Below are 132,703 nucleotides of genomic sequence, written 5' to 3' on the forward strand. Positions count from 1 at the left end.
GGGGCGGTGGGGGGTCATGCAGAGACAAGGAGATAAACAGGTTCTGGACCAGAAGGCCCTCCACAGCTTCTGCCTCCTTCCTTATCCCTCCCCCTCCACATTCCTCAAAACTGGACCCTTCCCCCAGATCCCCGGTGAGGACAGCAGCAGGGAGGAGCTCTAACTTGGTATTTTTTTTTTGAATAAACAGATGTTTTCCTGATTCCCATCTGGAGGTTTACTGTTGGGAAAGAATGGGCTTCCACCTGCTTGTTCACGGGTCATTGGGCTGTCCGCAGGGTGTCAAGGGTGGGTTTGCAGTTGGCCATGGGATGGGCATGCTTCTAAGTGTTCACAGATGGCTGAAGGCTGTCTCCCTGCATTGACGCAAAGTTGAGGGGTCAGGGACAGAGAGGTGCATTGCAACGTGCTTTTAAATTTTGGGTTTATCCTTAAGGAAGCCCTCTTACGTCTGAGCATTTAAACACTCGTTTGGAGAGAGAAAAAGTCTCCTGGGTGGCACAAATGGTTTGCTCTCGGCTGCTAATCAAAAGGTTGGTGGTTTGAACCCAACCAGAAGTGCTGTGGAAAAAAGGCCTGGCAATCTGCTTCCATAAAGATTACAGCCAAAAAAACCCTATAGGGCAGTTCTACTCTGTCACACATGGGGTCGCCATGACGCAGAATCAACTTGATGACAACGACTTTGGTTTTTTGGTTTTTGTATGAGTTCCCCATGTTCCTTCTTTTCCCTCTGGCACGGTGATATTTCAGACAAGGTCGGCCTGGGCCCCAGAGCAAGGGTGATGTCAAATAGGGACCTTATCCAACTGTCTGGATTGAATTGTATTCCTCAAAAATATATGTTGAAAATTCTACTATGCCTGTGGTTAAAATCCACTTGGGAATAGGGTTTTCTTTGTTATGTTAATAAGGCAGTATTAGCGTAGGGTGTGTCTTAAATCAATGTCTTTTGAGATATAAAGAGCAGATTAAGCAAGCAAACTAGCTAGCAAGCAGAGATGGGGGGAAGATAGATGCGACGTGAGATCTCCAAGGAACCAAGAAACAGAATCTGAAAAGAGACAAGGACCTTTCCCCCAGAGTGGACAGAGAAAGAGAGAGGCTTCCCCTAGAGTTGGCACCCTGAATTTGGACTTCTAGCCTCCTAAACGGTGAGAAAATAAATTTCTGTTCGTTAAGGCCACCCGCTTGTGGTATTTCTGTTATAGCAGCAGTAAATAACTAAGAAACCAACTTGCAATGGACACGTAGCATGAGTGGGAAATAATCCCTTGTTGCTTTAACAACTGAGGTTTTGGGGTTACTTGTTACTGCAGCATAGCACGGTCCCTTCTAGCTGATACAGGTTGTCTCTGGAGAGTCGAACCCTATGGCTGGGGGCTTTTCACCGTATTCTCTTTTGCACTTCTCAATTTTTGTGTCGGTGAATGTATTACCTATTGTCTTAGTATCCTACTGCTACTATAACAGAAATCCCACAAGTCACTGGCTTGAATAAACAGAAACTATTTTCTCACAGTTTAGGAGGCTAGAAGTCCAAATTCAGGGCACTGGCTCTAGAGGAAAGCTCTCCCTGTTGGCTCTGGGGGAAATCCTTGTTTCAGCTTCCTTAGCATTCTTCTCGGCGTTCCTTGGAGATCTCCGTGTGGCATCTATCTTCCCTCCAATTCATGCTTGCTTCTCTTTGGGTTTTTTTTTTTTTTTTCCTCTTTGTGTCTAGTCTCTTTTTATATCTCAAAAGTCATTAGGCTTAAGACACATCTTACACTGATATGGCCTCGTGAACATAACAAAGAAAGCCCTATTCTCAAATAGAATTATACCTGCAGGTATAAACGTTAGGATTCCAACACTTATTTTTGGTGGCACAATTCGACCCATACAGCTATTTTATGTGTGTGTTTGAAGAAAACATACACCACGTCAACAATTTCTGCATGAAAAATTCAGTGACATTAGTTTCATTCTTCAAATTGTGCCACCTTTCTTGACTTTTCCAAACCATTTCACAATTATTAACACAAACTCATTGCCCCCCTAAGCTTCTCATCTATCCTTTTGAGATGCTGTTGTCAATTTGATCCCATATAGGCAATTTTTTAATTTGTTTTTATTATTGTACTTTAGATGAAGGTTTACAGAGCAAACTAGCTTGTCATTAAACAGTTAGTACACATATTGTTTTGTGACATTGGTTGCCAACCCCACAACATGTCAACACTCCCCCTTTCTCGACCTTGGATTCCCTGTTACCACCTTTCCTGTCCCCTCCTACCTTCTAGTCCTTGCCCCTGGGCTGGTATGCCCCTTTAGTCTCATTTTGTTTTATGGACCCATCTAATCCACTTTGGCTGAAGGATGAACCTCAGGAGTGACTTCATTACTGAGCTAAAAGGATGTTCAGGGGCCACACTCTCAGGGTTTTTCCAGTCTCAGTCGGGCCAGTAAGTCTGGTCTTTATTTGTGAGTTAGTACAGGTAATTCTTTAAAAGAGTATAGTGCTTGTTATGGATTGAATTGTGTCCCCTAAAAATGTGTGTCAAATTGGCTAGACCATGATTTCCAGATTGTGTGGCTGTCCGCTATTATGTGATCTGATGTGATTATCCTATATGTTGTAAATCCTAAACTCTATGATGTTAATGAGGCAGAATTAGAGGCAGTTATGACAATGAGGCAGGACTCAATCTGCAGGATTAGCTTGTATCTTAAGTTATCTCTTTTGAAATATAAAAGAAAGAATGGAGAAGAAAGGAGAGGAACCTCATACCACCAAGAAAGAAGAGCCAGGGGTGGAGGGTGTCCTTTGGACCCGGGGTCCCTAGGCTGAGAAGCTCTCAGACCAGGGGAAGATTGATGACAAGGACCTTCCCCCAGAGCCAACAAAGAAAGAAAGCCTTCCCCTGGAGCTGGCACCCTGAATTCAGACTTCTAGCCTCCTAAACTGTGAGACAATAAATTTCTGTTTGTTAAAGCCATCCACTTGTGATATTTCTGTTATAGCAGCACTAGATAGCTAGGACAGTGCTTAATGCAGACATTCTTTTCTAATTAGGCTAAAGGATTAGTTGGTTCAATAACATGACTTCAGGGGATGGTTTCAGTTCAAGGTTTAAAGATTTCCTCATGGTAATAGTTGTGGAGGGTCTCCAGGCCTCAATGGTTCCAGAAAGACTGAATTGCATCAGAATTTTAAATTCTCATAATACCTACTTTAAAAAAAATAAACAAAATTTAAATTTAAAACAGAAAAGAGCTACCATCCAAGGCACAACAATTGGTCTCTGTTCACCTGGAGCAACAGAGGAAAAAGGATAGTCAAGAATTGGAGGAGGAAATGGAATGTGTGGCTAATTCCTCTATGAATAACTGCCTCTTTTGCTTTGAAAGCAGAACTACATGGTGCCCAGCTACCATTACTGAACATTTTTATCAAAGATTCCATAGAAGAATCCTGATCAGAAGGGGGGAAAATGCAGAACAGAATTTAAAATCCTCATGCAATACAGATTTTCTGAAGCCATGAAGGCTGGATGAACCCCCAAAACTATTGCCCTGAAGTAATCTTGATTTAATTTAAATTTTTTTTTATTGTACTTTAGATGAAAGTTTACAGAATAAACTAGTTTCTCATTAAACAATTAATACACATATTGCTTTGTGACATTGGTTACCAACCCCACGACATGTCAACATGCTCCCTTTCTCAATCTTGGGTTCCCCATTACCAGCTTTCCTGTCCCCTACTACCTTCTTGTCCTTGCCCCTGGGCTCGTGTGCCCATTTAGTCTGATTTTGTTTTATGGGCCTGTCTTATCCTTGGCTGAAAGGTGGGCCTCAGGAGTGACTTCATTACTGAGCTATAAATGTGTCCGGAGGCCATACTCTAGGGGTTTCTCCAGTCTCTATCAGGCCAGTAAGTATGGCCTTTTTTTGTGTGTATGCCTAAAATAATCTTTAAACCTTAAACCAAAACTACCCCCTGAAGTCGTCTTAAAATCGCACAGTAGTTTAGCTTAGCTAGTAAAGAGTGTCTGCCTTGAGCATTGTGCTCTTTTAAGATCTATCTATATGAGATCAAACTGACAGCAACTACAACTCAAAAGATTAAATAGGAAGCTTAAGGGGCAGTGAGTTTATGTTAATGGGGGAGGAACAACTCAGAAAAGGAGGGTAAGAATGGTTGCACAACTCAAAGAATGTAATCAATGTCATGGAATTGTACATGCAGAAACTATTGAATTGGTGTATGGTATGCTGTGTATATTGGCAATGACAACAACAAAAAAATTAATTAAAAAAAAAAAGCAGGGGGCAGGCTTTCCTGCTTGCCCTCTCCATCAGTAGGAGATGCCCTACCCTGAGAGAACGATGGTGTGTGCTGTGGATTGAATTGAGTCCCCCAGAAATATGTGTTGTAAATCCTACTTTTCCAACCCATTAGTGTCAAGTTGATTCCAACTCATAGTGACCCTAAAGAGCAGAACAGAACTGCCCCATAGGGTTCCCAAGACTGTAAATTTTTACAGAAGCAGATTGTCCTGTCTTTCTGCCGTAGGGTGGCTGGTGGGTTTGAACTGCTGACCTTTTAGTTAGCAGCTGACCGCTTTAACCAGTGCATCACCAGGGCTCCTAAATCTTACTATACCTGTGATTATATTTCCATTTGGGAATAGGGTTTTCTTTGTTATATTAACAAGGCAGTATTAGCATACGGTGTGTCTTAAATCAATCTCTTTTGAGATATAAAAGAGCAGGGTAAGTAAGTAAGAGAAGCACAAGCAGAGATGGGGGAAGATAGATGCCAGGCCACACAAAGATCACCAAGAAGCCAAGGAATAGAAGCTGAAAAGAGACAAGGACCTTCCCCCAGAGCCAACAGAGAGAGAAAGGCTTCACCAAGAGCTGGCACCCTGAATTCAGACTTCTAGCTTCCTAAACTGTGAGAAAATAAATTTCTGTTTGTTAGTCTCCCATTCGTGGTATTTCTGTTATAGCAGCACTAGATTACTAAGACAGGAGAGAAGAGTCTCATCCCTCTCCCATGCAGAGTGATTAACTTCCCACTCTGAGTTCTAATCTCAGCACTGAAATGTATGGATTTTCTATTTGATGTGGCCTCTTTTTTTTTTTTTTCTACACGCCAGTCAATGACTTCTTTGTTCTCAAACAAGAAGAGAGCGATCAGATGCGCACCTGCTGTGCTTTGTATGGGCGATTCAAGGATGAGATTCCATCCAGACACAAGCTACAAGCTCTTTCTTCCCTTGGACTTGGCCTTTGTAACCTAACACTTGCAGGATCTGCAACTCCACTATGTCAAGAAACACACCCTCAGAGCAGGCAGCTATTCTTAACCTGTGCTTGGTGGGGTGGGCTTGCGAACCACTCAAATGGGTGCCAGGTAGTGTGTGGCACTTGCTTTTTCATCCCAGTTCTTGTTAGCTCTTTATTTTAAATAATGTCAAACTTCCAGAAACGTTATAAGTCAAAAGCCCCTCTATTGCTGCTGTTGTTAGTTGCTGTCAATTCCTGACTCATGGCCACCCCACGTATGCAGAGTAGAACTGTGTTCCAGAAGGTTTTCAATGTCTGTAATCTTTATGGAAGCAGATTGCGAGGCCTTTCTTCTACCAAGTTGCTGGTGGGTTTGAACCGCCAGCCTTTAGGTTGGCAGTGAGCGCAATATGTCACCAATTCACCAGTTGCTAACATTTCCACACTGGCTGTTTCCTCTGCCTGGAAGTCTTCCTCTGGCTTTCCACGGAACTTGCTTCTTCACTTTCTTTAAATCTTTATTCAAATATCATCTTCTCGATGAGGTCTACCATAACTACCCTATTTAAAATTGTCCCCTCCCAGCATTCCTGAACCCCCATATCCTGCTCTATTTTTACAGTACTTAACATCTTCAGCAAACCCTGGTGCAAACCCTGGTGGCGTAGTGGTTAAGTGCTACAGCTGGTAACCAAAAGGCTGGCAGTTGGAATCTGCCAGGCGCTCCTTGGCAACCCTGTGGGGCAGTTCTATTCTGTACTGTAGGGTCACCATGAGTCAGAATTGACTCGATGGCAGAGGGCAGAGGGTTAACATCTTCTAATACTACAAATGAGGGACCAGTCCCTGGAGAAGGACATCATGCTTGGTAAAGTAGAAGTCAGCGAAAAAGAGGAAGACTCTCAATGAGATGGATTGACACAGTGGCTGCAATGATGAGCTCAAACATGGCAATGACTGTGAGGATGGCTCAGGATCAGGCAGTGCTTTGTTCTGTTGTTCTCTGTGAGTTGGAACTGACTCTATGGCACCTAACAACAACAGCAATCTTTATGGAAGCAGACTGCCACTTCTTTCCCCAGCAGAGTGATCGGTGGATTCAAACCACTGACCTTTCCAGTTAGCAGCCGAGTGCTTAACCACTGTGCCACCAGGGCCAAGAAATCCCTGTGGGGCACAGTTTTACTGTGTAACACATAGGGCTGTCATGAGTTGAAATCAACTCAATGGCAATGGATTTGTTTTGATTTTTATTAGCTCAAGACTTTTCCAGTTTTATCACTGAAAGTCCTGCATCCTGAGCAACTCCTTAATTTCCAGGCAAACTGAGACAGTTGTTCACCCTACTTTTAACATTGTTGTTACGGGGTGCCATTGAGTTGATTTTCAACTGATAACAACCCCATGTAACCGAGTAGAACCACCCCAAAAAAGATCTTCTTGGCTGCAATCTTTATGGAAGCAGATAGCCAGGTCTTTCTCAGGCAGAGCTGCTGGGTGAGTTTCAGCCATGAACTTTTAGATCAGCAGCCAAACACTTAACCATTGTGCCACCAGGTTTCCCTGGACATTTACATAGAAACATGTTTATCCACATACATACATATCTTCCAATGACAGTTCATGCAGGTCAACTGCCTCCAATTTAGAGCTGCTCAGTATTCCTTGCTAAGAATGAGTCACAGCTTCTTTTGTATTCTCTGTCCCATGGGCATCTAGGAAGCTGTGCCAGTTTGTGGCTAGATGCCACAGTGAGCAGCCTTATATATTTATATTTGGGCACAGCTGTGAGCATTTCTGAAGGAGAAATTCTGAGAGAAATTCCTGGAGGTGGAATTGCAGAATCAGACCAAAAACCCATTGCCATCAAGTCAATTTCGGCTCACAGTGACCCTGTAGGACAGAGTAAAACTGCTCCATAGAATGCTGTTGTTAGATGCCAGCAAGTCAGTTTTCAACTCCTAGCTACCCTATGTGACAGAGCAGAACTGCCTCATAGGGTTTTCTAGGCTGTAATGTTTATAGGAAGGAGCCCTGGTGGCACAGTGGCTAAGCATTTGGCTGCTAAATGAAAGGTTGGCAGTGAACCCACCAGTAGCTCCGTGGAAGAAAGACCTGGTGATCTGCGGTTGTAAAGATTACCAAAAAAAAAAAAAAAACCGTTGCCTACTCATGGTAACCCTACAGGGCAGAGTAGAACTGCCCCATAGAGTTTCCAAGACTATAATCTTTACGGAAGCAGATCACTATGTCTTCTCTCCTGCAGAGCCATTGGTGGATTTGAACCACTGCCCTTTTGGTTAGCAGCCACATGCCTAACCACTTCACCACCACAGCTCCTTCTGTAAAGATTACAGCCTAGAAAACCCTATGGGGCAGTTCTACTCTGCCACATAGGGTTGCTATGAGTAAGACTCCACTTGATGGCAACTACCAACAACAACATGTAAACTTCCAGGAATTGTGGGTTGTGGGGAAGAATATGCACCAACATGGTAACAATGGTTACCTTCAGGGAGGGCAAGCATGGGAGTGGAAGGCTACAGCAGCACTTCCAGCTTTTACAACGTCCACTTCTGTACAGTAATTGTGCCAATTTCCCTGCAAGCATGGATTTCTTTTGTAACTTCATACAAATAAAGAGAAGAAATGAAGATTAGTTCCTAAAAGAACTCAATTAATATAGATAAACACAAGAAATGAAAAACTTCTGAAACAAGAATTCAAGCCAAAGGGACAATGTAGGCTTTATTGAATAAAAGCAAATTCCCAGATCACCTATGTTTAGCAAAAGAATGGCACCCCTTCCCAATCCCACTGCCCACTCCATCCCTGGCCAATTCCAGTCTTCCAAATTGATTCCTAGGCTGTGCATCCCTAGGCTACCTCCTGAATAGCTCTCAAACTGGCTCTTTTCTCTTCACCCCACCCCAATGGTCACCACCCTAGCCCAAGCCACGATAGACAATCTCCTGGGTTTTCTGCTTCCACTCCGAGCCCCTCCATACACTCTCAACCCAGCAGCCCAGAACTAGAATCTCAGTATAAGTCCCAAATCCAGCCATACATATAGTCAAAATTCCCCAATGGGTCCCTAAAGTCCTACCAAGCTATTCGCTGTGGCCTTCCAAGGTATGTAGAGCCTAGAAACTCCCTGCCCACCTCTTCCTGCTCAGAACATTCTTCCCTCAGATAGCCACAATGCTGATGGGTCTACCCCAATCCAACCTCTTTTTCCCTGCCCCATCACAGTATTTAAAAATTTTTTTTAATAACAACTTTATTGAAACATAATTCACATACTGTGCAACTCACCCTTTTAAAGTGTACAATTCAATGGTTTTTAATATATTCACAGAGTTGTATGACAAATACCACAATCAATTTTATAACATTTTCATCATCGCCAAAAGAAAGCCTGTACCCATTAGCAGTCACTCCCCATTCTCCTCACCTCTGCTCCAATCCCTAGTCAACCACTAACCTACTTGCAGTCTCTACGGATTTGCATGTTTTGGGTTTCATGTAAGTGAAATCATATAATATGTGGTCTTTTGTAACTGATTTCTTTCACTCAGCATAATGGTTTCAAGGTACACCCATATTGTAGCATGTATCAGTACTTCTTTCCTTTTTATTACCAAATAACATTCCATTATATGAATATAGGTGCCCTGGTGGCACAGTAGTTAAGCATTTGATTGCTAACCAAAAGGTCAGCAGTTTGAATCCACCAGTTGCTCCTGGAAACCTATGGAGCAGTTCTACTTTGTCCTATAGGGTCGCTGTAAGTCAAAATTTATCTGACAGCAAAAGGTCTTTTTTTTTTTTGCTTATATAACGGCAGTGGGTTTTATATGAATATACCACGTTATGTTTATCTATTCATTAGTTTATGTCCCCAAGTCCCATCACTTCTCTCCATCCAACTGCTGCCAATCCTGCTCAGAGCCTCCATCTTCCCACCCTGGACAGCTCCAGTTGCCTACTCCTCCTTTTTCTGCCCATAATTCAATTGGGTCACATTCTGCTCAAAAACCTCCAGTGGCTCTCCACTGCTTAAAGAACAGAATACACTCTTTGCATGGTGTAGGAGGCCTCGCATGATGTAACTGCCCCCCTTTGACCTTTCTTTGGATCCCTGGTGGTGCAATGGTTAAGCAGTTGGCTGCTAATTGAAAGATCAGCAATTCAAACCCACCCAGCGGCTCCATGGGAGAAAGACCTGGTGATCTGCTCTGGTAAAGATTACAGCTTAGAAAACTCTAGGAAACCCTGGTGGCATAGTGGTTAAGAGCTACAGCTGCTAACCTAAAGATCAGCAGTTCGAATCCACCAGGCGCTCCTTGGAAACCCTATGGAGCAGTTCTATTCTGTCACATGAGGCACCCTTTGCCATAATAAATCCCATTGCCATTGAGCCAAATCTGATTCATAGTGACCCTATAATAACAAGTGCTAAAATATATTTACTGAATGGAAGTGTCCAGATTAGATCATAGTAATATCCACTTGAAAGGGTCATTGCAAGGATTAAACGAGATCAAGCATGTAAAGAAATTAGCACAGTGGCTAGCACATGGCAAGCACATAATAAATAATAGGCATTATTATTCCCATTAAGGACCCCTGGTGGTGCAAAGCTTAAGCGCTCACCTGCTAACCAAAATGTTGGTGGTTTGAACACACTCACTGAGAGAAAAACCTGGTGATCTGCTCCAGTAAAGATTACAGCCACAGGAACCCTATGAGGCAGGTCTACTCTGCCATATAAGGTCACTATTAGTTGAAGTAGAATCAACAGCACCCAACGACAACAATTATCACCATTATCATTGTTACATTTTTTGAATGAGTTTTTGAGATAGAGCTCAGTTTAAACCCCACCCCTGCCACATCCTAGCTGGGGAGTGTGGGCAAGTCACTTCACATTCCTTCAGTTTCCTTGCCTGTTAAATGGGCAACATTCATCTGCACCCAAACCAAAAAAAAAAAAAAAAAAACCAAACCCATTGCCGTGGAGTTGAGTCCAACTCATAGCGACCCTACAGGACAGAGTAGAACTGACCCATTGGGATGCCAAGGGGCCCCTGGTGGATTCGAACTGCCAACCTTTCGGTTAGCAGCCAAATGTTTAACCACTACACCACCAGGGCTCCTGTATCTGTACCCAGCAGGCTAAAACTGGAGATCAGGCATGTAAAACACCTGACACATAGGGTTGTTGTCGGGTGCTAAACAGTCCATTTTCAACTCATAATGACCCGAGTGACAGAGTAGCACTGCCCCACTGGGTTTTCTAGGTTGTAATTTTTACAATGGAGCTCTGGTGGCATAGTAGTTAACAGCTCAGCTGCTAACCAAAAGGTCAGCAGTTCGAATCCACCAGCCCATCCTTGGAAACCCTATGTGACAGTTCTACTCTGTCCTGTAGGGTTGCTACGAGTCAGAATTGACTGGACGGCAATGGGTTTTGAGGTTTAACCTTTACAGAAGGAGCTCTGGTAGCACAATGATTAAGCGCTTGGCTGCTAACCAAAAGGTCGGTGGCTTAAACCCACTAGCGGCTCCATGAGAGAAAGATTAAGATGATCTGCTTCGGAAAAGACTACAGCCTTGGAAACCCCACGGGGCAGTTGTACTCTGTCCTATAAGATCACTATGAATCAGAACCCACTTGACAGCAATGGGTTTGGTTTACCGTTTTTTTTTTTTTTTTTTGGTTACTCTTTACAGCAGTAGATTTGTCAGGTCTTTCTCCCACAGAGCCACTGGGTGGGTTCGAACTGCCGTCCTTTAAGTTGGCAGCTGAGCACTTAACTGTTGCACCACCAGGAAGCCCTCCACAAATTGCTGCTATTATTATCATGCTGTAGGTTTCTTTTACACCCTCCTTCCTCCTGTTTCAGAAACCCTGGTGGAGTAGTGGTTAAGTGCTACGGCTGCTACCCAAAAGGTCATCAGTTCGAGTCCACCAGGTTCCCCTTGGAAACTCTATGGGGCAGTTCTACTCTGTTCTATAGGGTCGCTATGAGTCGGAATTGACTCAATGGCAGTGGGTTTTTCCTCCTGTTTCAGGAAGCTGGCAGCCAAGGTCCCTCCAGTATGCCACAGCCAAGTTTGTCCCAGATTTAGCAACTTCAGTGTGAGTGAGCCCTGGTGGCACAGTTGATAAGTGCTCGTTTGTTAACTGAAAGGTCTGGGTTCTAACGCACCACCCACCTGCAGGAGAAAGATGTGGCACTCTGCTTCCGTGAAGATCAAACAAAACCCATCTTCGGTAAAGATTACACCCTTGGAAACCCTATGGAGCAGTTCCTTAGAAACCCTATAAGGCAGTTCTACTCCTCCCTATAAGGTCACTATGAGTCAGAATCAACTCAACAGCAACAGGTTTGGTTCGGTTCAGTTTTGGTCCAGGGCTGAAAAGGCCAACAATCTAAGAACCGTGGGTGCTAAGGTATGCGGAGGTGGTGAGGTGCTTGGCTCTGTTGTCTGTCTCTGCAGCTGCCTCTGCAGCTGCCTCTGCTTTGCATTCAGATCCAGACTGGTAGACCTGGGAGGGCCCAGAGTTGGTTGGGTGCCATGTCCCCTCTACAGAGATGAGCAAATGGAGGCCAGTTTCAACTTGCGGGCCTCCTTCTCTGTTGGTATCTCCAGAGGGTATGTCGGGAGTGAGTGGAACCTTGGCTTCGGTTTTCAGACAATTGCGTTCTCATTTCACTGACAGAGGTCTGGAGAGGGCCCCCCTTCCAGCCAACTTTGTGCCCATTTTCCAGATAGAACAAGCGAGTCCTGGAGAGGCCCTGTATGTCTGGAGGCCACTGGCCAGTCACAGGCAGATCCATGAGGGTAGGGAAGGGAGGAGTGTTTCTGAATTTGTTCCTTGGCGTCACAAGGAGACCTAGTCACCATTTTCCACAGAAGGAAACTGAGGCCTGGATCTTGAATGAGGGCTAACAAGGCTGAGCGGTCACACATTTGAGGGCCAGGCGTCCAAGCCTTCAAGGTCCTTCTAAATGGTTTTTGAACCTCTGAGCCCAACAAGCTGGACACAGGTCATATCCAAACACAAAATGGCGCTTCATAAAAAAAATCAGATCCATTTCCGGCGCCCACCGCACTGGCTGTGAAGGAGGGGCACGCGGAGACAGCGCATGTTTATTTGGACACACAAAAATCAACGTATCTCATTGGTTGGAAGGGGTTAGTCCCGTGCTGGTTCTGCTCCCCATTGGTCCTTCTTCATTCGTCCTCGCCCCATCCCCCCCCCGTACCGCCCTCTCTGTCAAGGATTCGCTCCTGAGTCTCTTGCTCGCCATCCCCCGAACGCGCGTCCCTATTGGTCGAAGGGCCCGCCATCCGCCATTTAAAAGCCCCCCCCCCGAGTCCCGCCTCCTCCTACTCTGCCCCACCGCCCAGAACGGCCGTTACTGGCGTGCGCGACCTCCTGGCTCTCGGAGCACGCGCACGTACGCCGGGCCGTAGCGGCGTCCCATTCAAACGACCCAATCAACGGCCGCGTCTCCTCTCACGTGACCGTCCCTTTTTTTTTTTTTTTTTTTTTACTTTTTAGCCCCTCCATTCTCCGCGGTTCCCCCCACCCCGATACCCGCGCACCACCATTGGCTGGCCAGCTGCGCGCCCCTCTCCCCAACTCCTCTCGCCTTGCCTCGCAGTTTGCGGCTGGGGTAGTGAGAGGGTTGAGCGCCGCGGACCGTGTGCGCTGACGTCACGGGTCAAGGCGCGGTGCTGCGGTACGCGGGGGGCGTGGTCTGCGCGCTTATATAAAAGGGCCTTGCTGCGCGCGCGGTGCGCTTAGTGCGGCCGGGCAGCCGGGGCGATTGGAGAGGTGGGCACGGTGCTCGGTGGGCGTCGGAGCCAGCGGGAAGCGGAGTGGGGCCGCCAGGGCCGCAGCGGCAGCTGTTGGGCCCCCCGCCCCGGCCGGCGGCCCGAGGAGCGCAGGAAGGGGGTCGGGGGGACCCGCCCCCGGCCAGCCGCAATCATGGTGAGCACAACTGGCTAGACCTGCGATGGACTGTGGGGGCTTCCGTGGAGGAGGTGGCAGGCTCTCCGGAGGGATGCGAGGGCCTTCCCTGGGAGGTCCTGGGCCAGTGATGGGCCCTAGGGGTTTTCTGGAGGCGGGGCAGGGACCTGGGCGGCCCACAGGCCCCAGAGAGCAGAAGGCCTTGCTGTGCCTCTGGGAGGGTTGCGGGTGCTCCGAGGCCTTCCCCCTGGGTGTCACTGGCAGCAAGGACGTTCCGCTGCCGTTTCCAGACCCAGGCCGGGGCCTCGAGGATTGCTCAACCAAAGTTAGGTGGGGAAGGGGGCCAGGGTAGGCCTCGGGCCTACCTGGAGCTCTTGGGGGTCCATGCAGGACTACAGGGTTTTGGGGTATTTGTGCAGATAGGACCATTCAGAAGACTTCTGCAGGTGCTGCCTCCATTTCTAATGGGAGGTTAGTGTAGGGCAGTGATCCTGTAGAATTCTCGGTGGGAGCCTGGGGACCACAGGGTCAGGAGCAAGGCAGCCACCTAATCCTGGATTCTGCAGGGGGTCCTGGTCTCCTGGTCGCTCACCCTCTTCTTCCCTCCTTGCCCAGAACTCCAACGTGGAGAACCTGCCCCCCCACATAATCCGCCTGGTGTACAAGGAGGTGACTATGCTGACTGCCGACCCACCAGATGGCATTAAGGTCTTTCCCAATGAGGAGGATCTCACCGACCTGCAGGTCACCATTGAGGGCCCTGGTGAGTGTCAGAGCGAAAGAGGGAGGGGCTGTGTTCTAGAGTTCTCCATGTTTATAACAACTAGAAGCTCCCATGACAAGTTGGAGATGCTGCACTAGACAGGATCCTCACACGTTCAATCCCATGGTGTTCATGGTCTGTGGGTTGGGACACCATACATGACACATAATGCAGTGTTGTGGAAATTCCTGGGTGCAGGGACAGTACGTAACGGGGGCCTGGCCTGGGTTGCAGGTGAGGCTGTTAGAGGTAGCTTTTCTAAGATCTGATGGACAGGTGAGGATTAAGCTTAAAGGCCTGAAGGGTGGGCCTCATGATTTCAGACTAGTCTATACTGCTTCAGTGTCAGTGGACACTGGGGATATGGCATTGTGGAGGAACAGATAGTAATCAGATGGGCACCAGTGATTATTTGATTGTGCACAGTGTAAATTATATTTCTTTTGGTACGTAAATTTCAACAGCTTAGTAATCCTAGATGTTACAAGAGGATGTGATGTGGGTGTCCAGTCAGGAGGGGTGACCATGGGGAGGGGTTGGGGGGGCAGGGGTGGCAGATGGACCTGGTTCTGCCAAGACCCTGAGGCAGACAGAGCTCAGTTGCTGTTGCGTAGGAACAGATTGAAGCATTTTAGGGGTAGATACATTTAGGGCCTCGTGGGCCAAGGTAAGGAGTTTGGAGAGGAAGCCTTTTTGGGGTTTAAAGCAGGGGTATGGTGAAGGTCTACAGGGTTCACTTTGCCTGGAGGGGGGACAGGAAATGAGATAGAAGCTGGGCCAGTTAGGAAGCCAGTGACTCCTGGCACCCAGGTGACAGGGCAAGTGGCTTGGACAGGTATGGGGAGAAGGGTCGGATTCAGGGGGACAAGAGGCAGGCTGCTGGTGGAGTGGAGGTGGGGAGTGGCTGTGGAAGACAGCACAAGGTCAGAGCAGCTCCTGCATGTTTTGGCCTGAGCAAGTGAGCGAATGCAACGATGGTTGACCAAGGCAGGAGACAGTGAAGCTGAGTGAGTTGTCTGGTCATTTGCCTGGGAGACGTTTTCCCAGAAAGACAAGTGGGTGCATTGGTCTGGGCCTCCTGGGAGCCACCCAGGGCTGGGGTGATACCATGGGGGAGAAAAGAGGAGTCTCAGGTGGAGACTGGTAAGGGTTACGGGTGAGGGTCAGTGCTGATATGAGAAAGGCGGCCCCCTGTAATCTGGCTCTGTCCCTGCTCTCAAGAATACCCAGTCTGGTGGAGAAGCCAGGAGGACCACTTGGCTTACAGCTAGACAGTGGAGGTTTACTGCCAGCAAAGGTGAATCCCTGACTTTGGCGGTTTGTGGGCCTGGGGGTCCTGGGCCTCTTGATCAATTCCCTGTCTCCACACCAGAGGGGACCCCATATGCTGGAGGCCTGTTCCGCATGAAGCTCCTGCTGGGAAAGGACTTCCCCGCCTCTCCACCCAAGGGCTACTTCCTGACCAAGATCTTCCACCCCAATGTGGGTGCCAACGGTGAGATATGCGTCAACGTGCTCAAGAGGGACTGGACGGCGGAGCTGGGCATCCGTCATGTGCTGCTGGTGAGTGGGCTGGGCCCGTCCACTGCCCACCAGTTGGGTATCCCAACCATTGGAACCACGGGGCTCTTTTACTTTTGTTTTTAAGTTAATTCTGAGATACTTAGGCATTTCCACATAAAAACCCAGGTTGCCAGCTTTTCTGGAAAGTTCTGGAAGTGTTGGTAGTACTGAGCTCAGGACACCAAGTGTTCTGTACAGGTTTTGTGGTGTCCAGTGTCATCCTTCTTGTGGAACAGAATCCTAGATCCTGGGACAGATTTCTGAACAGGGTGGAAATCAAGCATCTGGTTAGGTGCTCGCTCTTGTATTGTTCAGTTTTTGAGATATAATTCACATACTGTAACGTGTACTATTTTAAAGCATACAGTTGAGTGGTTCTTGAACACCTTCAGGAGATTTGTGCAGCCGTCATCACTATCTAATTCCAGAAGGTTTTCCTAGACTGGTGGTTCTCACCCGGAGATGGTTTTGCCCCCTAGGAGACATTTTTGGTTGTCACAGCTGTGGGGCGTGGGTACCGCTGGCGTCTAGTGTGTTGAGGGCAGAGATGCTGCTCTCACCATCCTACAGTGCACAGGGCTCTCCACCCAGAGAACAATCTGGCCTGAAATGTCAGCAGCGCCAAGAGTAAGAAACCCTGGACTACAGCACCACCGAGATCGTCCAGCCCGCTTAAAGCATTTAAGTCACCTGCTTCTCTTCTTTCTCCACTCCCCAGCTTGCTTGCTTTATTTATTTGTTTGTTTAATTAATTAATTTTTATTGTGTATTAAGCCCAGCTTTTTAAAAAATAAAAACTAAATTACTAATGAGCCCCTGGAACAGATGCCTGAGGTGTTGGTAGGAGGATAGGGAACTGGGGTTTCCTGCAGGGCATGGGGAACCTGATCGGCCACAAGGTAAACAGTCCCCAAACCTTGCCTTCCTGTCTGCTCCCCCTTGCTCTCTCTGGGGTGCCAGGGAGGCTGCTGAGGGATGGACAAACATTGCAAGTAACACTAGGTGTTCTCTGTGATCTTCTGGGGCCGGGAAGGTGGGATTCCAGTGGGGGCTATGAGTATTGTCAGAAGGAGCTGAGGGAAGGGGAGCCAGGCCTCCAGTTAAGGGGGGCAGTGATAGACTTGGGGCAAACAGAGTAGGGGCCGGTATCCTGGGTTCCTGATCACCTGAGCCAGGTGCTTTGCATGTATCATCTTGTCATATCCTCACAACAGCCCCATTGCCCCTGTAACTGTCACCGTTGTATCGATGAGAGAGGTCACACCACCTGCTCAAGGCCACATATATTCCTGGGGGCATCCTAGGTTGCTGAGGTCCCTTTTGAAAGGACAGTTAGGGGTGGACTGGGCGGAGAAGGGGCCAGATGCCATGGGTTAAGGGCCAGGACTCCATCTTGTCTCCACCCACAATCCCGAGATCCCAGAGGCTGCTGCACGTCTGGCTTCTGGTCACACCTCCCAGGCGTGAATTCCACACTCTCTGACCCTCAGTTTACCCCTGGACTGCAAAAGGCTGAGGGGTAGGTATGGAACGGACTTGCCCCGTCCTGGCCCAGCCCCTTGGCCACCCTCGAGTATCACTCAGGCTGCCCACTGGCCCCCTTGCATCTTCATGTAGTCCAACCACGCAACCTGTGACTGGGCCTGGGGCTCCTGTTAAAGCCAGTGACAGCTTTGACTTGACCTTATTGTAGCTTTGTGAAAAGATGGGGTGCATTGTCCCACTCGGGTTGAGCAGCCCTGGGACAAGTCCCTCTACCTCTCCTGTCCTTTATTCGTGATCCGGGGTCCCAAGGGGCTGTGCAATCACTTTGAGCTGCGCACAGCGTTAGAAACCACAATGGGGCGCAAACTGGGGCCAGCTTGCTCACTGGGAGGGGGGCCTCAATTTTTCCCCTCACTCAACAAGGGTCTTTCAGAACCAGGGACATTAAGCCCCAGCCCAGGCATGCCTGGCGCAGCTTTTAGTTTCACAAACATAAACGAGCTTCTGTTCTGAGGCTGTTCAGGTGCCAGAGAAAGAACTGAGCAGAGATGAGAAGGAAGAGGGAAGGAGCAAGCTGGGCTGGGATCTGGGGGAATAGTGTTGAAGTGGAGGGAACAGCCTATACAGAAGCCCTGAGGCTTGTAGAGCCCTGTGAGTGGCTGCTGTCCTGACCCGGCCCTGGCCTCTCTTCCACAGACCATCAAGTGCCTGCTGATCCACCCCAACCCTGAGTCCGCACTCAACGAGGAGGCTGGCCGCCTGCTCCTAGAGAACTACGAGGAGTATGCGGCACGTGCCCGCCTGCTTACGGAGATCCATGGTGGTGCTGGCGGGCCCAGCGGTGGAAGGGCCGAGGCTGGCCGGGCCTTGCCTGGCGCCTCTTCGGCCTCCTCCACCGACCCCTTGGCCCCTGGGGGCCCGGGTGGGGCGGAGGGTCCCATGGCCAAGAAGCATGCGGGTGAGCGCGATAAAAAGCTGGCAGCCAAGAAGAAGACGGACAAGAAGCGGGCACTGCGGCGGCTGTAATGGGTCCTCCCTGCCTCCCCCCTACTCACCTGCATCCCCAACCCTCCTGTCCCTCTGCTCTGTCTCTAAGTTATTTAAATTATGGCTGGGTGGGGGAGGGCGTGGGGGGGAGCACTGGGCCTGGACTTGTTTTTCTAAATAAAGTTGGAAAAGCAGCTGTTTTGAGGATTTGAGGCCACGTGTATCCCAGCTGCTCTCTGGAGTCACATTTCCTGTGAAGGAAAGCCCTTACCTGTGTGCCCCAGCCTGCTTTTGGTGGCCTCAGGGTCCTCCCCTCACTCTCCTCTGAGATGGGCATGTGGGTGGGGCTGAGTCCCTCCCTGCCCATGGTGGCACGTGAGAGGTGCAAAATCTTGCTTTTCTCTAGTCCTGTACTAAGCAAGGGTATGTCACCTCCCTTGAGGCCCCTGTTGGATTTTCCCTTGTAGCATCAAAGCCTGTTCTTGTATTTCTGTAAAACACATCACAGAAACAACACCTAGCCTAGCTCACAGTTTCTGTTCACTCTGGGCCAGGATGAGCTTCCTCCACTTAAGGTTTCACATGCTGAAATCAAGGTGTCCATTGGGCAGCGATTCCTTCAAAGTCTTTGATGCTCATGGGGTTGCTGGTAGATTATGGTTCCTCGTGGTTGTAGGACATGCAGGCCAGGGACTGTTCAGTACCCAAAAGGTGCCTGGAGTTCTTGCCATATGGTCACCCCCTCCCGACCCCCACGTTCCCTCTCAAGCTTGAGTCTGACTTACAAAGGGCTCTGTCCCTTTTAAAGGGTCCCCTGATAAGGTCAGGCCTGCCCAATCTCCCAAAAGGTTAACTCAACTTCCACTGAGAATGACTTAAACACAGGAGTAATATCCCACGATGCAAGTAGTCCCCAGCTTACAATGGGGTTCCATTCTGATGGAACAATCGTAAGTTGGTTCTGACGTCACTTGTTTTTAGTTTTATTACCTGGTAACGTGGCAGTGTTTTAAACAGTAAGTAAATCATAATATTGAACATCCACAAGTGAACATCTGCGAACGATAACATGCACCGCAACATCATATGTACTACAGACCGCTAATGGTAAGTGGGAAAAAAGTCCTGAGTGCGATTCATCGTAACTCAAATACATGATAAATCAAGAGACTGTATTTACAAACTCTCAAGGGGAAGGGATTGCACAGGGTATGCACCCAGGGGACAAGGGGGGCTTGGACCCCAGTTGAGCAACATGCCACAAGGTTAACCTTGGACCAGTAGCATCCTTTCATCCTCGTCTCCAGGATCAGAGATTAGTCACTGTGTGGGGTCACTGTAAGTTGGAATCGACTCGACAGCAATGGATTTTTTTGTTCGGTACCTCTTAGAAGCCATGGAGGTGCAGTGGTTAATTACAGCACTTGGCTGCTAACTGAAAGGTCAGCAGTAAGAACTCACTAGTCACTCCGTGGGAGAAAGATGAGGCAATCTGCTTCTGTTAAAATTACAGCCTTGGAAACACTGGGACAGTTCTCTACTTGAGGGTCACTATGAGTCGGAATCTGACTCAACAGCAGTGGGCTTGGGCACCTCCTGGACTGCTGAAAGGTCAAGGGAGGGCCACCTAGTGAGTCTGGTGTTAGGGAGTCCGCAGGGGTGGGAGGGAGAACAGGTGGGTCTTGGGAGAATAGAGGGAAGAGGCCAGAGAAGGCTGCTGGAGGGTTTTGAGATAAGGGACACATCACAGGCTGCTGCTGGAGAATGACCTGTAGGGGCAGAGGTAGGGACCAGCCAGGGGGCAGGTGAGGGCCAGGGGCTTGTAGGGCAGTAGCATTATCATACTCCTGGTCCAGCAGGAGGTAGAACACACTCCGGGAGCCCTTCTGAGCCAGGCCCAGGTTCCTCAAAACATGCTGCTGGCTAGAGACTGGGGCTTCCCTACCCTCTGGGCAGCTTTCCCCTAGGGACCTTAACTCCCCTCCTACCAGGGAACAGCTCAGGTACCCCACTGCCTGTGGGATCCCTTTGCAGATGCACAAGAGTCCAGGGACAGCTGCAGCCCAAGTGCTCTGCCCACCTCTTTTCCACACCCCAGGATACTTAATACCTCACCAGGGTGGGGAGGGAGGGAAGAGTTCTGCAAGTCCTGGGAACACTCTGAACCCTGACAGTGTGGGCTGGGCTGGCCCAGATCCCAGCTTACTCCCTCCAGGTTAGACAAAGCACCTGCCCAGTGGATGGACTGCCTCCAAACCACCCCAATTCTTGTGCGGGAGTCTGAGTCACCCCACAAGGGCCTAGGGCAGGGATCAGCTAAGACCTTCTGCAAAGGGCCAAATGGCAAGTGTTTTCTTCTTTGCAGGCCATATGCTGACAGGCTTGCAGCCCTGCCATGGTGGCAGCCATAGATGCCACGTGACAAGCAGGTGGGCTTGATGCGCCCCACAAGGTGCAGAGTGCTTAACTATGGCCTAGATCTCCATTCAAGGAACTCGTTTTAAAAGATTAGTTGTCACTCAAGGCCTTAAATTCTGTCATGTTAGTGAGGAGTGGGCTGGTTTCATGGTTCTAGAGGGTTTTCCTTATTTGATCTGCATGTCCTAATTCATCACATTGACCAATCACCTCTGCTCAGCTTAATTCTTAAGAACCACACCTCATAGCAGCAGCTAAGGTTCAGGAATCTCCACCTGGACTCGCATCCCCAGCTCCTGATGACAGCTTTTCTCTGCTGTTGTACTCTGGGGCCAGTGATCTGGATGGACTTGTGGATGGGGACTCCTAGGAAGAAGCCAAGGTCCCTGCAGGGGGCTCAGTTGGAACCAGGACCCCTTCCTCCCAGGGCCAAGCCAGCCTGACCTTCCTGGGCAAGCTGAGAACCAGGGGCTGCTGCTGAGCTGCCGGGAGCCACACAAAAGGGAGGCCCAGGCAGTGGAGAAAATTTATCTTTATTGCTCTGGGGGGAGGCTGTTCAGGAGCTCTTGGTGGGGCGGGTCCGCTTCCTCTTCACCATCACAGGCTTCTGGCTGCGCAGGATGGCGCTGGCTCTGCGGATGGCAGCCTAGGGACAGGAGGTAGGCTCAGCAACAACCAGGGTGCCCTCACCCTACACAGCTGTTCACACCCAGCCTTGCCTTTTGGCCCCTGTGGGGTAGATGTCTGGAGGGGGTATGAGGCGAAGGCCCTTCCCCACAGTACTGGCCAGACTCTCCCAAACCAGCCATTCAAGTGTAGTCCACTGATCTCTCCCATCCCCAAACACAGCTCCTGGGTAGTGAGAAACACAGGGCACCTCAGGGTTCACCCACTGGGCCCCGCTTACCATGCGCAGATCGGGGCGGTACTTATTCTTGCGAATCATGTGGCGGATGCTGCTCAGAGTGGCCCGGGCGTTCTTGTTAATGGTGGTCCGCACGTAAGAGGTGGCTGGCTTCCGCTGGCCTGGGAGGAAGGGTCACCCATTGGTCAGTGGGACTGTGAAGCCTTGGGTGTCCCTCCCAGGTGTAAGGAGGCCACCTGACTCCCCTCCCCTCCCCCAGCCTCCTCAGGCAGGACCAGCAGCCACTCTACCACTCGAGTGGTGATCACCTTGGGGCAGGGCAGCCCTGGGCACTTCTCATCCATCTCATCCTCACGGTAACCCTAGCACAGCAGCTATCTCCACTTTCCTTGAAAGGATGAAATGGCCAACATGGAGGTGACAATACTCTTATTCATGGTCACATGCGTAAAGCATGGTTGCAAATTTTGGAATCTAAGCCACCTGACCCCAAAACTCCATGCTACAGGTGAAGCAGGTGCACTGTGCCGGCCAGGTCGTGAGCGCACCAGAGCATTAGTAGAGAGAGAGACAAGCAAGGGTGCACTAACCATAAGCTGGGACACAAAAGTCTTTGTAAGTTCTCTCTTCTTTGGGGTATGTTTAACTCTAGTGGGAATGCTATTTCAACTTACAAATTGTATGTTAAATATACTTCAATTTCTTTAAAAAAAAAAAAAAGGCAAGACTGCAGCTCTGGCCTTCTGTCCCCTCCTCCCCAGGGCCTGGAGTAACAAGAGAGGGTACTGAACACAGGGTGTGAGGAAGAGCCCTGGCCCTCATCTGTGCTAACAGCAATCACAAAGAAACAACCTCCCACGCCCCTGCACACCCACCTGTGGAAATACCTCCCTCCCTTTCTTGTGCCATGGCCACCAGACTCCCAGTCAAGACCTGAAACCAGGCAGCCCCAATGGGGGCTGCAGTTAGAACCCTGTGCTCCTGGTGACAGATGTCTCTGCAGAGCTCTCCTCCAGAGGACATGCCCCACCCGCCATCCCGAGGCTTTGATAGACTTGATGGAGTTCCTTAAACCCAACCCCTAAAGTTGTTAGGTGCCTTTGAGTCAATTCAACTTATACCAACCCCGTGCAAAAGAGCAGAACCGCCCTATAAGGTTTTCTAGGTTGTAATCTTTACAGGAGCAAATGACCAGGTCTTTCTGCTGTGCAGTGGCTGGTGGGTTCGGACCTCCAACCTTCTGGTTAGCAGCCAACTGCTTAACCACTGTACCACCAGGCCCCAAAGTAGGGACTGCTATACTCCTCACGCCAATCCAGTCCCTTAAAACACAAGGAAAGCCACCCTTTTCTTTAGGAACCCAAGAGAGGAAAACAAGGTTTTCAGGACCCAGCACGTCAGAACTCAGAAGTGGAAGAACCTGTGGCAGCTAGGACCAAGGAATGTTCCTGAACAAGACCTGAACGGAAACCAGCCCCATGCAAGCATCTGGGAAAGCCAACTCATTCCTACATTCTCAAGCACAAGGGTGTAACGGGACACCCCATGACTCAACTGTTAGCCCAGGAGATTCCTGCCTCCCAGACCTTTCCCCAGCCCACACACGCTCAGAGACCCTAAACAAGGCCCCACCTGTGCCTAAGTCAGTTTATAAAGGAGGTGCCCAGGACCCTTCTCTGAATCCACACACAGGCAGGCTGGTGGTCAAACTAAACCGCTTGGTTCCAAACCAGCCTGTAATTGCTACATGTGGCAACTCCAGTCTCATCTGTGAGGTGGACACATCCACCTCCATCTCAGATTTGAGAATTTAACCTGAAAATATCTCATCATCATGTACTTTAATTCTCACAGCCACCCACTGAAGTTCACGTTCCAACAGCTTCTCCACTTTACAGATGAGAACCAGGCTAAGTGACCTGTTGTGGCAGATGGAAGCTGGCCTCCCAAGCCAATATCCTAACCCAGGTATTCTCAAACTCTGGTAGAATTACTCCTGTTGCCTGAGTCCCTGGGGCAAAAGGGGGCCTGATGTCCATGTCAACCCAGGGCCAATGCTCACCCGATCTCCGCTTCAGGACCACCACGACCCCTTTGCCATCTGCTGCCGGCTCCACGCCCACAGTCTTGCGGTGAATCAGCCCGTTGTAGCGGAAGGAGTTGCGGGCTTTCAGGTTATTGGGCTCCTGGGGATGGGGCATCAGGATGGTGAAGAGGAAACTAGAGATGCGTGGGGGTCCTTCCTCAGGTCCAAAACCAGGGTCCAGGCCCCCTTCTTCCGGAATCCGGGCCCCCAGAACCCATCACTCTCAGACCCGGGAGTCCTGGGCCCAAGCCTACTGCTCCCTCAAACCGCGAGTCCCGGCCCGAACCCTTTCTCCCTCAGACCCAGCGCTCTGGGCCCCACTTACAGTGCTATACGTCTGCTTGTTCCTCTTGATCAGGAAACTGGAGCAGTTCCGCACAACCATCCATTGCAGATGTGCTGACATGGCGCCAGCTGCGAAGAAATGGGACACGTGAACGATCTCAAGCGGAAAAGTAGGCCGACGTCGTATGATTGGGAACTTGGGTGAATGGGGAACCCCTGAATGCAGACAGCAATCCAGAACTGTCATGCGCGGCTGAACTCAGGCAGCCGAGACTAACTGCGGGGCATGGTGGGGGGGGGGAGAAAGTAAGACCACAGTGATTTCCGGCGGAGGGGCTGGGAGGCAGTCGAGGACCCTCCGGCCTCGGAGGCGCGATGGGAGAAGCCGGGCGGGGGAAGGGGGCAGAGACTACAGACGGCGGGCACCAGACGGCGACCACGCCGGGCGCAAGGAACGAAGCACTCTAACCTCCTCTCTTCGCGGCTGCCGGAGACGGAAAGAGGCAGGCAGGGGGCGGGGCGACTCCTTTAATACCACACACGCATTTCCGCTTCCGCTCTGTTCAAGCCTGTGAAACCGCCTGTCCCCGCCTCCTCCTTCTCTCTGGCACCGCCTCCAAGGTCGCTCGGTAATCTTCGGCTATTTCCGCCAAAAAGACGCGCACTGCTCGAAAATCCTTGTAACTCTTTGGATAGGAAACGGAAGGCGAGTTCCCCAGACGTAGAAAGTCTCTGTCCCGAAGATCATTCGGGAGTTTTCGGAACCTCTCGGCTGGATTTTCGAGTGGTCCATTTAGAAAGCTTCGAGTTCCCCGAGTCCCATTCCACAGGCGGCTCCTTCCAGTGCGCTTGGCACTATGCTTGGCATATGATGGGCGCCCAATAAATAAATATTCGTTTTATGAATGAATGTTTGAATGAGTTAAACCAAAAAACCCAACCCGCTGCCGTGAAGTCGATTCCGACTCATAGCGAATGAGTTAACTATTAAGTCTCGCTCAAGCGTCTTCGGACACTTCTGGTCTTCTTTCGTAAGCCCTCGGCTGTTCCCGACGAAGGCACCCAGGCTCGTTCGGCATTTTCGGAACTCTCCGGAAACGCTCTCCGTCGTGGCCTCCGCTTTCCCTTATTCGCCCATGCCGGCTTCGGGTTTGCTCGGTCCCCATTCGGCCACGCTCGGAAACCTTCGGCTAATCCCAGCAACTTCCTCTTAGTTCTCCCTCCCCAGGTTCCTCCTAAACTGCTGAGTCTGGGGAGAACCTAGGCGGAACCTCCTTGCAGGCTGCCATCCCAGGGGAGCATAGATTTCCCTAAAGGGCGAGTTGTTTGGAGGAGAAGAAATTTACACGTGAAAGCTTCTGTTCAATTTAGGGGTTCAATACGCGCCCTGCGCTCCTATCCCCATTCGCCCTTCCAGTCCCCATCACCCCTTCCAGGCTGCCCTATGTTGTGTGCCGTCGAGTCGATTACGACTCATGGTGACCCCATGTAATAGAGTAGAACTGCCCCACAGGGTTTCTTCATGGGAGTCGATCACCAGGTCCTTCTTCTGCGGAGCCCCTTGGTGCGTTCGAACCCCTGACTTTTCGTTTAGCAGCTGACCGCTTAACCATTGCGCCACCAGTGTGCCTTCCGATATGTTTCATCCTCCATTCAACTTCCTGGAAGTTTATTTTCTTTTGCCAGAGTCATCCTTAAGGGCCAGGGACGGCGCCTGTTGTAGTTCCGTGTCCTCAGTAGCTGGCACTGGGGATGCCTCAAGGGACTCTTACCAAAACAGCAAGGACAATGCCTTATACCACCTCCGTTTGCGCACGTGGAATGGTGATGACGTCTGGGAACTCCAGGGCCTCCTTGTTGGATCCATCTCTGTGCACTTGGGCTTCACCCACAAGGAGTCCTGGACAGTTCAGGGGCCTCAGGAGAAAGCTTCTGAGCAAACCTGAGTGCCCTGTGCCACCTCCGCTGGAGCTCTGAATCTGATGATCAGTGAGACCCACCAATCTCTGTGCCTGTGGTTTCATTCATTATGAGGCAGGCACGCAGTGACAGAAACAGAAAGAAATTCTCGGCTCCTGCAGAGTCCGCATTTCCTTTGATTCTAGCACTCTGACTTCATTCCCTGCATCCCAGAGTTCCTTGGGGTACAGGTAGGTGTCTTGTCTGTTTTTTGTTTTGTTTTGTTTTGTTTGCCTTCCCCTATCCCCACTATAGAACCCTGGTGGCACAGTGTTTAGGAGCTCAGCTTCTAACCAAAACGTGGGCAGTTCAAATTCACCAGCCGCTCCTCGGAAACCCTATGCGGCAGTTCTACTCTGTCCTATAGGATCACTGTGAGTCAGAATCGACTCGATGACAAAAGCGCTTAGTTGTTTTTTTTGTTTTGTTTTTAATTTATCCCCCCCTCCCAATTTTTTTTTATAGGTTTTTTTTTTTTTTTTTTTTTTTTATATAGGTGCCTGGGTGATGCAAACGGTTCTAATCCACTCAGCTGTGCTGCGGAAAAGGCCTGGCGACCTGCTTCCCGTATAAATTACAGCCAGAAACCCTACGGAGCACAGTTCTAGTCTGACACACATAGGGTCCCCATGAGTCAGAATGGACCCCACAGCAACAGGTTTGGTTTTTGGTATCCCTACCACCAGGCTTGGCGCATAGGAGGCCTCAGGAAGCTGCACTGCACAGTAACAGCGCCCTGGTTTCCCGCAGTGCCCTATGCTGCCTCCTTTAGGGCCCCCTGGATTTTGACTACGTGTTGCTTCGGGGTGCAGGGGCCCTGGGCCACCCATATCTGCGCGCCCGGCTGCTCCAGCACAGAAACGACCTCCAGAGAGCCTCCGAGCCCGGCCCGTGGGCGCTCAGGTGACCAGGCGGGTGCCCTGCATACCTGGCGCAGTCCACTGACCCCGCCCCGGGACAGGCCGCACCCGGAACCCTCTCGCGGAGCCAGCGGCGGCGGCGCAGGGCCATGGCGGCGACGGCGGCGTGCACCCCGCCGGGGCCGGCGCCCGGAGCCCCATCCCCGCCGGCGGCCGCACCCGCGCCCGCGTCAGGCCTGGGCCGCTGCCGGATGGCGTTGCTGCTGGCGGTGGCTCTGGACGTGGCGGGCATGGCGGCGCTGCTGACCGGCGTGTTCGCGCAGCTTCAAGTGCGCGGCCGCGACTTCGGCGACCTGCTCATCTACTCGGGCGCACTGCTCGTCTTCCTGAGCCTGCTCGGCTGGATCCTCTGGTACACCGGCAACATCGAGATTTCACGCCAGGAGCTCGAGCGCGACTACGGCCTGCGGCCCTCGGCGCTCGCCCGCCTCGCGCGCAAGATCTCCCGCCGCTGGTCTGCGCCGGCCTCCTCGGCCGCCGCGCGCGCCGCGACCGGGATCCGAGGAGCGCGCCGCGCGGCCCGCGCGCCCCTGCCGCCCGCCGCCGGCTCCCGCCGCGTGCGCCTGCAGCTTGCCACGCTCGAGGCCGGACACGGAGCGGCGGGCACCGGCCCCGAGTGAGCCAGGTAAGGGGCACGGAGGAGAGACGGGGTGAGGGGCGAGGGAAGAGATGAAGAGACGGCAGGAGGAGATGAAGAGACTGTGGGAAGGGATGGGGAGACACTGAGGGAGAGATGAGACTTTTGGGGGAGATGGAAGAGAGCTGAGATGGAGAGACAGTGGGGACAGAGGGACGGCGAGGAGAGACAGAGGAAATATTGGGAAGAGACATTAGGGAGAGATGGGGAGACAGCTGGGAGAGTTGGAGGGGCAGCTGGAGAAATGGAGAAGAGAGACAGCAGGGGGAGAGAGAAAAGCCCAGATGGAGGCTCAGAGAGAGAGAATGACACAGGAGGAAGTGAATACTCCCAAGGAGAGAAGCAGAGACTCAGAAGGATACAGATGCAGGGAGAGTCTAAGGCTGGGTGGGTGGGGGGGCGGGGTGCAGACTTGGGAGACTCAGAGGAGACACTGCCCCCCCGCCCAGATGAGGCAGGGAGATTCCAGGTTAGCTCCCCACAACGCTTGGAAGTCCCTCCACTGCAGCCAGCTGCCAGGCACACCAACCTCCATTTAACACTCTCAGGGTAACTGGGTCTATGGGGCCCTTGCTATTAGTCCATCCCGACTCCACGGTGGAAGAAACTGAGCCCCAGAAAGGTACCACCTTTTGCCTAAGGCCGTGCTGCTTGTAAGTGGAGGAGCTGGGATCCTACTGACTAGCGGTCCAACTAGAGCTGGAAAGGAGTGATAACAACAGAGACATTCAAGGAAAGCCCAATGCTCAAGCTCCTCCCTTCCTCCTTGTTGTCCTGTCTTTCCTCAGCCTTCTATCCCCTTTCCTAAACGTACACTTTCCAGCTTGCCTTCCTCTGCTCAAAGCCCTGCTGTAGCTCCCTATTGCCCTCTGGTGAAATCCAAGCCCCAAGTGGGTCCCCTGCAATACAGCCTCTCTGCAGTTATTGCATCTCTCAACCCACACACCTCGAGCCTCTTTCACACCAGTTAGCCTCTGTCCATGCTCTTCTCTGCACCAGGCATGCCCTTTCTGTCTCTATTCCACCCAGAAAGCTTCCCACATGTTCTTTAAGATCCAACTCAGCTTCTCTTCTCTGAGCCTCCATAACTTGTCTGTTATTGTTAGGTGCCATCAAGTGGGTTCCGACTCATAGCAACCCTGTGTACAACAGAACGTAACACTGCCCGGTCCTGCGCCATCCTCACAATCGTTGTTATGCTTGAGCCCATTGTTGCAATCACTGTGTCAATCCATTTCATTGAGGGTCTTCCTCTACTTTACCAAGTGTGATGTCCTTCTCTAGGGACTGGATCCTCCTGATAGCATGTCCAGAGTACATGAGATGTAGTCTTGCCATCCTTGCTTCTAAGGAACATTCTGGCTGTGCTTCTTCCAAGACAGATTTTGGCAGTCCATGGTATAGTCAATATTCTTCACCAACAGCACAGTTCAAAGGCATCAATTCTTCAGTTTTCCTTATTCATCGTCCAGCTTTCACATGTGTATCAGGCTATTGAAAACAAGGTGGTTTGGGTCAGGCGCACCTTAGTCTTCAAGATGACATCTTTGCTTTTCAACACTTTAAAGAGGTCTTTTGCAGCAGATTTACCCAATGCAACGCGTCTTTTGATTTTTTTTTTAATTTTTATTGTGCTTTAAGTGAAAGTTTACAAATCAAGTCAGCCTCCCATACAAAAATTTATATACACCTTGCTCTGTACTCCTAGTTGCTCTCCCCCCAATGAGACAGCACACTCCTTCTCTCCACTCTTTATTTTTGTGTCCATTCAGCCAGCTTCTGACCCCCTCTGCCCTCTCATATCCCCTCCAGACAGGAGCTGCCCACATAGTCTCATGTGTCTACTTAATCCAAGAAGCTCACTCCTCACCAGTATCATTTTCTATCCCATAGTCCAGTCCAATCCCTGTCTGAACAGTTGGCTTTGGGAATGGTTCCTGTCTTGGGCTAACAGAAGGTCTGGGGACCATGACCTCTGGGGTCCTTCTAGTCTTAGTCAGACCATTGTTGTTGTTGTTAGGTGCCTTGGAGTTGCTTCCGACTCATAGCACAATAGAACAAAACACTGCCCAGTCCTGCACCATTCTTACAATCATTGTTATGCTTGAGCTCATTGTTGCAGCCACTGTGTCAGTCCACTTCATTGAGGGTCTTTCTCTTTCTGGTGACTCAGTACTTTGCCAAGCATGATGTCCTTCTCCAGGGACTAATCCCTCCTGACAACATGTCCAAAGTATGTAAGACGCGGTCTTGCCATCCTTGCTTCTAACGAGCATTCTGGTTGCACTTCTTCCAAGACAGATTTGTTCATTCATTTGGCAGTCCATGGTATATTCAATATTCTCATTCCAACACAATTCAAAGGCGTCAATTCTTCTTCGGTCTTCTTCATTCATTGTCCAGTTTTCACGTGCATATGTTCCAATTGAAAATACCATGGCTTGGGTCAGGTGCACCTTAGTCTTCAAGGTGACATCTTTGCGTTTAACACTTTAAAGAGGTCCTTTGCAGGAGCTTTACCCAGTGCAATATGTCATTTGATTTCTTGACTGCTGCTTCCATGGCTGTTGATTGTGGATCCAAGCAAAATGAAATCCTTGACAACTTCCATCTTTTCTCTGTTTATCATGACGTCGCTTATTGGTCCAGTTGTGAGGATTTGTGTTTTCTTTATGTTGAGGTGTAATCCATACTGAAGGCTGTGGTCTTTGATCTTCATCAGTAAGTGCTTCAAGTCCTCTTCACTTTGAGCAAGCAAGGTCGTGTCATCTGCGTAACGCAGGTTGTTAATGAGTCTTCCTCCAGTCCTGATGCCCCATTCTTCTTCATATAGTCCAGCTTCTCGGATTATTTCCTCAGCATACAGATTGAATAGGTATGGTGAAAGGATACAACTCTGATGCACACCTTTCCTGACTTTAAACCAATTTGTATCCCCTTGTTCTGTCTGAACAACTGCCTTTTGATCTGCGTAAAGGTTTCTCTTTACATCTGGTCATTTTATGAGAAATTGAGGTCTGCATCCCACAGCTCTCCTGCTCCCTCAGGCGTTCTCTGTTGAGTTCCCTGTCAGGGCAGTCATCGGTTGTACCCAGGCACCATCTAGTTCTTCTGGTCTCAGGCCAATGTAGTCTCTGATTTATGTGGCCCTTTTTGTCTCTTGGGCTCATAATTACCTCTTGTCTTTGGTATTCTTCATTCTCTTTTGCTCCAGGTGGGTTGAGACCAATTGATGCATCTTAGGTGGCCGCTTGCTAGTGTTTAAGACCCAGACGCCACTCTCCAAAGTGGGATGTAGAGTGTCTTCTTTATTTATTTATTTTCATTTTTATTGTGCTTTAAGTGAAAGTTTACAAATCAAGTCCGTCTCTCACACAAAAACTTATATACACCTTGCTACATACTCCCAATTGCATTCCCTCTAATGAGACAGCCCGCTCCCTCCCTCCACTCTCTCTTTTCGTGTCCATTTCGCCAGCTTCTAAGCCCCTCTGCCCTCTCATCTCCCCTCCAGGGAGGAGAATGCCAACATAGTCTCAAGTGTCTATCTGATCCAAGAAGCTCACTCCTCACCAGCATCCCTCTCCAACCCATTGTCCAGTCCGATCCCTGTCTGAAGAGTTGGCTTTGGGAATGCTTCCTGTCCTGGGCCAACAGAAGGTCTGGGGTCCTTCTAGTCTCAGTCAGACTGTGAAGTCTGGTCTTTTTACGAGAATTTGGGGTCCGCATACTACTGCTCTCCTGCTCCCCCAGGGGTTCTCTGTTGCGTTCCCTGTCGGTTGTAGCCGGGCACCACCTAGTTCTTCTGGTCTCAGGCTGGTGTAGTCTCTGGTTTATGTGGTCCTTTCTGTCTCTTGGGCTCATAATTACCTTGTGTCCTTGGTGTTCTTCATTCTCCTTTTATCCAGGTGGGTTGAGACCAATTGATGCATCTTAGATGGCTGCTTGCTAGTGTTTAAGACCCCAGACGCCTCTCTCCAAGATGGGATGCAGAATGCTTTCTTAATAGATTTTATTATGCGGTTGACTGAGATGTCCCCTGAAACCACAGTCCCCAAACCCCCGCCCCTGCTACGCTGACCTTCGAAGCATTCAGTTTATTCGCTTCTTTTGATTTCTTGACTGCTGCTTCCATGGGTGTTGATTGTGGATCCAAGTAAAGTGAAATCCTTTTTTGTCTAAGTTATCCCTATTATTGCTTGTGTCACTGTGTTGTGTCTGTCTGTGTTGGTGCTGTCTCCCCCACCTGACAGGGAATAGCGTCTGGGTCTCTCTCTCTCCCTTTTTTTGTTCCTAGCATTGCCCAGAAAGGTGTGTGAACTCAGGAAATCAGAGTTTGATAATTGGTTAGACGGGTGGGTAGACACATAGATAGATGAGTGGAGCGAATGGGAGGAAGGATAGGTGGATGGATGACTGGGGTAGATGGGAGGATGGATGGAGGGTGGATGGGAGGATGAATGGATTGATGGATGAGCGGGGTAGATAGGAGGATGGGAGGATGGGTGGATGAAAGGATGTATAAATTGATGGTAGACTAGTGGATGTATGGATGAGTGGAGGGCCTAGTAAATGGTCGGGTGGTTGGATGGATTAGTTGATGGGTAGATGTGATTGAATGAGTGGATGAATGGATTGGGTGGAGGGGTGGGTGAATAGAGGGATGAATGGATGAATTGGTTGATAGCTGGATGAATAGATGGGTGAGTGGATGGATGAGTGGGCAGATGAGTTGTTTGATGGGTATGTGTGATTGGGTGTCTTAGTTATCTAATGCTGCTGTAATAGAAATACCACAAGTAGATGGCTTTAACAAACAGAAGTTTATTCTCTTACAGTCTAGTAGGGTAGAAGTCCAAATTCAGGATGCCAGCTCCAGGGGCAGGCTTTCTCTCTCTCTGTTGGCTCTGGAGGAAGGTCCTTGTCATCAATCTTCCCCTGGCCTAGGAGCTTCTCGGGTTGCAGGGACCCTGAATCCAAATGACACACTCTGCTCCCGGCGCTGCTTTTTTGGTGGTATGAGGTCCCCCATCTCTCTGCTTGCTTCTTTTTTATATCTCAAAAGTGATTCACTTAAGACACAACCTAATCTTGTAAATTGAGTCCTGCCTCAATAACATAACTGCCTCTAATTCTGCCTCATTAACATCATAGGGTAGGATTTACAACGCACAGGAAAATCACATCAGATGACAGAATGATGGACAATCACACAATACTGGTAACTATGGCTTAGCCAAGTTGACAGATATTTTGGGGGGACACAATTCAATCCATGACAGATGGGCTGGTAGATGGGTGTATGGGTGTATGAATGAGTGGATGAATTGGTTGATGGATGGCTATGGTTGAATTGGTGGATGAGTGGATGGGTAGATGGGTGAATGGGTGGTTGGATGGATAGTTTGGGCAGATAGGTAGGTGGATGGATATGTGGATGGTTGGATTCGTTGATGAGTAGATAGATGAGTGGAAGAGTGGGTGAATTAGTAACTGAATCTGTTTCTCAAATGAGGATTCTGTGGGAATTAAACCCTAATATTCTAAGACAAGGAGACCTGCTGATACAGTGGTTAAAGCGCTCAGCGGCTAACTGAAATGTTGGCAGTTCCAACCCACCAGCCACTCCAAAGGAGAAAGACGTGGCAGTCTGCTTCCATAGAGATTTACAGTCTTGGAAATCCTATGGAGCAGCTCTTCTCTGTCCTGTAGGGTCTCTCTGAGTCAGAATGAACTCGATGGCAGTGGATTTGGTTTGGTTTTTAATCCTAAGATATCCTCTGTATGTGATTAACTCACTACTCCCCCCTGCATCCAGTGTGACACTAGTTATAGACCATTTTTGATGAGAGTTGAGAAGATGCTCACTCTGTTCTGTGATTTAGATGAGGAACCCTGTTTAAGAAAAGATGGACCACTGTATGCATAGGTCAAGTTTCCTCTAACACAGCATTGGGCACATAATACAGAAACAACCACCTAGAGATAAAATTATCCGTGGAAATTCTTTTTTTTTTTCAATTGTGGTTTAAGTGAAAATTCACAGTTTAAGTCAGTTCCTCATACAAAAACTTATACAGACATTGCTATGTTACCCTAGTTGCTCTCCCTACAATGTGACAGCACACTCTTTCTCTCCACCCTGTATTTCCTCTGTCCATTCAACCAGCTCCTGTCCCCCTCTGCCTTCTCATCTCCCCTCCAGACAGGAGCTGCGCACGTAGTCTCATGTGTCTACTTGAGCTAAGAAGCACACTCCTCACCAGTATCATTTTATGTGTTATAGTCCAGTCTAATCTTTGTCTGAAGAGTTGGCTTTGAGACTGGTTTTAGTTTTGTGCTAACAGAGAGTCCGGGGGCCATGACCTCTGGGGTCCCTCCAGTCTCAATCAGGCCATTAAGTCTGGTCTTTTTACTAGAATTTTAGGTCTGCATCCCACTTTTCCTCTGCTCCATCAGGGATTCTCTGTTGTGTTCTCTGTCAGGGCAGTCATTGGTGGAAGCTGGGCACCATCCAGTTCTCCCAGTCTCAGGCTGATGGAGTCTCTGTTTTATGTGGCCCTTTCTTCCTCTTGGGCTCATATTTTTCTTGTGTCTTTGGTGTTCTTCATTCTCCTTGGTTCAGGTGTGTCGAGACCAATTGATGCATCTTAGATGACCACTTGCTAGCTTTTAAGACCCACGGAAATCTTTTACATCACCCCCAAAAGTCTGACAGCTGGGTTGGCCTCCACTGTTGGAAATGCCCTCCAACACTTGGGTCAAGCTGACTTGAGTGTAAGCGCCCCCCGCCACTTGAAAGGAAAATGGGCTGTTCAAACACAGGACTCCTCCTTAATGGGATAGTGCGGTGCTCCCAGCACAGGAAAGACAAAGAACTTGACTTTTTGCAGAGGGCTAAAAGTCCTGGCTCCTGTCGCTCCCCTCCTACTCCGGGACAAAAATTAGTTGAAGAGCTGGCAAAAGCACCTCCATCACTTGTTATTTCTCCCCCTATCTTTATCTTCTTTCTGTGTGTGTATGCATGTCTCCCTGTCTCTCTTTCCCTGTTTCTCTCCTTGTCTCCCTGTCTCTTTTTCTCTCTCCCTGTCTCTCCTTCTGTTTGCCTGTCTGTCTCTCTTTCTGACTCTCTTTCTCTGTGGCTCAGTCTCTCCCTCTCTCTGTCTCTCACTCTCAGTTTTTTCCTCTCTCTATCTCTCCATCTCTTAGTCTCTCCCTCTCTCTGTCTTGCCTTCTCTCAGTCTCTCTGTCTTTCGTTCTTTCTGTCTCTCCCTCTCTGTGTCTCTCCCCCTCTCTGCCTTTCCCCATCTCCCATTCCCTATCTTGTCCCACTGGGTTCCAATGAGTTGAAGGCATGCACTCATACTGGGGAGCAAATGAGTAAACATAAAAATGGGCATGGGAAGGGGCAAAGCAGGAGTACAGGGCTCCCTTCCCCTGCTCCAAGGCTGCTGGGTTGTGGGCCAGGGGACCTCAAGGATGGAGGGCATCCTGAACAGTCACTGACCACATGCTACCTCCTGCAGATGACCCCATGGCCCCACTTGTCAGGACTGGTCTGAGATGAGCAGCAGCCCCCAAGACCATCGGGCCAGCAGAACACCCATCTGTCCTCCCTCTGCTCCACACCCGGATAAATGGCTCTGCCTCATAACTCTGTGTGTCTGTCTGTTTAGGAGATGGCCATGCCTAGGACAGGGGTGAGGCGGTTAATTGGTTCCTTCCAGCCATAGAGGGGCTACCCATGCCACTGGGGACGTTGGAGCCCAGCTTCATGCTGACCCTTCACATACTGTAGTTCCAAGAAAATTTGGGTCCAGCCAATGGGGAGTCTGGGAGCCAATGTCATCTGTTGGGGGTGTCCCACACCCTGGGGGCAACCGCAGGGAGCTGGGTGGCTCCAGGGGTAGGCAATAGGGCTGTGGGTCAGCTGTGCTCCCTGCAGCAGGACAGCTGGGTGGCCCATTTCCATGGCCATGACACCCCCAGCCCAGTACAGACACCTCTCAGCCCAGCTGCTGCCTTGGTCCGGACACCCCCTCCTCTCAGCCTGGACCCTCCCCCATTATCCTAGGCCCTCCATCAGACTGGGCTCCCCTCAGTTAAAATTCCACCTCCTATTTATTCCCAAAATCCCCTCATTCCACAGCCTTCTCAGCACAGGCCTCCCCACCCCCCCTCCACCTTGATCATAGCCTGGGCCTCCCCTACTCAGTCTGGGTCCCAGTTAAACTAGTCCTTCATGACCACAGCCCAGGCCTGCCATTCAGCCCAGGTCTCCCTAAGCTCAAATCCCCCCACTTACTCCCAAGCTTCCTTCATTCCAGACCCCCATGATCACAGCCCAGGCCCCCCCCATCCAGCCTGAGACAACTTCCTTCAGCCCACACCCCCCATGACCACAGCCTGGGCCCCCTATTCAGCCTAGAACACCCCCCATAGCCCATACCCTGTCATGATCACAGCTCAGGTCCCCCATTCAGCCCACGTCTCCTCAGCTCAGATCCCCCCACTCCTCTCCCAGACTCCCCTCATTCCAGATCCCCCTCAGGTCAGGCCCTCCATTCAGCCTAGGGCAACTGCCTTACCATACCCTAGCATGATCATAACCCGGGCCCCCCATTATCCCAAGCCTCCCCCTCAGCTCTGCTCCTCTGGCCCCTTCCAACACACACACACCTGCCATAGAGCAGGAGGTTCTCACAGTGCCTCCTGCTCCCCACGGCTCCCAGAAAAGAGACCAGGCTTCCATGAGCTATATTGTATTGTGGGGTCCCCCTAGGGGGTGCCCCTAGTCTTCCTCTTCCTCTTCACCCCCTTCTGTCTCCCCTTCCCCCTCGGTGCCTGCCGAGGTGTCCAGGACGCTCTCCGCAGGCTGGGACACAGGCACGCTGCCCACGGATGGTGTCTTCTTCTCTGCTGAGGACGATGTCTTCTCCTTCGACAGCAGCGAGACAGTCCTCGACAAGTTGCACTGACCCTTCAGGAACCCGGGGAGGTGCAGCATATCCCGGCGCTTGGCCCACCTGGGAGCAGCAGGGTGGAAGGGACAGGCTGAGTCTCTCCCACCCACCCTGATCATTTGGGGGCACAGGCAAACCCCCTACACCCTGACCCCACTCACCAGAACAAGCAGATGGTGGAGATGAGGAGCAGCAGCCCGCCACACGTCCAACCCAGCGCCCACATATGCTTCCGACGCATCGTCTCTGGACAGATGGGCTAGCATTCAGACCCAGGAGGCCAAAGCTGGCCCCCACCCCAGGACCCAGGACCCCAAGCCTCACCATCGGGCCGCTGGTGGTAGCAGACTCCATCCCGGTAGCAGCAGCGGAGACGCAGGCAGAGGTTGGGGTTCTCGATTGCCGCCTGGCCCCCGCAGCTCTCCCGGTCCCACACATCTCCCTCACAACCTGAGGACCATGGGCAGGTGGCTTCAGCACAGGGCCAGGCCAACGGGGAAAGGGCCAGGCTCCAGGGCTGCCTGCCTGGTGCCTATTCCATACAAGGGGGCCCAGAAGTCCAGGATTGTAGCCCCCTTCTCCCTCAGATTCAGGACTCAGGGCCCCCAACCCCCTCCTCCCTCAGATCCACGAGTCTAGGCCCCCAGCCCCTCCTCCCTCAGACCCAGGAATCTAGGCCCCAAACTCCCTCCTCCCTCAGACTCAGGACTCAGGGCCCTTAGTCTCCTCCTCCCTTAGACCCAGGAGCCTGGGACCCCAGCCCCCTCCTCCCTCAGGCCCAGGAGTCTGGTCTGGCATCCAACTCCCTGGGGACCTAGGATCTCAGCCACTGCTCACTCCATGGGTAGAAGAATCCCTGGATTCCATTCCCATCTGTGAGAGAAAAAGGGTGATATTGGGGGCTATGTGGTGGGGCGGTGGCACCCTTCTCAGCCCCCTGACTTCTTCCCAGCCCCTCACCTACTGAACCCTGCATGAGCAGGAGGAGGGTCAGAGCTGAGATCCCCGAACCCGCCATGTTGCCTTCCCCCTGGGGCCGCTGTGGGATGCTGGCCATCACCTCAGCAACAGCTTAGCCCTGCCCCACCCATGGCCCCCAAGATTCCAAGTTCTGTTGCTAGGGGATCCCCGTAGTCATAGGGAAGGAAGGAAGGGGGGTCACACTGGCCTGGTCATGCCTGGTTGCTAGGGGGTTGCATCCTTAACAACCAGGTAGAAGAGGCCTTGGAGGGAGGGGGGCTCTGGCTCTAGGAGAGCCTCTTTAGTAAGTGGCAAGGCTGGAGAGGGCTCCAGCTGTAGAAGCTGATTCTAAGGCATCTTCTCCAGACTAAGGTATCCCCTCTCCCCCTAGTGGGCAGGAATCCGGGAGACCTTGTTGTTACTTTCCTTAGTAACCTGAGGCCCCAGAAGGCACTTGAGGCCCCCCTTATTGCTAGGGAGGTTACCCCTTTAACAACCGGGGAATGGGGCCTTGAGGCACAGGAAGACCTCACTAAGCCCCATTGTTAGGGAAGGTTCCCCCTTAGAAACCAGGCCACCTGGAAGGGAAGATCAACCATAGGCTAGAGCATTGACTAGGGAGCCCCTCACCCACCCACCAGGTCCCTGAGAAACGGCTTTTAGGGGTTGGCGGTCCCCAGCCACCGCAGCTCCTTGGCCACTGCAGGTCCTCAGCCTAGGGATTGTTGAACCAGGGAAGGAGCTTGAGTCTGAGTGAATGTGTGGGTGGCAGCTGAGATCTGAGGGTGTGCTGAGCAGGGAGCACCTCTTTTCCTGGTTAAGTCTCAGTTTCCCTACTTGTTAAAGGGCAAAGAGGTCCAACTGGGGACCTTCAGGCTTCCTTCTCCATCTCCCCCAGTAGTGGGGGAGGGGCTTGGCTCAAGCAGAGGAAGCTGGCTTGGGAGCTGGTTTGCACCCATGATCCTTAGCTTTCCCACTGTGAACATCCACTCAGCTTTGCAGCCCTGGAAGTGGGCAGGGGGATCTCAGCTTCCTTCAGGTAGTCTGACTTTGAGTGAGGACTCTCACTTTGAGGAGGACCTGGCTATCAGGACTCCTGGGTCCAAGGGAGGAGCATCGGGGTCAGGACTCCTGGGTCTGAGGGAGGAGGGTTGAGGGTCAGGGCTCCTGGGTCTGAGGGAGGAGGGTCCAGACATCCAGACCAGTTTCTCTGCAAGCCACGTGAGGCTGTCCCCAGCCCCCACCTCCCGTAAACATCCTGGTGGGTGCTGAGTAGGCCCCAGCTGCCTCCGTCATTGATGACACAGGTCAGAGGGGGCTCGGCAGGGGGCCGGGGGTGGGGGTCAGAGGGGTTGTGGGGCTGAGGCCGGGCAGCTGCCGACAGTTTCCTGTGTCAACATCATCCGGACCCACTTCCCAATTCCCCGGATTCCGCAGGGATCAAGGAGGGGGTGGGGGGGCGGGGCCGCCTGGCCCTGGACCGCGGCTTCGGACTGGGGGGGCCGCCGTCACGGCCCTGGCCGCAAATGACAGGTTTGGGCTGCCTCTGTGGCCAGCCTGCCCCGTCACCCCCCAGAGGCCAGACAGGACCCCCCAGGGACAGACAGACGAACACACACCACCTCGGACCTGCTGACCTCACACCCAGTCAGCCCCACCTGGTCCGGGGCCAACACAGGAGCAAAGACCCCCTGGTCCTCTGCCTGCCTCGGTGACATCTGCCCCATGCCTGGGACCACCCCTCAAAGTCTCTGGCACAGTTTCTCCCCATTCCGTCTCTTTGTCACTCTCTGGCACCATCTTTTCTTGTGTCCCTGTCTTCTCACTCTGGGACTTTGCTCCTGTCTCTATTTGTCTCTGTCATTTTCTATCAGTTTTTGTGATTCCCTAACCCTCCTGTCTTCATCTCTGTCTCTCCCACTCTCTCCAGCTGACCCTCATTTCCACAGAAGCCTCCAGTTGCCCCATCCCAGGGAAAACCCAGGATTCCTGAACCTCCTGCTCTCTGCCCACCCCATCTACGTGAGGCTCCTGAGCCACACTGAGCGAAGGGAAGTCTCACCCCACAAAGCCAGGGTGAGGGCAGAGACAAGACAAAGGGCATTGGTGAGTCCCTAGAGCCTCTGACTTCAAACACACAGAGCGCTCCCCAAATGGCAAAATGCCAAGAAGATTTTCTCTATCCTTGAAACTAGAGTTTAGGGTCCAGACTACTGGATTTAAGGCAAGAGAGACTGAGAACCAGGACTCTTGAGAGAGAGGCTGGGAGCCTAGATTCCTGGGTCTGAGGAAGGAGGGGGTTGGGGATCAGGACTCCTGGGTTGGGGGGGGAGGGGGCAGGGGCCCTAGACTCCTGGGTCTGAGGTAGGAGAGAGTTTGGGGCCTGGATTCCTGGGTCTGAGGAAGGAGGGGGTTCGGGGCACAGATTCCTGGGTCTGAGGGAGGAGAGGCTGCTCTCCTGGGTCTCAGAGGTGGAAGAACACATTACCAGCCCTATTGTTGCTCCCTATGGAGCTTATGGAGCAATTCTACTCTGACACACATGGGGTCGCCATGACTCGAAGGCAACTGTTTTTTTTATTGTTGCTCTGACCTGGCCCAGGCCCAGTACCCCCATTGCCTCAGGCCAGTCCATCCCTCAGGCTGGTGGCCTGAGTCACCTTGGCTGGCCTGCCGTCCGGGGGGGGGGGCTACGTCAGCTCTCCCCTCACTGACGCAGCCTGGGGCCCCCCACGCTGACTCAGCCGGAAACAGGCCCCCTGAGGGGCGGAGACCCAGTGGTCAGGAGGCCTGGGTCCCTGCGGGAATGGGGCCTGGGAGGGCCCCTGGGGGGCCCTGGAGGGGGTGGCCATGACAGACTGAGAGCCAGCTCTCACCTGAGGCGATGAAGTCATGTCCCACCGTGGGGGGGCTGTGACCTCATCTCCCTGGGGACCTGAGCATTTGCCCCCTCCAGTGTAGTGGATGGAGGGGGATGACTCCAGCCAGCATTTATCCCCAAAACCCCATTACCAGCTCAGCAGTCTCAGAGCAGGGGAGGGCGTCTGCAGAGAGACCCTTTGAAGTTCTTGTCACCTCCCTGTCCTCTCAGCCACCTCCACCCTGGGAGGAAGATATCCTGGGGACTTGGGTTCTAGTCTTTGGTGCTGTGCTGCCAATTCTGGGGCCCCTCTATACCTGTATCTCTGGTGCTTACAATCTGCACTCTGGTATCCCCAGTGCTGGGTCCCCCCTGACTCTATGTCTCTCCTTCCCTCCTACCTCAGCACCTTGCCCTTCTCCATCTTTCTCTGCCTAGCGGCCTCCCTGTGCTGTCAAGGTCTCTGGGTCCCTGGCCCAGCCATTCTGTCTGGCTCTGGGTGGCTGTGCTCCTGTTCACCCCACCATCTTCTCCCCGCAGTGTTCCGGTCTCTCCAAATATTCTCTGTCTCTCCCTCCCTTCCTCTCTCTTTCTGTCTCTCCTTCTCTCAGTCTGTGTCCCTCTCTGTCCTCTCTCTCATTCCCTTTCTCTTATGTGTCTCTCTCCTTTCTCTGTCTCTCTGTTTTCTCTCTCCCTCTCCTCTCTACCTCTCTCTCTCTTTCCCTTTGGATTTATGAATAAAAATTAACCGTGAGAATAAGGATAGTTAACGATTATTGAGTGCTGGCTGTGTGTTTGATGTGAATGAACTTACTTCATTATCACCACGGGCTTTTGGGGGTGGGCACTCTTGTCATCCCAGTTTTACAGAGGAGAAGACTGAGGCACAGAGGGATGGAGTCATGAGCCTAAGTCCCACCTCTACTAAATGTCTCCATGGCTGTTTCTCTTGGTCCCCATCTCTGTCACCTTTGTGCCACCCTGCCTGGCTCTTTGAGAAAGGCTCTTCCTCTCTGTCTACTCTCCTGACTCCCTGGCTCTCTGAGTCCACCTCAGTGTCTCCATCTCTCTGGAAATCTCTGTCTCCCATCTCTGTCTCTTCAGGCCTCTCCATTTTTCCACCCGGTCTCAGAGTCTCTGTTTTCTCTGTGCCTTTCTTCTGCCTGCTCTCTCTCTTTCTCTCTGTGTCTCTGTTGCTCTCTCTGAGTCTTGATGTCTCTGTCCCTTTTCCTCCTGGGGTCTCTTTGAGTCTCTATACATCTATGTTGCTGTCTTCTTCTTGCTCTCTGATCTCAGGCTCAGAATCTCTTCTCCTTTCTCTCTCCATTGCTGACTCCCTGGCCCTAGCTGCCTCTCCAGTATATCTACCCAGCTGTCTCCATCTCTGTGTGTCTGTCTTCCTGTCTCTCTGTCTCAGAGTCTCTCCATCTTGTGTCCCAATGTCTCCAACTCTCTGTGTGTCTCTGAGTCTCTCCATCTCTGTGTCCCAGTGTCTCCAACTCTCTGTGTCTCTATTTCTCTCTCAGTCTCTGTCTCTCCATCTGTGTCCCAATATTTCCATCCCTCTGTGTCTCCATCTCTCTGTCTCAGAGTCTCTGCCCTAGCGTCTCCATCTCTCCCTATGTTTGTCTCTGTCCCAGAGTCTCTGTCTCTCAGCATCTCTTGCTCATGCCTCCATCTCCTCAAGCCTGCATCTTGCTGCCCCATGGCTGCCCTTCCCCATCTCTCTCCCCCTGCGGGGTCCCCCACCTGGACCCCCGCCTGCAGCCAGGATCAGATCCCCAGCGGCCTGTGTCTGCCCGGGCTGAGGAGGTGGAGGGAGGGGACGCCCATGACCTCACCAGCCTCTCTCCGACCACCCCCCTTTCCTTTTCAACTTTTCCAACTTTTCCTTCCGTGCCTCCTCCGAGCCGCGAGCCCTGCGCGGCCGCCCGTCTGAATGGAAAAGGCAGGCAGGGAGGGTGAGTCAGGATGTGTCAGGCCGCCCTCCCGCCGCCTGCCCCCCGCCGCCCCCCCCCCCGGCCCCCTATATAAGCCCTGGGGCGGCTGTACTCCCTCACTGCCGGGCGCCGCTCACACCCGCACCTCTCATGCCTCCCCTCCCCGGGCCTCGGCCCAGCTGACCCCGGGGCCCGCAGCGGCCAGGGAAGGGTTAAAAGCCTCCAGCTCCCTGTCCCCTGTCCTGGGGAACCCCTGGCCCTGTGGGGACATGAACTGTAAGTGGGTTCAAGTTTATGGGGGGGGTACGGAGGGCAGGAGGGACCGACGGCGGGAGAGGGCAGGGAGCCGACAGACATCGGAGTGGGACCTAGTGGGGACCTAGTGGAGACCGGGGAACAGAGAACAGGGGAGAGCCATCGATGGGGAATCAGAGACAGAGAGCAAAGGGGATTCCAAGAGAAGACAGGAGACATATCCCCAGACCCGGATGAGATGGGGAGACGGAGACACAGAGATGGAAGGAGCAAATCAGAGACCTAGAGACACGGAGAGGCCAGACGGAGGAGAGACATAGGGACCCACAGACAGAGACACACAGAGACGGGAGGTGACCCCGACACCCCCAGAGAGTCGACCAGAACCGAGAGGCGCAGACACCCGGAGACCCCGACAGAGGGGGTCCGGGAGGAAACTGAGGCAGGGAGACCAGGGGGGTGAGGTAAGCCCGGGAGCCCCGTCCCAGCCCAGAGGAAGAGGACAAGGAGTGTAGACAGAAATCGGAGAGCCAGACAGGAGCGGGCAGCCGGCTGGTAGGACAGACAGACACCGGCGGGGAGGGGCCGGAGGATGGGCTGCTGCAGGAGGGGACCAGGGGGCGGGCTGGGGGTGTGATAAGGGGGCGGACGGTTGGGGGGCGCTGATTGGCTGGCGCTCGGCCGGTGGGCGGGGCGCGGAGTGGGCGACAGGGGAGCCAGAGCCCGACCCCTACGCCGGGCCAGGCGCTCCCGCTCTTGGCTGTCTCCCGCCGGCTGCTCGGCCTCTCTGCCCAGGTGCGCTCCGGGTCACCCCCAGACACTGCGGGCCGGCCCCTGCGGCCCACCAGGGCAGCTCTGAGGGGGAGGTATGTGCGGGTGTCCGAGGAGGGGCCGGGGGATCCGTGTCTGTGTCCTTGTCTCTGGCTCCTTTCCCTGCCCCCAAGTCCAGCTCGGGCTCCCGGGGCCAGGGGAGGGGACAGGTTCTGGCCTGTGCCTCCCCCTTCATGCCCCGCCCCGGGGCCCAGATTCTGGCGTCCGGGGGCGGACGGGAGACGCCCGGCCCGTCTACCCGCCCCGGGCCGCGTCTGCTCCGACAGGCGGGGCTGCCAGAGCAAAGAGGGAGAGGGAAGCCCGCCCGGCCTGGGACCTGCCCCGGGCGCTCCACCCTCGAACGCAAGCCTTCAACCTCCTCCCTCAGATACAGGAGCCCGGGGTCTGGGCCTCTCCTCCCTCAAACCCAGGAGTACAGGTTCCCAGTCTTTGCTCCCTCAGACCCAGGAATCCGGCCCGCTCCACTCCGTCTTCCCTCAGACTATGAGCCTGACCTGAGGTCTCTGTGTCCCCCTACCCAAGGTGTTTGCCGACTGGTCCTGGTCATGCTGAGCCTGTGGCCAGACAGCATTTTTGCCCCTGGGCCACCTCCTGGACCCCCACGAGCCTCCCCAGATCCGCGTACTGAGCTGGACAGCGCTGTCCTCCTGACCCGTGCTCTCCTGGCGGACACTCGGCAGCTGGCGGCACAGCTGGTAAGAGCCTGCAGGGCCGTGATGGGGAGGAGAGAAACAGGATAGAGGGTAACAAGGGTGGAGAGAAAAGAGGATTCAGAGAGAACAAACAAGACAGACCTCGATTAGATGGGGAGGTGGAGACAGAGACAAAGATGCAAGGAGCAAACCAGAGACAGAGAGAGAAGGAGTGGCCAGACATGGGGACCCACAGAGACAGACAGAGCTGGGAGGTAACTCTGAGACCCCCAGAGAGTTGGTGGGGATGGAGGGGCACAGACACCCAGAGACACCAACAGAGAAGCTCTGGGAGGCCAACTGAGGCAGGGAGACCAGGGGGGAGATGGCAAGCCTGGGACACCCAATCCCAACCTGGGTTGGGTGGGAGCCAGGATAGAAAGAAAAGGGAGAGGTGCAGATTGGTGTGGACGGAGGGAACTCCCAGCTGGGTGGGATTCCCCCCTCACAGCTGTTTTCCCATCAGAGAGACAAATTCCCAGCCGATGGAGACCACAGTCTGGACTCCCTGCCCACCTTGGCCATGAGTGCGGGGGCACTGGGAGCCCTGCAGGTAAGGGCAGGGACAAGGTTGGAGTGACCATGGGCGTTGGGCAGTGAAGGAGATTGAGTTCTTGGGGGCCAGGACAGGCATGTGCTGGAGTTCCCTGATGCCAGGCCCCTGTCCTCAGCTCCCAGGCGTGCTGACGCGGCTGCGGGCCGACTTGCTATCCTACCTGCGGCATGTGCAGTGGCTGCGCAGGACGGGTGGACCTTCTCTTCGGACCCTGGAGCCTGAACTGGGCACCCTACAGGCCCGGCTGGACCGGCTCCTGCGCCGGCTACAACTCCTGGTAAGCCCCTGGTTCCAAGATCTGAGACCCCAGATCCTGAGATTCTGACCCAGTGACCCCAGGACACCAGACCCTAAACTCTGGCCTTGAAAACCCACACCCAAATGCAGGACCCCTGTGCTGAGACCCCCCACCCAACCTGCAACCTCAAGGTCCTTGAAACCTGTGACCCCAGGACCCTAGAGTCTAGGGTCTGGCCCTAAAAACCCAGACCCTGAACCCCAGCCCTGTAACCCCAAGATCCTATGACCCGTAACTCTAAGACCATGAGATTCCATACCCCTAAACCCTACCTTGAAACTCCAAACCCTTAGACCACGACTCTGAGACACCATATCCCATGATCCCATAACCCCAAGATCCCAGACCTGAGACGCCAGACCCCAGGCCCCAAGATCTGCCCTGAAACTACAGATCATATGTCTTAAGATCCCGAGACCCAAGACTCCAACCCTGAGGTCCCGAGTCTCAAGGGTCCAAACCCTTAGCCCAATATTTGGAGACACTGGTCCCAAGCCACCAAGATCCCAAATCTCAAGACCCTAATACCAAGAGGAGGATTACCAAATAAGCAACGTAAGCATGGGCTTACTTGTGCTTACTTGCTAATCTGTGGTGAACAATTTCACATGAGTTTCACTACATCCAAGAAATTGCTCACTACAGATTAGTAAATAAGCGTAAGTAAGCCCGTTCTTACCTTTCTTACTGGGTCATCCACCCGTCAGGGATTGTAAACTTGAAAGGTGCTGTGAGGTTGGGATAGAGATAGATGCCAGCCATATCTAGGAGTACAATCTTTAATGTGGTGAAAACATGTGAAATTGTTTACTACAGATGATCTGGTAAGCAAGGTAAGCACTGTGCTTACCTTGCTTATTGGATAATACATCCCTGCTAACACCTCAAGGCCCCAGACACAGACCCGGGGACCTTAACTTCAGCCTTGGGACCCCGGCTCTCCAAACCCCACACCTCAGGAACCTAGACCTGAGATCTCAAACTCCAAGACCCTAGCCTCCATGACTCTGGTGCCCCGGCTTCTAGGACTCTGGTTCTAAAATCTCAAGACCCCAGACTTTGAGCCCTGAGACCTTACATCTCTAAATCCCGGAGACCCAAGACCCTGGTTCTGAGACCCTGAGACCCCACATTTTGGCCATGAGCCCTTAAATCCCCAAGACCCTGTCTTCTAAAACCCCAGACTCAAAACTCTGAGACCAGAAGACTTCAGATCCCAGTTCCTGAGCCTCTCCAAAAGACCCTGGACCTAAAGTTCCAGGTCACAGCCCTGAGATCCTAAGCTTAAGGCCCCAGATGTCACCCATGTGTCTCTTAGCCTGATCCTAGAGATCCAGACCTAAGACCCCAGCCTGAGATCCAGGGTCTGACCCCAGACTTGATGCCACAGAACCCAGGCCCCAGCACTGCCCCTCAAACTCTGCTCCCCCAACCGTGACCCAATCACAGAGACCACAGACCCCAGCCCTTACCTGTACCAAGATCCCAGCCCTACCCACCCAACCTTGACCCAACCACAGAGACTCCAGGACCCCAGCCCTCACCTGGCTCCCAAGACCCCAGCCTTCTCTGAAGACCCCACCTCAGTCCCCCAAACCTGGCCCTGGAGCTAGATCCTTAACCCTAGGACCCTACAACCTCAACCTTTTGACACTAGCCTCAATTTTCTAATCCCAACATCCTTCAGGACACTCCCTGCCCAGATACCTCATCCCACAGACATTCTGGAAATATGCAACAGAGATCCTCCCCAACTCAAATTCAATAGATACCCCAAACATCCCTTCCCCTGACCCCCCATTGCACCCATACTTTTTGCTAACCCTCTTGTCCTCTCTTAACAGATGTCCCGCCTGGCCCTGCCCCAGGCGTCCCCAGATCCTCCAGCACCCCCACTGGCCCCTCCTGCCTCAGCCTGGGGAGGCATCAGGGCGGCCCACGCCGTCCTGGGGGGGCTGCACCTCACGCTCGACTGGGCTGTGCGGGGGTTGCTGATGCTGAGGACTCGGCTGTGACCCCCAAACCCAAAGCCACGATTGTCCTTCAAAGCCAGATCTTATTTATTTATTTATTTAGGGATTGGGGGCATGACAGTCAGGACCCCCCATTACCTCCCCCTAGTTAGATATGGTCCCTTAAAGAGACCTGGGAGACGAGCATCTGTGCCTTATTTATACTTATTTATTTGAGGAGAGTGGGATGCAGAGGGACTTCTGGGTTCCTAAGGAGGTGGGAACCGGGCGCCTGGATTCTTAGGTCTCTAAGAAATCCAGGCACAGTGTCCTGGCTCCCACCCCTCTGGGCCTGGGCAGGAGCAACTATTATTTATTATATAATGACTTTTTGTTGGGGTGGGAAGGGAGGGGCAAAGGGGTCCTGGGTTTTTGTACAAAAATGTGAGAAACCTTTGCGAGAAGGGGGAATTAAATTTGTTATACACACCCATTTTGGGCAATTTTTCTGAGGTCTGGGGTCCCTGAGGTGGGTGAGGGGACAAAATGGAAAGAGACTGGAGCAAGAGGCATTAAGTAGACAAGGCCAGAAAGGGGAGACATTTTGGTTGTTGGTGAGGCTGTGAACTCTACGGGGGTAGGGAAAAAAAAAACCCATTGCCATCAAGTCGATTCTGACTCATGGTACTACTGTAGAACTGTTCCATAGGGTTTTCACAGCTGTAATCTGTACGAGGAGTCCCTGTGTGGCACAAATGGTTAAGTGCTGCACTACCAGCCAGAAGGTTGGAGGTTTGAACCCACCCAGAGACACCTTGGAAGGCAGGACTTCCAAAAGGTCATAGCCTTGAAAACCTTATGAAACGGTTCTACTCTGCACACATGGGGTCACCATGAGTGGGAATCAACGCGACGGCAACTAACAATAACAACAATCTTTACGGAAGCATATTGCCGGGCCTTTCTTTCCAATAGGCAACCTTTAGGTTAGTAGTTAAGCGCAAACCGTTTATGCCACCTAGGGACCTCAGGGGCAGGGTAGACACTCAATAAATATTTGAATGGATAAAAGAAACTTCCAGTCACCCCATGACCAGTAATACACTTTAGAGGAACCCTGCAGCTGAACAAAGTTGCAAGCTGAAGATTGTTCATTATGGCAATGTTCGTCAGAGCAAATTGGAAAAAAGCTAAGTGTCCAGCAAACCCATTGCCATTGAGTAGAACTGCCCCATAGGGTTTCCAAGGCTGTAATCTTTATGGAAGCAGACTGCCACATCTTTCTCCCATGGAGTGGCTGGTGGGTTTGAACTACCAACCCTTCGGTTAGCAGCCAAGTGCTTTAACCACTGTGCCACCAGGGCTCCTTATAACAACATATATAGATACAAAGGTAAACAAAATCCTAGAAGGAAATGCACCAAAATGTTGACAATGTCTGTCTCAAGGTTGACAGTGAGGGGTGGGATTGTGAATGATTTTTTATCATATCTATTTGTCTGTATTTTCCAGAATTTTTACAATGACCATGTATTTTGCATGACACATTTTTAAAAAACAATAAGCACTATTTTTAGAATGACAGAAGACCAAAAAAACCTTTTGCTGTTGAGTCTATTCCAACTTATGGTGATCCCATGTGTTTCAGAGTAGAACTGCTCCATAGGATTTTCTTGGCTGTAATCTTTATGGAAGCAGACCACCAGGCTTTTCTTCTGCAGTGCCGCTGGGTGGGTTTAACCTGCCAACCTTTAGGTTAGCAGCTGATCACAAACCGCTAGTGCCACTGAGGCTCCTTGACAGGAGACCAGCCGTCCAAAAAGCCCTCAGAAGAGACAAGAATGACGGTTAATTGAGCATCTACTTTGGTCTGTCTCCTGATTCCCCTGGATCTTCAAATATACCCCATTTTACAGCTGAGGAAAACCGAGGCCCAGACAGGGAATGTCTGTTGCTCCAGGTCACACAGCTAGGGAGAGACGGAATTATGAATCCATTAAAGGTCTGGCTCATTCCAAAGCTAGTGTTCCTTTCTCTATACCTCAGCTTTCCACAACCATACACATCAACACAAACACCTTAGATATGAGGAAGCTGAATGTCTTGGTTTCCTGTCATTGTTGTTAACCGCTGTCAAGTTTTTCCCCTACTCATGGTGACCCCACGCACAGTGGAATGGAGGGATGCCTGGTCCTGTGCTGTCCCCATGATCAGTTCCAGATGGGATCATTGGGATCCATAGGGTTTTTATTGGCTGATTTTCCAAAGCTGATCACCAGGACCTTCTTCTTAGACTATTTTAGTCTGGAAGCTCTGCTAAAACCTGTTCAGCATCATAGTAACATGGAAGTCTCCACTGACAGACAGGTGGTGGCTGCTCGTGAGATGCACTGGCTGGAAATCAAACCCAGGTCTCCCCGCACGGAAGGCCAGAATTCTACCACTGAGCCACCACTACTCCCATCTTAGCTAGTGCTGCTATAACAGAAATATCACAAGTGGGTGGTTTAAAGAATAGAACTTTATTTTATCACAGATCTAGAGGCTAAAAATCCAAATCAGGGTCTCAGCCACATCTATTCCTCCTATAGGTCTCTCTCCTTGTTCCTAGTGTCAGCTGGCAATCCTTGGCACTCCTTCGCTTGTAGACGGGTCCTCACGTGGCATCTGTCTTCCCCCATGTTTGTTTATTTTGCTCTTTTTATAACTCAGAAGTGATTAGGTTTAGGACTCACTTGGCTCTGGTGTGGTCTCATTAACATAACAAAAGAAAATCCCTATTTCCAGACAGGATCACATCCACAGATACAGGGGTTAGGACTTTATGTCTTGGGAGTCACAATTCAGTAGACTACATCGGGGTTCAGAGAGGGCATAGGTCTTACCTAGGGTCAAGAGAAGCAGCGTTGGTGGAATTGGGGTTGTAAGTCAGGTTGCTCCTCATAGAGTCAGAACCCATTGGAGAATCATCAGTTTACAGTATCCCAGACCCTCCCAGGGACCCTGATTTTTTTTTTTTAATTGTTTTTTCAGTGAAAGTTTACACAGCAAATTAGGTTCCTGTTTGACAATTTATACACAAATTGTTCAGTGACATTAGCTACATTTTTCACAATGTGTCAACCTCTCTTTAATTGCATTCTGGTTGTTCCATTTCCAGTACTCTAGTTTCCCTGCCCCCTTATCTTCTCATCTTTGCTTTAAAGTTATTGTTGACTTTTTGGTCTCATATAGATGGTTTTTCTTAATGGAGCACCATACTCAGGGGTAGTATGCTTTATTTTGTGTGTCAATCTATTATTTTGCTAAAAGGTGACCTCAGGGGATAGTTTCAGTTCAAGGTTTAAAGAGTATTTCAGGGGATAGTCTCAGGGAGTCCTCTGGTCTCAACGGGTTCAGTAAGTCTGGACTTTTTAGGATTTGAGTTCTGTTCTGCTTTTTTCTCCTGATCTATCAGGGTCCATCTACTGTGGCCCTGATCAGAATGGTCAGTAGTGGTAGCTGGGCACCATCTAGTTTTTCTGGTCTCAGGGTAGATGAGGCCGTGGCTCCTGTAGGCTATAAGCTCTGTAGACTAGCTTCTTGTCTGAGAGTTTATTTCCTTCTTTCCCTTTTGCTCCTGACAAGTAGAGACCAATAGTTGTATTTTAAATGGCTGCTCACAAGATTTTAAGACCAGGGACCCTGGTTTGTCACTGGTTTGCGTCTGGAGTGGGAGTATGTGGGTGGGTGGGTATGTGGGGGGTGGGCCCAGCCTGGTTCTAGGGTCCTGATTCCACCCAGCCCAGCCCCCAAGGCTCCAGGCCATATCCCCATAGGAGAAGTGAGCCTGGATAGTTTCCAGGATGAGTCCCCTGTATGTCTGATGATGTCACAAAGCCTCTCTACTGCAGGCTCCTCCCACCGGCTAGTACCACCCACCCTCACCCGGCCATGGCCAAGGCCTCTGTCTCCTAGCCTTGGGGAAGGCCCACCCTCTGTGACTGCTGAGCTCCAGGGACCTGTGAAACCCAAGAGGCCAAGGCCTGTGGGCTGGGGGACCAGGCAGGCCACATACCTGGATCCCTGACTCTGTGCTGTGCCCACCCCTCCTGCAGCCACCATGAACTGGCTCCTGAACATCGGGCGCTTGGAGCCTTTCCAGAGCCCCCTGAAATGGGTCCCCATTCTGGGCGAGCTCCAGAAGACCCTCCAGAAGGGCGAGTACCTGCCCCTCCGCCCGCTGCCCATGTTCGAGAGTAACTTTGTCCAGGTCCCCAGCTCCTTCTGCCCTGGGGCTGAGAGGGGCTAGATGGGAGCGAGGCACCTGGGGAGGAAGGGGATATTTTTGGAGGAACTGGGAGTTGGGTCAGAGTCCTTGGGTGACTCAAACGGTTAAGGTTAGTGGTTTGAATCTACCCTGAGGTGCTTCAGAAGAAAGGCCTTGTGATTTGCTTCCAAACGGTCACAGCCTTGGAAACCCTATGGAGCACACTTCTGGTCTGCACACTAGGGGGCGCCATGAGTCAGAGCTGACTCAACAGCAACTGGTTTTGGTTTTGGGGGGAATCTGGATCTGAGTCTCCGGGTGGTACATTTAAGCATTTAGCTGCTAACCAGAAGGTTGGAGAGTCAAGTCCACCCAGAGGTATCTTGGAAGAAAGACCTGGCAATCTACTTCCAAAAAATCAGCCATCGAAAACCCTGTGCAGCACAGTTCTACTCTGACACACTTGGGCCTCCATGAGTAGAAGTTGACTCAGTGGCAACTGGTTTGGTTTTTTGGTGGGGGGGGAGGGGATCTGAGTTAGAGTCCCTGACCGGTGCAAATGGTTAAGTGCTCAGCTGGTAACTGAAAGGTTGGTGGTTTGAAGCCACCCAGAGGCACCTTGGAAGAAAGGCATGGCGATTTGCTTCTGAAAATCAGCCATTGAAAACCCCGTAGAGCACAGTTCTATTCTGACACACATGGGGTCGTGCAGGAGTCAGAGTTGACTTGACAGTAACCGGTCTGGGATCTGGGTCCAGGTAGGCACAAGGCAGCTGAGGGCTTGGGCGGGGGTGCCTGAAGAGCACTGGGAGAAAGGTGTGGTCCCAGCCCCTTTCCCTGGCCACCCCAGGTAACACATCGAGGGGGGCCTGTGTACCTGCATCATGGCTCCAACCGCCTGACCATGGGTGTGGCCGCCACCCTGCCTGGCCTGGTGCTGCCAGACATCCTGCTGATCGCAAAGCCCCCCGAGGGCAGGGACTCTTCCAACCTCATCCTCACCAGGTGCCTCTACCCCCCATCCCGCTCTGTACCTGCACTGTGCCCCCTGCACTACCCACCTGTCTTAGTTATCTAGTGCTGCTATAACAAAAACATCTATCTAACCGGTTTGTCCTGGTTTGCATTTCCACCCCAGATACACTGAATGAGAATCTACATTTTGTCAAGCTCCCCAGGTGATTCTTCTGTATAATAAAATTTGAGAACCACTGCTCCAATAGTGGTTCTTAGAACTGGTCCCTAACCAGCAGCATTAGCATTGCCTGGCAGTTCAAATCCACCAGGCGCTCCTTGGAAACCTTAGGGGCAATTCTACTCTGTCCTGTGGGGTCACTATGAGTCGGAATTGACTTGATGGCAATGGATTTTTGGGAATGTGTTAGAAACGCAAATTCTCAGCAGGGGTTCGACCTGTAAGGAACTAGGTTTGAAGCTCTGGCTTCAACAAACAGAAATTTATTATTTCACATTTAGGAAAGCTCTAGGGCAAGGCTTTCTCTCTTTGTCCTCTCTAGGGGAAGGTCCTTGTTCCTTGGTTCCCTGGTGATCTTCTTGTGGTGTGGCATCTGTCTTCCCCCATCTCTGCTTGCTTCTCTGTCCTAATCTGCTCTTTTTATATCTCAAAGGTGATTGGTTTAAAACACACTTTACACGGATTTGCCATCTTAACATAACAAAGAAAATCCATTCCCAAATGGGATTATAACCACAGTTACAGGAGTTAGGATTTACAACACATATTTTGGGGCGACATAATTCAACCAATAACACCACCATCCTCTCCTGCCCCCCGCCCCCCAGGATGATCCCGCTGGACCTGGTCCACCTGTACGTCCACGACCTGGCCGCCTGGCGCCTGAAGCTGCGCCTGGCCACCGGTCGCTACTACTACCTGGAGCTGGACGCCCCCGACTACGAGGTGGGCTTCTTGTTTGACCGCTGGATCCGCCTTATCAATCTGCTTCAGGAGCCAACCACCAGCTGGGCCCCCAGGACCCTGCACACTCCGCCTCCGGGGGACCTGTCCCGGTCTTCACCTTTCGCCTCCACCTGGCGCCTCCAGGTGGGGCTCTGAGTCCACAGACCCATGGCGATGAAGGAGAGGAGAGGGACTAGGCACCCATGCTTCTAGATTCCAGAGGGAGTGAGCACCTAGAGCCTTAAGTCCAGGATCCCCAAGAATGGGGCTGGGGGCGGGACTCCTGGCCTGAGGGAGAGGGGCCGAAGGGCGGGACTCCTGGGTCTGAGGGAGGGGGCCAGGCGCCTGGACTCCTGGGTCTGAGGGAGGAGGGGCTGGAGGTTCCCAGACTCCCTGCGGGTAGGTCATGGAGTTGTAGAAACCGGAAAGAGGTTGTTTCTCTCCTGACTGCCCTCCTTCCCGCCCACAGGACCCGTCCCAGTCCAAGCGTTCAGGTGAGCAGGTTCTAGCATCTCTCAGGCCCATGTCTGCGTCTTCTGGCTCTCAACCCCCCGGGTGTGGATGAAGCTTCAGATCCTAGGCTCCTCTGTCTCCCGGGCGTCCTTGAAGTCCCCTCACATCCTCTCCCCTCACGTAGATACTGCTCCTACTGGTCCGAGTCGGGACCCACGCTTTCTCCTCCCTGAGGCTCCCTAACCTTCCGTCTCCTCTCTTCCCAGTCAGGGTCACCAAGCCTGTCTTTCCTTACAAGCTGCTGTTCTCCCAGAGACAACGGAAGGCCAAGGTGAGCAGGCCCTGGAAACACTGCTGGGCACTGGCTCGGTGGGTGAGTGGGTGTGCGCGTGCGCACACGCGCGAGCGGGGAGGGGGGACCGTGGGGGGCTGCCTCGCCTGGCCTCACTGTCCCTCCTTGGCCCCACCCTCAGGCTCTAAAGCGAAAATTCAAGTCTCAGGCCGTGGGTGACTCTGTGCCTCTCATCTGGTCGCAGCTGGAATCGACTGACAGTAGGAAGAAGCCTACAGAAAAGAGGTGGGCTTGCCCCTCCCCTCGCTGCTAATGGGGGAAGGATGAGAGGACCATGGTCTGCCCCAGACCCCAAAGTCCAATGTTGTTGTTGTTGGGTGCCGTCGACTCAATTCTGACTCATAATCAAACCTATGAGACAGAGTAAAACTGCCCTATAGAGTTTTCTAGGCTGTAATCTTTCTGGGAACAGATTGCCAGGTCTTTCTACTGCGGAGAGGCTGGGTGGGCTCAAACCGCCGACCTTATGGTTAGCAACTGAGGGCTTAACCATTGCGCCACCAGGGCTCCTTATGAAATACCTATTGTTGTTAGGTGCCATCAAGTCGGTTCCAAATCATAGCGACCCTAGATACAACAGCACAAAACACTGCCTGGTCCTGCGCCATCCTCACAATTGTTATGCTTGAGCCCATTGTTGCAGCCACTGTGTCAATCCATCTCACTGAGGGTCTTCCTCTATTTCGTTGACCCTCTACTTTACCAAGCATGATGTCCTTTAGGAACTGGTCCCTCCTGATAACATGTCCAAAGTGCGTGAGATGAAATCTTGTCATCCTTGCTTCTAAGGAGCATTCTGGCTGTACTTCCAAGAGATTTTTTCGTTCTTTTGGCAGTCCATGGCGTAGTCAGTATTCTTCTTCAACACCATAATTCAAAGGCATCAATTCTTCTTCCATCTTCTTTAGTCATTATCCAGCTTTCACATGCATATGAGGCAATTGAAAACACCATGGCTTGGGTCAGGCCCTCCTTAGTCCTCAAAGTGACATCTTTGCTTTTTAACACTTTAAGAGGTCTTTTGCAGCAGATTTGCCCAATGCAATGCATCATTTGATTTCTTGACTGCTGCTCCATGGGCATTGATTGTGGATCCAAGTAAAACGAAATCCTTGACAACTTCAGTCTTTTCTCCGTTTATCATGATGTTGCTTATTGATTCAGTTGTGAGGATTTTTGTTTTCTTTATGTTGAGGTGCAATCCATACTGAAGGCTGTAGTCTTTGATATTCATCAGTATGTGCTTCAGGGCCTCTTCACTTTCAGCAAGCAAGGTTATGTCATCTGCAAATCGCAGGTTGTTAGACCAAAATGAAATACCGAGAATAAGCAAATACATAGAGACAGAAAGTAGAGTAGAGGTCACCAGGGGCTAGGGGTGGGTAATGGGGAGTTATTGTTTAACGGGTATACAGTTTCTGTTTGGGGTGGTGAAAAAGATCCAGAAATAGATAGAGGTGATGGTTACACAACATTGTGAATGTACTTAATGCCACTGAGTTGTGCATGTAGAAATTGTTGAGATGGTTTATGTTTTGTTATGTATATTTTCACCACAATAAAGCTTTTAAAAAATGGTTAAAAGGGTAAATTTTATGTTTTTCTTTTTTTGTTGTTGTTGAGTGCCATCTAGTCGATTCTGACTCATAGCAACCCCACGTGACAGAGTAAAATTGCCCCTGGGTTTCCTAGGTTGTAATATTTTACAGGAGCAAATTGCCGGGTCTTTTCTCCTGCAGAGCCGCTGGGTAGGTTCAAATCGCCAACCTTCGGGTTAGTGGCCGAGCATTTTAGCTGTTTGCACAACCCAGGGTATTACCTTATGACTCAGCAATTCCACTCCTCAGCATATTCCCAAAAGACTTGAAAGTAGGAGTTCAAACAGATCTTGTATACTAATGCTCATAGCAGCACTGTTCACAATAGCCAAAAGGTGGAAACAACCCAAGTGTCCATCAATAGATAAATGGATAAACAAAATGTGGCCCATGCATGTAATTGAATATGATTCTGCCATAAAGAGAAATGAAGTTCTGATACATAACACTCTATGGAAGAACCTCGAAAACAACACGCTGGGTGAAATAAGTCAGGCAAAAAAGGACAAATACTGTATGAAAATGCTTATATGAAATGTCCAGAATAGGCAAATCCATAGAGATCAAAGCTTGTTAGAGGTTATCAGGGACTGTAGGGAAGGAGGCATGGGGATAACTTAAAATTATTACTTAAAAAAATACAAAAAGACAGCGAATTATTGTAAGTGCTGTCAATAAGCTGTACACCTGTAAAAAGTTAAATTGGCAAAGTTTGTGTGATTTACAACAACAACAACAAAAGTAGCTACTTAGGCTGCTTATGTACAACCAAATACGTCACAGGATTTGTTTCTTTGGTTTAGATGTTTAGGGTCATGGTTTCACGGGACATCCCAATTAGTTGGCCTAATAAGGTGTTTAGTTCTTCCGTTCTACCTCCTAGTTCATCATGTAGTGCCCGGGGTCTTAAAAACTTGTAAACAGCCATCCAAGTCACAACAGTTGGTCTCTATTTGCCTGGAACAACAGATGAAGAAGGAAAATCAGGAATAGGAGGAGGAAATGGAATGTGTGGCTAACTGCCTTCAGGAACAACTGCCTCCTTTGCCATGAGACCAGAACAACTGGCTGGTGCCCAGCTACCATTACTGAACATTTTGAACAAAGATTCTGTAGAAGAATCCTGATCAAAAAGGGGAAAATGCAGAACAGAATTTCAAATTCTTTTGGAATCCAGATACCCTGGATCCATGCTGACTGAATGGACTCCTGAAACTATTGCCCTGAGATAATCTTTCAACCTTAAACCAGAAATATCCCCTGAAGTCTTCTTAAACCTAGACAATAGTTTAGCTTAACTAGTAAAAAATGTCTGCCTTGAGGATTGTGCTCTTTCAAGATCCATCTATAAGGGATCAAACTGACAACAACAAAGATTAGATAGGAAGCTTAGGGGGCAGGAATTTATGTTAATGAGCGAGGAACAACAAAGAGAAAGTTGAGAATGGTTGCACAACTTGCAGAATATAATCATTGTCCCTGAATTGTACACGTAGAAACAGTTGAATTGGTGTATTTATTACTGTGTGTATTCTCAACAACGGCAATAACAAAGTAAATAAAATTTAAAAATAAATTAATTAATTTTTTAAAAACACAAAAAGAAAACATGGATCCTCCTCCTACAGGTCGAGCTCAGACCCCACCTGTGATAGTTCTCAGACAGAAATCCCACTTCCAGGTAAGAGCACCCGATCCCTCTGCCCCAGTAGTGAACCCCCTTGTGGGTCTGGCCTTTCCCTGGGGGCTCAGGCTGCTCTCCCCGCAGAGAAGCCCAGCATCACCATCCGGACCATCTTCAGCATCATTTCCAGCACGGTCAACCAGAAGGAGTCCTCCAAGGCCAGCTATATACTGGGGACCGGGGGCTCAGACTTTTGGGTCTGAGGGAGTAGGAGGAGGAGGGGTGGGGGTCCTGGACTCCTGGATCTGAAGGAGGAGGGGTCTGGGGATCCAGACTCTGAGGTCTGAGAGAGGAGGGTCTGGGGACCCAAACTCCTGGGTCTGAGGGTGGAAGGGGCCAGACATCTGGGTTGATGGAAGAGAGGACTGGGGGTCAGACTCCTGGGTCTGAGGAAGGAGGAACTGGGGACCCAGACTCCTGGGTCTGTGAGAGGAGGTGCCAGCCCCTGCCTCTGACTATCATCTCTCCTGTCCCCTGTCTGCTCGCAGGTCCACTTGTCTGAGTCTGGGAGGGTCACTATCTCCAGGTGCATGATGGAGACCCCTTCTCACTGCATCTCAGAGGACAGCCCTGATTTCTCCTCAACGATCTCCTATGACCAACTGGAGCAGTACCTGTGGCAGCAGAACATTGAAGACCTCATGGATGCCACGTCCACCACCTTGACCTCGTCCTCCTTCTCCCCGACTACTCAAACCACCACCTTCTACCGGGGTACACCCTACCCCTCCCTCCACAGGCACAATATGCAGACCAGGCCACCAGCCTCTCAGAAGGCCCTGTCTGTCCCTGCCACATCTGGGAAGACTCCATTCATCCTTGACCAGTCCCAGAAGGTTGCCGCTGTACCTGCTGTGCCCCAGAAGGTCTCCATTGTGCCTGTTGTTCCCAAGAAGGCCACTGTTGTCCCTGTCTCATCCCAGAAGGCTCCAGCTGAACATGCCCCACCCCAGAAGTCCCCAGCTGTACCTGCCCCATCCCAGAAGGCCCCAGCTATATCTGCTGTTCCTCAAAAGGCCCCAGCTGTACCTGCTGTTCCCCAGAAGGACCCATTTGTCTCTGTCCCATCTCAGAAGGCCATGCCTGTCCCTGTCCCATCCCAGAAGGCCCCGGTTGTTTCTGTTCCATCCCAAAAGGTCCCTCGTATTCCTGTCCCATCTCAGAAGGCCCCACCTGTCACTGTCCCATCCCAGAAGGCCCGAGCTATACCTGCCCCATCCCAGAAGGCCCCAGCTGCAGCTGCCCCCTCTCAGAAAGCCCCAGCTGTACCTGTTATTCTCCAGAAGGCCCCAGCTGTCTCTGTCCCATCTCAGAAGGCCCTGCCTGTCTCTGTCCCATCCCAGAAGGCCCCAGTTATTTCTGCCCCATCCCAGAAGGTCCCTCATATTCCTGTCCTATCTCAGAAGGCCCTACCTATCACTATGCCATCTCAGAAGGCCCCAGTTGTCCCTGTCCCATCCCAGAAGGCCCCAACTGTTCCTGTCCCATCCCAGAAGGCCCCAATTGTTCCTGTCCCATCCAAGAAGATCCCCCCTGTCCCATCCCAGAAGGCCCCAGTTTTTTCTGTCCCATCCCAAAAGGTCCCCCCTGTCCCTGTTCCATCCAAAAAGGCCCCTCATGTTCCTGTTCCATCTCAGAAGGTCCCGCCTGTCATTGTCCCCTCCCAGAAGACCCAAGGTGTTCCTGTCCCTGTCGCATCCCAGAAGGTTCCACCTGTTTCTGTCCCGTCCCAGAAGGCCCCTCCTCTCCCTGTCCCATCCCAGAAGGCCCCAGCTGTCCCTGTCATTCTCCAGAAGCCCACGTCCTCCCCTACCCCAAACAGGAAGTCTTTCTTCCTACCTACCCCATCCCAGAAGGCCCTGACCTCACCTGCCCAATATCAGAGAGCATTCAGCCCACTCACCTCATTGGAGAAGATCCCTGCCGACACCACCATGTTGCCAGCAGGAAGTCACAGAGTAGACATGCTGGAGAGAAGCCAACCTGAAGTGAGACCTGAGCCGGTGGTGATAATGGGTGCCCAGGAGACGAATGTGGTAGAGCAGAGGACCCAGACTCGGTCCCTGGAGTTGCCCTCCGGCATGACCAAGAAGATGTCTGCAGAGGTCCTGGTTAGCAAAACCCGGGAGGTGACCTTAGAGGGCTTGAAGGGCATGGGGAAGTCGGAGGACAAATTCTACAAGAAGAAGGAGGAGATCATTGTGGACCTTCCGGGCCTCAAGTCCAAGGAGATGGAGCAGCAGAAGAGGTGGATCAAGACAAAGGAGCTGAGCCTCCACGGACCTGCGCTGGAGCACAGTAGGCCCTTCTCTGTGGAGGGCCTTGCCCTCACCAAGTTGATGGTCATGGCAAACTCCAAAGAGCAGCACTCGAGGCCTGCGGTGACTACTCTGCCCTCCTGGCTCTCCATGAATTCTGAGGAGTCCTGTTTGTCTAGGGTGCCCTCAGTTTCCCCCAACCACAGCCAGTTGTCCTGGCTGAAGAGGTCACCGGTGGTGGTCAGGGAGCAGCCAGAGTTAGTCACCTGGGTAAAAGAGAGCACGCAGCACTGGGTGGCTGTGGAGGAGCAGGCCTGGGACCCAGAGGATGGTTCTAAGGTGTCTTTGAGGTCCTTGCCTCCATCCACCAGCCTGAGTGTGGAGAGTGGTCCCCAGCCTCCCATCCCTCTGCCCGCCTCCAAGTGGGAGGACCTGCCACAGCCACCCATCCCACTGCCCCCATCAGGGATGGAGGCCCCGACCAGGATGCCCCAAGAAACCGTGAGGTTATCTCAACAGCCCATTCGGATACCCAACCAGAAGCCCCTGGCCATGATGGGGTCATCCTCAGGCATTCTCTTGCCCATGCATTTGGAAACTGAGAGTGTGAGAGATACGGCCACCCAGGTGGAGGTGATAAAAGAGGAATTGGGCATCTTGCCTGCCCTGTCCAGGTATTTTGGGTAACAACCAACCTTTACTGCCAACTCCATTATCTGTGAGATAGGGACGATTGTTCCTTTTCCACTTTTTTTCATGCACTCAATATCTATATATTGAGTGTCAGCTATGTGCTAAGCATTGTTCTAGACACTAGGGATATAGCAGTGAGCAATAGGGGACTGTCCGTACCGTCTTTGAGGTAGAGACAATCATTCCCTCTTTCCACTTTTCTTCATGCATTCAATATATAGTGTCAACTATGCTAGGGTTTATGCTAGGCATTGCTGTAGGCACTAGGAATATAGCGGCAAGTAATGGGGGAAGGTGTGCTACTGACATCTAGTGAGTGGAGGCCAGGAATGCTGCTGAACATCATACAATGCCCAGGACGGCCCCTCCCCGCCACCACAACAAAGAATGCACTGGCCCAAAAATATCAAGAGTGCTGAGGCTGGGAAACCCTGTCCCAGGCTGGGTGTCAGACAATAAAAAACAAGTTAATTATATTGAACATTAAAAGGCGACAAGTTCTATGGGAAAAGAGCAGCGTAAGGAGGATTAGGAGTGTAGGGTAGGCAGTTTGCTGTACTGGATTGGGTGGTCTAGATAGGCCTCATTGAGTTAGTGTCATTCGTGTGAAGCCATCTGAAGGGAGGGAGGAAGCCATGGGGACATTGCGGGGGGAGGGGAAGGGCAAGCACTCCCAGCAGAAGGAAGGGCCAATGTAAAGTCCCTGAGGCAGGAGTGTGCATGAAGGAATAAAAAAATACAGGGTGAGATACAGAGTAAGCAAGGGAGGCAGGGGAGGGAAAGTAGGAAATGGGGTCAAAGGGGTAACGGGGAGCTGGTTCGTGTAAGACTGACCTTGCAGGCAATTATAAGGAATTTGGCTTTGATTCTGAGTGAGGTGGAGTATTTTGATGAGGAGAATGGTGGGAACTAATTTATGTTGGAAGGGGCTCTGTCTGTCTGGGGTGTGGAAAATGTGGAGGGGGAATGGGTGCAACAGGGAGTCCGTTGCAATACCCCAGGCTTGAGATGATGGGGGTTTGGACAAGAGTGGAGGTGCTAGAGGTATTGAGAAGTGGTGGGATTCCAGAGGTAACTTTGAAGTTTGAGCCAACAGATTGGTTCATAGATTGGACGTATGATGTGAAAGAAAGAGTGGAATCAAGGATAACTGTGAGGTTCGGGGTTCTGAGACTCTGGAAGGAAGTAGGGGCCATCAACGGCAATGAGGAAGATGGTAAGTGGAGTAGGTTTAGGCGAAAAGATCAGGAATTACATTTTGGATGTCATGATTTTGAGATGTCAGGAGAAGCCACTGGAATAGGCAGTGAGTGGATGCGTGCCTCCGAAAGTTCAGGGGAGTCATCGGCGTGTGGACAGTACTTAAAGCTATGAGACTGGATGAGGCCATCAGCGAGTGAGTGTAGACAGATGTTTTAGTTATCTAGTGTTGCTGTAACAGAAATATCACAAATGGATGGCTCTAACAGAAATACAACAATCTTTACACAAGCAGATTCCCAGGCCTTTCTTCTATGATGCCACTGGGTGGGCTTGAACTTCTAGCCCTTAGGTTAGCAGCCAATCACAAATCCACTTTTGCCACTCAAGGTCCAGGAGCAGGATTCCCATTGCCATTGAGTTGATTCTGACTCGTAACAACCCTGTAGGCCAGAGTAGAACTGCCCCCATAAGGTTTCCAAGGCCGTAAATCTTTATGGAAGCAGATTGTCACATTTTTCTCCTACTGCTGAACTTTCAGTTAGCAGCAGAGCACTTTAGCCACTGTGCCACCAGGGCTCCTTGGGAGCAGGATTAAGTGTATAAAAAAAGAGAGGGATTGACACACTACGAAGTGGATGGATCTTGAAAATGTTACAGTGACAAAAGCCAGATACGAAAGGCCACATATTGTATGAATCCATTTGCAGGAAAAATTCAAAGTAAATCCACAGTGACAGAGAGTAAATTAGTGATTGCCCGAGAAATGGGGGGAATGGAGAGTGATGCTTAGTGGATACAGGGTTTCCTTCTGGAGTGAGGAGAATGTTCTGGAAATAGTGGTGCTAGCTGCACAATATCAGGAATGTACTTAATGCCATGGATTGTACATTTTAAAATGGTGAATTTTATGCCATGTGTATTTTACCATAACTTAAAAAAAAGAGAGAGGACTGGGAGACAAGCCTATTGAAGAATTTTGGTAGAAGGGGAGAGAAGTGCAGAGGTAGCTGGTGGAGGAAGTGGAGACAAGAAAGGACTTTTTAAGAGGCAAGAAATATTCTGACATTTGGATCTGGCCTGAATGACCCACAGTCAGGCCTGATATTAATGAGGCAGGAGGGAGGGAAATCTAGTAGGGAAACTGAGTTTGATTCCAAGAGGTGAGGCCACTTGCTCGGGTTTGTAGGAGGTGGTGGGGACCCAGATTCCAGCCCAGGCTCAACTGTCTTGAGTCATGTTGTTAATTGCTATAGAGTCAGGTCTGATTAATGGTCACCCCATGCATCAACAGAACTAAATGCTGCCTGGTCCTGCACCATCCCCATGATCGGTTGTGGATTGGCCCATTTTGCTCCATATGGTTTTTTTGTTGTTGTTTTGTTTTTTTTTTTTTTTTAATAATATTATCTTTTCAATGAAGGTTTACACAGCAGTTTATGTTCCCATTCAACAATTTCTACACAATTTGTTAAGTGACATTGGTTATATTCTTCACAATACGTGAACATGTCATTATTTCTGTTCTGGTTGTTCCGTTCCCATTCATCTAGTTTCCCTGCTCCCTTGCCTTCTCATCTTTGTTTTAAGGCAATCGTTGACCATTTGGTCTCATGGATGATTTTTTAAAGGAGCACGGTACTCTCAGGTGATATTCTTTATTTTCTGTGCCATTCTGTTTTTTAACTAAAAGGAGACCTCAGGGGCTGATTTTGGTCCACGGTTAGAAGGGTATGTCAGAGCAATAGTCTCAGGGAGTCCTCAAGTATTAACCAGTCCAGTAGGTCTTTTTTTTTTTTTTTTTTTTTAGGAATTTGGGGTTCTGTTCCACATTTTTATCCAGTTCTATCAGGGTCCATCTATTGTCACCCTGATTAGAATGGTAGGTAGTGGTAGCTGGGCACCATCTAGTTCTTCCGATCTCAGGGGCCGATATTTAGAAGTAGATTGCCAGGCCTTTCTTACAACCCATCTTCCTCTCAAAGCTCCACTGTTCAGCATTGTAGCAACATGCACGCCCCCACTGACAGTCAGGGGTCACATACTATTTTATTGCCAGCCCTCCAAAGCCCTCTCTTGCTTTCTTTTTCCCTCTAGCATGCAGCGTCCCCAGCCTTTTTAATAGCAGGATCCAGGAAACTCAACCTCAGCAAAGAGTCCAGAAGAGCCGTAGTCAGGTACCCCTGAGACCTTGGAGACCCATCCTAGACCTGGCCTCAGGGTCCCAGGAGTCCAGACCCTTCCCTCTCTCTTTCCTTTTCCCCTGCAGGTCACCAGGGTCAAGTGCACCCCTACTATAGGAAGCAAGGTGCTGAAGAAGCTGGGAAGGGGGGCTTCTCCCTCTCCGGTAGAGACCAGACCTATCTATATACATTTATATATTGGGGGCGGGGGCGGGGGGGAGAGCCCACAGAGTAGTCCAGTTTCACAAAATTAAATGCCTGAGTCTAAGACTCGGCATACGTCTGACCTCAGTCCGGTATGTGCGTCCTGATGGACCCTGGCCCAGCCCAATGAACTTCTGGCCTTATGGGGGTTTCACAGGCTGGTGGTGGGAGGGGGAGGGGAGGTAGGAGGGGTCTCCATCGGCCCCGCCCCGCGTTCCAGAACATTCCCTGCAGCGCAGCAGCTCCCATTGGCTGGGGTCATGGGGGTTCCAGCCAATCCAGCGGGTGTCACGCTTTTGGGCGGCCCGAGACTTTGGTGTGCTCACGTTTGGCCCCAGATGAGAGGGGAGCCCCAAGAGCCAGCACAACTTGACCCAGTGGGAACAGCTGACATCAGCTTTGAGAGGTCAGGAAGGTGGGATCAGGAGTCTGCGGGGGTATGGGTGGGTGGGGGATCGGGAGCTGGGTGGGGGTCGGGGCCAGGAGCGCCCCCTCCCCACGGAGCCCCCCTCCCGCCCCACAGTACCCACCTTCTCCGTGGATGTTGGGTACTGACATCCAGAAGCCCCCCAAGGGGAAATGGCACACACCGCCCTTCGACCCTCGCTTCCCCAACCAAAACCAGACCCGTAACTGCTACCAGAACTTCTTGGGTAAGAGCGGTCTCAGGGGCCGGGTTAGAGGAGAGAGACGAGGGCAGGCCGGGAGGGGCGAGCCCCACCCGGAGACCGACCGGGAGAGACTCCCGACCGGCGGCAGGGGTCGTGGGTTGACAGACCGTTGGGGTGGAGGGCGGATATCAGGAGGGGCGGGGCCAAGAATGGAGAGGGATGGCCTGGAGCAGAGGGGCGGGGCTAGAGAGGCGGGGAGGAGCCTGGATTGGCTTGGCAAGACCCGGAGGGGAGGAACTTGATGTGTGGGCGGGGCCTGGACTGAGGAGGCGTGGCTGTGCCGGGAGGGAAGGGAGAAGGGCGCGTTTCGAGGCCAGGAGTTGAGGAGCGTGGTGTGAAGAGGCGCAGCCTGGATGAGGGGGCGGGGCTGGGCCCGGAGGGAGTGGGGAGGGGCGGGGCAGGACCTGGAGTGATGGAGCGTGTGTGGAGAGGTGGGGCCTGGGGCGAGGGGGCGGGGCCAGGCCCAGAGGGAGGTGCAAAGGTGAGTGGTGAGGCCGGGAGGAGTGGGGCGAGACCTGGAGTTGGAGGAGCACGGAGGAGAGGCGGGGCCTAGAGTGGGGGCGGGCCCGGGCCCTGAGAAGGCGGGGCTGGCTGCGTGATACCACTCGCCGCCCCGCCCCGCAGACTACCACCGCTGCCTGAAGAGGATGAACCGGCGCGGGAAGAGCACGCAGCCCTGCGAGTACTATTTCCGCGTGTACCACTCGCTGTGCCCCATCAGTTGGGTGAGGAGGCGAGAGGGGGACGGAGGGAGAAAGGGTGGAGGGCTTCGGCCACGGCTAAGGCCGCTTCCCATCCCTCCCTCCCCAGGTACAGCGCTGGAATCAACAGATCAAAGAGGGTACTTTTGCGGGCAAAATCTGACTGCCCGAGCCCGGCTTCTGAGGGTCCAGCCCCAGCGACCCCATTCCTCAAGTGTCCCAGCGACCGCGACCCGGCCCCCATCTCTGAGTCACAAATAAAGTGATAATGTTGCTAATGTTTCTGTTTAATGTCTCCCCAGGATGGATGAGGGATTCTCTGTCTAGAGGGTCTCAGCGCACCCTGGGGCGAACCAGCATGTTCTGGTAATGGTCGATGTTACTGCTCCATCAGGCCTGGGGTGGGGGAAGGGGAGTCTTTTTGTGGTAGGAATAAGTGAAGGTCCCTTTCCTGGTCCAGACAGACAGGGGACCACTTTTCCTGGCAGCCCCCTTCTGCTCCCAGGCTCCCCACCAAATGGCTCCAGGGTTTTCCTGTCTTTCAATCCCCACACCTACCTGTCTCTCAAGTCATCTCCTCATCCCCATCCCCACCGCTCAGCTGCCTCCCCTTGAGCTTGGACCATCCTCAGCCTCCCTCCTGGCTTACTCTTCTCCCCATTCCTCAGTCCATCCCTGTCTCTGACCCTGAGGGTTTTCTGTGTACCAAGACTGGGTCTTGGATTCTCCAACCTGAAAGGGGAGGGTTGGATTGGACAGTGTTATCGGTTGAACTGTGTTCCCTGGTACCTGTGAACATGACCTTGTTTGGAAATAGGATGTTTGAAGGTGTTGTCAGTTAACATGAGTTCATACTGGAGTAGGGTGGGCCCTAACCCTATATGAGTGGTGTCCTTATAAAAGAGAAGAGCCATAGAGGAAGGACATCATGTGAAGATACATCTACAAGCCAAGGAACACCTGGGGCTACCAGGAGCCAGAAGAGACAAGGTAGGTGTCTTGGTCATCTAGTGCTGCTATAACAGAAATACCACAAGTGAATGGCTTTACAAAGAGAAATTTATTCTCTCATAGTCTAGTAGGCTACAAGTCCAAATTCAGGGCATCAGCTCCAAAAAACCAGTTGCTGTCGAGTCGATTCCGACTCATAGTGACCCTAAAGAACAGAGTAGAACTGTGGCTCTGGAGGAAGGTCCTTGTCATCAATCTTCCCTTGGTCTAGGAGCTTCTCCACACAGGAACCTCAGGTCCAAAGGACGCGCTCTGCTCCCTGCATGCTTTCTTGGCGGTATGAGGTCTCCCTGTCTCTCTGCTCTCTTGTCTTTTTTATATCTCAAAAGAGATCGGCGTAAGACACTGTCTAATTTTGTAGGTCTCATCAATATAACTGCCACTAGTGCATCTCATTAACATCATAGCGATAGCATTTACAACACATAGGGAAATCACATCAGATGACAAAATGGTAGACAATCATACAATACTCAAAGTCATGACCTAGCCAAGTTGACACATATTTTTTGAGGACATAATTCAATCCATGACAGTAGGATTCTCCACTAGAGACCAGAGAGAACATGATGCTGCTGACCCCTGACTTCAGACTTCCAGCCTCCAGAAGTGTGAATTTCTGTTCTTGTAAACCATCCAGCTTGTTATTTTGTTACGGCAGCCACAGGACACTCATATGGTTTCTGCCTGTGTGCCATGGGCTATTTGTCACTGCCGGTAGTGGTGCTCTACCTGAGGCAGTCTCTTGGGGCACCGTTCAACCCTGGGGTCCAAAGATGGTGGTGTTCTTATTGTGTGCAGTTGAGTCAATTTCGACTCCTAGAGACCACATGTGACAGAGCAGAACTGCTCCATAGGGTTTCCGATGCTGTAATCTTTATGCAGGAGCCCTAGTGGCACATTGGTTAAATGCTCGGCCACTAATGGAAAGGTCGGTGGTTTGAACCCACCAGCCACTCTGCAGGAGAAAGATGTGGCAATCTGCTTCTGTAAAGATTACAGCCTTGGAAATCCTGTGGGGCACTTCTACTCTGTCCTGTAGGGTTGCTCTAAGTCAGAATTGACTCAGTGGCAATGGTTTGGGTTTGGTTTGGATTCTATGGGAGCAGATCACCAGGTCTTTCTCCCAAAGAGCTGCTGGTGGATTTGAACCACCAACCTTTTGGTTAGCAGCTAAGTGTCTAACCACTGTACCACCAGGGGTCCCTTGGGTCCAGAGGTAGGTATTCGTAATGATGACCCCTTGCTGGATAACCCTGGACGAGCCTCTTGACCTCTGTGGACCTCAGTTTCCCTCCCCATGATCAGGGCTAGGGCTCAGTCCCGCCCTGCCCAGCGATGGCCCATTCACTCCCTGCCCTTTCCGCCCCACCAGCGACCGCCGCCCCCAAGACATGATTATCTCCCGATGACTCCACTTCAGGGACCTTGGTCTCCCATGCCCCTTCTGATCATGACTGGACAGATGGGTGTGGCTAAGGGCACAGGGTGTAGACTCAGCCAGAAGGGGGCTGGCAGCTGCAGGAGGGGGTGGCATTGGGTCACGGCTTTGGCCTCATTCCCAGAGCCTCAGGGCAAGGCCAGCCTGGTGAAGGAAGAAGGCCAGCCCTCTGTGCCACATGGGGAAGGTGTCTGAGCCATGGAACGAGGCTAACAGTGACATCATGCAGGTAGCATCCTGAGCACAGGGCCCAACTTCGGCCTGCCACTGGACCTCATCAAGCACCAGTCACCAGTCAGCCCCCTCCCAGCCTTCCTCCTTCTTTCCTTCTTGACCCAGACCTCACCATCCTCCCCATCATTGTGTGACTAATTCCGGGTCTCATTCCAGAATATTCTTAAAACTCCTGGCCTCTGCTACAGCCATTACTGCCTTCCCAATTCTGGCCCGGGGCAGGGCCTGAATTTGCCTCACCTCCAACCTGGTGGACGGGCATCTTCATGAAGTCATGGCCCCAAACTCGGCTGGATCTGAGCATCTCTCACTGCCAGTGTCCACAACTACGACAAACAGGGGCTGTGGTCCTAACACACTGTCTCTCAGGAGCCCCCCATGTCAGAGGGAACTGAGTCCCTGAACTGACAATCCCTGCCGCTCCAGCCTCCTCCTCTGCCCGGTTCCTTTGATCCTCCTTGATTTCGTTTCCCCGCATCTGCAGTCTCTGTCTCAGCACCAGTGCCTTCCCCTCAGCCTACCGACAGGATTCAGACAAAACCAACAGGATTTTGTAGATTTTTGTATAAAATTTTTTTTTTTCTCTTTGAAAGGAATGAAACCTGTGAAAGTGGGAACCTGTGTAAGGTGGAAACCTGTCGGAGAAGGAAAACTCAAATATTTTCCACTAATAGTGACAGAAAGGAGCGCTGGTGGTGCAGTGGTTAAGAGCTATGGCTACTAACCAAAAGGCTCGCAGTTCAAATCCACCAGCCACTCACTCCTTGGAAACCCTACGGGGCAGTTCTACTCTATCCTATAGGTTCGCTAGGAGTTGGAATCGACTCAATGACAATGGTTTTTTTTTTTTGGTTTAATAGTGATAAAAAAAAGTGGTAAAACTGCACTCTGTCAAAGGCAGAAAACTTTTGAGACCTGGGAAAACAAAGGTAGTCCCTTCGAGGTCCAGCTCTCACAGGTTTCACTGTATGTAAACAAATTTTAAAGTAAAAAAGAGATCCCTGCTCCGAGGGTCTCCTCTCTCCATGCCCTGTTGGCCTTTCTGTCATCTTCCGCTTTTTGTTGGTTCTCCACCAGGGCCCCCAAGAGGGCTTCTGGACACACAGCCAGACCTTGTTGCCCTCCAGGATGGCCCTTTCCAAGGCCTGCCATCCCTGCAGCCTACCCATGGAAGTGTGTGTGGCCTGTGAGGCCTCCAGAGAAAAACGTCTGTGAGATGCTTAGCGTGGTGCTTGGCATAGTACATTGTTCGTTGTTATTACCACCTGAAAAATGGGGTTCCTGCAAGAGTTAAATGATGGCAAAATTAAGCCACTGAATCGCCTGTATGAGACTAAACAGTCCACAATTACTTTAAAACAAAGATAAGAAGGGGACAGGGAAACTAGGTGAACAGAAACAGAACAACCAGAATGGAAATAAATGACAGTGTTCACACGTGAAGAATGTAACCAATGTCACTGAATAACTTGTGTAGAAAGTGTTGCATGGGAACCTAAACTGGTGTGCAAACCTTCACTGAAAACACAATAATAAAAAAAAAAATTGAGAGATTGAGTCTGACCTAGAGAAATGAGATTCACTACCTGGTCTCTTCTAGAGGCTGGGCCCCTAAGATGGCTCAACAGGAGGGCATGTCACCAGGCCTGTGTGGAAAGCCAAGCCCCCCCCCAGACCAGTGTCCTCTCCCCTCGACCCCGCTGGGGGGGCCGTTAGGCAGCCCATGCCCTACACTTCTCCATGTAGAGTGGGCCCCCACCTCCGAGGTGGTGTGTCCGTCTGACTTGAGAAGGGGGATCCAGTCCTGATGGGACTTTGGGCTCATTGCTCCGCCTTGCTGGACCTCAGTCACTTCACCTGAGAAATGGAGAATCACCTCCCACAGAGTTGGTGGGAGGCCACATGAGAGACTGTCAGATGTTTTTCATAAAATACCATTTGAACAATGATGTGATCCTTCATCTCCTTAAGGCCACGTACTGGGCAGCCTTCCCCAAGACTGTTATCTGGGCCCCACAGTAGCTTGGGGCCCCAGGCCGGTGCTGCCACCTCCTGCTGTCCTCAGCAAGGCTGAGTTCCCACCCTCCCAAATGACATCGTCTCAAAACACAGCATACTTCCAAAGGGGCACTTTATAACAAGGTTTTAATAAAATAAAATAAAAAGTTCAAGTGCTTCCAATCCTCCAGCACACCCGGTTCTGGCATGGGGGAGGGGAGGGATGGGCACCCCAACACCCCAGTAGCACCAGGGATAGCACCATGAGAAAGACGAGGTCGCACCCGGCCTCCCTGAGACCCTGGGGGTGGTGAAGAGGTCATGCCCCCTCCCACACCCCCTATTTTCCCCACCTCAGACAGCTGCAGGGTTGAGCACAAACCCACTCCCCTCATAGGGTCAGTGGCTAGGGAGTGCCACCCCCAAAGGGCTCCACCTCCTCCTGAGGCCTGGCTTCTGGGGGCACCGCATGGGGCAGCCCCGCCCCCTATGGCTTTGCTCCCTGGGGAGGGGTGACTGAGGCAGGAGGGTTGAGGGGAATGCCCCTTTTGTCCTGAAACAGGTGGGTGGGGGCAACAACGGCCAGGGCTCCCTGCTGGGCTAGGGGTGGCTCAGGGGTCAGCAGTCACAGAGGGTCAGGGATCAGATCCCTGGGGGTATCCAAACCAGCCCCCTTTCGGGGTCAGAGCTGTGCTGAGGTCAGGGTCAACACCCTCCCAGAGGCCTCAGGGCTCCTCCTTGAGGTCAATGGGTCCCCACGGACTTGCAGGCCAAGGAGAAAAATGGACAGAGGGTTCCTCATCACTCCGCCCCTTCCCTCCCCGTGGCCTTGCTGTCTGGCTTGTCAGGGCCCATCGCTGTTGACGTCCAGGTCGATTGAGCCGTGGCTCACCACCAGCCGCAGGCGCTTGGGTGGGGAGAAGGGTGCGAAGGCAAGTGCCTGCTTGGGGACGGGGCCAGGGCCTGGGGGCCCAGTAGGGGCAGCTGGGGGAGCTGGGGCCAGGCGGCTGAGGTCCACACGAACCACGTGAGGCAGCCCGTAGCGCCGGGCCCAGTGCCAGTCCTGCTGCAGGGCCCAGTGGGCACGGGGAAGGCGGCCCAGGGCCACCCGTGCCTCCCCCCGCAGGCGGCAGAAGGGGCCACAGCCTCCCCATGGGTGTAGGGAGACACGGGCGGTGCGGAGGGAAGGGGGCACAGGGACCCGGCGAGGCCGGGGGCGACGACGTCTCCGGGGGCGTGCCCGGGACAGGGGCTGCAGCAGCCACTGGAGCCAGATGGGTGCCATAGTATCAGGGCGGGCAGTGAGGGGCTGGCAGACAGCTGTGGGGAACAAAAATCAAGACGGCAGAGGCGGGTCAGCTGCCAGGACAGGGCCCTCAAGACTCGCTCATCCTCCTGCTCTGGGTGCCACTATGCTCTTGGGGAGAGGACGTAATGGTGAACAGCACAAGTAGACAAGGAGGAAGGAAGGGTGTGATGCATGGAGGTGGGGCACAGTAAGGTGTAGGGGCATGGGGTACAGAAAGAAAGGAGATCTAGGGAGACGGGGCTGGCTAGGGGCAGAGACTGAGAGGAGGAAGGGATGAGAGGGGACCACGTGGTGGGTGGAGGGACTGCCAGCTGGCTGACCAGGTAGTCCCAGGTATACCCAGCCCTGCTCACCACAGAAGAGGTCACGGCGCAGTGGGGATCGGTGGGCACAGGCGCGCAGACCCCGTAGGCCCTGCCAGCCACTGTTGTCTTGGCCTTCCTGCAACCGCCGCTTGGTCTCACGGAGTTCATACTTGTCCAAGGCCCGCGGTGTGGGCAGCCTAGGCTCCTTGGGCCTCAGCCGGAAGGCCCCCTCACCTTTCCTGGGGGGACACAGGAGACAGGACAGAGTACGAGGCTAGGCACCCTCCCCATCCTTGAAGACCCAGACCCTGACCCCACTATGCCCCAACCACCCCACCTCTCACAGGTGTAGCATTCGCAGTGCTCATTCTTCTCCCCAAAGAAGCCGTCGCCATAGAAGCATGTCACCTCATCCCCGGGCTCGATGTCCCGCAGCACCTTCACGCAGGCTGCATTCCCATCTGCAGGTACAAACTGGGGGGCCACACCGCTCAGTACCTTGCCTAGGAGACACTGCCCCTCTCCCTCACACCCCCAGCCCACTGAGGCCCTCAGAGGAGTCAGGCCCATCCTCTTGTACCCTTCCTTTCTTCCATATGCTCCTGGGTGACCTGCCCAGTGGTGGGTGGCAGGGTTTCCACCCTCCCTACGGGGTGGTGATCTGATCTAAACCCCTGGTGGGCACACTGAGCACTACCTCCTCCCCCCAAGTTCCCCAGATCCTGTCTCCTCTGGCACACCCTCATCTCTCTATCCCTGTCTGAGCTCTCCTCCCCAGCCCTGGTCCTGGCAGGTCAGGTAGATCTAGCCTGGTCTCTCCACTCTGGTGGAGAACCTGCCCCCTCCATGCTGATTCCAGCCCTGCCTTAGACCACTCTCTTGCCCTGGCCACCCGCCCCTCATGTCTGCTACTGCCTCTGCGTTCCCCATCTGGAAAGTGAGGTGACCACCATCTGTCCAACTGTCCATTCGTCCACTCAGACCCTACACACGCCTGGAAACCACCTGGCCCTGAGGTGAGCCAGCCACCACCTCTTGTCCACTGCACGTCCTGGCTCTGTCCCCTCCTCTCCGTCCCCACTGCCTAGGTGGGACCGGCCAAGCCAATGCCCCCTGCTTCTCTGATGGCCAGCCGGGACAAATACCTGCTCTGCCCCTTGCAGCGAGGCCCAGGGCAAGGAGAACACAGGTGGGTATGAAACAGCTTTGTGCAGTGAGAAGCACTGGAGATATGTGACCTCCCACAATCTCTTCAGGGAGCCCTGATGGCACAGTGCCTAAAGCTCTTGGTTGCTAACTGAAAGGTTGGTGGTTCAAACACACCAGTTACTTTGTGGGAGAAAGATTTGGTGACGTGCTTCTGTAAGAATTTACAGTCTTGGAAACCCTATGGGGCAGCTCTACCCTGTCCTATAGGGTCGCTATGAGTCAGAATCGACTTGATGACAAAGGGTTTGGGTTTTTACAACCTCATTCTCCCCAGCACCCCCTGCTTGGGGCCCCAGGTCTTACCTTACAGTTGGGTTTGCAGTCTGGAGCCAGCAGGGGATGGAATTTGGGGACAGAAGAGAGGAGAGAAATGAGGCTTATGAGGGGACACACGAGGGATGGCCCTTCCACCACCCTGCGCCTGCTGGTGAAGCTCACCGTGGTTGATGAAGGCTGCGGGGCCTAGCCACAGCTGCGCGCTACGCTTGCGGGTCGAGTACATGATGCTGAAGTCATTCTCCCCAGCCCTCAGCAGCCCCTCATCAGCCTCGCGTAGCTCCGCAATGCAGCCCACCAGCAGCTCCAGCTTCTCGTTCTTCTTCCTGAGACACCGGCTGTGAGCCACGCCTCCTGTCCATCCTCACTCAGGGACAGGGACAGAACGGGGCCTCCTTCTGGCAGAATCCAGGGACTGGGGCCAGCCACATGTATGAAGATTCCAAATCTGAAACCCCTCCCTGTTTCCTTCTCTCTCTCCACACATCCCTGTCCATCCATCCTTCTCCCCTGCCTGGACAGGTTCCCCTCCTCCAACCAGAAATGGACAGAGGACCCTCCTTCTGTTTCAGCCCTTACTGGAGCTACCCTGCAAGGGATTCTCTCTGTCCTCTTCCACTCCCAGCACCCCAACCTGGACTGCGTCCACTCCATCGCCCCCAGCGGCATCTTTCCGCCTAGGCTGAAACCTTGCTTCTGTGCACACTCTCCCCAAATCCCTGGACTGGCTTTGCAGCAATTCCCAACCACTGTGGTAAACAGCTGCAGAAGTGTCTAGGTATCCTCTGCCTACCACAATAGTTAGGCTGTAAACTCCACAGGGTTAGGGCCAGTCTGTCCTGTTCCCTGTTCTGTTCCCAGTATCTGGCACACGGGAAGAGCTCAGGTGGGGAATAAGGAAAGAGGCTGCCCCAGGACCCTGGGCTTGCCTCTGGGGTTACATCTCCCAGTAGGGTCATGGCGGGCATCAAGGGTCTTGACCTGGCCCCACCTCCTTCCCACAGTCCCTGGGGACCACCAGGTCCCCTCTCTGAGCAAAAAACAGTCTCCTCCCACATGGCCATGAACACGGTGTCTGCATGGCCTCCCCTCAGTGCCCCCACCTCATCCTTATCCTTCCCTCAGTGCTCCCACCTCTCCTCCCCCGTAGCACCCCCACTTCATCTTTATCTTTTCCTCAGTGCCCCCAGCTTCCCTTCTCCTCACCACCGCACCTCACCCTTGTCCTCCCATCAACGCCCCCACCTTCTTCGCTGAGTGCCCCCACCTCGTCCTCCCCTCAACACCCCATTTTTGTCCTCTTCCCCCTCTCAGTGTTCCCACCTCATTCATCTTCCTCCCCTCAGGGTCACCTCCTCCTCCTACCCTCAGCACCCCTACCTCATCCTGATTATCCCCTCAGCACCCCCATTTTGTCCTCTTTCCCCCCTCAGTGTTCCCACCTCATTCATCTTCCTCCTCTCAGGGTCACCTCCTCCTCCTACCCTCAGCGCCCCTACCTCATCCTGATTCTCCCCTCAGCGCCCCCATCTTGTCCTCATTCTCCTCCCCTCAGCGTCCCACCTCATTCAATTCCTCTTTCTCTCCCCCACCTCATCCTCGTCCTTCCCTCAGCGCCCCACCTTGTCCTCATCTCCTTGGTACGCCCATCTTATCCTCATCCTCCCCTTAGCACCCCTACTCCTTTCTCTTCCAGCGGGTGTTAGGCCTGGGACCCTCTTACCAAGAGCGTGTTGACACGATCTTGGCTCCATTGGTCTCCATGGAGTAGCGGGTGCAGGGCAGAATGGTGAAGCCACTTTCAGGCAGGAAGGCGCGGAGGTAGCGATAGATCTGAGGGGGGTGAGGGGGCGGGTGGGGTGAGGAGGCAGGGCTGGGATATCCATGGCCCTCTCTCCTGGGTGCTAATCCTGCTCTGTGTCCTAGTTTTGCTGTGTGGACTCACTTCCCCTCGCTGGACCTCAGTTTCCTCATTTGTCACATGTGTCAAACAAAGAAGGTGGACTCCATCTCAGAGGGCCCCCCAACTCTCCTCTCCTAGGATTCTCTGAGCCTCACCTCAGATGGTCCGAGTGGCTAGGAACTCGGGGAGTGCCTGGGGCAGGCAGAGGGGCCAGGGCAGAGACGGGCCAGGGAAAAGGGAAGGGCACCCTCACGTGGGTCTTGAGGGCAGCCTCCTGCCGCGGGCCCCGGCTCTGGAAGTAGTGGGCCATCCAGCCTCCCAGCGTCAGGGCCCGATACGCAGCCTCCAGGTCCCGCTGCCTCAGGAAAGCCTCCAGCGCTGAGCGCAGGTGGTGCCGTCGCCGCAGGGGGGGCACGGGGCTGGGGGAGAGGGCACGCCTGGGTCCCAGGGCCTCGGCCTATGTCCCTCCTGGCCTTCCCGGCCCTGCCCCAGACCCCCAGGGAGAGCTGGGAGCTGAGTGAGGGGTGGGCTGAGGGTGGCAGTGGGTGGAGGGGCCAGATCCCTGACCCCTGGGCCCGCCCTCGACTGCAGGCCGCCTCACCTAACATTCATCTTGTGGGTGCGGAAACCGAGGTAGGGGTCTAGGACGAGGCTGGTAGCCAGGTCGTCGTTTTCACACAGCTCTCGGGCAGTCACTCTGTCCGGCCCCATTGTGTCCCACGGACCATGCTGCTGGTGGAGGGTGAAGGGCAGGTGATGACAGGGCAGAGGCAGCCAGCAGAGCCGGGGACTGGGGTGGGCTCAGCTCTGCACCTGCTGGGCCACTTGTGAGCTGGGTGCTCACTCTGGGGGGGCCTCAGTCTTCTCATGTACATAAAGGGGAGACAAGTAGCACTGAGTTCACAGGGCTATCTGTGAGGGTGAGACTGTGCAGTTCTGGATGCGAACCAAACTGAGGGTGGGAGCCTGAAAGTAAATGACCCAGTATCTGGCACTGGTGTTTTCATCTCCTCCTGCTTGGGACACAAACCCCCAAACATGCACCCCCATGTGTACACACAAAACCGGGCATCCTAACAAGTACACACTCACTCAGATCCCCGACGCGTGGTGACCCTCCCTTCCACGCGTACACACATGGACATGACACACATGTGCACACACACAGACATTACATACACAACCCCCACACACACACAGAGCCAGGTACCCTGAGAAGTGCACATGCAGATCCCCAACACTCTCCAAACCCTCCCCTGTGAGCAAACACAAGCATACACATACATGGATGTGACGCACATACACACACACATACAACACACAAATGGAGATGACACACACACAACCAAGTGTACACACACAGCCAGGCACTCTGAGAAGCACACACACAGATTCCCCGACACTCTCCTGACCTTCCCGTGTGCATGCGCACACATAAGCACATGCATGGACATGACAACGTTCACACACACACACCCCATGTGCACAGAGCCAGGCACCCAAACAAGTATACACTCACACAGACCCCGATACAACCTGACCACCACTATGTACTTTCCTAACCCTTCACTCACACACACTCCTGACCCCTTGGACACACACACGTGCAAACACACACAAGGACATGGCACACGCATCCTCCCCTTCCCGTGTGCAAGCATTGATTAACCTGAAGTCTGGGAGGTGGCAGTGGGGGAGGGGAGGAAGTGTCCCCCTCACTCCTCCCGCTCCCCTCCCCACCCGCCTGTGGGACTTGCCAGGAGGCTACGGGTGAAACCCCAGCAGCCCGGAGGGGGGTGGGGGAATGTGGAGGAGGCAGCCCAGCACCTGCTCCCTCTGCAGGGGTGGTGGTATGGGGGGGGCCTGGAGGACAAAAGGGGGGCAGAGAGAAAGGCAGTGTGGAGAGGCAAACCCAGGTCAAAAGAGAAGGTAGAATAAAGCTCATGAAGGGAGTGAGAAAAAGCCCTAAGGCTAATTGTGGGCAGCTGGGCACCCATGGGGGTGAGGGGCTTCGAGGAAGAGGAGGAGACAAGGACAGGCAACAGACTGGGGGGGATGCTGAGAGTGGGGAGTCGAGAAGGGTTGGGACAGGGGTCTAGAAGGGACTGGAAGATACCGGGGGAGGGAGTTAGGACAGAGCAGTCCGGAGTGGTGCGTGGGCAGACAAAATCTAGCCGGTGCAGAGGGGACTGGGGATGGCAGAAGAACTACACACAAGGCCGGGGGTGTAGTAGGAGGCATCTGGAGGCATGACAGAAGCCTGGGGAGGGCCGGGGGGTTCTGAGCAGGCCTGGGGGTCCACGATGAGGCTAAGTGAGGCAAAGAGGAGTTCACGAAAGCCGAGGAAGGGGAAGGGCCTTGGGCCAGGGGAAGGCAAAGGGGGGGCTGGAGGTCCAGGGAGGGTCCTGAGACAGGTCTGGAGTCCAAAAAGGGGCCTGGGGAAGGCCTGGGAGTTCAGGGAGGGATCTGGGCTGGCAGTGAAGGTTCAGGAAGGGCCTGAAGGTACAGGATGGGCTGTGGAAAGTCAGAGGACCTTAGGGGTCCAGGAAAAGGCCTGTAGAGTGTGAGGGGGGCCAGAGGAAGGTCCTGGGTGTTTCAGGGAGAGTTCTAGGAAGATACAACACGAGAAAGGCCCAGGAGCCAATATACAAAGGGGCTGGAGGCTGAAGGACGGGCCTGGGGGTTGAGGGAAGGGCCTGAAGAGTGAGAGAATGGACAAGGGAAGGGTCTAGGGGTCCAGGAAGAGGCCTGTAGAGTCGAAGGGGGCCCTAGGGGGTGCAGGGAGGGGACTGCGGAGTCACAGAGGGTCCGGGGGTACAAAGAGGGGCTTGGGGCGTAGGGAGGGGCCTAAAGAGTCAAAGTGGGTTTTAGGGGTCCAGGGAAGGGTCCACGAGTGAAAAAAGGGGACTGAGGAAGGGCCAGAGGGTGCAGGGAGGAACCTGGAAAGTCAGCGAGGGTCTTGGGGTGCAGGAAGGGGCCTGGGGAAGGGCCAAACTCAGAGGGGAGGGCCTGGGGGTTCAAGAAGAGGCCTGGAGAGTCAGAGGAGTCCTGGGGAAAAGCCTGAGGGTGCTGGGAGAGGCCTGGGTCAGAAGCCACAGGGAAGGGGCCGGGGACACCGAGAGAAGCCTGGGCCGGGAGAGGTGAGGCGCCAGCACGCGAGGAGGGGCCGGGAGGGGTGAGGGACAGTCGGGGCTGGGGGCGACTGGGAGCCAAAGCGGCGCGGGGCGGGGGCTGTGAGGGGGCTCAGAGGTCTGGCCCCGCGCCGCCCTCACCCGCTTCTCCTCCTCCTCCTCCTCCTCCTCCTCCTCCTCCTCAGGCGCCCGCGCCGCCGCCGCCACCACCTCCCACTGCCTCCTCCAGCTCTCGTCAGACACAGTCGCCGCGCCTCCAGTCTGCCCCGCCGGGCCCGCCCCGCCACTGCCTTCCCGAGCTCCTATTGGCCAAGGCCACCGCTCTTCATCAGTTGCTATGGAGCTCACGCCGCTCCTATTGGTCAAGGAACGCTATAGCCCTCCCTGCCCACCCCCCCCGCCGGTGTCCCTATAAAGCCCCGCAACGCCCGCGCGGCCGTCAAGGGCCGCCAACTACTTCTATTGGGTCAAGCAGCTGTCCCTCTGCAGCTGCCATGGAGACGTATCCCTGCCTCCTCATCCGCCGGGGCCTGAAGTCGACGCCCTCATTGGCCGAAAGCTGTCGCTCCGGGTTAAATTCGGGTTGGGTCAGGTTATTCAGGTCCCAGAGGAAAGTGGGCGGGCTCGCTGGCTCCAGCACTCGTACATGATTGGTTGGCCTTGGACCAGCTCATCCTCCCATTGGCTAAGGCCTCCGCCCGTCACCGTAGAGTCGCGAGCTCCCTCTTTTCTTTCTCTGGTGAAACCTACGGCCGCAGGAGGGAGAAACAAGAGGCGGCGGAGGTGGGGCGGTCAAGGAGGTGAATGCGCGCGCACCTCCATCGTCCCGCCCAGCGAACCTGAGGTTGCCAAGGCGACAAAACTTTATTGACAACCTAGCTTAGCCTATCCACACAGTACTTCTCACTCCCCCTCCCTCCCTCCCAGACAGCCCATTTCCCCCAAATATCCCGTTTAATTTTTGAAATATCCACAATAACTCTGTGGAGGCCTTTTCCTGATAGGAACGGGTCGGAAAGAGGGAGATTGAGAAGTGGGGGCTTTGAAGACTGCTCTGACTCACTGGGCGCTCCTCTGGGGCATCCACCTCCCCATTGGGCTCGCCCCTTCAGCTTCAATCCTAGAGGCAAACATAATTAGCAATTCATAATAATTACGCCTAGAATTATAAGCGCCACACGAAAGTAGAAGTCTTTGTTTTGTTCACTGCTGTATATCCTTGCGCTTAGAACAATACTTGCCACATAGTAGGGAGTTCATTAATACTTACTGGAAGAATAAATGAATGTATTCCTCCAATGGGGAGGAAGCTGATGATGTCGTTCTGTGATACTGAAGAAAGGGCTTGCCATCTTTGGGCCTCTGTTAAAAAAGGACCACACTAGTTTCATCTCTGAGGGACCTCTTCGGTAACACCTTCCCAGGTGTGCTGGCCCTGTGATTCCAACCCCCTACCCTTTGTTTTTACTGTTTTCTTCCCCATTAGGAGTAACCCTAGCTCCATTCCTCCCTTCCTCCAGTAGATTCCTCCCTAATCTCTCCTGGTATGTCAGTTTGTCATACTCTGGTGGCTTGATGTTGCTATGCTGCTGGAAGCTACGCTAGAGGTATTTCAAATATGGTGGACAGGTTTCAGTGGAGCTTCCAGACTAAGACAGACTAGGAAGAAAAGCCTGGAGATCCACTTACAAAAATCAGCCAGTATCACAACAGAATACTGTCTGATATAGTGCTGGAAGATGAGCCCCCTAGGTTGGAAGGCACTCAAAATACACTGGACACAACAATGGACTTGAACATACCAACTATTGTGAAGGTGGCACAGGACCAGGCAACATTTTATTCTGTTGTACATGGGGTCGCCATAAGTTGGAGCTGACTAGACAGCAAATAACAATAACAAACTCTCCAGAGCTCTGTGACACCCCCTACCAACCCAAGGCCCCTCCCCAGCTAAAGGTGGCCACACCTTCTTGAACTTTCATGGACTGTCAGCACTCTTCCCAAATGGGAATCACTTTTGCCAGGTCTCCTATGTAGAGCTGGGATTCCAGGGATGAATGAGGCCTGGGACTTGCTTCCCTGGAGCAGTCCTGAGCCTGGTGCCTGTGGAGGCAGAGGTGGACACAGGCAGTCCCAGTCCGGCATGATCCCTGCTGTAACTAACTTGGGCCTCACCCAGAAGAGAAGAACTACTAATTCCATTTACACATGGGGAAGTAGGCTCCCAGAGGAGAGAAAGCAGCCTTATCCAGCCAGAGAAGTAGAAACGGCACATATAAAGGACTCCTTAAAAAGCTTACGAATCCACTTATATGAAACAGGTAAACATATAGAAAGCAATGATTATTAATGGTTACAAGAGGCAAAAAAAAATTACCAGAGGCAGAGGGAGGGGAAAGGGGAAATTTTTGTTTGGGGGCATTGCGTTTATGTTAATGGTAGTGGAATGTTGTGAAGGATAGTGATAATAGTGCCCAACGTGAAAAAAGTAATCAACTTCATCGAATTGTATATGTGGAAGTTGTATTGGTGAATGTTTTCATGTGTGTTATGAACTGAATTGTGACCCCCCCAAAATGTGCTATAAATCCTAACCCCTACACCTGTGGTTATAATCCCCATTTAGGTATGGATTTTCTTTGTTATGTTAATGAGGCCCAACATTGCTACTTGCAGAAATCTACTTAGTCCAATGCCATTTACACAATATTTTCCTTGGCTTTTTTTTTTTTTATAGTGATGAAAACATACACAACACACACCAATTCAACAATTTCCACATGTGTAATTTAGTGACAATGATTACATTATTCACCTTTAGCAACTTACTCTCCTTTTCCAAATCATTCCACCATCATTAACAGAAACTCACTGCCCCCTAAACGAAAACTTCCTCTTTGCCCTCTCCCTTCCACCCCTGGTAATGACTAATAATTTTTGGTTTATACATATTTGCTTATATCATGTAAGTGCGATCATACAGTATTTGCCCTTTTGTGACTCACTTCACTCAGCATGTTTTCAAGGTTCATCCTTGTGACATGCATCATGACTTCATTTTTATCTCTTTAATTTTTATTTTAATTTTGGTGAAAATGTACATGGCAGAACGTACACCAATTCATCAGTTTCTACACGGACAATTCAACAGTGTTGGTTACATTCCTTTACCTTGTGTCACCATTCTCACTATCTTTACCCATAGTGTTTCGCCACCATTGACTTAGACTCACTACTCCCGAAACTTCTCATCTGTGGTTTAAAGCTACTACTATTCGCAGTTTGCTCTCATACAGATAATTCTTTATGAGAGTACAATGCTATTTTTTACTAATTTACCTAAACTGTTGTTTAGTTTAAAGATGACTTCAGGGGATAATTTCAGTTCATGGTCTTAAAACATTCTCAAAGCAATAGATTCAAGGGTTCCTCCAGTCTCAATAAGTCTGGATTCTGTAAGAATTTGAAATGCTGTTCCACATTTTTCCCCCTTTGATCAAGATTTATCTACTGATTCCTTGATCAAAGCGTTCAGTAACGTTAGGTGGGCATCATCCAGTTTTTCTGGTCTGATGGCACAGGAAGCAGCAGGTCATGGAGGCAGATAGACCTGCAGGACTTTGTTCCTCCTTATAGCTGAGAAGTTCTCCATTGTATACATATATATACCACATTTTATTTATCTATTCATCTGTTTATGGACATTTTGGCTGTTACACAATGTTTTTAAAACAAATAAAACAAGTGTTGCGTGTGGGTAAATGTTGCAAAAGTATACAAAAGGTGCCTGGACTTCACAAACACACACAAAAAAACCCATTGCTGGGTCGAGTCCAACTTAAAGCAGCCCTATAGGACAAATTAGAACTGCCCTATAGGGTTTCCAAGGCTGTAATCTCTACCTACCAAAACAGACTGTCACATCTTTCTCCCCCGGGCAGCAGGTGGGTCCAAACCTTTGACCTTTTGGTTAGCCACCAAGTGCTGAACCACTGTGCCACCACCTAAAGACAAATAAGGAGAGAGAGCTTACCCCTCAGGGTAGGGAGAAAGGAATGTAATCAGGAAAGGAGCACAGGGCACTGTTATTTGCAAACTTATTTTTAAGCCTGGAGGTGGAAGCCAAGAGCTCATTATATTATTATCTATTCTTTTTCTACATGCCAGACATATTTCATAATAAAACAAAAATTTGACTCACCAATTCCATGTCTAAGGAAATAATCCCATGTCTTGGGCAAGTTCTAAAATATTTATTTATATGGAAAGATGTTTATCTCAGCATTGTTTGAACAACAGAAAAATAGGACAAACCTTAATGCCCGACAGTAGGAGATTGGTTGAACCAATTATAGCACATCCACAAGGTGAAATAACAATAAAACCAAACCCATTGCTGTCAAGTTGATTCCCACTCACAGCAACCCTACGGGACAGAGTAGAACTGCGCCATAGGGTTTCCAAGGCTGTAATCTTTATGGAGGCAGACTGCCATATCTTTCTCCCTTGGAGCAGTTGGTGGGTTCGAACCGTTGACCTTTTGGTTAGCAGCCAAGCACTTAACCACTTTTCCACCAGGGCTGGAAATAAGAATACCTAACAGTTAAAGGCCAGTTACCATTCAGTTGACTGCAACTCATGGCGACCCCGTGTGTCAGAGTAGAACAGTGCTCCATAGAGTTTTCAGTGGCTGATTTTTTATTTTTAGTTTTTGGAAACAGATCTTCAGGCCTTTATGTTATGCATATTTTACTACAATAAAAACAAAACAAAACAAAAACAAAAAACAGACAAAAGAGTCATCATGGGAATCTGGTGAAAATACAGATTCCAAGGCTCAACCTCCAGAGAGCCTGAGTGGATATTTGATAATTGTCTCATCTTAGGTCCTTCCTACTCAAAGTGTGGTCTGTGGACTAGTGGCTTCAGGATCACGTGGGGGCTTCGTAGGAATGCAGATTTTCAGGGCCCAGCCAAGTGTTCCTAAATCAGAATCACCAAGAGAGGTGATTGAAATGTTACAGAAGATTTGAAGAGCAATGCCTTACAAGTTTGTTTTGCAGGTAGTTTCATCAGACTGTACCTTGGGAGGACACTGTGGGCTTGGTGACTCTTAAAGTCATACATGACTTATTATTACGGAGAAAAGCTTGTTATAAAACAGTAAATTCAGGATAGTCTTAGTTATCTAGTGCTGCTATAACAGGAATATCACAAGTGGATGGCTTTAACAAACAAATTTATTCTCTCACAGCTTCTTATTGTTATTAGGTGCTATTGAGTCAGTTCCCACTCATAGCGACCCCATGCACAACAGAACGAAACACTGCCCAGTCCTGCGCCATCCTCACAATTGTTGCTATGCTTGAGCCCATTGTTGCAACTACTGTATCAATTGATCTTGTTGATGGCCTTCCTCTTTTTCACTGACCCTCTACTTTACCAAGCATGATGTCCTCCAGGTACTGATTCCTCCTGATAACATGTCCAAAGTAGGTGAGATATAGTCTAGCCATCCTTGCTTCTAAGGAGCCTTCTGGTTGTACTTCTTCCAAGACACATTTGTTTGTTCTTTTGGCAGTCCATGGTGTATTCAATATTATTCACCAATACCACAATTCAAAGGTGTCAATTCTTCTTCAGTCTTCCTTATTCATTCTCCAGCTTTCGCATGCATATGAGGCAATTGAAAACACCATGGATTGGCTCAGGTGTGCCTTAGTCCTCAAGGTGACATCTTTACTTTTCAACACTTTAAAGAGGTCTTTTGCAGCTGATTTGGCTAATGCAATGCATCTTTTGATTTCTTGACTGCTGCTTCCATGGGTATTGATTGTTGATCTAAGTAAAATGAAATCCTTGACAACTTCAATCTTTTCTCTGTTTATCATGATGCTGCTTATTGGTCCAGTTTTGAGGATTTCTGTTGTCTTTTTTTTTTTTATGTTGAGTTGTAATCCATACTAAAGGCTGTGGTCTTTGATCTTCACCAGTAAGTGCTTCAAGTCCTCTTTACTTTCAGCAAGCAAGGTTGTGTCACCTGTATAACACAGGTTGTTAATCAGTCTTCCTCCAAACCTGATGCCGAGTTCTTCTTTAGACAGTCCAGCTTCTCAGATTATTTGCTTAACATACAGATTGAATAAGTATGGTGAAAGGATACAACCCTGACGAACACCTTTCCTGACTTTAAACCATGCAGTATCCCCTTGTTCTATTCAAACAACTGCCTCTTGACCCATGTGCAGATTCCTCATGAGCACAATTCTGGAATTCCCATTCTCTGCAATATTATCTGTAATTTGTTATGATCCACACAGTCGAATGCCTTAGCATAGTCAATAAAACACAGGTAAACATCTTTCTGATATTCTCTGCTTTCACCCAGGATCCATCTGACATCAGCAATGATACCCCTGATTCCACATCCTCTTCTAAATCTGGCTTGAATTTCTGGCAGTTCCCTGTCAATACACTGCTGCAGCCCCTTTTGAATGATCTTCAGCAAAATTTTGCTTACATATGACATTATTCGATAATTTCCGCATTCTGTTGGATCACCTTTCTTGGGAATAGGCATAAATATGGATCTCTTCCAGTCTGTTGGCCAAGTAACTGTCTTCCAAACTTCTTGGCATAGATGAATGAGCACTTCCAGCGCTGCATCTGTTCACTGAAACATCTCACTTCCATCAATTCCTGGAGCCTCGTTTTTCGCCAATGCCTTCAGTGCACCTTGGACCTCTTCCTTCAGTTCCATTGATTCCTGATCATATGTTACCTCCTGAAATGGTTGAACATTGACAGATTCTTTTAGTATAGTGACTCTGTGTATTCCTTCCATCTTCTTTTGATGCTTCCTGTGTCGTTTAACATTTCCCCGTAGAATCCTTCAGTATTGCAACTCAAGGCTTGAATTTTTTCTTTGGTTCTTTCAGCTTGAGAAATGCTGAGTGTGTTCTTCCTTTTTGGTTTTCTATCTTCAGCTCTTTGCACATGTCATCATAATATTTTACTTTGTCTTCTAGAGCTACCTTTTGAAATCTTCTGTCAGCTCTTTCACTTCATCATTTTTTCCTTTTGCTTTAGCTACTCGATATTCAAGAGCAAGTTTCAGAGTCTCTTCTGACATCTATTATGGTCTTTTCTTTCTCTCATGTCTTTTTAATGACCTCTTGCTTTCCTCATGTATGATGTCCTTGATGTCATTCCACAACTTGTCTGGTCTTTACTCATTAGTGTTTGACGCATCAAATCTATTCTTGAGATGGTCTCTAAATTCAGGTGGGATATAACCAAGGTTGTACTTCGGCTCTCGTGGACTTGTTCTAATTTTCTTCAATTTCAACTTGAACTTGCATATGAGTAATTGATGGTCTGATTCACAGTCAGCCCCTGTCCTTGTTCTGCCTGATGATATTGAGCTTTTCCATCGTCTCTTTCCACAGATGTAGTCAATTTGATTCCTGTGTACTCCATCTGGTGAAGTCCATACGTATAGTTGCTGTTTATGTTGGTGAAAAAAGGTATTTGCAATGAAGGAGTCGTTGTTCTTGCCAAATTCAATCATACAATCTGCGGCATCGTTTCTATCACCAAGGCCATATTTTCCAACTACCGATCCTTTGTCTTTGTTTCCAACTTCCGCATTCCAATCACCAGTAATTATCAGTGCATCCTGATTGCATGTTTGATCAATTTCAGACTGCAGAAGTTGGCAAAAATCTTCAATTTCTTCATCTTTGGCCTTAGTGATTGGTGCATAAATTTGAATAATAATCATATTAACTGGTGTCCCTTGTAGATATATGGATATTATCCTATCACTGACAGCATTGTACTTCAGGATAGATCTTGAAATGTTCTTTTTGATGATGAATGCAATGCCATTCCTCTTCCAGTTGTCATTCCCGGCAGAGTAGGCCATATGATTGTCCGATTCAGAATGACCAATACCAGTCCATTTCAGCTAACTAACGCCTAGGATATCAATCTTTATGTGCTGCATTTCATTCGTGAGGATTTCCAATTTTCCTAGATTCATACTTCATACATTCCAGGTTCTAATTATTAATGGATGTTTGCAGCTATCTCTTCTCACTTTGAGTCATGCCACATCAGCAAATGAATGTTCTGAAAGCTTGAGTCCACCCGTGTCATTAAGGTTGACTCTACTTTGAGGAGGCAGCTCTTCCCCAGCCACATTTTGAGTGCTTTCCAATCTAAAAGCTCATCTTCTGGCACTATATCAGACCATGTTCTCCTGCTATTCATACAGTTTTCACTGGCTAATTCTTTTCAGAAGTAGACCACCGGGTCCTTCTTCCCAGTCTGTCTTAGTCTGGAAGCTCAGGTGAAACCTGCCCACCCTGGGTGACCCTGCTGGTATTTGAACAGTGGTGGCATAGTTTCTAGCATCACAGCAACACAGAAGCCCCCCAGTACAACAAACTGAGAGACGCATGGGGTCTCACAGTTTAGGAGGCTACAAGTATAAATTCAGGGCGCCATCTCCAGAGGAAGACTTTCTCTCTCTGTCGGCTCTGGGGGAAGGTCCTTGTCATCAATCTTCCCCTGGTCTAGGAGCTTCTCAGCACAGGGGCCCCGAGTCCAAGGGTTGCACTATTCTCCTGGCTCTTGTTTCTTGGTAGTATGAGGTTCCCATGTCTCTCTGTTCCCTTCTCTCTTCTATATATCAAAAGAGATTTATTTAAAACACAACCTAATCTTGTAGATTGAGTCCTGCCTCGTTAACATAACTCCTGCTAATCCCACCTCCTTAACATCATAGAGATAGGATTTACAACACGTAGGAAAATCACATCAGATGACAAAATGGTGGACAATCATACAATATTGGGAATCATGGCTTAGCCAAGTTGACAGATATTTTTGGGAAACACAATTCAATCCACAATAGGTAGGTACAAATGTATACATACACATACACAGAGAAAAGTAACTATATATACATGTAAGTAAAAATATTTGTATACAGGCATATATATTCATAGAGGACACAATTACACGTACCTCTCAGACATAACCAAACACCTTAAGAGATTGGTTTTCTGAGTTTGAAAGCTTAGGATCTTAGTCTCATGGGACAATTCTGTCAATTGGCATAATAGAATTCACAAAACTCATGTTCTACATCCTAGTGTAGCTTATTAGCAGCCATCTGAGATACAACTATTGGTCTCTTCTCTTCAGGAGTAAAAGAGAAAGAAGGAAATCAAAGTCTCAGAGAAGAAAGTTGTCTATAGGACTACACGAACCGAACCATGGCCTCATCTAACCAAAGACCAGAAGAACCAGATGGTGCCTGGCTATCACTACCAATTGTTCTGATTAGGGCTACAACAGATGGATCCTGATAAAATGGGAGAAAAAAGCAGAACAGAAATCAAATTCCTAGAAAGTCCAGACTTACTAGACCAGTGGAGACTAGAGGACTCCCTGAGACTATCGTCCTGAGATACTCCTTAAGCCATGAGCCAAAACTATCCTCAGGCCACCTTTTAGAGAAATAACAGAGTGGCACACAAAATAAACGATATTACCCGTTAGCATGGTGCTCTATTAAAAAAAAAAAAACATAATGAGACTAAAAGGTCAACAATTACTCTAAAGCAAAGATGAGAAGATAAGGGGTCAGGGAAACTAGAGTATGGGAAACGGAACAAACAACACAATGAAAGAGAATGTTGACTCATTGTGAAAAATGTAACTAATGTCACTGAACAAACTGTATAGAAATAGCAAATGGGAACCTAATTTACTGTGCAAAGTCTTACCAAAAACACAATAAAATATTATTAAAAAAAAAAAAAAGAAAAGCTTAGACATACATGGGTTTGCCATGAGTCGGAGTGGACTCCATGGCAACTAGTTCTTTTACGTGCCAGGCACTGTTTTAAGTTCTCACACAGATTAACTCAATGAACCCTCCAATCACAGAAGGAAGGCACTACTACAATCTTTGTTTTATAGATATGAAAAAAAAAGTCCTAAATGTCTGTATCCCTAGGTGCCTGGGCAAGCTCCCCTTTTTGGGCAAAACGGTCTCCACCAACAAACAGAAGTGGTTTCCCAATCATGAAACTGAAAGATCATCTCAATTAGAGGAAGACCACAGCCTCTTCCCCTCAGCTGAACCAGGCCAGCACCCCAGTCTCCGGAAGGACCCAGAAGAAGAAACCAAGCCAAGCTGCCAGCCCTTGAGTGGACAATCTTGTTGTTATTGTTAGTCGCTGTCTAGTCAGCTCTGGGAGCCCTGGAGGCACAGTGGTTAAGAGCTATGGCAGCTGCTAACCAAAACGTCGGCAGTTTGAATCCACCTGCTGCTCCTTGGAAATCCTATTGGGGCAGTTCTACTCTGTCCTATAGGGTTGCTATGAGTTGGAATCAACTGGACAGCAACAGTTTTGGTTTTAGTTTAGTCAACTCTGACTTATGAAGACTCAATGTACAACAGAACGAAATGTTGCTGGGTTTTGTGCCATCTTCACAATTGTTGGCATGCTTGAGTCCATCGTTACAGCCATTGTGTATTTTGAGCACCTTTCAACCTAGGGGGCTCATCTGCCAGCACTATATCAGACAATATTCTGTTGTGATCCATAGGGCTTTCACTGGCTGATTTTCAGAAGTAGATCACCAGGCCTTTCTTCCTGGTCTGTCTTAATCTGGAAGCTCTGATGAAACTTGTCTACCATAGGTGACCCTACTACTATTTGAAATATTGATGGCATAGCTTCCAGCATCACAGCAACACATAGGCCATCACAGTATGACAAACTGATGGGTCGTGGTGAGTGGACAATGGATGAAGTGTAATTTCCAAATTGAAAATAGCCCACCATGCCTGAGCCCCCCAGAGGGCAAGTGTCCCCCAGTTTTCTCAGGAATGTCCTGAGGATATAACACAGTAGCCATTGGGATACTAGAAAGCCAAGCTTATGGTTGTGCTAATATGAGGAGGTGGGGACTGAATCCCAAAACATGGAAGGAAAAGCCTTGCCTAGGGTCATCTGAAGGGCTAGCCCCTTTATTTTTCCTTGAAAGAAGAGTAAGAATCAGTCAGGCACTTGGGGTCTTAAACATTTGCAAGCGGCCATCCAAGGCACAACAATTGGTCTCTATTTACTTGGAGCAACAGAGGAAGAAGGAGAGTCAGGAATAGGAGGAAATGGAACGTGAGGTTAACTGCCTCCATGAACAACTGCCTCTAACATTAGGCCAGAAGAACTGGATGGTGCCCTGCGACCATTACTGAATGTTTTGTGATCAAAGATTCTATAGAAGAATCCTTATCTACAGGGGGAAAATGTAGATAGAACAGACCTTCAAATTCTCATGGACTGCACACTTTCTGGAGCTGTTGAAGCTGGATAATGCCCTGAAATATTGCCCTGAGATAATCTTTAAACCTTAAACCAAAAGTATCCCCTGACGTTTCCTTAAAACCAAACAATAGTTTAGCTTAACTGGCAAAGAATGCCTGCTTTAAGCATTATGCTCTTTTAAGAACTATCGGTATAATTAAATTGACAATGTCACCTCAAAATATTAGACAGGAAACTTAGGGGGCAGTGAGTTTATGTTAATGGAGGAGGAACAATTCAGAAAAGGAGAGGGAGAATGGTTGCATAACTTGAAGAATGTAATCAACATCACTGAATTATATATGTGGAATTGTTGAATTGGTATATGTCCTGCTGTGCATATTCTCAACAACAATAACAAAATAAACTTAAAAATCTAATTAAATACATAGCAAGGTGTTTATAAATTTTTGTATGAGTCCAACTTGATCTGTAAACTTTCACTTAAAGCACAATCAAAATTAAAAAAAAAAAAAAACATCCAGGCACTAAGACAGTGCTGAAGTATGCTCATTTTGTGTTATCACCTCACTTCAGTTAGGTTCTGAGACGTCCCAGACCAGCAGTTGAATTAGCCTCTCTGGGTCCTTAATGAAGGAGCCCTGCTGGCACAGTGGTTAAGCGCTCAGCTGTTAAACCAAAAACGCTCAGCTGGTTCAAGCCTACCAGCTGCTCCGAGAGAGAAAAGACCTGGCAATCTGCTCCTGTAAAGATTGGCTGTCGTTATTGTTAGGTGCCATTGATTCATCCCAACTCACAGTGACCTTAATGCATAACAGAACAAAACATTTCCTGGTCGTGTGCCATCCTCACAATCATTGCTATGTTTCAGCCCATTGTTGCAGCCACTGTGTCAATCCACCTTGCTGAGGGTCTTCTGCCTTATGGGGTTTTCTAGGTTGTAATCTTCACTGACATTCTACTTTACCAAGCATGATGTCTGTAAAGATTACAGCCTAGAAAACCCTATGGGGCAGTTCTACTCTGTCACATGGGGTTTCCAAGAGTTGAAATCGACTGGATGGCACCTAACAACAACAACTGACAACTCCTTCCAAACAAGGCCGCATCCACAGGGACAGAGATTAGGGCTTCGGAAAATCTTTGTGGGAGACACAATTCAACCCGTAACAGAGAGGCATATAAATGGCATGAGCATTTATGAAAGATTCTATGGTTGATTTTGATTCACAAAATTCTCTCTGAGGACCATTGGTTTACATGTACAGTCAGGAGAAGACACGCCATTCTCAGCTTCAAGAGGAGAAGACTCCTCTTCATTTGTTTTAGGAACAAACACTCCTGGACACAAGGTAGATAAATTGGCTCAGTGTGAAGCAGTTGGGGCCATCAAATGGATCCTTTCTTCTTCTTCTTTGTAAATTTTGTGGTAAAATATATCTAACACAATAACTGTCATTTCAGCCATTTTTACAATTCAGTGCCATTAGTTACAATCAGTACGTTGTACAACCACTGTCTGTTTCCAAATTTTCCCTCACCTTTAACACTTAGTGCCTCTTAAGCAATACCTTCCCATTCCTCTCTCTCCCCAGCTCCTGGTTGTTGCTGTGTGTCCTTGAGTTGATTCCAACTCATAGCAACCCTATTCGACAGAGTAGAACTGCCTGGTAGCCACTAAAAAATTTTGGTCTCTATGCATTTGCCTGGTGGTATAATGGTTAAGTGCCTGGCTGCTAACCAAAAGGTTGGCGGTTTGAACCCATCCAATGGCTCCACGAGAGAAAATACCTGGAGATCTGCTCCTGTAAGGATCAGACTAGAAAATCTTATGGGGCAGCTCTACTCTGTCACAGAAGGCTGCTATGTGTCTGACTCGGTGGCATCTAACAATAACAACACACATTTGCCTAGTCTAGATATTCTATATAAGTAGGCTTATATAATATTTGTCCTTTTGTGTCTGACTTATTTCACTCAGCATGTTTTCAAGGTTCATTCACATAACAGTGTGAATCAGAATTTCATTTCTCATTATGGCTGAGTAATATTCTACTGTATGGATATACCAGACTCAGTTTATCCATTCTTCTGTTGATGGACACTTGGGCGGTTCCCACCTTTTGGCTCTTGTGAATAATGTCACTATGAACAATGCCACTTGTATTGGTGTACAAGTATCTGTTTGTGTCCCTGCTTTCAAGTCTTCTTCTCTTAGTCTCCATTTATTTCATTCATTTCTGTACTGTTTAAATTCTCTAGCCATGTATGTGCTTTACTTAACTATTAAAATTATTTTTCAATTTTACTGCAGTAAAATATAGATAACACGAAATTTGCCATTTGGATCATTTCTTTGTAAGTGTTATACCTCTCACACATGTGTGATCATCAGTTAATCAACCATCATTGGGAACATGTTACAAAAAACAATCAGAATATTGTACATGACACTAAGGGCTGCATCCATTGTTTTTGTTTATATTGGTGGTGTCAAACATTGAAGAATTCTCTTTCACAGGTCGCCAAATTACTAGGGAAATGAGAGGTGATTATAACCTTGAAAGCTGCCACTGATCTCTCTCTGCCACCATGATCTCTCTCTTCTATGAATTCCTATTAAACTCAGTCTGAATTGAAGAAGGAGGAAGAGGAGGAGGAGGAGAAGAAAGAAGGAGGAAGAAGAAAAGGAGGAGGTGTTGGAAGAAGAGAAGAAAGAAGGAGGAGGAGAAAGGAGAAGAAGAAGAAAGAAGGAGGAGATGGTAGAAGAAGAGGAGAAAGGAGGAAGAAGAAAGGAGAAGGAAGAAAGAAAGGAGGAGAGAGAAGAAGAAAGAGGAGGAGGAGGAAGAAGAAGGAGAACAGCAGCAACAAAACAACAAAGAAGGAGGGGGAAGGGAAAGGGGAGAAGAAGGGGAAGAAGAACATGAAGGAGGAGGAGGAAGACGAGGGAGGAGGAATCAGTCAGACAAAGACAGGGTCTGGGGCAAGGGGGGACACTGTTACTGGTAGAGTGAGCAGTAGGTAGCATCAGTCTCTCCCTCCTCTAGACTCCACCATGCTTATGTGACCCCCATTAGAGCACATATCATCTGTTACTGTGATTGGCTGTGTCTGTGTCGCTCAGAGACAGGGAGCCTCTTGAATGGCAGGTGCTGGGCCTGATGCATGTCTGGGTGCCCAATGCTCAGCCTGGACCCTGGCAACTAGAAACCTTGAGGACATGTTTACTAAATGAATGAAGGAAGGAACGATTCAAGAGGAACATGCTCAGGTGTCAACTCAGGCAGTGGCCACTGGAACAAAGAGAAGGGGACAGAGAAGAGAGACATTTTAGGGGGAGAGGGGTGCAAACATCCTCCTTCTAAATGTGGCTCACAAGGCTGCTCCTCCATGAAGTTTCCCTGACCTCCCAGCCTCTTCTCCACACACACTGGCCACCATTGCTGGTTAGCCGCTGCTGCTTCTGGGTGTCCCATGCCCAGTCACCTTCGGTGATAGCACCTTGTTTTCTAGCTAAGGGACTGGGAACCCCTGAAGGGCAGGGGCGAGGGTGCCTTCTGACTAATGTGGGAATCTCTGAGCACACAAAGGGCCTCATGAAACTTTTGTAGTGTCTGTCTGTCTGTCCTCTTGCTCTTTCATCTTTCCTCCCAAGGAAGCTGAGAGCCTAGAGTCCTGGTTCGCCAGGGACTGGAAATCCTGCACCACAAAGGAAGAGAAAACTGGCCTCAGACTACTAAGTCCCCCAAAGAGATGGGGTCAATGAAATACTACTCAGCCATGAAGAGGAACAAAGCACTGGTACAGGCTACACTATAGATGAATCTTAAAAACATTATGGCCAGACACAAGCACCATATTCTGTGTGATTCCATTTATATGAAATATGCAGAATAGGCAAATGCATAGAGACTGAAAGTAGATGAGTGAGGCCAGGGGCTGGGGGAGGGGAAATGGAAAGATATTACTTAATGGGCATGGGGTTTGATGAAAAGTTCGGGAACTAGATAGAGGTGGCTGCACAACCTTGTGAAAGTATAAATATCATTAGATTGTGTATTTTAAAACGGTTGATTTTGTTACAGGAATTTTCTCTCAAAAAAAAAAAGAGTTGTGGTGGTGAGGAAGGAGGGGGCTGGGAGCCAGACTCCTGATCTGAGAGAAGAGGGGGCTGGGGGCCTGGCCTCCTGGGTATGAGGGAGGAGCGGGGACCCAAGATGCTGGGTCCGAGAGACAAAGGGGCTGGAGGCCTGCACTCCTGGGTCTGAGGGACAAGGGGGCTAGGGCCTAGACTCCTGGCCTGAGGGAGAAGGGGGCTGGCGGGCAGGACTCCTGGGACCTGGAGAAGGATGAGGAGGGGTCCAAACATTTGGGGACCAAGAGAGGAGGGGGCCAGAAAGTTTAGAGCTGCCATGTGCGAGAGAGAAGAGGGATGGCCAGGGCCTAGAGGAGGCTTTTCAGATGCAGAAGTCATAACCAAGGACCTCCCTCCCACCCACGCCCTGCCTGTTGGGGGAATTCCAAATCAAGTGGTAGAGAGGAAAAGAAAAAGGGAAGGACAGTGTAGGGAAAGAGATGGGGGTGGCACCAAGACCGCCACACCCAGTAGCCTAAAGCCAGAAACTACCCCAGAGAGGAGGGAGAGAGACCTGAGGGAGGGCCTGGATTCTAGGGTTCTGAGGAGGTAAGAGCTAGGTTGGTCTCCAAGGGCTAGGAATGAATGCCTATATTCCAGAAGGGACTCAGGGCCCAGATTCCTGGGTCTTAAGAAAGGAGAGCACTGGGGGACTGGACTTCTGAGATAAATGGAGGAGGGGTTCAGGAGCCCATATTGCTGGATCCCTAAGGAATGACAGGGCTGGGGACTCAGACACCTGGGCCCTGAGGGAAGAAAGGGGGAGACAGCTGGAGGCTAGAATTTCTGGGTTCTGGGGAGAGGATAGGGCTGGGAGTTTGGACATTGAACCCACAAAACTGGAGGAAGTCAGCCTCTCCCCCAAGCTAAGGTGCTGACTGATAGGTCCTCAGGAGAGAGGAAGTGGTGGTTTGGGGGTAAGGTCCTGGAGAAAGTGCCAGTCAAACCCACGTCATTAGACTCCAGGGTGGACTCTGCCTCTCTGGGAGGTCAACAGCCTGGCCTGGCCCAGCCCCACCCCACATCCCGACTTCTTTTTCCCTTGAACCTCTCAGCTAGCCCCTATCCTAGAAGAGGGCCAGAGCCTGGGAAGGTGAAGAGGAGAATCTGGATGAGACTCAGAGAGCCCAGGTGAGCAGGGGAACTGGGAGAGGTATCTGGAGGGGAAGGAAAACCATAAAGAATTGGGCGGGGAGGGGCAGGGGCTGAAAAAAACTTCAGAGACTATGAGGCTCAGGGCAAGCTGGGACAGCAAGGAGGAAGGTATTATGGATTGAATTGTGTCCCCCAAAATTGTATATTATAAATTTTAACCTCTATGCCTGTGGTTGGAAACCCTTATGGTATAGCAGTTAAGAGCTACAGCTGCTAATCAAAAGGTCAGCAGTTTGAATCCACCAGGTGCTCCTTGGAAACCCTATGAGGCAGTTCTACTCTGTTCCTATGGGGTCTATAGGGTCACAACAAATCTGAACCCACTCAACAGTACATAACAACAACATCAGCTAGAGCCACCACCCTGAATTCAGACTTCCGGCCTCCTAAACTATGAGAGGAACCCTGGTGGCGCAGTGGTTAAGCTTTTGGTTACTAACCAAAAGGTGAGCAGTTCGGATCCACCAACCACTCCTTGGAAACCTTGTGGAGTAGTTCTACTTAGTCCTGTAGGGTCACTATGAATCAGAATCAACTCAATAGCGATCGGTTTTTCTCTTAACTGTGAGAAAATAAATTTCTGTTTATTAAAGCCACCCACTTGTGGTATTTCTGCTACAGCAGCACTAAAAAAAAAACAAACGTACCACTAGATAACAGAATTGCAAAACCAGAAGAAGCTGGGATTAGGATTGTGAGATTAGGATTGTGAGACTGGGAAAGGTAGGGAATGCGCCCGGAGCTGAGAGCTTCCCGATCAGATTGGACCCCCGCCCCTGACTCCAGCCTGGTAACCAATGCGGCCTCGGAAGTGGGCGGCCACGACCCACTGCACCTGGACCCTGAGGGCTGGCCAGCTAGCTACTTGGCCACCAGTGAGCGGTTTCACTGCCTGGAAGCCGAAGCCCAGCCCCTCTCCTTCCCCTACAGAGCCGGGGATGTGGGGCTACCTGTCCCTTCTGCCTGCCTTCCTGGCCATCTGGGCTGTTGCTGGCATCTGGACTGTGTGAGTGTCTGTGGCAGAATAGGAGCTTGCAACTGAGGGAGGAGGGAACTGGGGCCAGGACTCCTGGGTCTGAGGGCGTAGGGGCTGGGGGCCTGGACTTCTAGTCTGAGGACAGAGGGGCTGGGGGCCTGGACTTCTGGACCCTCAGAGGGTGGTTAACAAAAGGAAAAGTTGGGTTGGAAAGCCCCCTACTCACTTTGATGTCTTTCCTGCCTCAGTTTTGCATTGGCAGTGGCTAACAAATCTGTGAACCTCAACGAAGGCTTCCCCTACATCAGGTAGTTACGGAGCCCTGGGTTGGCAGTGATGAACAGGGAGCGGTCCTGGCTCTGAGAAGTGATGGATGACCCTTTATTTTCCCTAGCATCTGTGGATCTTACCCCCCTCAGAGCTGCCTCTTCAGCCAGGTGCTCAATATGGGAGCTGCATTGGGTAAATATTCCCCAGCTCTTAATGTTCAGTGCTGGCCACAACTCCCTTTGTCCTCAGACCCAGGACCCCAGCGCCTCCTCCCTCAGATACAAAAGTCCTGCCCCAGCCCCGACTTCTCTCAGAAATCCAGGTCCTTAGCCCCTTCGTTTCCCTGAATCCGTGAGTTTTGGCCCCCATCTCTTCCCCTACCTCTGGATTCTGGGGCCCGGGTCTCCCACCCACCTCCCTCTCCTCCTAGCCGCCTGGATCTGCATTCTCCGTTACCACCAGCTCCAGGACTGGGGAGTCACAAGGAGGTTTAACCAGCTGATCCTTTGGACGGGGCTCCTCAGTGCCTTGGGCACTTCGATGGTTGGCAATTTCCAGGTGAGACGGAGTCTGTTCCAATAGCCCGCCCATGGAGGCCAGCCGGCCAGCTTCTGGCACTACAACTCCCAGGAGCCTCTGGGGCCGTAGGCTTCTGTTTCAGGGATTGTTCCGCGCATGGCCTTCTGGGACTTGTAGTAATATATTCGTAGCTATTAAACCGTGGCGGAGTTTGCTCAAATGAATGGAGACCTACCTGTGAGAGGCACTTTATATAAGTTACCTCATTGAACTCTGGAAGGTTGGGATAATTTTCTGCCGTCTCACCCCTTTAATTATGAAATTACGGAGACTCACTCATTCTTAATGTTTGGCACAGAAATATTAATAACAGCTCCGTTGACTGAGCTGTTCACCCTGTAGGAAGCACTAGGCTTTAACATCAGGTATTTCACTCTATCTCCACAAGAACTCTATGGTAGGTCCTTCTCTTGGCCATTTTGTAGAGAGGTTTTTTTGTTTATTTTTAAATAGTCCTCATGGAGGCAATGGCGGTTCAGTGTTAAAATTCTCGCCTTTCATGAGAGAGGCACTAGTTCAATTCCCAGCCAGTGCACCCGATCTGCCGCCACCACAGGTCTGTCAGTGAGGCTTGCTTGTTGCTAGGATGCTGAACAGGTTTCAACAGAGCTTCCAGAATAAGATGGACTAGGAAGCAAGGCCTGGAGATCTACACCTGAAAATCAGCCAATAAAAACCCTATAGATCACAATGGTCTGATGCCCAACTGATCATAGGAATGGCAAAGAACTGGACAGTGTTTTGTTCTGTTGTTCATGGGGTCGCCATGAGTCAGAGTAACTCGATGCCAGCTGGCAACAGCACAGAGATTCCAAGACCCAAATCCTTACACATTCTTGACCATGAAGCTGGTAGAATAAATGAATGGACAAATGATAGGAGAAATGCTATTGATTTATTGCATGTTGTTATTTCTATCATGCTGTTTCTGATTCTGAGGCTCTGTCCTTGAAGAAATAAAGGATAGGGGACTGCAGGGTGACAAGAGGCTGCCTCTAACTTTTTAAAGTTCCCCATCTCATTTGTATAACAATTCATTCACTTATTCATTTATGTAGTTTATTCCAGCATTCCTCAATCTTTTTATTTTCATCGTTGTCCTTATTGTTGGGTGCTGCGGAGTCTGACTCATAGTGACCCTATAGGACAGAGCAGAACTGCTCCATAGGGTTTCCTAGGCTGTAAGTTTTATGGAAGGAGATTGCCAGGTCTTTCACCCACAGAGTTACTGAGTGGGCTTGAACTGCCAACCTTTTGTTTAGCAGCCAAGTGCTTAACCACTGCGCCACCAGGGCTCCTTGATTTTCATTATTGTCCCCCTTAAGGAGCCTATTAGGAGCCCTGCTGGTGCAGTGGATAAGAGCTCAGCTGCTAACCAAAAGGTTGGTAGTTCAAATCCACCAGCTGCTCCTTGGAAACCCTATGGGGCAGTTCTACTCTGTTCTATAGGGTTGCTATGAGTTGGAATCAACTCAACGGAAATGGGTTTGGGTTTTTTTTTTGGTAAGGAGCCTATTAAGACATTTATTTCCAAAGCATCTCCTTCTCCCGTAAAACTTTAATATTAGAAAATTTTAATGTAAGGTATACTGTACATCTGTTCACAAACCATCTTAACAACTAAGATTTTTTTCACCACTCACCCCTTCCCCGCCCCAAGATCCAGTTTTTGCTCCTTTGAGGGTAAATAATTGTTCCTGTTGAGAAAGCATAATTTATTCCACTTGTAATTACTGAGCATCTGCTATGTGTCAGGGATTGTTCTTACAGACTGAGGCTACAGCAGTGAACAACAAAACCAAAAACTGTTGCCATTGAGTTGATTTCAACTCATAGCGACCCTATAGGATGGAGTGGAACTGCACCATAGGGTTTCCAAGGCTGTAATCTTTACAGAAGCAGAGCACTACGTCTTTCTCCTGCAGAGCAGCTAGTGGGTTCGAACCAATGACCTTTCAGTTAGCAGCCAAGCGCTTAGCTCCCTGCACTACCAGGGGCACCTACAGCAATGAACAGACTTGAATCCCTGCCCTCATGGAGCTGACATAGCCAATGAACATAATAAGTTGATCACTGGGCATGGCAGTTCTCCATCATAGTCTATTGAGTTGGTAAATGGTCCCCTCCCACCTACTCCCATTGTGTCCCTCACCTCCCATAGCCTTCCTCTCAACTCTTTTCCCTTCTCCTCCACCAGCAAAAGAACCAGAAGCCCACCCATCTCACAGGTGCTTTCCTTGCCTTCTTCGTGGGCATCCTCTATTTCTGGCTGCAGCTCCTTCTTTTCTGGAGGAAGAAGAACCTGCCCCAGCCTGGGTCCCCCTGGATCGGGCCGCTCCGCTTGGGCCTCTGCACCATCTGCACCATCCTCATGGTAGTCAGTATCCTTATGGGGCTGGGAACAGGGGTCAGGGGTCAGTTCTCCACTGGGGTCAGTCTCCCGTGCCTTTGCTGTGTGCCATCTTCCTTTCTCTGGGCCTCAGTCTCCATCCACGTATGATTATAGCATAGTAGTCAAGAGTGTAGAAGTCCCTGGGTGGTGCAAATGATTAAACACTCAACTATTAGCTACTGGGTTTTACTAGCTACTTTGCACATATTATCAGGAGGGGCCAATCCCTGGAGAAGGACATCATGCTTGGTCAAGTAGAGGGTCAGTGAAAAAGAGGAAGACCCACAACAAAATGGATTGACACAGTGGCTGCAACAGTGGGTTCAAACATAACAAGGATTGTAAGGATGGCTCAGGACCAGGCAATGTTTCATTCTGTTGTACATAGGGTGCTATGAGTCAGAACTGACTTGACGGTACCTAACAATACTAGCCAAAAGGTTGGCTGTTCAAACTCACTCAGAGGTGCCTCGGAAGACAGGCTTGGCTATCTGCTTCCAAAAGGTCACAGCCTTGAAAACCCTAGGGAGCAGTTGTACTCTGAAACACACTGGGTGTCTGTGAGTTGGAACCAACTTGACAGCAACTAAAAACAATGGCAAAATCAAGAGTGCTGGCTCTGGAGTCAGGCTGCTTGGGATGGAATCCTTTCTCCTCCACATCCTAACTGGGGAAAGCTTAAGCTGGTTTCTTAACTTCTCAGTGCCTTGGTTTCCTCATTGATCAAGTGTGGATCATAATGGAGCTGATCCCAGGGTCTTAAGGAGTAAATGAAATAATATGTGTGAGGTGCTTAGATTCTGCATGGCACATAGTGAGCAATCAATAAATATTGGGATGGTGATTATACTAACGGTAGCAGGCATCATGCTAGCCGATTAAAAGATTGGAAAGTGAGGTTCAGACAGGGGAAGTCTCTTGGCTTAGACCCGTCATGGAGTTCAGAGGTGGAGCCAGTGGTAGGCTGGAGCTGGCTCACACTGGCTTGCAAGAACCATCTGTACACATCTTTTCCATGTTCAGAGATATCATGTTAACCAGTTGCCAGCAAGTGGATTCCAACTTATGGCAACCCCACATGTGTCAGAGTAGAACTGTACTCCATGGGGTTTTCAGTGATTGACTGTTCTGGAAGTAGACTACCCGGCCTTTCTCCCAAGACTCCTCTGGGTGGACCTAAACCTCTAACCTTTTTGTTTTAGCAGCCGAGTGAGTTAACTGTTTACACCACCAAGCGACTCCAATGTCAACATTATTGTTGTCTGTGGCCATTCAGTCAATTCTGACTCAAGGCAACTCCATGTTACAGAGTAGAACTATGCTCCATAGGGTTTTCTTGGCTGTAATCTTTACGGAAGCAGATCGCTAGGACTCTTTTCCATGGTGCCGATGGGTGGGTTTGAACCACCAACCTTAGGTTATCAGTTGAGTGTAAACCTTTTACACCACCCAGGGACCTCCTGATGTCACCTTAGTAGCTTGACATTAGCCACGGTGAGAGTATTTACACCACAGGAATTGGCATAGGCTACGAATCAGGGTTTTTTTTATTTTCTGGGAGAGCTGGCTGTTAAACATTCACCAGCACACCCCTGGGTGAAGCCTCAATTCCAACCCAAGTCTGACTCACCCCAGAGCACAGATGATCCCCAAAGGCATGGTACACCTATAGGCAAAATCAGGTCACTTTCTGAGGCTCAGTTTCCACATCTGTAAAACTGGGCCTGCATAAACCACTCCAAAAAAAAAAAAAAAAAAAAGTTAGCTGCTTTTATCATTGGAACTAACACAGACAATGAGCATAATCAATAAATTATTACTGAGATGTAGAGTGCTCTGAGAAAAAGGAGGGCTGAGGACTCAGCCTTGGGGACCACTCCCATTTGTGGGGAGGCAGAGAGGGCATGATCTTTCAGAAGAGGCTGAATGAAAGCCAGCTAAGGTCTGGTGCTAGCTGGATCAAGTGGTTCAGTTTATTCTGAAATTTTCCAGCAAAATGGAGATGGCGATCCTATTTCCTAGAGCAGCAAACTGAGTCTTAGAGTAGGCAGGAGGACTAGATGGGAACCCAGGTTGTCTGACTTCTCAGCTTAGCATGTATCCCCTGCAGAGGTCTGTGTGTATGGGGCGGGGGGCGTGCAGTTTATCTTAGAGAAAGCTCCACCCTGCTCCTCTTTGTGTGGGGGTGGGTGGGTAGGGTCATAAAAACTTGTTAGCTGAATGCGCTAAGATTAGAGAATGTTCTCTGGAAGGAAAAGCCTGGTACGAAGTGGATTCAGAGCTTTGTCTTGAAGATTCAGCTGCTTTTGGCCTAGGTTGGGAGGCTGGGAAGGTGCCCTGGTGGTGCGGTAGTCAAGTGCTCAACTGCTAACTGAAAGATTGGAAATTTGAACCCACCAGCTGCCCCTTGGGAGAAAGACATGGCGGTCTGCTTTGGTAAAGATTAGAGCCTTGAAAACTCTATGGGGCAGTTCTACTCTGTTTTAAAGTGTCACTTGGAATTGACTTGACAGCAACAAGTTTGGTTTAGGAGGTTGGGGACACAGCAGGTGTGTGCTGAGGGTGGAAAAACAGGCTGGTGGGGGGGCGGTGAGGCTGTAGGGAGGGCCAGACTGAGGGTCTCCAGTGCTAAGGTGAGAGGTATGGGTTTCTGCCTGGGGATAATAGGGAGCCATGGACAGCTTGAGAGCAGGGGAGGAACAGGGTCAGTTCTGTGAGTTGCATTTGGGGGCTTACGCATCTCCCTTGCTGTAAGATCTGTGGGGCCAGGATGGTGTCTGTCTGCCTGAGTCACAGTCTGTCCCCACGGCCAAGTCCCTGAGTGACGTAAACAGTTTGTGCTTGGCTCCTAACTGAAAGGTTGGCTGTTTGAATCCACCTAGTGCTGCCAGGAATGAAAAGTCCTGGTGACCTACTTCTGAAAGATCACAACCATTGAAAACCCTGTGAAGTGCAGTTGTATTCTTAGACGGGGGGTCTACATGACTCAGAATCTACTCCATGACAATAAGGGGGGTATCCCTACTGCTGGCACAGAAACCAGTAAAAACCAGTTGCCAATCAAGTCGACTCTCACGGTGACTCCTTCTGTGTAAGAGTAGAACTGTGCTCCACAGGGTTTTCAATGGCTGATTTTTTGGAAGATCACTAGGCCTCTCTTTTGAGGTGCCTCTGAGTGAACTCGAACCTCCAGCCTTTTGGTTAGCAGCCGAGCACCTTAAGTGTTTGCACCACCCAGAGATTCCCCTGACACATAAGGAGCACAGAAATAACTGCGTGAATGAGCTAATGTTTAGACTGACCCAAGAGGGTTAGCTGTAACCAGCTTGGCTGAGGGTGGCGGTGGGGGGGGGGACACCCCAGTGGGAGGGGCTTCAGAAAATGAGAGACACTTCCGCCAGGCTGGAGCTTGGAGTATGTGTGGGCAGCATAGGAAAAGGTTTTAAGAAGCTTGGACTGGTTCCTGAGTGTGCCAGGGAACGAGAGAAGGGACAGGGACAGACCAGTAGGGAGTGACACAGGACCAGGGAGGCGGTGGATGGGATAAATCAGGTGAAAACCAAACCCACTGCTATCAGTTTCAACTCATAGTGACCTTATATAACAGCATAGTACTGCCCCACAAGATTTCCAAAGAGCAGCTAGTGGATTTGAACTGCTGACCTTTTGGTTAGCAGCCAAGCTCTGAAAACACTGTGCCACCAGGGCTCCTAAACCAGGTGAGTGGGGCTCAAAAGGGACAGGTAGGGCAGGTAGACAAGACCTGAGGTACAAGAAGGAGGGAGGAGGCAATGGGGACTCCCAAGCGTCTACTTTGGTGTGTGAGTGGTTGCTGGAGCTGTTGCAGAGGTGGGGACCCCCAGAAAAAGGAAGATTTTAGGAGGAGGACACTCCATCCCGTCTGGGCACAAGCAAGAGGGCCCTGGGGTGTTGTTAGTTGCTGTTGAGTGGATTCTGACTCAGGGCAACCCCGTGTGTGTAGAGTAGAACTGCTCCATAGGGTTTTCAATGGCTGATTTTTTGGAAGTAGATCACCAGGCCTTTCTTCTGTGGCACCTCTGGGTAGACTCAAACCTCCAACCTTTCAGTTAACAGCCAAGCACGTTAACTGTTTGCACCACTCGTTAAATCATCTTATTAATCTTATATATTAAGGTAACGTTCTTCCCACTTTCCAAAAACCAAACCAGCTGCTATGGAGTCGATTCTGACTCATGGTGACCCCCTGTGTGCAGAGTAGAACTGTTCCATTGGGTTTTCAAGGCTGTGATTTTGTGGAAGCAGATCGCCAGGCCTGTCTTTCCAGGCACCTCTGCGTGGGTTGAAACCTTTCAGTTAGTAGTGGAGCGTCGAATCGGAGCTGTTCGCGCCACCTGTTGCAAGCATGGCCCGAGGCTCAAGGGGCATCTTTTGGAAACCCTGAGTATTTGGCAGTGGAAGCACTGGTGCTGGCTGTCTGGCCTGGATTATTTGGGAGATGGTAGAGCCTCCACCTGGTCATGGAAGAAGGCCCAGGGAAAGATAAGGAACTTGGTTTGGGAAACAGGAATGGGACACTAATGGGAGGTCCATGAAAGGGGATACAAGGTTGAGATAGGGATTCATCCGCCTCAGAGATAAGGCTAAAATTTCTGTAGGAATGTCCCTGTGAAGACAGATAAGGATGGTGGCCTAGAAGGTCATTCAAGCCAGGGCAGGGCTTGTGAAAAAACAAAGAAAGAAAGTTGCCATCAAGTTGATTATGACTCATGAAGACCACAGGTGTACAGAATAGAACTGCTCCATCGGGTTCTCAAGGCTGTGACCTGACTTCTGAGGCATCTCTGGATGGGTCTGAACTGCCAACCTTTTGGCTAGTAGTTGAGCTCTTAACTGTTTGCACCACCCAAGGACCTAGGGTCTTCAATGGCTGATTTTTCGGAAGTAGACAGCCAGGCGTTTCTTCCAAGATGTGTCTGGGTGGACTGGAACCTCCAGCCTTTGGGCTTGCAGCTGAGCGTGTAAACTGTCTACATCACCCAGGGATTCCTGTGGTCAGGGCAAAGAAACATATGGTGAGAGGGTACCCAGAGAGGCCTCAGTCCTGCCCAAGGTCACACAGTACCCAAGTTGGTCCCTGCTCCTCTGGGTGTGGTGTGTGTGGGGGCACTGCTGTCTGTCCGCTCAGACCCTTGACCCTGGTGTAAAGTGGTTGTCCTCCACTCCTGGGTGCCGCTGCGCTCTGCCTCTGCATCCTGTGAATGGGCCGTGGCTATGCTGCTGTTCAGTCTCTTTGGCCTCTTATCTGTTGACTTCTCCTGCCTGGATGGCTGCACCCTATTTCTTCAGGCGGCCCCTGGCATCAGCCCTCCACCGACACCAGCCTCCCCCAGCTCTGTGCAGATCCAGCTGTCCCAGGGGCAATGACTGGGACCTTTCCCAGCAGCCGAGGAAGAAAGAAGGAGGAGTTCAGTCCCAGGTCCGCCCCATGAGCCACCAAGGAAGCTGTCCAGCTGGCTGAGGACAGGGAGGCTTTTGCTGACCATTCTCCCATTCCCTGCCCTGGAGCTGAATGGATGTGTGTGGGGCTGTGGACAACCGGTTACAGAGGCTGCGATTTAGCATGGCCCTGCCACTGCCACCAGGGCCAAGGGGTATCCAGGCCAGCCTGCAGCCAGGAAGCGAGAGCCCAAGGCCAGCCAGCAATCCCTGATCAAGGTTATTTATTTTTTTTTTGCTGCCGGCGGAATCAGAGACAAGGACGCAGGCAGGATCACGCAAAACCAGAATTCCTTCCGGAGAGCAAATCCGTACAGAACATTTTTGGGAGGGAGGCATTGAGAACGGGGGGACTGAGGGTGGGGGTGGGGAGCCAGGGGTCCTGGGAAGGGGGGAGTTGGGGACACAGGGACAGATGGCCCTGTCCGGATCTGCTAAGCCACCCCAACCAGCTCCCGTCCCTCCCCCACCCCACCCTGCAGAAAGATTGATCAATAAATAAAATAATAAATTAATCAATAAATAAAATAGAAACAGCTCCCCCGCCCCCAGTTCCCCCTAGATCCCCCCCACTGGGCACGGCCCCTTGAGCCCTATCCCTGCAGGGCAAGGCCGGTTTTGTGTCCCCCCCACTTACTCCTTGGGCCCTATTTACAGATTCACAGTTGGGGGGCAGGGAAGGGGGGTAGAAGTGGTTCCCCTCCCTCCCTGGCCCCCTGGGGTCAGGGTAAAGGGGTTCCATTGGTGGCCAGGAGCTTCTTGTCCTTAGGGGGGCCTCGACGGGGAGAGCCGCTGAGCTCTGGGTCTGGGCGGCTGGGTGGGGGCTGCAGGCTTCGGGGTGGGGTACCCGCAGGCCGGGTCTGGGCACCATTCTTCTCATCTGTGAGGGAAGAAGAAGTTTTGGGTGGACCCCAGGGCTGCAAACCCTGAAGTTGGGTTTCCCACTATTGGGGCAGCAGGGGGGGTTCCCTTCTTAGTTGGCCTTGGTATCCCCAAGGCCATAGGAACCCAGGAAACATGCTCTAGCAACAATCATGGCAAGGCCTTGTTTCCCACCACAGGAAACATCAGGAGCCCATTGCTATGGGGACATATCCTAGCAACAAGGCCTGGCTTTCCTAGAAAAGGGGCCTACACCCTAAGCCCCCTATAACCTTTGTGGCTTTGGAAATAAGGCCAAGTTAGTTCAAGTGGGACTTGGGCTGTGCCTGACTTCAGGAGAATGTTTCAGGGACTCTGGTTTAAAAAAAAATACTATTTGCTACGGGACAGCTTGCTGTGGCAACAAATAAGGCTCAAGTCCCACAGATCACAGATAGAGGACCAACCTTCTGTTACCCTGGTTGTTAGGGGGGCATTCCTTGCTGGTGGTTTGGGGTCTCGGGCCCTCCCAGGTGGGCCTGATAGGTTTGCCTGCCTGACCTTGGTCTCCCTTTTGTGGGGCCCAACTTTCTCAGACTAAGACCACTTCCTCTTGGGCACTGCGGTTTCAATGCTGGTTGCCAGTGGCCATCTAGAAATTTCTACAGGGCCTGAAACATTAACTGAGACCCCTGGTAGAGACCCAGCCTCATTAAGAGACACTAATTGCCAGAGGCCTGTTGTCATATGGACTGATAAAACTGGACTCTTCCAGGGCAGAGTCTGGGGTCCCCCCATCCCCATTTCCTTATAAAGGGGAAGGAAGGTGGATAATAAGGCCCAGTGTGCCTACTGGTCCTAGAGCTTAGGGGTTGTGCCCTTTTGGGATCTCTGGTTGCAAAGGCGAGCTTTCCTTGGCAATGGTCTAGAAAAGTTCAGAGTGCCAATGCGCTTTCCAGCCCAGCAAGTCTAACCAAGCCGAGATCCTCCAAAGCAGGCTCTCTTCACCTTGGCACTACTGCCATTTGGGGCCAGATAACTCTTTGTGGAAGAAGCCCTGGTGGTGCAATGGTTAAGTGCTCAGATGCTAACTGAAATCTCGGCAATTTGAATGAGAAAGATGTGGTAGTCGGCTTCCGTGAAGATTTCAGCCTTGGAAACCCTATGGGGCAGTTCTACTGTCCTTTACGGTTGCTATGAGTCGGAATTAACTCCACCTACATTTTACACAAGAACAACCTCCTAGATGCCAGTGGCATTCCCTAGCCCCCATTCCCAGTTGGGACAACCAAAAATGTCTCCAAACATTGCGACATTTCCCTGGGGGCTGTGGTAGGATGAATAACTGCACCCCCTAAAAAGGATGTCCCCAAACCCCAAAACCTGTGAATATGTTATTTTATATGGCAAGAGGAACCTTGCAGATGTGACTAAGGTTAAGGACCTTCAGATGGGAAGAGAGTATCTTGGATTATCTGGGTGGGCCCAACCTAATCAAAAACCGACTCAATAGTGACCCTAGGTCAGAGGGGAACTGCCTCATATGGTTTCCTAGGCTCTGATCTTTACGGAAGCAGATTGCCATAGTTTTCTCCTGCAGACTAGCTGGTGCGTTTGAACCACTGACCTTTTGGTAAATAGCTGAGTGGTTAACCAGTGCACCACCAGGGCTCCTTACAACCTAATCACAGATATCCTTAAAGGAACCTTTCCTGACTCAGGTCGGGGTCAGAGGGAGATGTGACTACAGAGTGATGGTCAGAGAGAGGCAATGTTCTGGCTTTGAAGATGGAGGAAGCGGTTAGGAGCCAAAAAATGTGGGCAGCCTCTCGAAGCTGGAAAAGGCACGGAAATGGATTCTCCCCTATGTGTGGCTTTGTTTATATCCTTTTTGGTTTTAATAAAGTGGTAGCCATAAGGATGGTGTACTCTCCATGAGATTCTATGAGTCATTTCACTGAATTAATGAACCCACAGGGACAGTGAGAACCAGCAGGGCCTGGCATCTGCCTGTTTGGCAGTCTAAAGAAAGGTGTCTTTCTAACATGTGAGCTCTGACCTAGCTCTGGTGGCTGAGCCTGAGAGAGAGAGAGACTGCCACTGTGACGAAGATGAAGGTGTGGGAAGGTGAGGACTGGATCCAATTCCAAACTTTGGAGACTGGATTCATGCTGATCCTTACCACACAGTTAGCAGTGAAGATGGGAGTTGCCCACTGTGCCCTTTGTTTACTGCAGGGAGAGGCCACCACATCTCAGGAGTCGGGTCTGCTCAAGGCCCTTCCAGGACTGTTTTTCTGAGCAGAACCTCACTCAGGAGCACTGGTCAGTAGTTCTGGCATATCTTAGCAACAGACCCTGCTGAAGCCCACCCTCTGTTTTTCCCTGGTTGCTAGGGAATCCCATTCCCTTAGAACCCTGGCTGGTGAGGCTAGGGAACATCTTTCCTTGGACACAGACCATGCATACTTGGAGAATTCAGCTTAATACACAGTTGCTAGGGACCACTGGGACCTAGCAACAAGGCTAGGTGAGACTTGGATTCTAGAAAACCAAGCCTAGCAAGGGGAATGAAGGTGGAATCCTACAGATAAGTGGACCAGCTCATCCCAGTTTGCCTGAGGCTGTCCTCATTTTAACACTGAAAGTCCGGCATCTCTGAAATGCCCCCAGTCCCAGGCCAGCCTCTCCAGAAGTGTGGAACCTGCTGGAAGGTAGTTCCACTACCCCCAACACAGAGACTGTTGTCTTCTCAGGGACCCCTGCCAGAAGGCAAAGGTTGGTCTTTAGGTTCCTGGGGGGCCCTACCCTTAGCAATGAGGCCCATGTAAGCCCTGGATAGCCTGGTTCCCACTGAGCTCTGACCTCAACATCTCACACCTGCTCACAAACAACACTTCAGGTGAGGCCTCAGCAAGACAACCACAAAAGAGCCTGTTACAGGATGTCATGTTCCCTAAAAAGATATGTTCAAGTCCTAACTTCCCCTGCCCCATACGTGTGAACACGACCTTCTCTGAAAATAGGATCTTTGCAAATGTAATTAAGATGAGGTCCTCAGGGTAGGCTCTAATTCAATATGTTGTTTTTGCTGTTGAGGAATTCTGACTCATGTGTGCAGTGTGGAACTGTTCCATAGAGTTTTCAAGGTGGTGACCTTTTGGAAGCAGATCACCAGGCCTTATTTCTGAGTCATCTCTGGGTGGGTTTGAACTGATAACATTTTGGTTAGTAGTCCAGCGCTTAACCATTTGTGCCACCCAGGGACTTCTAATCCAATATGACTGGTATCTTTATAAGGACAGAAGAAGAGACACAGACACACAGGAAGAAGGATATGTGAAGACGGAGGCAGAGATTGGAGTGATGCGTCTGCAAGCCAACGATTGCCAACAATACCAGAAGCTAAGAGGGAAAACATGGAACAGATTCTCCCTACAACCCTCAGAGGGAACATGGCCCTGCTGACACCCTAAGTTTGGACTTCCAGCCTCTAGAACTGGGAGAGAATAAATTTCTATTGCTGTACGCCACCCAGTTTGTGGTATGTTGTTATGGCAGCCCTAGGGGACTCATATAGAACCCACAAGTGGGCCTGCCTGGCTTCCCCTAGCAGAAACCTCGCCCTAAAGCAAAACCCTGGAGGACCTGGTCATGGAGAGGCAGCACTCCCGGAAGCATTCCTGCACGCACAGGACAGGAGAGAGAGACGCTGCCCACAGCCACTGCCACCCACCTGCTAGGGCCTGCACGGAGGGCTGGTCGTGAGTGCTTAGCAGCTGTGCCTGGATGGTCTCCACCACACGCTTGAAACGACGGCTGGGACCTGCAGGGTGAGAGGGCAGGGAGACAGGCTGATTGGGGGATGGCGGCAGGAAGACTCCTCCCACCTGTGGAACTGAGACCATCTAAGAAGCCAGTGACTTTCCTCTTCCGGGTCCCAATGTTCCCCTGTGTTGGGGAAGGGACAAATCCAGGGCTTATAAATGGGACTCTATGTTGCTATTTTTGGAACACCATCACAGGTTGATAACATGTGTCCCCAAAAGATATGTTGATGTCCTAACCCCTGGTACCTGTGAACATGACCTCTTTTTGGAAAGAGGGTCTTTGCAGATATAGTTAGTTAACATGAGGTCATAATGGAGTAGGTTAGATCCTAATCCAGTATGACTGGTGTGCTCATAAGAAGAGGGCAGGCACAGACACACATGGAGGGAAGGTGGCCCTGAGAAAACAGATGCAGACATTGGAATGATGCTGCCACAGGCCAAGTGTTACGGATTGACTTGTGTCCCCTCAAAATATGTGTTGTAAATCCTTACCCCTATATCTGTGGGTATAATCCCATTTGGGAATGGGGCTTCCTTGTTGCATTAGTAAAACAGTATAAGGTGTGTCTTAAATCAATCTCTTTTGAGATATAAAAGAGCAGATTAAGCAAGCAAGCACAAATGGAGGGGAAGATATATACCACAGGATTGCCAAAGAATCTTGCAATAGAAGCTGAAAAGAGACAAGGACCTTCCTCCACAGCAGACAGAGAAAAACCCTTCCTCTAGAGCTGGTGCCCTGTGTTTGGACTTCCAGCCTCCTAAACTGTGAGAAAATAAATTTCTGCTCATTAAAGCCACCCATTGTGGTGTTTCTGTTATAGCAGCACTAGATAACTAAGATACCAAGGAACACCTGGGGCTACCAGCAGCTGGGAGAAGCAAGGAAGGATTTTCTCCTAGAGCCTTCCAAGAGACCATGGCCCTGTCAGCACTGTGAATTTGGACTTCTGGCTTCCAGAACTATGAGAGAATAAATTTCTGTTGTTTTAAACCACCCATACTTGGTTATGACAGCCACAGAAATCTAATAAAACCATCAAACTCTGATAGGTTCAACTTAAAATAAAAATACATGTCATTTTGCATGTAAACAGATACTATTCCTTTTTAGTTTCTGGATTAGACCATGATCTAACCAAACAAACTAAACCCACTGCTGTCGAGTTGGTTCTGACTCACAGCCACCCTATAGGACAGAGTAGAACTGCCCCATTGAGGTTCTCCCATGGAGCTGCCAGTGGCTTCAAATTGCCGACCTTTCGTTTAGCAGCCAAGTGGTTAACCACTGTGCCACCAGGGCTCCTTTAGACCATGTTGAGTTAAAAATATAAGAAAAATTGATGCAAGAAAAAAAAACCTTAAAATTGAGAAGGTTGGGCATCTTCGTCTTTAAAGGGGAGAAAAAAAAAAAGACAATTTATTGTGGTGATGTAACACCCCGGGGTCCACTGCCTTCTGGTTTAGAAACACTTGGAGCAAGTATATCTTCCAGCTGTGACATATTAAGATCAGTAACAAGGATAGCAAACAGAAGTATCCCTAATTATCCAAACTCTCGCTATCAGGAACCAAGTAAAATTGAAAACAAGGTGTTTCTGTGGTTTTCATCGCTTGTGCCAACTCTTGATTGGCTGTGGCTCCCTGGAGTTAGTGTCTGAGGCTACAGCTGAGCTCAGTGGAAAAAGTGCTGGAATCGATTGGTGGTGTCTGCTCTGGGTGCCTGAATGAGATTTTACAGCTCTGTGCCATGTCTTCTCTGTCCCAATCTTAAAGTAGTAGGAAGAGCTCTGGGCTGAGATTCAGAAGGCATAGATTGAGCCCCTGCTCTGCTACAGTTTGCAGTGTGACTCTGTTCTAGCCAATTTGCCTCTCTAGGGCCCAGTTTTCCCCTCTGTAAAAAAGGGTGATTACACTGTGAAACTTAAAAGAAAAAATGCACGCCAAACACTTGGCACATCATAAATACCCGTTAAATGCTGGTGAGAGAAGGGGGAAGAAATTCCTTAAACAGTGCTTAAGAAGGTGTTATGAATTGAACTGTGTCCCCAAAAAACATGTAAATCCTAAGCCCTATACCTGTGGTTATAAAACCATCTGGGAATGGGGCTGCTTTGTTATATTAATGAGATAGTATTAGTATAGGATGTGTCTTAAGTCAATCTTTTTTGAGATATAAAAGAGCAGATTAAGCAAGCAAGCAAGCAAGCACAAATGGAAGGGGAGATATATACCACAGGATTGCCAAAGAATCTAGCAACAGAAGCTGAAAAGAGACAAGGACCTTCCCCCAGAGCAGACAGAGAAAAACCCTTTCCCTAGAGCCAATGCCCTGTACTCGGACTGCTAGCCTCCTAATTGAGAAAGCAAATTACTGTCTGTTAAAGCTACCCACTTGTACTACTTGTTTTAGCAGCACTAGGTAACTAAGACAGTCCCCAACACTGGGTAGAGGCAATCTAGTCAAGGAAGACTCACCAGAGATGAGAGTGAAGGTGACGGAGTAGATGCAACCACCACCACTGCCATCCCGCCTGGGGGAAGGCTCTGGACCCTCAGAGGAGCTGATGTCCACCTGGAAGCGGACAGGCTTCTGGAAGACGGAAGGGCCACCACTGGCCTTGTACTCGGCCCTGAAGCTGGTCTGTGACAGCACGCTGTGACTCAGGCTGGGGATCTGAGGAAGGTGAGAACACAGGATTGGGTGATTCCAGTGACCTGACCCCCTATTCTACACTCACCTCTGCCCAAGGAACTACAAGTCCCTTCAGCCATTGGTGGGGGTGGGAGGGGGGAGAATAGCAGAAAAGGCAGTGGGAGGAGGCCCCATTGCCTGCTGGGTCTTGTAATTTTCTCTACCCTACTGGAAACAGGGTATAAGAGAAATGGCTGAGCAACTAAATCCTACCTCTGTGGGATGCTAGGACTCTAGAACCAACCCCAAGCTCCAGACCCACATGAAACAAACTTTTCCTTCTCTCCACAAACCCTAAAAACCAGTTGCCGTTGAGTCGACTCATACTTATGGTAACTTCATGTGTCTCAGAGTAGTAATGTGCTCCATACAGTTTTCAATGGCTGTGATCTTTAGGAAGTAGATCACCAGATTTTTCTTCCAAGACACCTCTCAGTGGACTCAAACCTCCAACCTTTTGGTTAGCAGCAGAGTGCATTAACCATTTGCACGACTCAGGGTTGTTGTTAGGTGCCATCGAATTGATTTTGACTCATGGCGACCTCATGTGACAGAGCAGAGCTGCCCCATAGGGTTTCCAAGGCTGTAATCTTTACTGGAGCAGACTGCCAGGCCTTTCTACCAAGGAGCTGCTGGGTGAGTTTGAACTGCTAATTTTTCAGTTACCATTCGAGCACTTAACCCTTGCACCACCAGAGCTCCTTACCACCCAGGGGCTCCCCAATAAACACCTACTATATCCATGTCTGTCTCAGAAATCACAAGTCTCATCAGCCCCTAGAGGAAAGAACCACAGGACTGCCAGAGGGCAGCCCTAAAGGCTCCTGGGAAATGTAGTTCCTTCTGCCAACCTCAGATCTGGTGTAATTCTCTCTGCCCTACTGGAAACAGGGTATCAAAGAAATGGTTGAGCAACGGAATCCCACCTCCACAGGGTGCTAGGACTCTATAACCAGTGCTACTCAGCAATCCTTGGGGACATGATATCTGGGGAATTGGAATTCAGTATCCTACTTCACCACTTCCAGGCCCCAGGGCATAATAAACCTTTCCTGCCTCCCTGCTCCCACACAGACCAAATCCAACTCTGACTGGAAAACTATAAATCCCATGATGCTCCATGAGGAAGCTAGGCTAGGAGTAAGGTGGTAGACCCCTCCCCCCAGGGGCTGCTGGGATTTGTAGTTCTGGGTCAATGGGGACTCATGCCCCTCACCGACAAGAAGGCATGGACAATGTCCGCTTTGATGCTGCTGAGAGGTTTGTCCTTTAGCACGAGGAATATTTGTTCTTCTTTGTCCAGGGAGATGAAGTTCCCGAACCAGGAGCGTTTTGCCAGCCTGTGGGGGAAGGGGATAGTTGGAGCAGGGCCAAGAGGGGGCTGAAAGAACAGATCCCTCCTTCACCCCACTCTTCCCTTCCATGTGGGACTCACTCTGGAGAGGACTCTGGTGTCAAACTGGACATCTCCTCCGCGGTGGGGACTGGGTGGGGGGGGAGGAAAGAGAGGGTGTGGTCAACACTTGCCCATCATCCCAGCATCCAGCATCCAGGCCTCCTCCCAGGGGTTCAAGGCCCCAGTGTCTATTCACCTCCTAGTAGCTAAATCCCAAAAGGCACCCTATGTGATGGTATTGCTTCCAAGGGCACCACCTCTGACTAGGCCACCCCCTTTGGGGGCGGGGACTAGAAACCCTGGGCCAATGGGAAGATGACCCAGCGCAGTTAGAGCCCCCCCCCCAACACCTGAATCTTGGCTTCCAAACCCGTTCTCTTACAACCCCGGTAATCCAGGCTCCCAACCCCTTTCTCCCTGGGGACCCAGATGTCCAGGACCCAGCCTCCCCTCGCACGCCCTCAGAACTCCCCATACCCTGCATCTTGCGCCGGTGAAAGCGAGGGGAGCCCAAGAAGCTGTTGCGGATAGAGTTGAGACGACTCCTCCAGGCGGCTCCCCCAACGCCACCACCCGGGCTGGGGGGCGGTGTTGTCCCCGGGGTCCCAGTCGGGCTGGCCCGGGGCGTGTGCAGAGGAGAGTGCAAGGGGGTCCCCCCAGAGGAACGTGGGGAGCCTGGGGGACCAGGCAGGGGTGTGGAGCGGGCACTGGGGGGCGGGGGCTGCTCCCCGGCGCCCCCACCCCTGGGGCCCCGAGAAGGCAGCGTTTGTGTTTTGGAAGTCGGGGAGCCCCCGCCCCGGGCCTCATCTCCAGCGCCAGGTTCCGGTGAGAAGGAAAAAACGGGACTCTGCAAAAGAGGGCCGAAGTGAGACTGGACTGCAACTACCAGAAGGCTCTAGGAGCCGCAGTTGGACAAATTCACGGAGGGTGCCCCCATACACGCTGGGACTTGTAGTCCAACTAATCCCTACCGCCCGCCCCCCCCCCATTAGGAGTGCAGGGACTTTTTCTGTCATGCTCACTGCTATAACCTTGGCCTGATTTGAGCACAGTGACTGCTACACAGGGGTCGTTCAGTTAACTTTTGTTAAATGAATAAATGAACCCTTCAGACACTCTGAAAATTCAGTCCTATGGGGGAGGTATATGGAGCCGATGGACTCGAATAGTCATATGAGGCCTTGGGTCTTTGGCCCTTTAGGGAGCAAAAAAACTTTTAGGGAGAAAGAGGCAAAATATCAAGGTCGCATGGGAACTATACTTTCTGCTTCTCAATCTTTGCTTTGGTGTCTTCACTCACTTAAAAAACCAGTTGCTGTAGAGTTGTTTCCGACTCATGGTGACCCCATGTTTGTGTTAGAATAGAACTATGTGCTACATAGGGTTTTCGATGGCTCATTTTTTCCCTCGGAAGTAGATCATCAGGCCTTTCTTCTGAGGCACCCCTGGGTGAACTCAAACTGTCAACCTTTTGGTTAGCAGCAGAGTGCTTACCCTTCCTTAATTCCAATGGGAACCTGGCCTTACCCTTGGGCTGCTTAGTGGACTGGAGGACAGACCGGTGGATGCTCCACTGACACTGCGGGATCTGATTTAAAAAAAAAAAAAAATCAGGTGAGAAGGTTTCAAAAGGTTCAGACATTCTCACACTTCCACATCCCTTCCAGACAACGAAATGAGGCCCGGAGAAGGGAAGTGACTGGTCCCAACTACCTAGCACATCTGAGGTAGAGCTAGGGCTAGAACCCTGATCTCCTGCTACACCTGGGGATTGTGGATTCTCCCGGAGGGCACAGGGGTTCCCACCTCTGGCTGTGCTGGGCCATCTCCAAGGCTCGTCGAGTGGGCACAGGGGATCCACCACCCCCTGCATCAGTGATGCTCAGGACCTCCATGGACTTCCGTTCTGGCCGTCGCTTCCCATGACGGCTCAGCATGGGGGAGTCCACACGTTTCCGGGGTGGGTCTAAAGGGATGAGGGTTTCAACTCAATCAAAAGATGGATTGGCTCAGCTGTACACGGCACTTACACAGCTGCCTCGTAAACTGCATGTAAGGAAAAGTGGGAAAACTCAGGGTGGGGAAACTGAGGGCCAGAGTGGAGAGGGGTTTGGGCAAAGGTCATAGAGCAAGTCAGGTCCTATTGTTGTGTGCCATCGAGTTGATTTTGACTCATAGTGACTCTACAGGACAGAGCAGAACTGCCCCATAGGGTTTCCTAGGCTGTAATTTTTTTTTTAATGTTTACGGGAACAGAATGCCACAACTTCCTCTGGAGGGGTAGATGGTGGGTTTGAAGCGCTAACCTTCCAGTGAGCAGCTAAGCGCTTAACCACTGTCCCACCAGGGTGCCAAGTCAGGTCCCAGGAATCTAAAGCCCAGAAGCCCAGGGCTTGTAGCACCTTCCTCCCTAAAGAAATCTGGAGTCTGGGCTCCCAGCCAATTCCCCTCTCAGGACGCAGGTGTCTGGTCCCCCAGCTCTGCCTTCTCACCAACATCATTCCGGGGAGGCAAGTCCTGATCCTCACAGCTGGGATACCGCTCCTTCCGATCCAAAAGCAGATAATATATCATCTTTTCTTGGTTCTCCCTAAGATGGAGGATTGAAGTAAGAGGTCAGTGCTTAGAGGAGGTCTCTCCCCCTCTCAGCTGCTGTGACTCTCTAGGGCTCTGTCCCACACAATGTCTATTGTTCCATTTTTATAGGTATCCATTTCTTGATTTTCTTTGTCTCAGTGTACACTTCAGTCTTGTTTTACTCAATAATAATACTTAAATTTGAGCACTTGCTACTAAAGTACCATTCTAAATGTTTTTTTTTTAAATAATTTTTTTATTGTGTTTTAGGTGAAAGTTTACAGAGCAAATTCATTTCCCGTTTGATAGTTTGTACATAAAGTGTTTCATGACACTGGCTGTGTTCCCCTCAGTGCGTCAGCACTCTCCCTATTTTCACCCTTGGTTGCTCACTTCCTTTAGTCTGGATTTTCTACCCCTTCCTGCCTTCTCCTCTTTGCTTTGGGGCAAATGTTGTCCTTTTGATCTCGTACAATTGGTCGTTCTAAGGAACACGTTCCTCTTGGGTGTTACTGTTTATTTTATGTGCTGTCTAGGTTTTAGAGCCCTGGTGGTTGAGTGTCTCAGATCTCAGGCTGCAAACCAAAAGGATGGCAGTTTGAATCCACCAGCCGCTCCTTGGAAACCCTATGGGGCAGTTTTACTCTGGTTTGGTTTGGGTTTTACAGGGTCGCTATGAGTTGGAATTGACTCGACAGCAACGGGGTTTGGTTTTTTTGGTCTAGGTTTGGCTGAAAGATGGTCTCTGGCTTTAGCTTCAGGTCAGAAGTGTTTCTTAGGGCCATAGTCTTGGGGGTTTCTCTGGTTTCTGTTAGACCAGTAAATCTGGTCTTTTTTGTGAATATGATTTTTTGTTCTACAGTTTTCTCCCTCTCTGTCTGGGAACCTCTGTCTAAATGCTTTCGGTGGATTAATTTATTTAATTTCTCTTAACAACCCTATGAAGTTGCTGATATTATTATGCACATTTTTCGATGAGGGTACCAAGCAATTTGACCAAGGTCACATGGCTGGTGAGTGGTAGAGGTGGGATCTGAACCCCAGCCTGACCAATAGGCTGTAAGATCTCATGGGGACAGGAGACTACATACCTCAGTACTTGGGTCACAATGACCCTCCATAAAGACCAGTTATTATTACTGTTGTTATGTGCTGTTGAATCGATTCTGACTCACAGCGATGCTACAGGACAAGAGTAAACTGCCTCATAGGATTTTCTAGGTTTTCTACCGAAAATAGACTGCCATATCTTTCTCTCAGAGTGGCTGGTGGGTTCGAAACACCGACCTTTCGGTTTGCAGCCGAGGGCTTAACTGTTGCGCCACCAGGGCTCCTTAAAAGCTGTTATATGAGCACTATATATTATTATTTTATTTCTCAGGCTGCCTTTGTATCTCGGTCTCGGCATCTACAGATACTGTCTCACCGTCGTTTCTCTTTCCCCTGATGCTCCCTCTGGTTTCCTCCACGAACAACTCCAAGCGGGAAATATTAGCCACGTCCCAGGTAGCGGCCTGGAAGCTAAGGCCAGGGCCAGTCTGCGCCACCTCCGCAGGTTGCCCGGGAGCTACAGCAGCTCGGCCCACGTGGGCACCGCGGGAGGGGGCGGGGTGGGGTCTTACTCCTCGCTCCGCAGCTCACGGTGTAGCCGCTCGCGGTCCCTGAAGCAGCCCAGTGACGCCATGCTCTCCAGGACGTCGGGGTCCAGCTCTCCATTGGACGGAAGGCTCCTCATTGCTACCCGGCGGCCCGGGGCTGGCTCCAGGCAGGGGTCTGGCTCGTGTTTCCCGCCCCTGGGGAAGGGGAGAAACATCAACGGAGACCGGGCACCAAGGACTTGAGTCCTATTCTTTACCCGAGACTCAGGCGTCCCAGAACCCAGCCTGCGCCTCTCTTGGAACCCAGGAGTCCGGGCTCCCAGAGCCCTCCTCCGTCAGACCCATGAGGCTCCAGCCCCTCAGACTTTGGTACTCATACTCCCTGCCCCCTCCTTCCCTTGGATGCAGGAATCCTCATCCCTCTCCTCCCCTGGCCCCTTCTCCATCTGTGCCCTCTTCCCCTAGGACCCAGAAGCCGGAGTTCCTAGCTTATCTTCGGAACTGGAACCTCGGCATCCCACCCGCTTCTGCTTTGGGGCTCTTGATATCTGGGCTCTTACCCCTTCCTCCCCAGGGCCCCAGCTGTCCAGTTCCCTCATACTCACAGGTACCAGGGATGTTTCTGAATTTGCTCCAGCTGTGAAGGGGGTGGGTGGTTGAGAAGCAGAAGTGAGATAGTATGCACACAGTAGGCGCACAATCAAATTTGAGCGGGGTGAGGTCTGAGGACTCTAACTGTGCTCCCAATCAGGTAAAGGGTGAGGTATCATGTCTCCCCCTAGAGGCAGTTTAGCGCATTGCTCTGCGCACGCGCGGTCCGAGTACTCCGGATCAGTGCCCCGCGCCGCTCTCGGTACGGTTTCCCACATGCGCAGTGCCATCTCACTCGTCTCCCCGCTCCGAGCCTCCTCGGAAGACCGGTCGCTGCATGCGTCTTCCCTCGGCCCGGGGCTCCCTGGTCCAAGCTTCTGCACCCTCCGCCCCAGTTTGGAGTGCTAGATTTTTCTGGACCCTGAGTTGCGCATCAGCCAGCGACCCCCCCTTACCCTCACCCCAGTGACTGACAGGGAGGTCTTGGAAAGCCACGTCACAACTCCCCAGAGTGTTCTGTCCTAACCACCCACTGTTCCCCCCCATCCCGTCTCCTTTGCCCCAACTCACACTGAGCCTCTTCTCTGGCTCCACCTCGATCATGCCCCTCAGGAGGCTCTGGCAGTCTGGAGGGATGAAGTGGGGCATGTGGAAGACGCCCCGTTTCACCTTCTCCAGCAGCTGGCGGAGGTTGTCGTCATCAAAGGGCAGAGCCCCCTAGGCAGAAAGATCCACGACCCTTTACACAAAGCTTTCGATTTGCTTGGCGAGAGGCTACACACACACACACCATTCATCCTCATCACCAAGGAACCCTGGTGGCACAGTGGTTAAATGCTCAGCTGCTAACCAAAAGGTCGGCGGTTGGAACCTACCCAGCGGCTCATGGGAAAAAAGATCAAGTGATCTGCTCTAGTAAAGATTGCGTTGTTGTTAGGTGCCCTCAAGTCGGTTCCTACTCATAGCGACCCTATGTACAACAGAAAGCTACCCAGTCCTGTGCAATCACAATCATTGCTATGTTTGAGCCTATTGTTGCAGCCAATATCAGTCCATCTCTTATAGCCTAGAAAACCCTATGGGGCAGTTCTACTACGTCATAGGGTCACTATGAGTCAGAAGCCACTTGGAGGCACCCAACACCACCAATGTGCACTGCCAGGAGGGAGGAAACAATTATTACACCCATGTTACATATGGGGAAACTAAGGCACTGAGTGGCTCAATAATTTGCTCAAGCTCATATGTGGCAGTCTAATGTCAGTGCTTAAGAGTCCCTGGGTGGTGCAAATGGTTAAGTGCTCGACTACTAGCGGAAAGGCCTGGCAATCTGCTTCCAAAAGGTCACAGCCTTTAAAACCCTATGGAGTGTCATCTAAGACACACAATTGTTCCCTATTTACCTGGTGCAGCAGAGAAAGAAGAGTCAGGACTAGGAGGAGGAAATAGAATGTGTGGTTAATTGCCTCCATGAACAACTGCCTCCTTTGCCATGAGACCAGAAGAACTGGATGGTGCCCCCTACCATTACTGAACATTTTGATCAAGGATTCTTTAGAATTCTGATCAAAAGGGAGAAAATTCGAAATAGAAATTCAAATTCTCATGGACTCTAGACTTTTTGAGAGCTACGGAGGATGGATGAACCCTTGAAACTAGAAACTATTGCCCTCAGATAATCTCTAAATCTTAAGCCAAAAATATCCCCGGACATCATCTTAAAACCAAACAATAGTTTAATTAGTAAAAAAGTCCTTCCTTGATCATTATGTTCTTTTAAGAACTATCTATGTGGGATCAAATTGACAACAGCGACTCAAAAGATTAGACAGGAATCCCAAGGGCAGTGAATTTATGTTAATGAGGGAGGAACAACTCAAACGAGGGTGAGAATGGTTGCACAACTCTAATTTAATCACTGTCACTAAATTGTACATGTAGAAGCTATTGGAAAAAAAAAACCCTATGGAGCACAGTTCTACTCTGCAACACATAGGGTTACAATGAGTCAGAATCAACTTGATGGTAACTAGCAAGAAAACAATGGTCAGTGCTTAAGAAGTTGGGGTCACTAGTTGGGAGAGTGTAGCTTAAAAACAGGCTTCTCCCCAGACCAGTCTGGGAGCAGTAATCATTCATTCTTTCAACAAATGGGTGAGCATCTCATTGTTGAGGAGAGCTGATAAGCACGTAGTTCATTGCTGACAAGTCAATTCTGACTCATAGTGACCCCATGTGACAGAGAAGAACTGCCCCATAGGGTTTCCAAGGCTGTAATCTATGAAAGCAGACAGCCACGTTTTTCTCCTGCAGAGCAGCTGGTGGGTTTGAACTGCAGACCTATAGTTAGCAGCCGAGCGTTTAATCACTGTACCACCAGGGCTCCTTAAGCAAGCAAACAAAAAGCTATATAATGATAGAGTAATTGAATGTGGCCTCTCTGGGCAGTTGACATTTGAGACGAGACCTGAGACCTGTGGAAATCTGGGTGGGGAGGAATAGCAAGCAACCTTTTGAGGAAGGGTGAACAGCATGTGCAAGGGTCCTGTGGCCAGAATGAAGTGATTGAGAAATAGGCAACAGCAGACCAAGTAGGGCTTTAGGCATTTGCAGAGGGGCAGTAAACACAGTCGTTAAGAGCATGGATGCCGGCTGCCTTGTTTAGAATCTAGGCTTTACCGCTCATAGCTGTGTGACCTTGGGCAAGTCACGCCATTTCTCTGAAAACGGCAAGGGGTAAAAACTACCCACCTCACAGGACTGCATCAGGGTTAAATGACTTAATACAGTGCCTAAAACCCATCGCTCTTGAATCAATTCCAATTCATAGTGACTCTGTAGGACAGAGGAGACCTGCCTTATAGGGTTTCCAAGGCAGTGATCTTTACTGACGCAGACTGCCATATCTTTCTCCCGCAGAGTGACTGGTGGGTTTAAACCACCAACCTTTCAGTTAGCAGCCAAACACTTAAGCACTGCACCACCAGGGCTCCTTAATAGAGTGGCTAGCACATAAAAAAACAAACAAACAAACAAACCAGTTGCCATCCCGTTGCTTCTGACTCATGGGGATCCCATGTGTGTCCGAGTAGAACAGTGTTCCACAGGGTTTTCAATGGCAGTGACTTTTTGGAAGTAGATTGCCAGGCCTTTTGGTTGGTAGCCGAGCACTTAACCATTTGCGCCACCCAGAGACTGACTTTGCCTAGTGCATAATAAGTACTATACAGTATAGGCCTTAGCTGTTACTCAGCAACTGAAGGCATCCCTGCCGTATCCTAGGTTTTGTTCTAGCCACTAGAGATGGAGCTGCAGATGAAACCAGATCCCTGCCCTAGTGGAAATTTGCCTCTTGGAACTCTTAACAATCACCCCCCTGCCCCCTTCGCCCCTTATGGTTCCCTCCTGGAATAACTCCAAAGGGGAGCTTTAAGCTACACCCCTCTAGTGGCCAGGGCCCAACAGCCAGGGACAGTCTATGTGTGCACAAGGGTCCTGGCGCGCCCTCTTCTGGCTGCCTGGGGAGCTGCAGCAGCTTTCCACATGCTGCCGGGTGGGAAGGGGTGGGGGGCTCCATTAAGGTGCAACGTTTGTTTTTATTGTTGATTTGTGACTTAGGAGACCCCATGTGTTACAGAATAGAACTGCTCCATAGGGTTTTCTTGGCTGTAATCTTTGTGGAAGCAGATCACCAGGCCTGTTTCTTCTGCAGTATCGCTGGGTGGGTTTGAACTGCCAACCTTTTGGTTACCAGCCTAATGCAAACCGTTTGCATCACCCAGAGACCTAGGTTGCAACAGTTGTTAAATTACTAGAACATACACTGTAGTGGAGAGGACAGACAATACGTACATAAATGGATATACAGTTGATCCTCCTCACTCGTGAATTCCTAATTTGTCAATTTGCTTACTTACTAAAACTCAATTGCAACTGCAAAACCAATACCCAGGGTACTTTAGCAGTCACTCGTGGATATGAGCAGGGCAGCAAAAAATTTGTCACGTAATTTGCACATCCACCACTGAGGTTGAACAAAGCGATGCTGTGCCTTGTTTCAGCTCTCGTTCTGCAAACAAGTGTCCTTTTCGTGGTCTATTTAGTGCTGGAAGCCCTGGTAGTGTAGTGGTTAAGTGTTTATGGCTGCTAAGCAAAAGGCCAGCAGTTCAAATCCACCACACGCTCCTTGGAAACTCTATGGGGCAGTTCTAGTCTGTAACACACGGAGTCACTATGAGTGAATGACATTGGGTTTGGTTTTTGGGTTTTATTTAGTTTTTTGCTTTTTTGTGCTTTTTCTTGGTAATTTCCTGTCAAAAATGGCCCCCAATTGTAGGCTGGGGTGCTGTCTAGTGTCTTTAAGCTCAAGAAGGCTGTGATGCATCTTACAGAGAAAAATACACGTGTTAGATAACCCTCATTCAGGCACAAGTTACGTTAGAGAAGCAACAATATATGTTAAATAAACTGCCTTTAAACAGAAACACATGTAGAACAAGGTTGTGTACTGATCCGTTGATAAAAAGGTTGTGAGCAGAGGCTTGCAGGAGTATCACTGCGTATTTCCCCTAGGAGCAATGATTCAGTATTCACTACAACTTTACAGACCATAAGGACTGGGAATAACGGAATCAACTGTATCACACGGGAGAGGTGGGAATGCATGCAATGAGGAAACAGCAGTGAAAAGAGATAGATGGACTCCCTGGGTGGTGTAAATGGTTAACGCACTCATCTGCTAATCAAAAGGTTGGAGGCTAGAGTTTACCCAGAGGCACCTCAGAAGAAAAACCTGGAGATTTGCTTCAGAAAGGTCACAGCTTTGAAAACCCTATGGAGCAGTTCCACTTTGACATACATGGGGTTGCCATGAGTTGGAACTGACTTGATGGCAACTGGTTTGTTTTTGCGGGGGGATCTGGGTCAGAGTCCCTAGGTGGCGCAAATGGTTAAGTGCTTGCCTGCTAACCTAAAGGTTGGGTGATTCAAATCCACCCACAGTCACCCTGGGAGAAAGTCTTGGCGATCTACTTCCAAAAAATCAGCCATTCAAAACTATGGAGTGTAGTTCTGCTCTGACATGCATGGGGGTGCCATCAGTTGGAGTCAGCTCTATGGCAACTGGTGGTGATGGGGGTGGTACTTCACCCAGGTGGGATTATTCCAGAAACAGGATGGCAAAGGTGAAGGGCTCCTTACCACAAGCAGGGCAAAGAGGATGACTCCACAGCTCCACATGTCTGCCCGCCGCCCATCATACTTTTCCCCCTGGAAGCGAGAAGAACCTGTCACAGCGCTGATGTCTCCCATCACTCTCCTCTCTCCACTCCACTTGCCCTTCACTCACCTTAATCACCTCTGGACACGCATAATGGGGGGACCTGAGGGAGAGAGGTGGTATGAGCCTCCAGGTGGCTTCCAAACCCCTCCCCGAGGATTCAGGGGGCTGGTCCCCTACTTACCCACAACTGGTCTCCAGGAGGCTGTCCCCCACCTGCAGGGAGGCCATACCGAAGTCAGCGATGCGGATGTTGTTTTTCTCATCCAGGAGTAGGTTCTCAGGCTTCAGGTCTCTGTGGCTGAGAAAGTGGAGCGGGCTCAGGTCTCTGTCTCCCCCACTGAGACCTGAACTCCACTGACTATCTCTCAGAGCAGGACATTTTGGGAAACTTTTTTGTTCTGTTTTGTTTTATTGTGGTCCAAACATACACATCAAAACATTTGCCAGTATATGAGTTTATGTAAATGTGGGAGGAACAATTTGGAAAAGGAGGGTGAGAATGGTTGCACAACTTGAAGAATGTAATCAGTGTCACCGAACTGTACACGTAGAACTTGTTGAATTGGTGTATCTTCTGCTGAATATATTCTCAATTACAACACCGCAAAAATTCACCTATTCCAGTGTCTACATGCACAATTCAATGACATTATTACATTCTTCATGTTGCACAACCCCTACCCATCTTTATCCTAATTATTCCACCACTCACGTAAACTCAGTGCCTCCCAAGCAAAAACTCCCTCTCTCTTTCCCTCTGTCCCAATCATGGTAGCCATGAATAAGATTTGGTCTCTATACATTTGCTTATTTCATATACGTGAGATCATACAGTATTTTTCCTTCTGCAACTGACTCATTTTGCTCAGCATAATGTCTTCCAAGGTTCGTCCATGTTGTGGTACGCCATGGGACTTCCCTGGTGGCACAGTTAAGCAATGGTCTGGTAACCGAAAGGTTGGCAGTTTTTACCCACCCGGTGGCTCTGCAAGAGAAAGACCTGGTGATCCGCTCCTGTAAAGAGTAAAGCCTAGAAAACCCTGTGGGGCAGTTCTCCTCTGTCACACGGGATTGCTATGAGTCAAAATCGACACAACAACAACAATATCCCATTGTATGTATGTATAGTATTTTGTTTATCTGTTCATTGATTCATGGACATTTTGGTTGTTTCCACTTTTTGGTTGTAGTGAAAAGTGCTGCAATGCATTTTTGGAAACTGTTGATTATAGACCATTTCAAACACATCCAATAGTTGAAGAGTATAAGGAACCTTCATGTGCCTACCCCCCACTAGCTTCACCTATTACCAACTCAGGGCCAATCTCATCTCGTCCATACCCCGACATACTCTCTCTTTCCTCTACGGGCTTATTTTCTAGCAAATCCCAGACATCCTATGATTCTTATTCACAAATATTTGACTTTGTATAAAATGAGTTGTTTTGAGGTAAGTAGGGCTGATAGTGAGCTGGCTCTTGAAAGACTGAACTATTACCATGCTGAATAGTAAAAAAACTGTCACCCCAGGGGCATCACTGTCCCAGCTACCCTGGTCCTTCCCATAGAACTCTCTCACCCCCTGGAGTCAAACTCCTTAAGATGTTAGGGTTAATGTATGGGGTGGGGTGGAGGTTGAGTAGGGCTCTAGGATTCTGCTTGGAGTGGTTAGTAACTGGAGCATGTTGTTAAATATTTAAAACATTGCCCCCTGGACGTCAGTGTTTTTAATGTCAGGGTTTCGACAATTCCATCAAGAGTTGTTAGTTGCACTGGAGTCAATTCCAATTCATGGCGACTCCATGTGTGTCAGCTTAGAACTGTACTCCATAAGGTTTTCACTGATCTTCTAGAAGCAGATTGCCAGGCCTATCTTCCAAGGAGCCTCTGGGTGGGTTTGCACTGCCAACCTTTCAGCTAGTAGCTGAGTCCATAACCATTTGCCCCACCTAGGGGACTCCTGCTGTTAATAAGGCAGTGATTTGGACTCATGGTGACCCCATGAGTGCAGAGTAGAACTGTTCCATAGAGTTTTCAAGGCTGTAAACTTTCAGAAGCACATCACTCACAGGCCTGTCTTCCAAGGCACCTCTGAGTGAGTTCAAACTACCAACCTTTCAGCTAGTAGTTGAGTACTTAACTGTGCCACCCAGGACTTCCTTAAGATGATGTATATTTAATACCTTGTTTTTGGTACTAAAGACACTTCAATGAAAAAAGATCATCTTTTTATATGGACATTCATATACAAAAAATATGAACCTCAACCCTTACTTCAAACCAGATACAAAAATTAACTTGAAATGAGTCACAGATCTAATCATAAGAGCTAAAATTACAAAAAACAAAAAACAAACCAAAAAAAACCTATTGCCGTCGAGTCAATTCTGACTCATAGTGACCCTATAGGACAGAGTAGAACTGCCTCATAGGGTTTCGTAGGCTGTAATCTTTATGGAAGCAGACTGCTACATCTTTCTCCCACAGAGTGGCTAGTAGGTTTGAACCACCAACCTTTTGGTTAGCAGCTGAGCACTTAACCACTGTGCCACTAAAACTATACAACTTCTAAAAGAAAACATAGAGAAAATCTTAGTGACCTTGGGTTGGGCAAAGATTTCTTAATGGGACAGAAAAAGCATGAACTATATAAAAGGAAAAAAATCAACAAATTGGAGCCTATCAAAATTAAAAACTTTTGTTTTTCACAAGACATTGCCATGAAAATGTAAAAGCACATCACCCACTGGGAGGAAATACTCGCAAAACATATATTCGATAATGACTTGCTCCTAGAATATAGGAAGAACTCTTATAACTCAATAATAAAAAGATAAATAACTCAATTAAAAAATGGGCAAAGCATCCAAATAGCTATTTCCCCAAAGAAGATATACAAATGGCTAATAAAGACATGAAAAGATGCTCAAAGTCATTAGTCATTAGGGATATGCAAGTCAAAACCACATGAGATACCATTTCGCATGTGTCCACAGTTCAACTCCAGCCAAAGTGCCTCAGAAAAAAGGCCTGGTGATCTACTTCTGAAAGATCACAGCCATTGAAAACTCAATGGAGAACAGTTATACTCTGACACACACGGGGTCACCATGAGTTAGAATTGACTCAACAGCAACTGGGTTGGGTTTGGTTGTGTTTTTTAGGATGGCTACAGTAAAAAAAATAATGACAGCGGTTGGTGAGAATGTGGAGAGACTGGAATTCTCATGCACTGCTGGTGGGAATGTAAAATGGTACATCTGTTGTGGAAAACAGCCTGGCGAGCCCTTAAAAGGTTAAACATAGAGTTACCATATGACCCAACAATTCCACTCCTAGGTATCTACCCAAGATAACTGAAAATGTGTCCCACCCAAAAACTTGTACATGAATGTCCACAGCAGCACTTTTCACAATTTGCCAAAAACCCATCAACAGATAAGTGAATAAACAAAATGTGGTCTATCCATATGATAAAATATTATTTAGCCATGAAAAGGAAGGAAATTCTTAAACATGCTACAACATGAAACAAAATGAAAGAAACCAGTCTAAAAGGCCATGGATCATATGATTTCATTTGTATGAAATATCAGAGTAGGCAAATCCATAGAGGCTGAAAACAGATTAGTGGTTGCCACTGGGCACAGGGTTTCTTTTTGGGGTGATGACAATGTTCTAAAATTAGATAGTGGTGATGTGGGCACAACTCTGTGACTATATTAAAAACCACTGAATTGTATACTTTAAAGGAGCAAATTTTATGTCGGTGTTGTTTGGTGACATTGAGTCGATTCCAACTCATAGAGACCCTGTATGACAGAGTAGAACTGCCCCATAACGTTTTCTAGGCTGTAATCTTTACTGGAGCAGATCCCCAAGTCTTTCTCCTGAGAAGCTGCTGGGTAGTTTTGAACCACCAAACTTTTGGTTAGCAGCCCAGGGCTTAACTGTTGCACCACCAGGGCTCCTAAATTTTACGGTATGTGAGCTACCTCTCAATTAAATTTAAAAAAAGGGGGGGGGAGCAAAAGATTTGTATGTGGCTGCATTGTACTCTCCTCCCTTCAGCATGCCATATGACCCCAGGCCCTGCCCTCTGGGTAGCCCTCAGCCCCCCTACCCCTACCTCCCTCTCAAGCTGCTCCCTCACCAGATGGAATAGCTATGGCAGAAGTCCAGCGCTGACACGATCTGACGGAAGAACTTCCGGGCCTCCTTGGGGGTCAGTCTCCCCTTTTTTACTAGGTAGTCGAACAACTCACCCCCAGAGACGTGCTCCAGAACCAGATACCTGGGTGGTACAGAGGGGGCAGAGGGCTGGAAGGGGCCATGTTGGGGGACCAATGGGCCTGGTCTCCCACTTCCATCAGCCCCCACCCCAGCCCAAGTCCTCAACTCCCATTGGCCCCTGGAAGCCGAGAATGTTCATTCCCATGAGTCCCTGGGAGGAAGAGTCTCCCATTCCCACGAGTCCCTGGGAGGAAGTCTCCTATGTCAACTTCAGGGGGTCACGAATTTGACTTCTAGTTGTCCTCAGGAGATAAGGCAATTTCATTAGCATGTGGGAGTCAGAGACCCCAATTCTCATAGGTCTCTGGGAAATAAAGACCCCTTGTCCTTATCAGCCTCGGGCAAACCAAGCTTCTAATTCCCAACAGCTTCTGGGCTGTAAATGATGGAATTTTAATCTATTCTCAGGTAATGACATTTGCCAAACCAATAAATCAGTTGCTGTCAAGTCGATTCCAATTCATGGTGACCCCATGTGTGTCGGAGTAGAACTATGCTCCATAGGGTATGCAACAGCTGTGACCCTTCAGAAGCAGATCACTAGACCTTTCTTCTGAAGCACCTCTCGATGGTCTTGAACCTCCAACCTTTTGGTTAGCAGCTAAGCATACCTAGGGACTCACATTTGCATGCAGTGTGTGCCAATTCAACTTCTGTGAGGTAAAGACTACAACTCACATCAGTCCCTGGGAGGTAAAGACTTCAATTCCTATCAGCCTCTGGGAAGCCGAAATTCAATTCCCATCAGGCCCTGGGTAACAAAGACTCCCATGTCAACTTTTGAGGGTTCAACACTTTGACTCCTATTTTCCCTCAGGAGGTAAGGAAACTCCATTAGCACCTGAAGGTTAGAGACCCCAATTTTCATAGGCTTCTCCCATTTGAAGAGTCCCTGGTTAGCTCTTGGCTGCAAACTGAAAGGACGGATGTTCGAGTCCACCCAGAAGTACCTCGGAAGAAAGACCTGGTGATCTACTTCTGAAAACTCAGCCATTGAAAACCCTACGGAGCATCGTTCTACTGTGACACACGTGGGGTCACCATGAGTCAGAATCGACTTGATAGCAACTGATTAACTGATAACTACTCCCATCAGCCCCTGGGAAGCCAAGCCTCTGGAATGAAGAAGCTAAAATTGTCATCAATTCTTGGACAGTAACAATTGCAGTGTGCACCAAACTAAGTTAACTTCTGTGAGGCAAAAACTACAACTCTTATCAGCCCCTGGGACATTAAAAAAAAACTCCCATCAGCCTCTGGGAGATTGAAAACTCTCAGCTCCCTAAAGTATAACGATAATGGTGGCACAACATGAAAAATTTAATCAATGTCACTGAATTGTAAGCGTACAACTTGTATCAGCAAATATTTTGTCCTGTATATTTTCACTACAACAAAACAAAGTAGAACAAAGTAAAAACTCCCAACTCCCATCAACCCCTGGGAAGTCAAAAACTCCCAACACCCATCGGACCTCTGGGACATAAAGACTCCCAATTCCCATCAGTTACCTTGATACTCAAGACTACAAATCCCATCAGGCAGCAGGAGGTTAAAATTAATTCCCGTCAGCTACGGGGACACAAAAGCTCAATATCTATGAGCTTCTGGAAGGCTGAGATCTCAGTTCCCATCCAGCCATGGAAGGAAGTCCTCTATGGAGCACAAACTTCCATGGGATGTCCCATGGACTGTAGGGTTGTAGTGATAGCTGCACCTCTTGGGGACAAAGTGGTGCTGCACCAGGGGAATCCTGAAAACTACAACTCCCATCAGCACCTGAGGCTACTTCCTGCCTGCGGAAACCGCAACGCATCCTATAGGAGATGGAGTCAGTCCCTCCTGGGGACTGGGTGGTGGGGGCAGGAGGGCTGTCCCCTCTCCCACTGGCCAGCCCAGCTGTCCCTTGGGTCCCCAGAGTCCAGACAAAGGTCCATTCTCTGGAGTCTGGACAGCTGGACCTCACCCCCATCCTTCCTGGGGGGTGACTGACTTTGAGATACACACCCAGAACTCTTCAGGAGGCCCATTGTTGGGGTGTCCAGCTAGAGCATCCCAGAGTTATGTTGGGGGAGGAGCAGGAGCCTTAGCATCCAGAGAACATTTGTCTTAGCAACCAGGGCACATCTGCCCTTATCAAGCAGGGTCTGACTTGGGGTATCTAAAGATTTCATGGGGATAGAGGTGTCCCTTGCAATGCAGTTGGATGAGGGACTGGGGCTGGAGACAAAGGAGAAGATGGCCTCTATTAACCCACTCAGGATGGCTCACATCTGGCTGCCCTGTTGCTGAGGTGCACCATGTCCAGAGTCTATATAGGAAGAAGGAGGCGTGTGGGTATATACTGGTGGGTACAGGGGTGCAGTAGGGAACAGATTTGGCTTTCAGTGACTCAGCCAGGAGAGCTCAAGCTTCTCCAGGCCCCTCTAGGCCTTTCTCCCAGAAAGGTCCCACCCTAGCAATTGGGGAGGAAGGATGGGGAGGGCTGGGTGTCTATAAATACCTACAAATATTTCTTGTTCTCGTAGACATCGTGGAGTTTGAGGACATGTGGGTGTTCAATGAGCTTTAGAATGGCGATCTCCCGCTCCACCTGGGGAAGGGGGGCACAGGAATAGAGGTCAGTGTGACCTCTCTCCCTGCCTTCCAGCCCCAAAGGATCCGCACCACACACACATACCTTCATCAGCACCGACTCCGACAACTTCTCCCGATTCACGATCTTGATGGCAACTTTCTGGCCCGTGATACAATGCACCCCTAGTTTCACCAGCCCTAGAGGAATAGGATTGAAAATGAGTGGCTGTCATTAGTTTCCCCTTCCCCACCATCTTCCCTCCTCCTTCCCCTGCAGGCTGTTTAACAGTGGGCTGAATCATCCTAACCTGAACTCCAAGAGGGACGTCAACAGTCACCATCCCCACAAAACACAATCCCTTCCCTCCCTGCTCCCAATTCTGTTCCTTCTGATTGTCTCTCTGCCCAAATGCCTGTCTCCTCCTCTGGCCACCTCTTGATTCTCTCCCCAATTCTATGTCCCTCAAGTTGGCCTCCCCCATTATATTCTCGAGTCCTGCTTAATTTCATCTCTCTGCAACTTGTTTCCTCCTGGTGTCTCCTCCACAGCGTTGTCTCCTTCAATCTGCCTGCTTCAAACTTCTCTCCCTCTCATCAGTTCCTGAAATTCTCGACCCTTCAAACTTCTCTTCAGGAGACTCCATGTCTTCCAGTTTTGCCCCCTCCTCCAACCATACTGCACATACTCTCAAACCGTGACCCCTTGGCCTCCTTCTCTAATCTTCTTTTAATAGGTGGGAACGTACACACCTCAAGGCGATGACCTAGGACTCCAGGCCATCAGCCCTGTCCTGACCCCAAGAACCACGACTACAGGACCCCAGCCCCCTCTTCTCCTTAGGACCCAGGAGTCCAGTATCTGTATCCCCTCCTCTCTCAGACCAAGACTCTGGGCCCCCAGCCTCTCCTCCCTCAGACCTAGGAGTCCAGGCCTCCAGCCCCTCTTCCCTCAAACCCAGGACTCTGGGCCCGCAGCCCCTCCTCCCTCATACACAGGAGCCCAGCACCCCAGCCCCCTCCTTATCCCCAAAAGAACGACTACAGTCCCCAGTTTCTCTTCTCTCAGATACAGCAATCTGGCCCCCAGCCCCTTCCTCCCTGCAAAAACCCAAACCCATTGCTGTCGATTCTGACTCACTGCAACCCTATAGGACAGAGTAGAACTGCCCCATAGGGTTTCCAAGGAGCTGCTGGTGGATTCTAACTGCTGACCTTTTGGTTAGCAGCTGAGCTTTTACCACTACACCACCAGAGCTCCCCTTCCTCTATTAGGACCCCAGGACTCAGGTCCCCAGCACCTACCCTTGCCTACCACGAGGATCTGGCAGCTGACCCTCTCCTATTCCTCCCGCAGGCTCTGGCCCTCAGCTCCATCTGAGGCCCTGGGCCCATCCCTGGACTGACTGCTAGGACACAGGTGCTCAGCATCCTCCTGGCACCCCACCCATCTGGCAGGAAGGAGACTGCAGCCAGCGGCCCTGGTCTAGAGGCAGCGGAGAATGAGCCTGTTCCCACAGCTACTCCCAGGGGTCTTGCTTCTTACACTCCCCCTCTACAACCCCACTTCTTAGTTCCCACGTATTGCCAGAATGTGGAAGTCCCACTGCCCCTGCCTCACTCCCATCACCCCATCTCTCTCCTGGGAGAGTGAGAGGCCCCCCAGCCCAGCAGACGGTGCTGGAGGCTTCCTCCACCCGCAAGTCCGCCTCAGCCTACAGCTGGCCGGCCGGCCGCACTGCAGCAAAAGCCTGGCTCCGAGGCCACCCCGTCCCCATGCCTGCAGGCTGGCCTCTCTCCCCACCCACGGTCCTGAGCCCCTCCACCCTCTGCCCCAATGGGGTGGAAGTATTTGGGCCCCCAGCCTCCTCATTCCTCAGACACAGGAATCAGAGCCCCCAGCCGCCTCCTCACCTTAGCCCCCAGAACTCCAGAACTCCAGGACCCCAGGCCCTCCTCCCTCAGACCCAGGAGTTCAAGATCTCAGCCCCTCCTCCCTCAGACCCAGGAGTTCAAGATGCTAGGCCCTCTTCCCTCAGACCCAGGAGTCCAGGCCCCCAGCACCCTCCTCCTTCAGACACAAGTGTCCAGGTCCCCAGCCCACTCCTTCCTCAGACTCAGGGGCTCAAGACTCCAGCCCCTCCTCCCTCAGACCCAGAAGTCCTGGTCCCCAGCCCCCTCCATCCTGGGGATCCAGGAGTCTGGATCCTAAAACCCTTCTCCAAGGGCCCCCCCGGGGTCTGAGCCCCCATCCCCCACTGCCGCCCCAGGTGTCCCCTTCCGCCTGGCTCACCTGTCTGTCCTTTGCCCAGTGTCTTCTCCAGCCGATAGGGGCCCACATATTGGGCGTGCTGGGGTGGGTGTGGGTGCGGGTGGGGGAGGTGATAGGCGGGGGAGCCCCCGCCCCCCTCCTTGGCCCCAGACGACATGGTGCCCTTGGTCCCGGCCCGACCGGTCCCCCGGCCGCCCCCCCTGCGTCCTGTCGCCCCGTTCCTCCGGTGGGGGCCGGCGACAGCTCCGTCCCGGCCCCCCCGGCTGTTCCCCACCTCTCCGGGGGTCCCCAGGGGGCTGGGCTGGGCCCCCCCCGCCGGCGGGCCGCGGAGCTGGGGGAGGGGGGGCTGGCCCGGGGGGGTCAGGCCCCGGGAGTCAGCCTGGCCCGGGGGGGCTGCGCGGCCCCCCCTCCCCAGCCCGTCCCCGGCGGGGCCCCCCCTGCCTGCGCCTCCCCCCGCCGGGGGGGTCCGAGGTGCGGGCCGGCGGATGCTGCGGGCCGAGGTCCCCCCCGCCCCCCCACGCGCCCTCTCTCCTCCGCCTCCTCCTCCTCTCCGCCTCCCCCCGCCACCTCGTCCTTTCTCTCCGGCACGCTGACATCACCATCCGGGGACTCCGGGCCCTTCCCCAAAGTTAACCCTTTCCGGGGGGGGGGGAGCTGGGCAGGGGGCGGGCCTCAGAGCTCGAGGGAGGATGGGGTGGAGCATACACGGAAGGATGCAGGAGCGGAGGATGGAGGGATGCAGGAAGAGAGGATGGAGGGAAGGATGGAGAGAGCGATACGGAGACAGATGGGGCAGAGATGGAGACACACACAGAGAGGTGGAGACTGACATGGGGAGGGGGAACGTGGAGACAGAGATGAGGAGAAATGG

The 132,703-nt window shown here is 50.6% G+C and overlaps 10 protein-coding genes across 22 annotated transcripts; 6 read left to right on the plus strand and 4 right to left on the minus strand.

The window, feature by feature from the left end:
• Positions 1-13,103: 13,103 nt before the first annotated feature.
• UBE2S (ubiquitin conjugating enzyme E2 S) lies at positions 13,104-18,254 on the plus strand. Its single transcript, XM_049901680.1, has 4 exons — positions 13,104-13,288; positions 13,883-14,030; positions 15,403-15,593; positions 17,775-18,254. The coding sequence occupies exons 1-4, from the start codon at positions 13,286-13,288 to the stop codon at positions 18,102-18,104; spliced, it is 672 nt and encodes a 223-aa protein (XP_049757637.1). The 5' UTR covers positions 13,104-13,285; the 3' UTR covers positions 18,105-18,254.
• A 2,743-nt stretch (positions 18,255-20,997) lies between these two features.
• Positions 20,998-24,290, minus strand: RPL28 (ribosomal protein L28). Its single transcript, XM_049900223.1, has 5 exons — positions 24,189-24,290; positions 23,760-23,848; positions 23,411-23,534; positions 21,391-21,509; positions 20,998-21,129 (listed from the first exon to the last, which is right to left on the minus strand). Exons 2-5 carry the CDS (start codon positions 23,838-23,840, stop codon positions 21,040-21,042), a joined length of 414 nt encoding a protein of 137 aa, XP_049756180.1. The 5' UTR covers positions 23,841-23,848; positions 24,189-24,290; the 3' UTR covers positions 20,998-21,039.
• Positions 24,291-26,328: 2,038 nt separating this feature from the next.
• TMEM238 (transmembrane protein 238) lies at positions 26,329-35,539 on the plus strand. The gene is made up of 2 exons (XM_049900222.1): positions 26,329-27,223; positions 34,762-35,539. The coding sequence occupies exon 1, from the start codon at positions 26,688-26,690 to the stop codon at positions 27,216-27,218; it is 531 nt and encodes a 176-aa protein (XP_049756179.1). The 5' UTR covers positions 26,329-26,687; the 3' UTR covers positions 27,219-27,223; positions 34,762-35,539.
• A 487-nt stretch (positions 35,540-36,026) lies between these two features.
• Positions 36,027-37,216, minus strand: TMEM190 (transmembrane protein 190). Its single transcript, XM_049900226.1, has 5 exons — positions 37,159-37,216; positions 37,036-37,071; positions 36,523-36,648; positions 36,360-36,444; positions 36,027-36,261 (listed from the first exon to the last, which is right to left on the minus strand). The coding sequence occupies exons 1-5, from the start codon at positions 37,214-37,216 to the stop codon at positions 36,027-36,029; spliced, it is 540 nt and encodes a 179-aa protein (XP_049756183.1).
• Positions 36,389-46,916, plus strand: IL11 (interleukin 11). Of its 5 annotated transcripts, none has more exons than XM_049900221.1 (5): positions 36,389-36,583; positions 43,567-43,739; positions 44,188-44,289; positions 44,408-44,569; positions 46,435-46,916. In XM_049900221.1, exons 2-5 carry the CDS (start codon positions 43,590-43,592, stop codon positions 46,603-46,605), a joined length of 585 nt encoding a protein of 194 aa, XP_049756178.1. In that variant the 5' UTR covers positions 36,389-36,583; positions 43,567-43,589; the 3' UTR covers positions 46,606-46,916. The 5 variants fall into 5 exon arrangements, with proteins under 5 accessions (XP_049756178.1, XP_049756177.1, XP_049756176.1 ...); XM_049900220.1 differs by lacking the exon at positions 36,389-36,583 and adding an exon at positions 38,661-39,264 and having other exon boundaries at positions 44,203-44,289; XM_049900219.1 differs by lacking the exon at positions 36,389-36,583 and adding an exon at positions 42,956-43,008.
• A 3,728-nt stretch (positions 46,917-50,644) lies between these two features.
• GARIN5B (golgi associated RAB2 interactor family member 5B) lies at positions 50,645-63,129 on the plus strand. The gene is made up of 10 exons (XM_049902367.1): positions 50,645-50,794; positions 51,642-51,796; positions 52,595-52,856; positions 53,182-53,206; positions 53,432-53,496; positions 53,639-53,742; positions 56,744-56,796; positions 56,884-56,996; positions 57,288-59,731; positions 63,048-63,129. Exons 1-10 carry the CDS (start codon positions 50,645-50,647, stop codon positions 63,070-63,072), a joined length of 3,396 nt encoding a protein of 1,131 aa, XP_049758324.1. The 3' UTR covers positions 63,073-63,129.
• Positions 63,130-63,878: 749 nt separating this feature from the next.
• Positions 63,879-64,977, plus strand: LOC126085158 (cytochrome c oxidase subunit 6B2). Its single transcript, XM_049900225.1, has 3 exons — positions 63,879-63,990; positions 64,633-64,733; positions 64,819-64,977. Exons 1-3 carry the CDS (start codon positions 63,879-63,881, stop codon positions 64,870-64,872), a joined length of 267 nt encoding a protein of 88 aa, XP_049756182.1. The 3' UTR covers positions 64,873-64,977.
• Positions 64,978-69,507: 4,530 nt separating this feature from the next.
• On the minus strand, positions 69,508-77,727 carry KMT5C (lysine methyltransferase 5C). Its single transcript, XM_049900206.1, has 9 exons — positions 77,668-77,727; positions 74,997-75,124; positions 74,649-74,814; positions 74,216-74,325; positions 72,655-72,818; positions 72,520-72,539; positions 71,345-71,481; positions 71,056-71,246; positions 69,508-70,713 (listed from the first exon to the last, which is right to left on the minus strand). The coding sequence occupies exons 2-9, from the start codon at positions 75,104-75,106 to the stop codon at positions 70,238-70,240; spliced, it is 1,374 nt and encodes a 457-aa protein (XP_049756163.1). The 5' UTR covers positions 75,107-75,124; positions 77,668-77,727; the 3' UTR covers positions 69,508-70,237.
• A 15,707-nt stretch (positions 77,728-93,434) lies between these two features.
• Positions 93,435-108,236, plus strand: TMEM150B (transmembrane protein 150B). 8 transcript variants are annotated; one of them, XM_049900211.1, is made up of 8 exons: positions 93,435-93,561; positions 94,068-94,143; positions 95,098-95,173; positions 95,392-95,451; positions 95,538-95,605; positions 95,844-95,971; positions 98,190-98,369; positions 108,023-108,236. In XM_049900211.1, the coding sequence occupies exons 3-8, from the start codon at positions 95,106-95,108 to the stop codon at positions 108,188-108,190; spliced, it is 672 nt and encodes a 223-aa protein (XP_049756168.1). In that variant the 5' UTR covers positions 93,435-93,561; positions 94,068-94,143; positions 95,098-95,105; the 3' UTR covers positions 108,191-108,236. The 8 variants fall into 8 exon arrangements, with proteins under 8 accessions (XP_049756168.1, XP_049756167.1, XP_049756170.1 ...); XM_049900210.1 differs by having other exon boundaries at positions 108,028-108,236; XM_049900213.1 differs by having other exon boundaries at positions 98,190-98,366.
• BRSK1 (BR serine/threonine kinase 1) lies at positions 104,207-132,329 on the minus strand. Of its 2 annotated transcripts, XM_049900204.1 has the most exons (19): positions 131,854-132,329; positions 129,667-129,761; positions 129,494-129,579; positions 126,847-126,987; positions 122,875-122,991; positions 122,760-122,793; positions 122,612-122,680; positions 117,983-118,129; positions 117,427-117,458; positions 116,846-117,016; positions 115,139-115,236; positions 114,453-114,612; positions 114,174-114,234; positions 113,124-113,493; positions 112,686-112,734; positions 112,467-112,590; positions 111,034-111,232; positions 108,459-108,548; positions 104,207-104,742 (listed from the first exon to the last, which is right to left on the minus strand). In XM_049900204.1, exons 1-19 carry the CDS (start codon positions 131,987-131,989, stop codon positions 104,585-104,587), a joined length of 2,337 nt encoding a protein of 778 aa, XP_049756161.1. In that variant the 5' UTR covers positions 131,990-132,329; the 3' UTR covers positions 104,207-104,584. The 2 variants fall into 2 exon arrangements, with proteins under 2 accessions (XP_049756161.1, XP_049756162.1); XM_049900205.1 differs by lacking the exons at positions 129,667-129,761; positions 131,854-132,329 and having other exon boundaries at positions 129,490-129,573.
• Positions 132,330-132,703: the final 374 nt, after the last annotated feature.

The sequence above is a fragment of the Elephas maximus genome, chromosome 11, assembly GCF_024166365.1.
Source record: "Elephas maximus indicus isolate mEleMax1 chromosome 11, mEleMax1 primary haplotype, whole genome shotgun sequence".
Classification (NCBI taxonomy): Eukaryota; Metazoa; Chordata; class Mammalia; order Proboscidea; family Elephantidae; genus Elephas; species Elephas maximus.

Coding starts and splice junctions, on each gene's coding strand:
- BRSK1 (XM_049900204.1), bottom strand. CDS start 131,989: ATGTCGTCTGGGGCCAAGGAGGGGGGCGGGGGCTCCCCCGCCTATCAC. Junction 129,580..129,666: donor CGGAGTCGGTGCTGATGAAG/GTATGTGTGTGT, acceptor CCCCTTCCCCAG/GTGGAGCGGGAGATCGCCAT. Junction 118,130..122,611: donor TCCTCTTTGCCCTGCTTGTG/GTAAGGAGCCCT, acceptor CTTTCTGCCTAG/GGGGCTCTGCCCTTTGATGA.
- LOC126085158 (XM_049900225.1), top strand. CDS start 63,879: ATGTTGGGTACTGACATCCAGAAGCCCCCCAAGGGGAAATGGCACACA. Junction 63,991..64,632: donor CTGCTACCAGAACTTCTTGG/GTAAGAGCGGTC, acceptor CCCGCCCCGCAG/ACTACCACCGCTGCCTGAAG. Junction 64,734..64,818: donor CGCTGTGCCCCATCAGTTGG/GTGAGGAGGCGA, acceptor CTCCCTCCCCAG/GTACAGCGCTGGAATCAACA.
- GARIN5B (XM_049902367.1), top strand. CDS start 50,645: ATGAACTGGCTCCTGAACATCGGGCGCTTGGAGCCTTTCCAGAGCCCC. Junction 56,997..57,287: donor CCGGGGGCTCAGACTTTTGG/GTCTGAGGGAGT, acceptor GTCTGCTCGCAG/GTCCACTTGTCTGAGTCTGG. Junction 59,732..63,047: donor ATCTTGCCTGCCCTGTCCAG/GTATTTTGGGTA, acceptor TTTTCCCTCTAG/CATGCAGCGTCCCCAGCCTT.
- TMEM150B (XM_049900209.1), top strand. CDS start 95,106: ATGTGGGGCTACCTGTCCCTTCTGCCTGCCTTCCTGGCCATCTGGGCT. Junction 95,452..95,537: donor GAAGGCTTCCCCTACATCAG/GTAGTTACGGAG, acceptor TATTTTCCCTAG/CATCTGTGGATCTTACCCCC. Junction 98,374..103,572: donor CACCATCCTCATGGTAGTCA/GTATCCTTATGG, acceptor CCTGGTGTAAAG/TGGTTGTCCTCCACTCCTGG.
- TMEM238 (XM_049900222.1), top strand. CDS start 26,688: ATGGCGGCGACGGCGGCGTGCACCCCGCCGGGGCCGGCGCCCGGAGCC.
- UBE2S (XM_049901680.1), top strand. Junction 14,031..15,402: donor GGTCACCATTGAGGGCCCTG/GTGAGTGTCAGA, acceptor TCTCCACACCAG/AGGGGACCCCATATGCTGGA. Junction 15,594..17,774: donor GCATCCGTCATGTGCTGCTG/GTGAGTGGGCTG, acceptor TCTCTTCCACAG/ACCATCAAGTGCCTGCTGAT.
- RPL28 (XM_049900223.1), bottom strand. CDS start 23,840: ATGTCAGCACATCTGCAATGGATGGTTGTGCGGAACTGCTCCAGTTTC. Junction 21,510..23,410: donor GGTCCTGAAGCGGAGATCGG/GTGAGCATTGGC, acceptor CCTTCCTCCCAG/GCCAGCGGAAGCCAGCCACC. Junction 21,130..21,390: donor ACCGCCCCGATCTGCGCATG/GTAAGCGGGGCC, acceptor TCCTGTCCCTAG/GCTGCCATCCGCAGAGCCAG.
- IL11 (XM_049900221.1), top strand. CDS start 43,590: ATGCTGAGCCTGTGGCCAGACAGCATTTTTGCCCCTGGGCCACCTCCT. Junction 44,290..44,407: donor GGGCACTGGGAGCCCTGCAG/GTAAGGGCAGGG, acceptor CCCTGTCCTCAG/CTCCCAGGCGTGCTGACGCG. Junction 44,570..46,434: donor TGCGCCGGCTACAACTCCTG/GTAAGCCCCTGG, acceptor CTCTCTTAACAG/ATGTCCCGCCTGGCCCTGCC.
- TMEM190 (XM_049900226.1), bottom strand. CDS start 37,216: ATGGCGGGTTCGGGGATCTCAGCTCTGACCCTCCTCCTGCTCATGCAG. Junction 37,072..37,158: donor GCTCATGCAGGGTTCAGTAG/GTGAGGGGCTGG, acceptor TTTCTCTCACAG/ATGGGAATGGAATCCAGGGA. Junction 36,649..37,035: donor GGGATTCTTCTACCCATGGA/GTGAGCAGTGGC, acceptor CATGGTCCTCAG/GTTGTGAGGGAGATGTGTGG.
- KMT5C (XM_049900206.1), bottom strand. CDS start 75,106: ATGGGGCCGGACAGAGTGACTGCCCGAGAGCTGTGTGAAAACGACGAC. Junction 74,815..74,996: donor ACCCACAAGATGAATGTTAG/GTGAGGCGGCCT, acceptor CCTCTCCCCCAG/CCCCGTGCCCCCCCTGCGGC. Junction 71,482..72,519: donor ACTGCAAACCCAACTGTAAG/GTAAGACCTGGG, acceptor GTGGCCCCCCAG/TTTGTACCTGCAGATGGGAA.